Source organism: Leuciscus leuciscus (assembly GCF_965113295.1).
Source record: "Leuciscus leuciscus genome assembly, chromosome: 21".
NCBI classification, from domain to species: Eukaryota; Metazoa; Chordata; class Actinopteri; order Cypriniformes; family Leuciscidae; genus Leuciscus; species Leuciscus leuciscus.
The window spans coordinates 4,536,498-4,643,492 of record NC_138745.1 but is presented as its reverse complement, the minus strand read 5'-3'; the positions used below and the strand labels follow the sequence as shown (position 1 = coordinate 4,643,492).

The 106,995-nt window shown below is 39.1% G+C and overlaps 6 protein-coding genes across 6 annotated transcripts in view; 1 reads left to right on the top strand and 5 right to left on the bottom strand.

Moving 5' to 3' along the window:
- Positions 1-11,248: 11,248 nt before the first annotated feature.
- Positions 11,249-45,138, bottom strand: antxr1c (ANTXR cell adhesion molecule 1c). Its single transcript, XM_082152134.1, has 18 exons — positions 44,500-45,138; positions 35,460-35,531; positions 35,229-35,300; positions 35,065-35,146; positions 34,939-34,969; positions 34,763-34,836; positions 34,614-34,682; positions 32,586-32,666; positions 31,553-31,613; positions 30,574-30,672; positions 30,385-30,454; positions 26,809-26,887; positions 24,938-25,033; positions 24,615-24,653; positions 21,383-21,481; positions 19,400-19,564; positions 19,212-19,292; positions 11,249-14,892 (listed from the first exon to the last, which is right to left on the bottom strand). The coding sequence occupies exons 1-18, from the start codon at positions 44,643-44,645 to the stop codon at positions 14,617-14,619; spliced, it is 1,692 nt and encodes a 563-aa protein (XP_082008260.1). The 5' UTR covers positions 44,646-45,138; the 3' UTR covers positions 11,249-14,616.
- A 4,260-nt stretch (positions 45,139-49,398) lies between these two features.
- On the bottom strand, positions 49,399-53,238 carry rbp3 (retinol binding protein 3). Its single transcript, XM_082152025.1, has 4 exons — positions 51,079-53,238; positions 50,768-50,958; positions 50,467-50,609; positions 49,399-50,179 (listed from the first exon to the last, which is right to left on the bottom strand). Exons 1-4 carry the CDS (start codon positions 52,264-52,266, stop codon positions 49,854-49,856), a joined length of 1,848 nt encoding a protein of 615 aa, XP_082008151.1. The 5' UTR covers positions 52,267-53,238; the 3' UTR covers positions 49,399-49,853.
- A 253-nt stretch (positions 53,239-53,491) lies between these two features.
- On the bottom strand, positions 53,492-56,485 carry irbpl (interphotoreceptor retinoid-binding protein like; the record flags this gene model as incomplete). The annotated part of the gene is made up of 1 exon (XM_082152585.1): positions 53,492-56,485. One exon carries the CDS (start codon positions 56,483-56,485, stop codon positions 53,729-53,731), a length of 2,757 nt encoding a protein of 918 aa, XP_082008711.1. The 3' UTR covers positions 53,492-53,728.
- On the bottom strand, positions 56,456-62,282 carry gdf2 (growth differentiation factor 2). The gene is made up of 2 exons (XM_082152027.1): positions 60,754-62,282; positions 56,456-60,668 (listed from the first exon to the last, which is right to left on the bottom strand). The coding sequence occupies exons 1-2, from the start codon at positions 61,076-61,078 to the stop codon at positions 59,821-59,823; spliced, it is 1,173 nt and encodes a 390-aa protein (XP_082008153.1). The 5' UTR covers positions 61,079-62,282; the 3' UTR covers positions 56,456-59,820.
- A 77-nt stretch (positions 62,283-62,359) lies between these two features.
- On the bottom strand, positions 62,360-67,722 carry gdf10b (growth differentiation factor 10b). Its single transcript, XM_082152026.1, has 3 exons — positions 67,329-67,722; positions 65,334-66,205; positions 62,360-63,114 (listed from the first exon to the last, which is right to left on the bottom strand). The coding sequence occupies exons 1-3, from the start codon at positions 67,690-67,692 to the stop codon at positions 62,923-62,925; spliced, it is 1,428 nt and encodes a 475-aa protein (XP_082008152.1). The 5' UTR covers positions 67,693-67,722; the 3' UTR covers positions 62,360-62,922.
- Positions 67,723-106,596: 38,874 nt separating this feature from the next.
- LOC309485654 (kelch-like protein 10) overlaps positions 106,597-106,995 on the top strand; it is a gene marked incomplete at its 5' end in the record, with an annotated part of 4,294 nt that continues 3,895 nt past the window's right edge. The window contains 2 exons of the mRNA XM_082152584.1: positions 106,597-106,622; positions 106,961-106,995. The exon at positions 106,961-106,995 is cut by the window's right edge and continues 455 nt beyond it. Coding sequence (XP_082008710.1) covers positions 106,597-106,622; positions 106,961-106,995 — 61 coding nt within the window. The remainder of the gene's footprint in view (positions 106,623-106,960) is intronic.

Below are 106,995 nucleotides of genomic sequence, written 5' to 3'. Positions count from 1 at the left end.
TACACTCACCGTATTATTCATCAGGCATCTGAGAGAGTTTATTTGTCTTAGTATCAGACACACAATGACTTGAATATGGCTCTTCTGTGATGTGATGCGATCATTTCTAAATTAAAATTCATTTAGAAATTTTTATTATATACTTTTTAATTTTTTGATATTTTTATTATATACTTTTTCATTTAGGCTCATAAAGTAAAAAAAAAAAATGTCAGGGTGATACAACTGTTCTGACATCATAATGAAGAAAAATGGCACATTAAAAGAATGAAATTCTTGAAAAGCAAACATTATTGAGTAGTATAGCATATTTCATTCTTAATTCTTATAAAAAATTTAAATGATTACTATTTCTCAGCTTTGTTCAAATATTTATACTGAAATGTAATGTTATAAAAATATATAATATTTGTTTATATCAAAGTCATGTGGTCCAACCAACATGGAGATACAGTACATGCAAAACAAATAATTTCATGTAATATAGTATAAATGCATATATATATAGAAACATGCAGAAAAATCAATTAAACAGAAAATTGAATAATTAAGGCAAGGCAAGATTAGTTGAAAAAAAAAATGCCATGTGATGCCTTTTATTATTATTATTATTATTAATAACTTTTAAACATATAAACATACAATTTTCCAAAACATAGATTTACTAAGTATTTGGCACACTTATCTTAAACCAGTTTGTCCCTTTCTTTATCTCAGACACTTTTTGTGTTATCTACATTTTTTAAAAAGCATCGTGAGTTTTACTAATGCAATTAAATAACTCATTAAATAAATGTAATGAGTCTTTTTTTGAATTATTAAAGAAGATACCTTTTGGGGCAAGATCACAGACATTTCCAGTGTTGCTTTTGTTGAGCAATTAATTACAGGAAAAAGTATCTAGCTTGTATCCAAATATTTTCACATAGAGATCAGAAAACAGCGCAGACATTATGCAAATGTGTTGATGTCTTGGTTTCCTGCAGGGTTCATGTCACGTCTTGATTACAGTGTGTTCAGTGCAGAACGTCTGGTCAGACTACACTCATGTCGAAGGCCTATACTTGTCTTCTGCGCTCAGTCTGTCCTCACAAATTGCTTTGGCTAACCGAGAAACATCTGTGTGTGTGTGTGTTACCTTGGAGACAAGGGCATCCAAATAGTAGGAATAAGGAGCGCAGGAGAAGCTTCGGCGAGGGAAGTTCAGATGGGGTTGCAATGTGAGAACGGCTCCAAAAAGCCTGACAATCAGCACATTCCACTGGCCCGGGGTTTTTGAGCAGAAAATATCACTGAGTGTCGGTGGACGCGGTCAGGCTGTGCATAAACAAAGACAGGGGGGATTTACAGTTCGGGCTGTTGTGTGTGACCACAGATGCAGGAGGAGAGAGAGAGAGAGAGAGAGAGAGAGAGAGAGAGAGAGAGAGAGAGAGAGAGAGAGAGACAAAGTGTGTCCCCTTATATATGGCGTCTAAGGGTACACGACGACGATATGCTTAAAACGGAGACGTTTTTACTTTTTTAGAGTTTTCCGCGTACACACGACATCATTGTCAAAACGATCCCCATTCACACGGATCCGCGAAAACGACTAAAGTAAATACGCTGTATTCTGCTGCCAGGCCATTATGGAGATGAAACAGGAAACACTTTAGATTGAACTCGTAATACGCATGTGCCGAAGAAAAAAAATAAAATTATAATGTGCCGAAGAAATGTCGCTAAAGGCGTCTGAAAAGTCGCTAAAAATAGTGACAAAGTCGCTAAATTGGCAACACAGCGTGCGTGACGTCATCGTCTTCAGAGAGTCGCGTTTTTGCTGTTTACACTGAGACCGTTTTTAAAAACTTGCACTTTGAAACCCTTCAGGCACCCCAAAAAACGTACTCGGTTACTAACGTAACCTCGGTTCTCTCTAGAGAGGAAACGAGTACTGCGTAAATCTTACGCTAGGGGAAAATCTCTTTTCCGCGAGATACTGAAGCCAAAAAATTATCCTTAATTTTGAAATAATGTAAAACGCGTTGCGGCAGCATGCAGACACAGGCGAGACGGCTTGTGCGCCTATTGGCTGCCCTGCGGCAACTGCAGCAGCCTATCGATAAGGCCCACTCGTGACGTCAGCTCCAATGGGGGCGCTTCGCGCCCAATACGTCACGTCCCGCCAGAATGGGCGTGGTCTAGGGCTATAAACATAGCTTCGAGAGGCTAGCTCACTGGTTTTTCATCGCCGAAGCGAACCAGAGCGTGTGCAGGCACGGCAAGATACGCAGTACTCGTTTCCTCTCTAGAGAGAACCGAGGTTACGTTAGTAACCGAGTACGTTCTCTTACGAGAGGTACTCTCGTACTGCGTAAATCTTACGCTAGGGGAAACAGTGTAAAACGCCGTGCATGCTAAGATCCAGCACCAAAGTCCCAAGGGCAAGTGCCCGGGCTCATATAGTACATGATCATAATGGACTCACAGAGAGCCCAGGAAAGAGTGGCTAGAATAGCATCATTCCTGTAATAATATAACATCTTATAAGGAGCAGTTATACTGATGATGTGTCGTACAGTCAGGGCGACCCCCGGCCTGGACTGACGAATATAGTGGGTCTTACACACTGCCCATAGAGCTGCGCGATCCAACAGCGAGCATTTGCTCAAGCAGTTTCAGTATTCTGGCCCGAACACATCAGGGCAGACAGTACCGATTTTAGACCGAAAGCAGCTTAGCCTGCAAGGCGGGAACCTCTAGGTTATAAAACCTTATAAATGTAGACGGGGAGGCCCAGCCTGCCGCCATACAGATATCTTGCAAGGCAATCCCACTAGACCAAGCCCACGACGAGGCCACGCCTCTCGTGGAGTGTGCTCTGACTCCAAATGGGCACTGTAAGCCCTTAGAGGTATAAGCCAGCGCTATAGCATCAACTATCCAACTGGATAGGCTCTGTTTCGACACGGCAAGTCCCTTAGAACGTCCGTAGAGTGAAAACAAAGAGCTGCTCTGTCTGTCTGAAAACAGACGTGCGAGACACATAAGCTCTTAATGCTCTGACTGGGCAAAGGAAGCTTGCGTCTCCTTCCTCGTCAGAGACCGGTAAGGCTGACAGGGAATGACCTGCGCCCTAAACGGTGTGTTGAGGGATTTTGGAACATAACCGTGCTTAGGTTTGAGTATAACTCTTGAGTCATTAGGCCCAAACTCCATACACGTCGCGCTTACTGAGAGCGCGTGTAAGTCCCCTGTGCGCTTCACTGAAGCGAGAGCCAGAAGAAACACTGTCTTGAAAGACAGGTGTTTAAGATCAATCGTCTGTAAAGGCTCGAATGCGTCACCTTTCATGGCTTCCAGCACTGTAGAAAGGTTCCATACAGGGACTGAGGGAGGCCTGGGAGGATTCAGTCTCTTAGCTCCTCTAAGGAAGACGATGACTAAATCGTTCCTTCCTACTGACTGACCCAGCGTTGTTTTTGAGAACGCTGCTATGGCCGCCACATACACTTTGAGCGTGGAAGGGGTCCTGCCCTTGTCCAACAGCTCTTGTAGGAAGGAGAGAACCTCCGTCACCCCACAGTCTAGGGGCGACACGCCACGAGCTGTGCATCAGCTGGAGAACACTGACCATTTCGAGGAATAGAGACGTCGCATAGACGGAGCTCTAGCCTGCGTGATCGTGTTTAACACTCCGCTTGGGGAGGTCAGCGGGTACCCGTTGATGGCCCAAACATGAAGGGACCACAGCTCTGGGCGCGGATGCCAAAACGAGCCCTTGGCCTGAGAGAGGAGGTCCCTCCTCACTGGCACTGGCCATGGGGCAGTGCTTGCTAGCTGCATCAGAACTGGGAACCAGGGTTGGTTTTTCCAGAACGGCGCTACGAGTAGCACTGAGCATCCTTCTCTGATCCGTTCTATCACCTGAGGCAGGAGAAAGACGGGAGGAAAGGCATAGAGCGGGCGGCGGGGCCATACGTGAGCCAGCGCGTCCCTGCTCTTGGAGAAAAATTCCAGACAGTGAGCGTTTTCTTGAGACGCGAACAGGTCTACTTCCGCTCTGCCGAATTTCTTCCACAGCAGCTGGACTGTCTGTGGGTGTAGAGGCCATTCGCCTGTCGGAACATTGTTTCTGGACAGTCTGTCCGGTCCTACGTTCAGGAGCCCTGGCACATGCGCTGCTCTCGGTGAGAGCAGGTTGCGCTGAGCCCACACCAGGAGGCGTTCTGTCAGCCTGTGCAGGTTTCGGGACCTGAGGCCGCCCTGGCGATTTATGTAGGACACCACTGACATGTTGTCCGAGCGGACCAGGACGTGGTGTCCTCGTATTTAGGGACAAAAACGCGTCAGTGCGTTGTCTACTGCCAACATTTCGAGGCAGTTTATGTGTAGAAGCTTCTCCCGTTCTGACCATTGGCCGAAGAACGGTCTGCCCTTGAGCAGTGCTCCCCATCCCAAGGTGGAGGCGTCCGTAGACACTACCTTCACACTCGAGGAAGTCCCCAGGCTAACACCTGATTGGTACAAGTCGTTTGCTTTCCCAGGTTTCAGAGCTGCGATGCATTTCTGATTGACCTTGAGACGAAGCAGACCGGAAGCCCACGCTCGGCGCGGTACTCGCGCTTTCAGCCAGAACTGTAGCGGGCGCATGCGAAGCAAGCCCAACTGAAGTACTGATGATGCTGAGGCCATGAGACCTAGCATCCTCTGAAATTTCTTGAGCGGGACAGATGCGCCGCAGCGGAAAGAGCTCGCTGCGCGCTGAATGTCTAGTACGCGCTCTGGTGACAGTCGCGCTATCATAGACAGCGAGTCCAGTTCTGTGCCCAGAAAAGATATTATCTGTCTGGGAGACAGAGAACTCTTCGCCCAATTGACCCAGATTCTCGAGGTGATCGAGCAAAATGGTCCTGTGCTCTATGAGCACCGAGTGAGATTGAGCTAGAATCACCCAATCGTCCAAGTAGTTCAATACTCGCATGCCCTGTAGTCTGAGGGGTGCGAGCGGCTAGAGACAAGCCGAACGGTAGGACTGAGCACTGATATGCCTGGCCCTCGAAGGCGAATCTCAAACGTCGCCTGTGACGTGACGCTATTTGTATTTGAAAATATGCGTCTTTCAGATCTATTGACACAAACCAATCTCCTCGGCGAATGTGCGTGAGGGTTTTTCTGGTCGTGAGCATTCCGAACTGTTGCTTCGCAAGCACTCTGTTCAGTTGCCTTAGATCTAGTATGGGTCTGAGACCCCCGTCTTTTTTCAGTACCAGGAAGTATCTGCTGTATAGCCCTCCTTCACTCTGAGCTTGAGATAAAGGCTCTATGGCCCCTTTGCTCAACAGTTTCAAAATTTCGGCTCGAAGTAGGTGGTGCTACTTCTGTTTTTACCGTAGCTTCGACGCGCGTCACATAACGGCGAGGGCGTCGGCGAAACTGTAGCGAATAGCCTCTTTCTATAATGTCTAGCACCCACTTCAAAACCCCCGGGTAGCCTTGCCCATGCATCTGCACGAATGGCTAGGGGCTGAATGCGGAGCGCGCTCTGGTCGCTCAGCGACAGAGGGGCTTCGGTGTGCTGTAACATAAGCGTCGCGCTTCGAGGCAGGGGGCGCGCTGATAACAGCGGGCAGATTGCCCGCGCTCGACTCCTTTGCGGTGGTCAACCGAGAGGGGAGGGCTGGGCGAGTCCCGTAGGACCTGTCATGTCTATGTGTGAACGTGGGCGCGGGATAGCGGGCACATTTACAACACTGAGAGCATTGTCCGCCTGAGCAGAGCGAATGCACGTTGGTTTTGTTTTTACAGAAACCTTGAGATATGCGGAACGTAGTGTTTGTGGGCACTGGGCAGTGGGCACATTTACCACGTTTAATGCGCAATCGACCTGGGTCGATTTCATGTGCGCGAGCCCTGTGTGACGGGCTGTGTTTGTGTGTAGGAATTTCGTCTACATTCGTAACACCATCGGCCGTGGCCGGGACACCAGAAAATACACTCTTATGGGATTTATCTGGGTAGCCGTAAAAGCGGCGTTTGTGTGCAGGCAAGCGGGCTATTTCGCCGACTTGTTTACTGCAGAATACACTGGAACAGTCGCATTTACTGGAACTGAACGAGCGAGAAGTTGCCATAGAAACAGAAAGCGTCAACATGCTGGCGTTTGTTTGCAGGCGTGCGTGTATTACAGCAGGCTTGTTCACTGCAATATTGACATTTCCAGTCGTCTGAACTTCAGAGGCGGAAACCATAGAAACAGAGTTTGGGTGCAGGCGAACGGGTTGTACCACGCGCTCGTTGGCTGCAAAATACACATCTGCAGTCGCCTTTTCAGGGAACTGCCAGAGCGAGAATTGACGGCAAAAAGTGTGTTTTGCCGGTAGACCCGGGATTCGATCGCGGGTCTCTCGCGTGAAAATCTGACGATCTACCACTGGACCACAGAAGAAGACACATAGACATTCAGTAGCGCGAGTATTATCAAAGAGCGTCAACATGCTGGCGTTTGTTTGCAGGCGTGCGTGCAAAACAACAGGCTGGCTCACTGCAATATTGACATTTCCAGTCACCTGAACTTAAGAGGGGAATGAGAAATGTGTCAGGAGTGGAGGTCGGCCCGGCCGCAGCGGGGCTAAAAACACCCTTTTCTCCTTTCGCCAGTGACGCACGGGAACCATAGAAACGGTGTTTGGGTGCAGGCGAGCGGGTTGTACAGCGCGCTCGTTGGCTGCAAAATGCACATCTGCAGTCGCCTTTCAGGGAACTGACAGAGCGAAGCATTGGCGGCATAATATATCTGCCGTTAGACCGGGATTCGAACCCCGGTCCCTCGTGTGAAAAACCTAAGATTCCGCCACTGAGCCACAGGGGGGGAACACAAAGGTGTATAGATGCATGAGCATATAAGAGAGCGTCAACATGTTTTCTTCGGCGTTTGCTTGCAAGCGTGCGTGTTACAACAGGCTCGTTTGCTGCAATATTGATGTTTCCAGTCGCCTAATCAGGGAACTGAGTTGTCTTTTCGCCGGTGAGTGACGCGTGAATGGGGCGCAAGGGCAGGGTAGCTTTCTTGTAACGTAAAGAAAAACTAACCCCGATCGTCCGCTTCCAGCCTCCCTTGTGAACGGCGCAGTTTGCGCGGCTCGAACAGAGGGAGAGAGAAAGCTAGCCCCGTGACCGTCCGCTCCTGACATCCCCTGTGAACGGCGCGGTTTGCGCGGCTCGAACAGAGGGAGAGCAGGTATCATCCCCCAAGCAGGCAAGGCAAGCGGGCGCACCGGCGAGCTTTGCGGGTTGGGGGGGGGCGGAGGAGCAGTCTCGGAGAAGGATGCCAGGTGAGTCCTCAGAGTCACCAGGCAGTAACTGGCTCGCAGTGAGGGCGGTCGCCGTCAGCGAGCGCGAGCGCGAGAGCTGCGTGATCCTCAGGAAAGGGGCGTCTTGAAAAAGACGCCCGGCTCTTTTAGTGCAATGAGAGTGTGTGTCGCGGCGGCGAGCACACACACATACACAAAACACAGTAGCAGAGAAAGGATATAACGCCGGATAGCGCAGCAGGAAGGCGACTGAAGGCGGCGCGGCCAGCGGCTTCAGAGTGTCGACTCGTCCCGCTGAAAGGCTTTTTCAGACGGCGCGGCTTCTCTCCGGATCCAGCGATGCGAGAGCTTCGCTGAAGAGATGAAAAATCAGTGAGCTAGCCTCTCGAAGCTATGTTTATAGCCCTAGACCACGCCCATTCTGGCGGGACGTGACGTATTGGGCGCGAAGCGCCCCCATTGGAGCTGACGTCACGAGTGGGCCTTATCGATAGGCTGCTGCAGTTGCCGCAGGGCAGCCAATAGGCGCACAAGCCGTCTCGCCTGTGTCTGCATGCTGCCGCAACGCGTTTTACATTATTTCAAAATTAAGGATAATTTTTTGGCTTCAGTATCTCGCGGAAAAGAGATTTTCCCCTAGCGTAAGATTTACGCAGTACGAGAGTACCTCTCGTAAGAGAACGCCGTTGTCGTGTAAATAAACGGACAAAACGCATAAAAAGTTTTACGTTTTTAGTTGAAAACGGTGTTGTGTAAACAGCCAAGAGGCCTCAGATTCGGCAACCGGAAAAAATAACGGCTTCCTATTGTGTGTGAGTGTTACTTAAAGCTCATATTCTCTGTGGTCCTGTTTGAAATGGCTGTGCTATCCTTCAGTTTTCCTTTTCTAATAACGAGTATTTAATTGTTTCCAGTTTTGCATCAAGGGCAAAGCTTCAGTGTAACACACAGAGCTCATAAATCACTGGACTTTAGAATGAATGACGCACCATTATAGGATTTCAAGAAATGTGTGGGAATGGCTTGATGTTTGTTGCAATGCCAAAACCTCAAAGCCTTTATCAGACACGCTAAAGTCATGCAGAAAGAACAAACTTTCACACATATTATCTTATTCAGCAAATGAGAGGTGAAAAAGGGTGTGGGTGTGGCGCAATGGATAAGACACATGCCTTTGGTGTGAGAGACCCGGGTTCGAATCCACTGTGAGACACCAATGTGTCCCTGAGCAAGACACTTAATCCCTAGTTGCTCCAGAGGCGTGCGACCTCTGACATATATAGCAATTGTAAGTCGCTTTGTATAAAAGCGTCAGCTAAATGAATAAATGTAAATGTAAATGTAAAAAGGATTGGCACAGCTGTTCCTGTAATGGGGCTTTTTATCAACATCAAGGTTGTCTATGGTCACAAAATTTACTTATAGTCTGTCAAATCAAAGTCATGTCGTCCAGCCTATATATATATATATATATATATATATATATATATATATATATATATATATATATATACATATACATATATATATATATATATATATATATACATATATATATATATATTTATTTATAATAGCAGTGCTCTGTTTTCTTTTCTGTAGTCATTCCTTGTTCTCTCATTCTTCATCCTTAAATCCGGCTGTTCTCCCACCTGTGCCGTCTGAGATCCCGTCTGCCTACACAGCACATGTGATCTGCTCCACCTCATTCCTTGTGTTCCCATAATTCCACAGCAGAAAATACCTCCCATTGTTCACCCTCTTCCTACAGAGGGTTGACTTCCCTCAGTCCTTCATGTGTAGCAGATTGATGCCTCCACCATCTGCCCTTATGATATATATATATATATATATATATATATATTTCATTTAGTTTAAGTTGAAGTAGCCTACTAAAATAACTAAAACAAAATAAACTTAATTTTAAACTAGTGGCCAAAAGTCATGTCTGGTCAAGGAAAATTGACATTTTCACCCTTTATTCAAAACTTTTTGTTAAAGATTTTGTAAGTACATTGCGTAGTTGTGTAACGCAATGAAACATGACAAATTGTGTAGACAATTTTTGGCTGTCATACAAAGAAATTATGAACACATGCAAAAACGAGAGAACCAACCAAATATTAATAAGTGATTATGGTGTTGTCAGTGTATGCTTTTTCCTGTCAGCTTTTTGTTTTTTTCTATGCGTTATTGTTTTGCATTGTAAAATAAAACCTGTAATTATAGTCTGCCTTTTTTGCCAAATATTTTTTCCCAGATAAATACCTTAACCACGTTTAGTCTTTTGTTCCTCATATTTAAAATATATATAAATATATAAAATAAATGAAAATATAAGAATCTAATTCAAAATATTAACAAAAACTATAATAGTAACAATGAAATAACACTGGTTAAATGTTTTATTTTTCCACACTTCTTTTGTTTTAAAGTTTTTAAAAAGTTACAATGCTGTTTATAATATTCACATTTTATTGTAAAAACTATGTTTAAAAAACAAAAATTCATTAAATTCATATTTTGGAAAGTATTAATGAGAATCAAGTTTATACTAAATCTCAATTACATGAGAATTGCTGTTGTTTTGACCTGCTTTTTTTTTTTTTTGTATAAATTGAATGATTGGATTTAATGATTTTATAAATTATAAAATGAATCGTATAAAATCCAGTTAGGGCCAATTTGATCCCACCATAAAACAGGCAGATTTTTAACATGATAAAAGACAGACACCATCAATATATCCAAAAAATGTGTTCAGGTTACTTCATATTACTCCTGATTCTCCCATTATATTATGTTTCCATCAGGGAAAACCCTTATTTGATTAACATTCACCCTTAGCTCACTTTTCATTTCCCATGGATTATTATCTAAAAGCCACAAGAACAAGATTTGTACAGACCATGCTGGGAGACCCAAAGTAGATCCTCTGTACCTACAGGGATCAGTGAGAGGTTTATATATTTTATATTATATGTAAACTTGCTAGTACCAAGATGAAGCCCGTTTTACATTCAGAACTGCCTTAATTCTTCATGGCACAGATTCAACAAAGATGCTGGAATCAGAGATTTTGCTCCATTTTGTCATGAAAGCATCACGCATTTGCTACAGTTTTGTCGGTATGTTTTTTCTTGGCACACTTTGGGCCTCTTAGTGCCAATTGAGCATCATTTAAACACCACAGCCGTCCTGAGTATTGTTGCTGACCATGTCCATCCCTTTATGATCACAGTCTTCTGATGGATACTTCCAGCAGGATAACACACCATGTCACAAAGCTCAGATCATCTCAAACTGATTCCTTGATCATGACGGCCTCCAGGCAACAGATTTTTGAATCTCTCCTCATTCTTTGTTCTGGTTCCATCACAGTCTCACCTGATAGGGTCATTATGGGAGAATCTTTGTCTTTCTCAGGTGTGAAACACATCAATATTCATGATGATTCACGCTTTCTTACACAAAACATGTCTTACAAATTTTGAATCAATATATTATATGTGAATGAGTACGCAGGATGATTTTCACATCGTTTAAAAACAAAAACTCTAGGCTACGTGATACAATTTTCAAAAGTCTTGTGAACAAATAGTCTTTTTGGCTTTATTTTTGTTAAATAAATAATGACACAGTGTGATATGTCATGTGTGGTTGCTCATCTGAGGATGTATACCTCATTTTAAGACCTGCTAATGACCAGATGATTTTTTTTATTATTATGTTCTAAAGGATGTCTTTTCTTTTTCACATGACTATATAAACACACACTTGATCTTTGTACAACTTCATCAAAGTCACTGAACTGAGCAGCTTGCATTACAAAAGCAAACTATTTCCAAAGGCCACAAAAGCAGCTTTAGGTGCTTAATTCAATCCTAAGGAGGGTCTTGTGAGCCGTTACACGTCACTTTTTACACGTAGACCAACCAATAACCAGACAAATGCAGTAAAAGCTTGAAAGTCGACCTTTATTAATACTGTGAAAAAAGTAAACTTTATGAGCCTTTCAATAGATGCATCAGTATTGTTGTTAATACACTTATTACATCATAACACAATATAATTGTGATTTATAATTCTGGTATCAACTTTTTTGTGTGGAATAGTACAGATCACAATGTTTCAAATGATTGCCACAAGCAAATAAAACAAAACAAATCCAAACAAAAGCACAAACCTATAGCATCAAACTGCAGTTGTCGGCATCAATAGCTTCGGTCTGGACCGCATTATACCTAATATGAAGAACCGATGAGGGTGAGGTGAAAGTTTTAGCTTGTTCACAGCTGAACAATGTTTCACTTTTAATGACAAAAAGGGGAAAACAAAATTCATGCACCAATCTTTTCATTAAAACAAAAAGTATAAACAGTGCTACTGTATCATACTTGAATGACGTAAAAAAGAAAGGTAATTAAAAAACAATGAAACACACAGAAGGCACTGGCTGTTATCTGAGGCAAAGTGATTTTTTTTTCCGTTTTAATATTTTTTGGTTTCATGCACAGTGTCCTGCTTGTAACAGAGGACACCTTGTCATATTCAAGTACCTTCCTTCAGGCATGGGGATAATAAATTAAATGCTGTGAACTGCCCTGCAGTTGCAATATGTTTGACGATGAAATGCAAAGAAAACATGATGAATATCAACATACGTACAGTACAGCTGCGGAATACAGAAAACATGACAAGAACTGACCTGACTTTGCATTCGCTTAGAGCTTCGACCTTTACAATGAACAAACTTGAAACCTGCCAAGAACATGCCTGATCATTAGAAAACACAGGAAAATAAGAAAATGTACTAGTTTGCTTAGAGAAAAAGAAGCCTGTCTTTAGGACCATTTAGGATGCCGCCCTTTTCTCATTACTGTAATGAAAACAAATAATATTAAAATAAAATAAATAAAACTACTCTACTGTATGTTATAATGATAAATTATTTTAATTCTATTTAGTATTTATACATAATGGTAATATTTGTTGTGCTTCCTTTAATTTATGCTGATATAAATAAAAAGCAAATATGACTTATTTCTTAAATTTATTACATAGAAAATATAGTGCCTCGCACACCTGAATCATTAGGTGTGTCTAATATAAACTTAATATAAACTGAAACTTGCATCGTTGCTAATAAAATTGACTAATGATGCAAGTTTGAGTTTTTAGCAGGATTCATACTTTTTTTATTACGCAACATTACATAACCGTATTGTATATTGTACTAAGATGCTGATAATCGAATGAAGATCACCACCGGAAATAATGTAAAAAAAGAATAAATGTTATTATTAATTTATAAAAATCTTGATGCATTATGCTAATGAGAATTGTGGGGTGATATATCCTTAATTGTGATGAAAATAATGTTACAATGCAAAACAGATCTTAATGGTAGAGCTGCACGATTCTGAACAGACAATTAAACAAAATAACATGTACTAGAGGATCTGACTAATGTTCATTGCTGCAGTCTATTTAAAATGTTTAATAAAAAAATGGGTTGAGTGAATGATTCAATGACTCACTCATAAATAATTCACTTGTTTCATTACTGGACAAATCAGCATGGTTTTTGTTTTGTTTTTACAAATCTCTTGAATGAATGATTCAATGACAAATACATTTTTTAGTAATTTGTCGCCACCTACTGGTGTAACAATGTAATCGATACAATCGTTATTTGAAGCATCAAGTTGCTTTCAAAAGGTGATTTGCTTTATTTTAATCGCAATCATAGACATCAGTGTTTAATAAAGCTGTTTCATACCTATGCATCTCTCAGCGGCAGCGCAAACACAGATTTGAATCTTCCAGTGTGAAGGTTTAATATTTGTTACGTTGTGATTTAGGAATGAGATCGTGTGGGTGTTTGAATCGAGATCACAAATCTTGTACATTAATCTTGCAGCTCTGCTCAATGGTCCTTAAAATAGGTTTCATTTTCTTTATGCAAAAAAATGAAAAAATGTATTTTTCATTTTGTGTTGAAATGTGACCAGTGGCCAGTTGCATAAACTTAGCCACTATAAGACTGTGTCTTAAGAACTAGTCTGACCAACTAGCAGTTTTCCAAGGAGTAATCAGTCTTATTCTACAGAAAAAATAAGAAGACGTCTAACAAGTAGCATTTGATGCAACCGGCCACAGGACATGTTTTCATGAGATTCACCCAGATTAAGATCTGGAATAGAGTTGAAAACATACTTTTGCACCTTCAAGAATCAGTCAAAATTCCAGCAACCGAGTGATTTGAGACAAATCCTGCACACCAATTTTACCTAAACCAAAGATCTCGTGACATGCTAATGCCGGGTTCAGACTACACAATATTTTTTGTCTGTTACGATAGTCACTGATAGGCAATGACTTTGCAGGCAGTGACGGGAAGCACACGTTCAATTATCGTTTGCGATTGAGTGATGTCATCAAGAAGACTAGTGATTTACCTAAATGAACAAGGACTGTGGAGGACCAAACAAATGTAACCATGTTAAGTCTTTCTGTCGGGACGTTGCGGACTCAGCATCAGTTCTCGTCCACTATGACACACTATTGGAAATGAAACGTTTGATTTTCGCGTTCCGGCACCCATTTCTGTATACCAATCACCACGACACCCGTTCATCAAATGGACTGTGCCGAAATCGGGCTGATATTGTGTAGTCTGAACCCGGGATAAGACATTAATTGCGACACTACAGTAAAAGAAATGCCTTTTCCACATTCATCACTTGCATTCATCTTACATTTTGACAGGCTATGATATTTCCCTTTGGCCACATTGACTCAGACCTTCGCACAGGGTCAGAGACTCACCTGAGAGAACCTGCAACTCAACAACTGTAAAATCCGTGACTCAACATAAAAAAATAAAATAAAAACTAAATTAAATGGAGAGGCACAGGATGCTGTACAATATAACATAGCATCTAATACTGGTTATTCTGGTCATTTTTTGGCATGATATGGAAAGCTCATAGGATTCATATTATGTGCTTTAAACCACTTTTGGTTTAATGGGAATAATTACGATGATTCGTCCAGCCTCAATAAAAAGGAGCACTTCAGTCATTCTAAAGCTAAAAACGGTCCCTCTTAATCTGCGTATGGAAAACTCAGTAGTTGAATTTTTTGTCACGACTTTTTGCTTTTCTTACTTACTTTTTTTTTTTTTTTTTTGCTGTCCAGCAACAAACTACACACCACATCCTAATCGAACCTGACTGATAAATACCACGTGCGTTTTTTGGCGAGAGGAGCATTTAGTTTGGCTGTAGGGATGAATTGCACTGGAGGCTGGATCTTTCTCTCATGGTCTGCCGTCGAGGTTGGGCGGGGCCCGTGACGGCGGGGGACAGGGGGGTCCGGGTGGGACCCGGGCGGGTGGGGGACCCGGTGGACCCGGTGGAGGTTGGGTCAGGGGTGGTCCTCTCGGAGGAGGGCTGTTCGGAGGAGAGGACACTGGACTGGGGACCGGCTGATAGTCTGGTGGAGGTGGAGGTGGGCTTTGAGCTCGTGGACGAGCTTTAGCTGCCGCTGCCGCTGCCGCCTCCTCCTTCACTCGTGTAAAGTTGATACATCGACCCTGAGGAGAGAACAACAAGAGAAACAACGTGAGGTAATCCGCTCTGTTGAAGGTGGCCACTTTCCAATACGCAAGCATTGCTTCGTCCTATTTTCCAGAATGACACCCAGATCGGAGGCGTTCTTGCTTTGGCTCTACACTGCACACATACAAGATCTCGCAAGCTGGCTGAAGCGCTGTGAAAACCACAGATGAAATCACCCACAGTTGTAAATTATGCATCATGGAAAGTCCTCCGTAACCCTAAAGCCTCTCTCTCTAAAAAATTTTTTTTTAAATCTGGACTTCACAACAAAAAAAAAAACAGAAAAAGATATCTAAATATATATTGAATATGCTTTACATAGATTATATAATTAAATTCAACATGAAATCAGGATTATTATCATTTACAAAAAAAAAAATAAAAATTTTTTTTTTTTTTTTTTATTAATTTCAGGTTTAATCTAAAATTATTAACCGGAAATAAATAAAAACTAATATGAACTAAAACAGAAAAATAATTCAACATAAATAGCTATATATATATATACTTCTATAAAAAAAAAATTAAAAAAAAAGATTGCAAAAAATTAAACTAAAATTAACATTTGAAAACTAAAAGTATAAAACTATATTAAATATATCAATAAAACTATTCAATATTTGCCCATTTGCGTTCTTAATAAATATTCCAAATCTTACTGTGCACAAATCAACAGTTAACCTTATACATTTTTCTTATTTACCTTTTCACCCTCCAATCAATTCCTGATGGATAAACTCAACTGTTCTGTTTCATTATACGTCACATTATGAAAGTAAAATGAGTTGACCTTAACGTCAAATCTTCTTTAAGGCTGCATAATGACAGGTGAAGTAGGTGTTTTGAAGGATGTTTGCTGTAATAGTCCTTCCCTCATGGCAAAGCAACAAATATGCCAGAGGAAAATGACCTCCTGACACAACTGCAATTATAGCTGGGTCATAAATCAAGACCGTCGTAGATGTTTGATGTGGCCGTTTTATACATGACCTCATCCTCAAACCTCCACCAGAGCGAGGGTGTAAAGTGAGTGCTGTGCAAAACCGAAAGGCAAACTTCAAGGTTTCACGTCAGAGCTTCTGGGACAGCCAGTGGAAAGCTGATCCCTGTGCATTATGGGATTGAAGACAGAGGCATGAGGAAGAGAGCTTAACCAGGGCACAAATGAGAAAAACAGACCGAGGAGAGATAATGATACACTATAGACGTCAGACAAACATATGCACACACACACACACACACACACTCCGAAACGAACCAGAAGAATTCAATCGAAACAACATTAAACCTTGTTTCCACACTAGATAAAGCCAAAACCTGTGAGGGAAGCACAGAAAGATGAAAAGTGACAGGAATCTGCTTGTTTAAGAAAGAGAAAGATTGCATTGGGCGAGGGGGCGAAACTCGTAAAAGCATTGCCGTGACCTTGTTTTCAACTTATGGCGATGGTGCGAGTTCTTCATGCACAGTAGAGGCACTGCTGGATTCATTTAATGTCCTCTTAATGCAATTGTAGACAGGAAATGATGCCCGTTTCATTTGTTTTCCATACTCCCAAAGAACGAGAGAGAGAAAAGAGTCGGTCTGGGCATTTTTCAGCCCTCTCGTCACAAACCGCAGAGACCCATGCCATTACAGGACGAGGAGGTGAAAACCATTCCTCTGCATCATGCAACCGTTCGCTCGAGGCTATTGAAACCAGTTGGGTCAAAAACTTGACGAGAACCAGTGTATGCTCAGAATATTAACCGGTCAACTGGTCTCAGTTACTGTACAGCTTGTAAACGACGTCATGTAACTTTACATTTACCTCAGAAAAGCCAGTCACGATGGAAACATTTACCGACCCATAATGTAAAACAAAAAAACTCATGTGACTTAGCCTGAGGATGTGATTGGATAACTGGACTATCCAGCGGACCAACTGCATCGTACAGCATCTCAAATGTTGGTTTGTGGTTCTGAGCCAAAGTCTGTCATCACAATTATTTGGTTTAACATGATTGTGTTCCCAAACACCAGCATCCGTCCGAACACAATTTTTATTGCGTTTCGTATACGCGCTCTGAAATACAAGTCATTTACGATGGAGGCTAAAAGAGCCACAGCTACTTCCATTTGTATTACAGATATTTTGCGCCAATTTCCTACCCTGGTAATCCAGAGTTCTCGCGAGAGCCCAAGTTGAATTTGCTCAGCGAGTTACTCTGGTGTCGAGTAATGACGCTCATTAAATATAACCTTGTATCCGAGCTGCACCAATCACATCGGTGTATCTGATATAGGCGGGCCAGAGGCGAGATGACGACAGCGCTGTGACGTCGAAGTCATTAGTAAACATTGCAAGATGGCTATGGATGAACACCAGTTGTTTGAAACGGCTTTGGCCGCTACAATGAACGAGTTAGACTTGGCTTTTCATCTAAAACAGGAACAGAAGACGGCGCTCGAATAGTTCCTTTGCAAGAAGGGTGTTTTTGCTGTTTTGTGACCGGATACGGCAAGAGTCTAATCTACCAGTTAGCTCCGCTGGCAGCTAAGCGTATGGGCCTTGTTGTGATTGGTCGTAGTGTTATCCAATAGCGTGCAGTGAGATTTTCAAATGCATGCTTGGCGCCGCCCCTCGAGCTGGCCGATTTTCATTAGTCGACGCCAGACCATTAATCTTTCAGATTTAGGTCTCGATTTCCAGGCAACCAATTTCCCAGGAAGTGACGATTTTGTTCTCTTGAACACTCGGGATGGAAATGGTGCTTTATTAGCAAATGTTTTATGCGATATTCCAATTTTACACACAAGTTAAACTCGCAACTTTGGATGGAAACACGGCCCGTGTATCTTCGGATAATTTGTTTTCTCGTCTTTGTCTTCAAACATGGAAAAACAATGAAACTATTCTTTTAACTCTTTCCCCGTCAGCGAAAAAAAAAAAAAAAAAAAAACCCAGTCATCGCCAGTGTTTTTGATCATTTTCACAAAGATTTCATGGCCCCCAGAATATTTAGTTGAATATGAATATCTGAACATGCGTGGAACATCGAAAGAAAGAACAGAGCCTGTGCTTTTAAACAAAGACCCGTTTTATTCTAGCTTCATGCGATACTTTTTTTAATCAACACTTGAATGTAAAGTAAGTTTCATAAAAAAAACACACATTTTGAGCAAAAAGCGGAGAAAATTGTGTGTTTGTCAAAGACTACGTCTAGATGGGATTCAGAACGATGATCAGAACACAGATGGAGTAGATCGAGTCCATCAACACACTCAAAGCTTCACAGTCCTGTCACTCGTCCTGGGTCGACAGTTCATTCAGTAACATGCAGTTTTGATTTATATGCTGTTTAATGTTGATAAACAAGTTATTTTACATATGCATCTGCATACATATGATATCGCTTGTTTCTGCTTTTCTTCGACTGTGTTTTGATCAAGAGATTACGTACTCTTTCAGAAGATGTGTAATAGCGCCCCCTACCTTATAACAGTGAAAACACAGAAAGCCAGAAATTTCAATCAATAATGGGGAAGCGTCTCATAAATGATGGAAATTTCCATCAATGGCGGGGAAAGAGTTAATAATAAACAGTCCATTTAAATTCGGTAATTTCGGTTTTGAAGACAAAATGAGAAAACAAACTATACAAAGGTACACAGACAAAATGACCATCTTGATAGCAAGCTTGAAAAAATAACTCTAGAGAGGTGCATTTTGATAAATATATGCACTATATTACATATTCATTATATTCTTACTTAACCTGTTCTTGTATGTTTGAATAAATCCATCATGGAAACAAGCTATGACAGTCACCACAAACGAACTGGCGTAGAAACACATTTATATCATTAAAAATGTATTATTCAATTTTTATTTCATTAAATATATAAATTAAATTCTATATATTTTAACATTCTATTCTTATGTGTAATTTAAATGTTTGCAATTTTTGTTAAATTTAGCCTTTAATATTGCAGTAATGTACCAATTTGTGTTTCATTTCATTTTTATGGCTACTGATTGGATGCAGGAGGCAAGCTGGGCCTATGATGTGTCTTGGCACCCATCAGGCCTCTGTGATGGGGCGTTGATGGTCTGGGTCGACAAATGAAAGGTAAGGAAACGTCTGGCCAAGGCGAAGAGGAATGAGTCAAAAAACCCACAGGACAAGGATTTATGAGGTCCAAACGCCTTGAAAGCTTTTGGTCGAGACTGTTTGTTGTTGAAGGAGTGTGTATTGACATCATCGTTAATGCTAAGCCAAGACTCTTTGATCATCTAGACCTGGTTACTCACATGATCTCCTGGTTGTGGCCTCATAAGTGACACTTGATCATATCCACGACGGAAAAGAGCCAGGATCGCATCAAGTTTACCCTGGACAGGAGAAACGTGCTGTTAAAACACTGGATCTAATTAAGCTTACAGCATGCTTTGAACAGACACAAAAATAAACAATGATGAGGATGACAAAGCATTGTTACCCTAATGGGAGAATACCACTTCCTGTCTTGAGCTTGCTTCCTGTTTGATTTCCTGGGTTTGGGTTCAAAGGGTTCAAACTCCTGCTCAGGCATCTTTATAACAGCGTTTTTGGGTTTTTCCAGCTTCGCTCCCTCCTCAGTGGAGCCCTTCCCTCCCCAGCGAACCTGGACCAGCACACACACATTACATCATTTCTTCTGAAACTTGTTACAGATCTTCAGCAAATGCAAAAAGCGTGTCTTTCAGTTTCCGTTTTATTTTTGCAACTTTCTTTTGAGATGCTTTGATGTTTCACTTCTAGGTCACTTTTAGCAGCTTGTATTATTATATATTATTTTATTTATAATTAGTATTATGAATGAATGAGGCGCTTTCATATGTACTACAATCATATCAGGGAATCTCTCCTCAACCACCACCAGTGGTTATTAGTATAATTAGTATTATCTTCTTAATTATATAGACTACTAGTCAAAGTTTGTAATACTTCAAATTTTCTAATGGTTTTGAAAGAACTCACAAAGGCTGCATTTATTTGATCAAAAATACAATAAAAACTGTAATATTGTGAAATATTATTATTATTTCAAATAACTGTTTTCTATGTGAATATATTGTACAAAGTAATTTATTCCCGTGATGAAAAGCTGAATTTTCAGCATCATTTCTCCAGTCTTCAGTGTCACATGATCCTTCAGAAATCACTCTAATAGGATGATTTGATGTTTAAGAAACATTTATGATTATTATCATCACAAATACTGTTGTGCTGCTTCATATTTTTGTGCAAACTAAAAAAGTTTGTGAAAACTTTTCAGTTTGCAACACATTAAAATCTATAATAACTATATAAAGGGCCTAAAATTAACACTCGCCAAGCGCCAAATGCGAGTAAAAATTTTTGTAGACGAGTATATGAAACGGAGTCAATCGCCAGTTGGCCAGTAACATTTTTATGAATATTAACAATGCAATGTTGTGAGAACATGAACGTGAACAAACATGAACGTCGCTCGGGACGGCTGCATCGGCACCAAAGTTTAAGTCTTGCCAATTTGACTTTTCAAACTCAAGGAGACGTGAAAAGGAGCTCAATTCGTTACTCGCATTACTAAGCGCACGTCCAGAAGTCCATGTGAATACTGAATTGAGATCTCTTTCACGTCTTCTTGCGCTAGAGCAGACATGCTCAAGCAAAATTGTCAAAAGGCCGGTCTTGGCAAGTACGCCTGTAAACATGGTCAGTTATGTCTTAACTGAACGAAAACAGTTGAGAAATAAAATGCATGCGTAACAATATATTCAATGGATCCATGCATTAGCTCTTAAAGTGACAGCAGCCTAATATTCCTGCAGCTGTCTGTGTTTTTAATGCTAATCAAACGACAAAAGATAAACAATCACTCACTTCTGTAGACTGAACAACTTTTGTAACTTTATTAAGGATTAAGGCCCGTTCACACCAAGAACGATAACTATAAAGATAACCCTAAAGTTATCTAAACTGTATATTAGTGTCCACACCAGCGGACGATATTGTTCTGTTTACTATAAGCGCGTGCTTGTCTGTCACTTTAAACGCTCGAGCTCATTACAGCAGGATTGATTCTGATTGGCTGTCATTGTTTTTATCTCTATATAAAATCGTTCTACATATGATTCCAACGATATTGTTCCTCTGTGCCATTATCATTATATCTGTGGTGTGAACTCTGCTATTCTTTAATATTGAGAACGATTTTAAGAACTATATATTTATTGTTATCTTTATAGTTGTGTCCTTGGTTGTGAATGGGCCTTTAATCTTTAAATATGTATCTTTATGTAAAAGATGTATGGCCGGTAAGTGTGGCAAAAAATTAGCTTTATGCCCATCTGATTATTCTTCCAAAAACTACACTTTCTTAAGTAAAGTTTACAGCTTCCTATGAATGTGTTAATAATCACATGACACATTTTTCTCCGATTTTGAGGAAGCCCACCTCCATTCGTTTAATTCCTCCAACCCCTCGTCCGCCATAATATGAGGCGTCTACTGTGGGCCATTTCTTCTTTGGCATGCCGTCCTCATCATCCGACTCCTGAAGAGGAAAAACACGTTACGTACTCGAGCACGAGAGGTACGAAACATCTGCTCGCAGGAATAAACTGCCAGTGCTTTTTTCACATGTTGATGTTGTTATACTCACAGTCATCTGATGTTTTTCATTAAAGTCTCTTCATGAATCTCACACTAAGAAAATTCAGTTCCTTGTTCTAACCCTGCTGTGGCTTAGATGTTGACATGGGATTTGCTACCGAATACAGATTATGAGACAAGGCCAATTTACATCCATTTAAACATACTTTGAAACTGTAGCTCTCCGGGAGACAAGCTACTCATTATTTATTACAGTTAAACCACAGTGACATATTTGAAAACATAGTTATACTATGTTGCTAGCTATACGAAGATACTAACAAGAAGCTTTTTATAAGTGTTTTATATAAAGACTCATTACTTTTAAAAATAAATATATTAGAAATGTGTGTAAAATAAGTACTTTCTATGAAGTACTAACTATGGCTGTCAACAGAATAAATCAGTTTTGATTAATGTCATGTATTAGAGCAGAATAATGTCGCTGCCAGGCTGTTGACTGGTAGTTGAAACTTCGATCACATTACTCCTATCTTAACTTCACTACACTGGATACCGGTCAAACTGAGAATTGAGTTCAAAATTGTAGTTTTAGTTTTTAAATCGTTACACAGCCTAGCACAGGGGTATTTATCTGATTTAATACATTCTCACAACCCTTCCAGGGGACGTATTCACAAAGCATTTTATCTTACCACTAGGAGTACTCCTAAATCGCACTAAAAGATTTTAGCCAGGAGTTTTCTCTTAAAAGTTATTCACATCGCCTTTCAGACCTACTCTTAGTAAAGAAAAATGACAACTCCTAAACTAAGAGTGAGTCTTCGTTGCTATGGATGACGTCATTACTCATGCACGAGCTTGACTGAAGTGACCACCTTGATTGGCTGATGATTGTAACGCGGGAATGATTCCAAACAGCTCCCCTACGATGATGAGTGACAGGTGACAGGTCTGAGAATGCGTGCGCTACACAAGTAGTGCGAAGGACGGAAGATGATGAATAACTGAATAAATAGCCTAAATTAATAAAGAGTAAGGCAAAACATATAGCCTAGTAGCCTAATGAAACATATGGATTGATGCAATATCTTTGCAACATTATTGAATTAATCTGTCACTATATGCCTCTGCCTACGTTTGCAAAGAGAAGAACATTTTAATTTGATACACAATAAAACGTTACAATTAGTTTACATGCAATGAGTAGCCTAGTTTTGGTTGTTGTTGGTGGCGTTATTGCATCCCTAGTTATGCCTACAATGCAAAATCGCATTTCAAAACATTGCGACGTGAAATGCCACAAAAAGTGGTTTGTGAATAGGTCTTAGTGAGTTAGGAGTCCTCTCGACTTCTTTTAAGCTGTCCCAGGCTTAGGTGCTACTTTTAGGGCTAAAATGCTTCGTGAATTAGGAGTCCTAAAGTTACAAGTGACACGGCAATTATTTTTAGGAGTTGCTCCTAAATTCGCCAGTTAGGAGCTACTTTTAGCCTTAAAATTCTTTGTGAATACGGCCCCAGGTCACTTAGGTCTTGGATTGCTTTATGTGTGTAGATCTAAGTTAAAACATCGAGGAGACCGAGCTTTTGTGATTGCAGGCCCCAAACTCTAGGATAGCCTCCCAGTATCGATCCGAATGGTGTCATCACTTGCCACTTTTAAATCGAAGCTTAAAACACATTTCCTTAATGTGGATCTTTAATGTATTATTCAATTTTGAATCGTAATGTATATAATGTGTTATTTAACTTTGTGTCTGTAATCTTATAGATTGTAACTTCTGTCTTTGACTATATTGTTTTGTTAAGCACTTTGGTCAACCGTGGGTTATTTTTAAATGTGCTCTATAAATAAATAATGAAATGAATTGAAATGAAATAAAACCCTAGGGGCTTTTGCACCGAATAGTTATAGGAACTTAGTTATAGGAACTATCCACCAGGGTGGTTTCCCCAGAACTAATGGTTCCCCAAGGAACGTTTTCCTGGTTGCATTCGCACCGCCAGTAGGAACTCTGAAGTGATTAAAGCCGCGATTATTGTTGGGACTTTTATTTTGACGGCACGGCGGACCTGTCTAATATGTTATTAGATATAACTGTTATACATAGAAAGTAGACAGTATATGAAAAGGTATTAGCGTGTACTGTATGGTTAATGTGCTGCTAGCTGAGCAGAAATACATAATCATGTTTCTCTTGGTCCCCTCAAAAGTTGCGTTGGATTTTCTCCTCAGCGTAAAGATTAAGAGGCTCATCTATCACTGTTTTCCATGTTTGTAGAGTTAGTTTGTGGAGTAAATATATAGGCTATAATCTGTGTGTTTACACAGTCTCTTTAAAAATGGTGGGTGCTCGCGTGCGATCGGCCAATCAGCGAACACTAACGTCACGGATAGTTCCTATAGTGCTGGTTTAGACCCGACTCTGAAGTAGGAGAAAATTAGTTGCTAAAAAAAGGATGCCACCCGCCAAAAAACGGGAACTTCCTCCAATAGTTCTAGGAACTATGAAAAGGTTCCTCCGGTGCGAAAGCCCCTTATAATAAAGTCAAATTGGGATTTTTTAAAAATAATTTTAATTTGACTTACCGCTACTACTACTACTAATAATAATAGTAATAACCATTGATAATTAATAATAATAATGAAATTAATTACAATTGTTATTATTTGAGACACTGTATATTTTTTTTATATAGTATATATGGGTAACATTTTATTTTACAGTGTCCTTGTTACATATGTTACATGTACTTACCATAGTAATAGTACATTATGCATAATTACATGCAACTAACCCTAACCCTATAGTAAGTACATGTAGCTGCTTAATATTACTCAGTACTTAAATATATAATTACACTGTAACAATGACACCTTAAAATAAAGTGTAATCGTATACATTTATAAGATTGTAAATATAAATAAATATCTGAACTTTTACACGGACGCCCTAACACCCTTGAGATCTCTGGTATGGCCCACTAGAGGACCCATAGATATTTAGCAAAGCCCCTGTCTGTGACATTTAATCCTTCTGTATCAGATAAACTGAGGTGTAAGTATAACTCACTGGCTCTGGCGGTGGAGGAGGTGGAGGCTCTTTGATCACCTGTGGAAAGACACACAGATGTTGTGTGAAATAGTCAAGTCACAAAACCAAAAACACAAGTGATGCATAACATAGAATATCATGTTAAATCATGACCTCTGGTTATACAGTGTGTGCTCATTTGAGATGAATTGACCAATTTTCCACCTTAAATCACTCAACTTCAGTCTTTACCGCAAATCCATAGGCCTTGGCTCCCAGATTTAAAAATACTGGAAGATGTGTCGTGAGAACGTACTGTATGAAGGCTGATATTTAAAATGGTAAATGAGGCGATGACTTACTACGGTGCAGCAAAGCGGCCAGAACCACCACATGAACAACAGAGCCAATAATAGAAACAACACCAGCAGGGTGATCAGCAGGATCGTCCCATCAAACTGCAAAGGAAAACACAGAGAACGTGGGAGAGGTTGAGAAAGAGAAGGATAAGGATAGGCAACCATTTTTATACTTCACTTCACTAACAAAAAAAAATATTGCCATATTGTTATTTGGGATTTATACTTTGTTACTTCAAGAAGAACCAATGTTTTAATTTTGTCAATGAATTTCACTAATGATATGTTGTTGACAAAAATTTTGGTTTAAATATTATTCAAAAAAAATAAATAATTGTCAGTAAAATGGTTAATGAATGAAAATAACATGAAGAAATGTTTAAATATTATTAAAAAATTACAAGTCATTTCTGACAGTAACATGGTGTAAAATTAATGAACATTCCATGACAATTGATGTCATTTTTGTCAGTAAAATGTAAAATGGCATCAAATATATGACCATGACGAAATATTAACTATATCTACAGAACATTTTCATCAAAAGACAAGCTGTGACTACCATAAACTGAGTAATCTCACTGTTAAAAAGTATGTCATGGGTAAAGAATGGGAAGAGCACACTGCTTCTTTTTTCTTTTTTTAGGCATTTAGAGAAGAAATGCTTCATGAAAAGTTATTTTTGTGGTTGTGGGCAAGAAGCCCGCTCAGTGAGAGTCAGAGACAGGATCTTTTTGGGGCTCTTGTCTGGGGACGTGCTGAACCCCTGCGGTTTGGCCCTTGATCTGTGTGTTATTGGGGGGATGGTGTGTGTTGTGAAGAGAAGATGATGATGGGGGACGACCTGAACGTGAGGAGGGGAGAATACAATAAAAATAAGGGGTTACGACGTAAAAGACCACCCATTAATTCTACATAAACTTTCCAATGATTACAATGCAACATAATTATGATCATATATAATAGCTATATTTAGATTTAATTAAAGGGGACCTATTATACACTTTTACAAAGTCTTGATTTAGTTTTTTGGCTCTACTAGAATGCTTGAATGCTTAAAAAAATGTTTTTTCCTAAATACTCCATTGTTACAACTCCTCTCTTCCCAGTCTGTCAGTAACGCTCTGTTTAGTTCCTGTCTCTATGAAGCCCCTCCTTCTGAAAAGCACACTGTGCTCTGATTGGTCGGCTGGATCAGTGTGTTGTGATTGGTCAAGCGCTTCAAATGTGTTTGGGAATGTCCCGCCCCTTACCATAACCGCCAGTTTAACACACTACTAACTAACTCAACCAGGCCCCGCCCCTTTATTCTGCATATTCGTTATTTAAATGAGGAATATTGTGACGTGTTCGTTCCCGGAAGAAAACTGAAGACTACATTGGAGGCGTTTCAGGGAGTTCAGACCCTAAAACACCCAAAAACATTCACTAATGTCATAATTGTATGAGGTGATTTGGGTTTGGGACAGTTCACAACATTTAAAGAAGATAATTTATTATGTGAAGAGCTAAAGGGATCATGAGAGTATAAATGGACCTATTAGAACAAAAAAGGTTATAAATTCTGATTAGATGAGAGGTTTGGAGGAATTGTTATTAATAAAGTAAACTAGGGATGCACAACATACAGATATCAGCCAATACAAAGACAATGAATCAGTATCAATCAACATTGACAGCTATTTAATTGTGTACTTATTTCTTTTACATTAAAAATACGTTTTAGCCACCATTTAATACTAATATTTTATAACTAATCATTTATTAGCACTTTTATTTGTAATCTTAAGCAAATCTCAAAATGAATTTCCATTTAGTAGATTGTAGTTTGTCTGGATGTGCTGTTGTGTTGGTGTGTTTGCAGTCAGACTTACACACTCTGTTGTGGTAATGTGCACAGAGCTGGTGATAAACGACAGACCCTCGTTCATGCTGACTTGCAGGTACACCACCCTGGAGCGCAAAGACCAAAACATACATTTTCATACCCATATTTGTCACTTCGAAAGCTGGAAAACCCTTTAACGTTGCACAGAAGTGTCCATAAAAGTAGAAAGAAAAAACACACAAGACCAACAGGATTTAGAGAGACATCAGACATGTGTGCCAAAGACAACATTTTTGTGACATTTTTGAGATGTATTTGCAGATCTTTAGTTTTGTGTGAAATGCCTTCCAGACCATAATTGGCACCCTTACAGCGCTTTGGAGGGTGTGCTGGTTAACTTTTGTTGTAGTCAGCTGTCTAGTGTCTCAAACATTTGATAAAAACAGCATTCCAAATGTTCAGCATTCCCGCCGAGGTTTGTGTCTGAACAGACAGAGGTTAAGTCTGCTCTTCTGACAGATAAAGTCATTTCTCCCTGATGAAGAGCATCTACTTTAGCTTAGGTTCACATTCCTCTGTGCAAAAACACTGATAAACAGCCGGATTTTGGCCAGACAATTATTACTGAAATTCTCTTCGTTTAAAAGTTTGATGTTTAGATGAATATGTAAATATGTGCTGCACGCATTACTCTCAACAACAAAATGACAACGGTGAGAAAACAGCAGTTAAAGGCCATTAAGTCCATTAAAAAATTAAAAAATTTCTCACCCTCAAGTTGTTTTAAACCTGTATGAATTTCTTTCTTCTGCTGAACATAAATTAAGATATTTTGAAGAATATGGGTAACCAAACGGCTGATGGACCCCATTGACTTCCATAGAAAGAAATTACAATGAATGTTAATGGGGTCCATCAACTCTCTGGTTAGCCACATTCTTCAAAATATCTTCTTTTGTGTTCAGCAGAAGAAAGACATTCATTCAGGTTTGAAACAACTTGAGGGTGAGTAAATGATGAACTATTTCTTTAAGAAAGCATCTGATGAGCTCTGAAATTCAGCTCTCCAGTCAAGTCACGTTTATTTAAATAGCACTTTATTCAGTGTATTGCTTTAAAGCAAGCCGTTTTACAATATTAAACATGAAAAAACAGTGTCAGTGTCACTTTCAATTAGAATTACAACTTCAATTTCTACTATAAAGCGGCTCTCCAGTGTGTTCATGTTTTTAGTGGCGTTCGACCTCGACGGACTGAACAGGAGAAATTAACCGGAGAGGATTTCCACGTCAAAGAAGGCGGAGCCTCAGAGCCACACCCACCTATTAGGTCATCGCCATGAACCAATGGTAGTTCGAAGGCGTTTACCAGCAAGAGCGAACTTTTCTGGAAACTCCAAACGCATCAATTTTGGCCTGATTTAGTTCGAAACGACGTTGCACCAGTTTGTTCTTCGATTCCACTTGAAGTATATCGGGGCCTTGAAAGTAAAGTTTAGGTGTTTTTTTTCACACTGTTCAATTACTTGGTGCAAACCTGAGTACTTTCACACTGAACTTTGATGTCAAATGGACCCAGTCCGCACCAAAAGCTCGAGTGTGAAAGTGTCATTCTTTAAAGATGTTGTGGGACGGTCCGGCATGTATGCGAGGAAGGTGGGATGACGGTTTGAGGTAGGATGGGAAAGAAGACAAGATGAGTGCGAGAAGAGAAAAGAAATGGACTGGCGATTTGGGATTAGCACAGTTCACTACATGCAAAGTATTTAGAGCTAAAGGGAACATGACAGTATGAGACTTAGGGCCCTATCTTACACCCGGCACAATGCAGCGCCAAGCGCGACGCAAGTGTTTTTTGCTAGTTTCAGCCCGACGCAGTTTTCATTTTCACGTCCTGCGCAACGTTGTTTAAATAGCAAATGCATTTGCGCCCATGTGCTGCTGGTCTGAGAACGAGGTGTGTTCAGGCGCATTGTTGGAGCATTGCTATTTTGAGGAACAGAAATAGACTGAGCCATTGATCAACTGAAACCTGGTCTAAAGTCAATGGCGCAATATTTTTTTGGTTATTTAAAGAGCGTGTTAGTAATGTGCGCCTATAGGCGGGTTCACAACGCACGTACACTTATTAAACACACAGGGACGCACAGCAGCACACAAACATGCCAAATATTTAAAATAAAAGGATTTCAATGTAAAAGATTATTATTGTGTACATAAAGAATCCGGTTTGTCCAGTAGATGTTCTGCTTGAGCACTTTTACCTCACGCACGAGCAGTTCTGTTTAAGCTCTGGAGACGCGTTCGTTCTTTCCACTATCAAATTCTGTCATGTGAATAGCGAATCTGCCATGGCGCGAGCGCAACTGGCATTTAAAGAGAATGGGAGATGAGACTCTGATTGGTTTAATGCACGTAAATCCCAAAATACACCCATTACTCAATAAGAGAATAGGGACAACCCTTTTAGACCATGCGCCGGGAGCGCCGACCATTTTTCCCGTCGTTAAACTAGCAAAAGTGGATTGGGACACGCCCTAAGTGAACTTGCGCCGTGCGCTTTAGACCATGAGCTTAGATCGTTAAAATAGGGCCCTCAGTCTTAAAAATACAGGTATTCTCTCGCAAATGTTTGCTGTTCCCCCGAGAAACTTTGCGTTTACTCACAAAACATCATCATTAATATTGCTTATATTTTGGTTGATATTGGATACTTAATTGCGTGTGCTCATTTCCTCTATTTTTACATGAACATTATTTCTGCCACCATATAATACTAATTTAAATGTAATATTTAATAGCATTAATAATTTGTAATTATCATTTATTTATTTATTATTCATTTATATTAATAATTAATAATTAATTATACCACGTTTAATTGTAATCTTTAGCAAATCCCAAAATTTATTTCCACTTTGTATACTGTAGATTATATTATGATGGCTAAATTAACTAAGCAATTCGCTAGATTTTAATATTTAGTGTGTTTTTTTCCGACAATTTTTTTCATTTTTTCTGCATATCAGCTATAAAATTTAAATATTTATCAATTTATCAATATCAACCAGAATTTACATTTTAGTGCATCCCTACATCAAACATTGACAACAAACTCGTAGAACTAGAGCAGAAATAGATAACTACATTGGTATTGTATTATTATGTCCTTGTATAACTATATTTCCTTAGAAAACCTTGTCTATGAAGAATAGAAATATATGTATATATAACATCAAGAATCTAAAAACTCAAGAACACTGTCGTTCTTGACAACAAGAGGGTTCTGAACATAATATGCTGTATCAGAAGCGGGAGAGAAGATCTGGAGGTTTATGGGAGCAGTAAGGAAATAATGGAGATGAAGAGGAACAAAGAAAAGCAGAGAGTGGGAGTGATTTCTGAAAACTATCTGCTTTAACAGCTCCTCAGAGCCTCTGACATCATCTGAAGCTCAGGCTTTGATTCTGAGGATCAGAAGGCTATGAACTCATGAAATCAGGCAGTTCTGGAAAAAACAGGATAAAACAGCGAGCTGTGTAAGGAAGAGGAATGTGACCTCTGACTGGGATCATAAACACGAGCTAATGCATGGCAGACCTGTCCATCAGCCTCTCACTTACTTTCCCACTTCATCTATAACAGGCGCAGGGCACAGCAAGAACGTGTCTTCAACAATCGCAGGCTTCTCATCTGTCACAGGAAGAAGAAAAGCTTAGTAAAGCAGATTAAATGCAACTACAGTATATATGTTCATGAGAAATGAGAAAGTACTCCGACTCTGTGGGAATATCTGCAGGGAAAACACTCACTGAGCGTGACCGTGTCGTTTATTTTGAAGCTGCACAGGACCTGGTCTATGTTTCTGGCGTGCCGAAAGCCATTACCTCTCACCACCACTTGAAAAGACTCTGAAACACAGATTCCCACAGTTGCTGCTCAAAAAATAGTGATAAATCCTCACAAAAGACATTTCATTACACCATTTCCCTAGAAAAATATCAACTTCTCTGTGTTTCCCAGCATGGGTCAAGTAGCTCAAGTAATGCTGGGTAATATAAAACCACAATGATATAATTGTCCTCTTGGGTAAATGCATCTCACAGACTGTCAAGTTCAACGCTGGAATTTCTTTATGATTATTTTATGATAATGTGCTTATTTTTATATGCAAAAATTCCAGTCATTTTTTATTTGATGATACATACATTAAATGTTTAAATGGAAATCTAGTCCAAAAGAGTGATATGCTGTATGCAAGTATGGAAATTAAATTAATCATGCAGTCTTACAGATTAAAAGATAGTTCATAGAGAGAAAGATAAGATCTGCCGCTTTAAATGCTAAGGCTCGTTACAGCAGGATTGATTCTGATTGGCTGTCAATGTTTTTATCACTCATTTGCTGGAAAAAATAGTTCTGAAAGTGATTCCAGTTGTTTCTCTGTGCCGTTATCGTTAAAGTTGTGGTGTGAACTATGCTATTCTTTTACATCTGGAATGATTTTTAAAACAATATCTTTAGTTTTACCGTAACAGTTTTAGTCCTTGGTGTGAACAGGCCTTTACTGAGTAAAATTCTCTTTGACTTGCAATATAACATAAAGATTTATGGCACATACATAACCCACTGACAGACATGTACAGTGAGTTAACAAGAATCCATATTTCCTACAGATAAAATCCATGATGAGATCTTATTAATTGAATGTGGAAGGAACATAGCTATTAGCGAATGAAATCAAGGGCATTATTATTATTTTATGTAAATATATATAGAGTTTTTTCATACCTCCTGCACATACGCTGGATGGCTCCGCTGCCAAGATCTCGATACAAGATTTTTTGATGATCTAAAAAAAGAAAATATTTCATTCATATAAATTTTCATTTAAATAAAAAATGATAAAACAATTTAATAATTTGTTCAAAATGCATTTATCAATTATTATTAAAGCTAAAGTGTGTCATTTCTGCATTGGAGCCAATGGTTCCTGCGATAAGCTTTATCTTCCGATGGTCTTGGGAAACGCAAACTTGATTGATGTTTTGAAAATGCCACAGTGTTACAGTGTAACACTTTCAGGTGAATCAGTTTACAAAATGGATACAAATGGCTACAAAACAGCTTGTTATGCTGCAAACAAACGATTTCTTACCATATTATTTAAATGTCTTGTAATTATAAACACACTGGTGGTTTGTCGTGCAAATAGTTTTACCATTTACTGCACCTTGTTATTCTTCTAGTTATTTACCCATAGTAGCTAATGATTGGAAGTCTCGCACATTCACAGGAAATATGAATTGAAAAATAAGGTGGATAATAAGCTTGGATTTAAAAAAAAAAAAGACCATTGAAAAAATTCCACACTTTAGCTTTAAAGGGAAAGTTCACCCAAAAAATGAAAATATCATAATCATTTAATCGCCCTCATTTCTTTCCAAATCCATACGACTTTCATTCATCTTCGGAACACAAATTAAGATTTCTGTCCCTCCATTAAAAGTCTGTTCACCAAAAACTCATATAGAGATCATAAAACGAATGAATCGAGCCGTTTAATCCAACTCTTCTGAAGAGACACGATGGCTTTATATGATTAACATATTTAATTTATGCTTTTATTCAAATTTAAACATTGATCAGCAAACATAAACAAAAGCAATGGAGGGACAGAAATAATTTGTGTTATAAAAGTCTTCTCTGTTCGGAACGATATGAATAATTAAATGCAGAATTTTCATTTTTGGAGTAAGGAAAATGCATCTTAGAAGATTCACAAAATGCATTCTTAATGAATCTTCCACAAGCTTCAGTTTACCGAGTCAATCATTCCTCTCAGTGCCTGGAATCCTCCCAAGACCGGAAACACATGCTTACTGGTGTCCGCTATGGTAGCCAGCTAGAACAGGAAAAACAGATGTTTATTTAGTTTCGATTGGTTGATTTCAACTGGTTTCCACCATATAAAGTGCATGGTTTATATTGAAGTACATTCTCTGGTAAGTATACTTGAGGGTTTAGGAAGAGTCTCCAACATTGTTTGTTAGATGGAAGAACGTATTGATGCTTTGATACTAGTTTAATCTGTTAACTGTCACCCCCCTTTTTGAGCATAGACTTCAATAGTTGTAATTCATGAATGATTGGGTAAGATTGATCTCTATTTAAAGACACTCAGATTATTGCAGCAGAAAGTGTAAAAAAGTTATAGAAGTTTAAGTTTACTGTAAAGCAAACATTTTTATTTTATCTAATTATCCAAATAATTTGGACTCTAAAATGTTACGTTACTAAAATATGTCAAAATGTTACGTTAATATCACAGAAATTTAGCCCGCTAAAAGGTTTTAAAGGGATAGTTCACTTTGAAATTAAATTTTGGTATGTTTTAGCTTACCTCAAGGGCATCCAAGATGTAGGTGTCTTTTTTTCCGCAGTAGTTTCAATTTTGATATTTTTAGGTCAAACCGTTCTTGTCTGTCAGTCATATAATGCAGGTCTATGGTCACTGTCTCAAAGAGCATGCACAGAGTCCAAATTAAAACAATTCCCCGTCGTCCAAATTAAACAATTCCCCATCGTAAGTACACATTGATGGCCTAAGACACGAAACGAGCGGTTTGTGTGAGAAAACGAACAGTATTTATATCGTTTTTACCTCTTATACACAGCCACGTCCAATTGATCTGAGGGCGCGGGCGGGTATAGATATATACAATAGAAGTCGCCTTGGCTACGGCAAGTTCATTGGAACGAAACCGTAGCCAAGGCGACATCTAGAGTATATATCTATACCCGCCCCCGCTCTCAGATCAATTGGACGTGGCTGTGTATAAGAGGTAAAAACGATATAAATACTGTTCGTTTTCTCACACAAACCGCTCGTTTCGTGTCTTAGGCCATCAATGTGTACTTACGATGGGGAATTGTTTAATTTGGACGACGGGGAATTGTTTTAATTTGGACTCTGTGCATGCTCTTTGAGACAGTGACCATAGACCTGCATTATATGACTGACAGACAAGAACGGTTTGACCTAAAAATATCAAAATTGAAACTACTGCGGAAAAAAATACACCTACATCTTGGATGCCCTTGAGGTAAGCTAAAACATACCAAAATTTAATTTCAAAGTGAACTATCCCTTTAAAGTACTGTTTCCATGATAGCACAATGTTTAATTTCGAAACAGTTTTCACAGGAATTTTGAATGATACTTTCGAAATTGTAAACTTTCGAATGATTTAGTAATTTATGATGATTTCGAAAAATATGAGATAGGGGAAAAAGGGAATAAAAAAGCACTCCAATAACTGACTGTTAACAGGCTAAGTCCAGATTCACTTGCAACTTGCACCAGCGTTAAAAACAGCGTACTGTCAGGATTTACCAAAGACACGCAGTGATAAATTAGCACTGAAAAGGCGTGGACAGGGTTATTTTTGCGGCTGACCTTTTTGCAAATGCATATGTAAGAGTTTCCCTTTCAGTCGCAACATTTATGGTAGGAGAGCATTTAAATAAATCATGCAAGGTTATTTATTAAGGTTTGTGCTCGTCAATTTACTGGTATTTACTATTTGCGCCATTATTTACCGCCCCAAAAAAGCACGTCTCAAACCAGACGCTAACTGGTAGATTGTGTTGGTCATTATGGAAATGATCCGGCTGAGTCTGTGTTCTTTAATCTGCACGTCGTCAGTAGATCACGAGCAGAACTTTCCACTTCCATCGCCGCTTTTAAGGAATTACGTTCTCACGCTAATTTGCCCTGTTTGGTAAATCTGGCCCCATGTGTACAAGTTTAGGAAACCATCAACAAAAGATCATATATTGTCATCATCACCTGTGTTTCATTGAAGTCCTTAACGCCAACACAATACACGATCGCACCCAATCCCCGAGCTCGTGCTGCCTGGTTAAAGATCAAGCATTCTCAATTAGAAACCATGAGCCTTTAGAGTCATAAATGTCTGCAGACTGAACGCTTGATACCTCCTGTTGAGCCGCTGTCAGCTGATGTTCCTGAAGTTCACCGTCCGTCAATGCAATTATGACACTCGCAGTTCCTACAAAGTGGAGTGAAGATCGTCAGTGTTGGTAAGAACAAACTTTAATAACAGCAATACTCTATTCAGTGGTGACATCGGGCGTCTTTAATGGAAGCCTACCAAAGTTTTCCTGGTGTATTTGCTCGTTTGCCTGTGAATGAAGATTCGATAATATTGTTAAAAAGAAGCGAAGCACATTCAACTAGCTAATTTGAATGAAAAACAGCATTAATTTGAACATTTTACCCTTTCTAGACCAAGATGCATAAACGTATCTCCACCTGGGATCTCTCGTCTTAGAACATTTAGGCCTTTTCTTATGGTCTCCCTTTGAAAAATGCAAATAAAAATGAGAAGAATGAACTCAAATTCTACAAATGTGAAGCACTCGAGAACGTGTCTTTCTGCACCTGTTTTCGGTGAGTCTCATGATTGTGGTTCCTCTGGTTGAGAAGACGATGAAGGACATTCGAAGCATAGGGCTGTAAAATGATGAAAAACAGACCAGAAATGGTTACAAATTCGTGAAATCATCTATAACGCACATTAGAAATCTTATGCAACTGGAACATGCCATTCATTCAGTTGGGTCTTATATAGTTTGATTCATTTGGTTTTCTCAGGAGACGTCGGTTTAGTACCTGGTGAATTTCTCAGCCAAATGTTCAACAAAAGCGTAGATTTCGTCCCAGTGGTGTTTGACACTTCCTGACCTGAGGAGAAAGAGGTGGGAAAAAAAAAATCAATAAATGGGATGCTCCTTCTTTTACTCTTTAAATGCATTAGATCAATACAACTGAGAGAATCCTTCAAATTAATTATCAATGCTTTTAACTTATTCCGGAAAGGATGAAGCAGTTTTTTTTTCTTCAGTTTTCCCCTTGACGCGCGGCTGTAAACGCTCAATGACAGCTGGTCATTTCCTCTCCCAGTCCCAACCAGTGCTAATTCATTAGTGCTGGATGACAAATGGGAAATTAACTAATTGAGTCTACAGATCTGAGCTTGAGTCAGTTTGACTTAATGAATGAATCGTGCAGCAGGAATTGGCTCTTTGTCGTGTAAATCTCTTTCCCTGGCCTGTGTAACACGTTTAGTCTGAGAGCCAGACATAACAGTAACTGGGTCACTTGATGAAACCCGTGCCTGTGCTAGTCTGACAAGGTGATTTTAAAGGCACACTATGCAAGATTTGTACCTTAATATAGCAGCTTTGAAATCATTTTGATGGTAAACAAACTCGTAGTTGCTGACAAAACCAGCAATGCCGGTTTGAGAAGTGGCGCCCCGACAAATCTCGCGAGAATCACGACGTCACATACATCAACAACATATGAAGCAGCTTCTGTGGAAGACACTAGCACGCATTTCAGACCCGAATCATCGCAGAGTCGACGAAGAAAACGCGGGCGGAAGAGTGCAGAGACGGCGTGAGTGGTATTCACGACGACAGTAACGTTAAATACAAGTACAAGTACTCCACATCGACTCTAGGGGGCGCTGTTTGAGAAAAACGGAAAATGCAGAGTGTCCATTTAACCCAACATAAACATGTTCTAAAATTCTTATTAAGTTTAGAAAACGTTATTTCTGAATGTTCTCTGAACGTTCTAATGTTAAGGGAAGAGTGAAAGGTCATCATTTGCATATGTTTGGTCTTGCTAGTTTACACATTCAATAGATTTTAAAACCATTCCAGCGCTAGAAGAGGCAAAAGAGAATTTAATTCGGTTAATTCTGTTATCTTGCACACACAGAGAGAGGCGCGTTTTAGATACTCCGAATTGATTCCTCTTTCGAGTCCCCGTGCACTTGGATGGACACATACACACAAAGTATGTAGTCAAAATACCCGTCTCGGCAAGTATTCACGCAAGCACATTCGGTTATGTCTTAAGTGAACGAGAAATCAGATATGTATCATTATTGGATCTGTGCGTGCATGGGGTCTTAAAGTGACAGCAACCTATAAATACCTGCTGTTTGTCATGTTAATCAAACACAGCTTTAACAAAGATCAATCTATATTAAATTTATACAGTGAACAGTGTTTTTTATTTATTACATTTCTGTACCCGAAATTAATACTACAGTTAGACCTTACTTTATTTGTAACTTTGTTATGTTGGTGTACAGCACTTACTGTCTGTTCACTTGCCTTTAATAATGATTTAATTTTATAAGTTAGGCTAGTAGTTTATGCTGTGGTATCGGAGTACTTAAAGTGAGCTTTCAGTAATAAATGGAAAGCAAAGTTACCTCCCATTTGTAAAATGATATGATGATGATAACTTTGAACAAACATTCTATTAACGTTGCTGGAAGAATGTTTGTTCATAACTTTGAGAAAACCTTGCCAGAATGTCCAAAAAGTACATTTCTGTAGATTTGAAATATTCTATCAGATAAATAAAGTGATTATGGTGTTAATAAATTGCAGCATGCTAAATGAATAAATTTTCATACATGTTGAGTCATATTTTACTCAACATGCATGAATATATAATACATGTTGCCTTAAGAATTTAATTTAAATTAATTTCAAAACAGAATTCAATTTAATTTCTAAGCCTTGCGCACAAGATTGTGAAACTAAGTGTGCTTCTTAGAAAGAGATTTTGATTTATAACAATTATGATCATCCCCTACTGAAGAACACAACAAAACGTGATATAAATGAGTGCACTTTAACCTTATCATTGAGAGTTCAATTCCTGAAACTATAATGAAATCATGTTACGTTTTTTTTTGTTGGAGTTTTTAATAAATTATATCAACTAAAATCTAAAAGTGCATAGAGAATGTAGTTTGTGTCCATCAAATGTGCATATTTTCTAATATTTTAAGAAGTGACAGACCAAATCTTCATAAAGAAATTTTTAACTAGATTTTTGCTGATGTGTTTAGAAAAACAACTACTGTATATTAAGATATAGTACAAATATTTCTGAGGGACACAAATCTTTTTATTATGACCCAACTCAACTGGATTGATTTTATAGTTGGTAAAAAAATAAAGCTGTTTGTGTTCCTCTAGAGAAATGCTAATCGAATGGCTTCATCCTGAAGTAGAGTGATGAATGCTCCCGAAAACCTCTTTCTGGACCGGCGTGGGAGGAAGATGTTTTTATAACACAGTCAACAAGAGATGGGCCAGCACAAAGCCAGCAAGCTCTGAGACGGCAAAACAGACCGGGAGGTGCACGTTGGCAAGAATATGCAGGTCATGCTAAGGCCTTGCCACAGTTTTCAACTTCACATTTTCGAACATCACAATGGCCACTGTTTGTGTTGGAAGCATGACTTTCTTGAGGTAACGGCAATCATGGGATTGGTGCCTAGCTTGCAGTTTTCTCACCTGTGCAAACAGCATTAGGAAAGGAAGCGGTCTATTCTCAAGTGAGATCCTTGATGAAATATGTTGCGGTGCCCCTCTTTGATCTAATTTGAATGGGTTATACTGAACCATATAAAGCCAGAAATGTCATCCAGCAAGATTTCAACTGAATAAATCCACTCTGAAGATGATCCTAATCCACAGAGAAATGAATTACCAGCGATCAGCAAAAGCAAACGTCATCTTTTAAATGACCCTCAAAACTCGTGTTTTCTACGGTTACACAACTCTTCGTATACATGGATTATTGCACATATGTTAAGACATGTGAAAGTCATTGCGGTTTGATGCAACAAGAGCCAAGACAGGAAGACTTACTGGAGCAATATTTGGGAGAGGGATAATTAGAAAAGTGTGTTGCTCTTACAGGTCTCATCTGTTCGGAGATCAGTCTTCCAATCTCTTCCCTCGAGATCGAATCCTAAACTGACTTTTCAGATCCGCATTTCTGCCAGAACCAGAAACCAAAACATGGTTTCTCCATGCTGTCCAGTGTAGTTACCTGTTGGCACGTCAGATTAAAGGGCTTTTGTAAAATGCTAATAATTGAGAGGACCAGGAAACGTGACTGTGTCGGTTTAGGTTTATGTGAAGTCAGCGTTACCTCCCTTTCCTCCTGCTTTGTGAGACATGGTAAGAATATTATGGTGACATTTCCCTGACACTGCTGTTTTAACTGCTCCTCTGGGTCCTCAAACGTCTTCTAGGCCTAGAGCAGTTTAACAGAACAAGTCTGGATGACCTCCTCCATGTTTATAAACAGCCTTAAAGGGGCCGTAAGTATTTTTGGGGGATAGTAGACAAAGGGCCAGATTTATTAAACAGGGCAAATTAGCATCACAGCGCAATTCCAAAAAAGTGCAGATGGGAGAGGAAAGTTCTGCGCGTGATCTACTGACGACGTGCTAATTAAAAACACAGACACAACTGGATCATTTCCATATTGACCATCACAATCTAGCTTATCTGGCTTAACACGTTTTTTGGGGGGTGGTAATGAATAATGGTGCAAACACCAGTAAATTGACAAGCGCAAACATTAGTAAATCATCTTGTGTGATTCATTTAAATACTCTTTTGCCATAAATATTGTGTCTGAAAGGGAAACTCCTACATATGCATGTGCAATAAGATCAGTCGCAAAAATAACCCTGTCCACGCCTTTTCAGCGAAAATTTTTCACTGCGTGTCTTTGGTAAATCCTGACAGTAGTTTTTTAACACCAAAAGGGGGTTTGCACTGGAACAAGCTGTTAGTAAATCTGGCCCATACACTTTTTAAATAAATAGGTGTTGTGAGGTATCCCAACGGTCTCTCTGACACTCCTAGATTCTGTAAACGACAACAAAAACACAAAGTAGGACCCTGGAAACCATGCAACACTCCAAAAACGTACCTTTACATGCGATTCACTGCTGTTTCCAGCTGAAATCAATAGACAACTTTCATTCCTTTTCAGGTCAATTATGATTACAAGGGCAGATTATTGATTTATAAAGACTTATTTTTGAGTGTTTTTTGTTGTTGTTGTACTATTTTATGACCTCAATACACTTTTACCACATGCATGATTTGTAAACTAATACATTTAGGCATTTGCGTCACATAATCAGCTCCATATGTGTGTCTTTTCTGATGTACAGTAGCACATCAGCTGGTACAGCATTGCACTCGGGTGCGAGTCCCGTGAAACACAAGTCGTGATAAAAGAGCTCAAAGACTTGAAGAAGCAGATAAAATGGCATGGTTGTGTGTATCGGTTATGTCTAGAGATGGTACGTTATTTTCAAAAGCAATAGAGCATTAACCTTTAGGCACCACTTGCCAGACATTTTATTTCCGAACTGCTTCAATACATACAACAACCAACATAAAACGCAGCCAGATTCACATTCATCTGTTTTGGATGAAACTGAACCCTCTTTTAGTGCACCTCGCATTTACGTTAAAAGTGCCGCGAAACAATATTTTGCAGAAATGTCGCTACAAGCTCTTTTTCCAATGGAAAATCAAAAATGGCATCACCCTGAAAGAGGAAAGAAAAATGTATTAAAAAAAAAGTTACTGGAGATACTGAACTGAAGATTCATTAACCCATACTTTGCTATGCATTAATTTACAGAAGCACTCTCTGGCCGTCAATAATTTTATACTCATTCATGTTTGCAGACATTGGATTGGCTGACATGACTTTGGAAGGCGGGGTAAATAGTAAAAAACTATAGCAAAATAGTTTTTTTCAGTTTTTAATCGTTTTTTTCAAGATGAAAAACCCATCAAAAGATTAAAATTGTCATATTTGAGTAGTGCACCCCATCCTAGGACGATGAATGACTGCACTCCAGTTCAACTGACTGGGCTTTGGAAACCACTAACCTACACTGAGCTTCGGATCTGCGCTGGGCATGTGAGCCTACGCTTCTCCTACGATTTTAGTCTTTCAGTTTTCTGTGTTCTGGTCTGAAAACACAAGCCCTTTGCATATCCCAATACTTTTTACGCCCTGTGTAAACTACACAGCAGTTTCTGGTCTGCATCCAGAAAGCATATTTGTGGTGTGTGATAACGTTTAACTAGGAATGCGTGTCTCTTAAAACTGTTCCAGGACCTTTACCGGCAGGTAAAGCTGAATTTGAGTGTATTGGGAAAACTCGACATGGCTCTCAGTGAAGGGACTGACTTTAATGAATCATTGTCATCCTATACAGCTGTTATCCTGGCTGTTTCAAAACAGATGACTCAATGCCTGGGTTATCTTAAGCTAAACAGCAGTTACTGGGACCCAAAACTATGATTAACACAGTGTTGTTTCAAAACATTTATGAAGATGAAGTAAATCAGACCAGGATGTGTGTTCAGACATTGTTGATGGACGATTGGGACAATACAATAAATAATCTCAATCTCAAGGGTCGTATAGCAACGGCTTAAAACCTATATGACTTATTTTCCTCTGAGGAACACAACAAACATATTTTGAAAAATGTCTCAGTATTTTTTTGTATACACAATGAAAGCCAAAGTTATGTCGTTAAGCACTTTATTGGCTTTCTTTCATTCATGCATTTGGCAGACGCTTTTGTCCAAAGCAACTTACATTGCATTCAAAGGATACATTTTATTAGTTCAAGCATTTCCCTCGGAATCAAAACCATAACCCTGTTTAAACTACGTGAATGCATTATATGGACAAGAAGTTTTGTCCATTATAAAGATTTTCGAAATATCTTTTGTGTTTCACAGAAGAAAGAAAGTCAGGTTTGGATAGACAAGAGGGTGAGCATGATGACGGAACTATCTCTTTAAGAAACCTCTAAAGTTGCACCAGCAAAAATCTCCAGAGTTCAGTTCCTCTAAGGACGTCTGGCTTGAGGGCTGCAGTGCCAATATCATGCTAGGCATTCCCACGGACAACTTCTTTGTTTTATTCCACTTGTTAAACAGCAGGCCATGGGCTGGTAGACTGATTCTGAATCACTACCCAAGGCTGCCACTTCCAAGAAAGCCTTTGGGCCACATGAAAGCAGAAGTGGAAGCAAAGATGCCAGACTTAAAGGACAATCCGGGAGGCGATTTCTGTATCTGGTCCTTTTTTTAGCCCCACATTTGCTATTTGTGTAACCAATATTCCATTGATATATATAGCGGGACTTTCCACAATGATTCACATTACATAGGAAAGAGGAGTGGAGCAATCTTTTAGTCAGTTTACCAATGACCATAAAGTTTAAGATTGTGACTTTTGAGGTAAGATGTCAAAATATTCCTTTTTTAATCAGATAAACATGCCGATTCCTCAAAAACCGATCCAGGAAGCCTGATTGGTGCACCTGAAGCCAAAAACTCTTGTGCAATACAGATGTTGTTTGTGATGCTTTGATACTTCAACTTCCCCTCATTCAGTGATGAAGCACATACAGAAAAATGACCTTTATGCACGCAATGGCAGAGTGATTAAAAATACTGAATAATGAATGCAAATAAAATTGCTTAAATTGTTGAAGGCCTGTAATGTTCTCAGAGGGCTGCAGATGTTCATGTGCATGTGATTTTACTAAATGTCAGTTTTTCCGAAGTCTGTAAAGAGGAAAAGCGGGGTGTTGGGGTTGGCTATGTCTTCTGCCATCACATCATGGGAAAAACTGGGACCTCGTATGAGATGTTTTTGCTCGCTCTCAGCTGAACACTTCCAGAGCATGTTGCATGACACATGAAAAAGGATTTATGATGCATTTACTGGTTTCTAATGTGTAAAAACTAACATATCTAACATATTTGATAGCAGTATATTCATTTAATATACCCTAAATGCTTCCTGACACATAGTCAAAGAATATCACTATCCTTTCATTACAGTGCCGTCAACTCTATGTTCATAAGCAATAAAGGAATATTAAACATCCTAAAAACCAACTAAACAAATAATTATGAAATCAATGCTGTTTAGACAACCCACACATTACAATGGGAGTCTCGTGAGACTCATATTTGGAAGCATAACTTACATGTACAAAAAAATCAGAGGAGGACAAAGTACACAACTTCCTTACTTGAGTGAAAGTACAGATACTACCGGTCAAATATTACTCTGTTACAAGTAAAAGTTGTAAAGACCGATTTTTACTTAAGTAAAAGTACAGAAGTACTCATTTTTAAAAGTACTTAAGTATCAAAAGTAAAAAGTAAATGTCAATGCATTGTTTTATTATTGTTGCATTGTTGTTTGTAATACGTACAGTACCTTATGCCTCTGAAGCAACCTAGTAAATACACCTATCAGTTAGTAAGAACTTTTAGAATGTTATAAAACCTATAGAAATTAAACAACTGAATTTACAATTTACAAAAAAAATGTTTTTATTTAACACCCTACCACCCCAACAAAAGAAGTACACATCTATGTGTATCCATTCATGCACATGCTTTAAAAGCCAGCTTCACAACCATAGCTCTATGACTGCCCAACAGCAACACTGCTTTAACAAACAGCAAAACAGAAAGACCCATTTGCCATGGATGCGCGCACCTCGCCGAGGATCTGTCTTCGTCCATTTTGCCACCAGTTGATTAGAGTTCAAAGAAAATGATGGGAAATCGCTGAACTTCACGACACGTGACCCTACAAGAGGGATTACTGATAGGCTGTCTGTCACCTGCAAAAGTTCAATCACGAACTTTGGAAAAAAAAAATCATCCCCTGACTGACGTTACTACTTTCTACTCAAGGACCTTGAAAAAAGTACGATATTTCTCTTTCAAATGTAGTGAAGTTAATGTAAAAAGTTTCCAGAATAAATAATACTCAAGTTAAGTACAGATATTCAAAAGGTGTACTTAAGTACAGTACTCAAGTAAATGTTACTGTCCACCTCTGAAAAAAAGGTGTTTAATATAAATTAATGTGCAATTGGATTAAACATCCTGTAAAGAATATTCCCAGACCGACACAGATCATGGGAAAGGATGTTGTCTGTTAAACAATGGTGAAGGACAAGAGACAGGAAAAGAGAACCACAGAGGAATGAAGTTGTGACCGACTGAAGTGCTTATTCAGCAAACTTCACATGTACCACCCCTTTGCTCATCATTACACACACACAAAACAACAAGTTAGCACAATACAAAAATAAACCGGATGACTTCTGCAAACTGTCACTGTCTACACTCATCAATGCCATAGAAGATCCATTTTAGGTTCCACAAAGAACACTTTATTAATCTGAAAAATCTTTTTCCACTATACAGAATCTTTTGTGGAATGGAAAGGTTTCATGGATTTTAAACTGAACCACTGATATCATACAAAAAAAAAAAAAAAAAGTATTAGTGTAATACTGCACTGCACAGCATTTTCTCCCTGAACTTTAATTGAACCCAGCCAACTGATACCAAACAATGGACATCTGGTGAATATCTATTTTGGTGATGCGGAATGTGAGAAATTTGGGGAAAATACGGAGGATGTGAGTGGAAATGTACTGGCCTACTTTATCCAGGCAGTATGTGGAAAACATCAGGCCAACAGACCGCAAAAGCATCCCTAACATCTACACTTCATATAGATCATGTTGCCTTTAAATGTGATTGACTGACGGGTTTATGTTGGAGAGCAGACAGTTTACCAGCTGCAAGACCAAAGAGATTAAAGATATAACTTACAGATAACTTTCCTTTAACTTTTGCAGAGAGAGAGAGAGAGAGAGAGAGAGAGAGAGAGAGAGAGAGAGAGAGATTCTTTGTCTCAAAACAATGAGCAAAACGATTGAATTATAACTGTTACTTACTTGTCAAGGACAAAATACAAGTCGAATGCGCCTTGACATGATCTCTCCTCCTCCACATCTTCTTCGGCTCCCGCAGTTGGAAGCGTGAACAACAAAAGTCCAAAGAAAAGCACGCCGAGACACATTTTTACTACAGAACGTGCCATCGTTTCTTATTGCAAAAACATCAACCCTCAGTCAAACAAATGGCCATTCACATTATCTTTAATATCGAGCTTGAAATGAGCCTCTGCTGAGATCCTGGGGGAAGGATGCACACAAAGAGGAGTTTTTGCGGATGTTGACGCAGTCCTTACTCACATCAGTCTGAAAACTCTCAAAACTTGAGATAAGACACGCTATTCCCAATATGCACTGCACAGAAAGCCGATGTCCAGGGAAAAACACCACAGAAAAAAGAAAAAGAAAAAGAAAAAAAAAGTGTTTCCAAATTTGTGTTTAGTGTTTTTGATATAAAGATGCTGTTTTTGGGGAACTTTGAAGAACTGTTGCCGCACGAAATCCACGTGTAAAAAAAGGCTAGATGTATTTTCCCCCAAGCGCTTGAAAGCTATTTAATGTAAATGTGCAAAGCAAAGACTGAGTCGTTTGAGAAAAGAGCCCAGGCTCAGAGTTGGCAGAAGAGGATCTGGTGTCAAATTTCTACCCTTGTAGGAAAGAATTGGGGCAGTTTCTTCTCCTGCTCCTTGAAGGTTTCCTCCCTTCTTTTGGATATGCAAAACACGTGTTTTTGCGATGTATTTTCGCTGTTTTGTCTTGTCTGCTTTTGACAATAATAAAATAAAACAAATTTTTTTTTAAACTAGAGTAGAAATATATTTAATTTTTAAGCATTTTCCAAAAGGGTTGGTCTTATTCTATAGTCTAAACCACAATTATATTTTTATGGCAGAATTTAGGTTTTTAGGAGTACTCATAGATGAAAAATTTAAATGGAAGTCACACATAGCTTATGTAAGAAATAACATTTGTAAAAACATTGCCATTTTAAGTAAAGTAAAGTTTGTGTTAAATTATAAGGCAATGAGAATCCTATATTGTTCCTTTATTTTGCCATATTTGATGTATTGTTTGGAGGTATGGGGTAATTATAGCCAAAAAAGGGCTATAAGAATAATTAATGGAGTTGCTCCAAGAGAACATACTATAGGACTGTTTCTGAGGTCAGGACTACTCAAATTGAAGGACTTGGTTTCTTTACAAACTTTATTAGTTGTTCATAAAGCAAAACACTGCCTGTTACCGCATGGACTGCAAACCCTTTTTACTGTAAAAAGTGAGACAAGCAGAAGAAATAATGCTGGAAATACCCTCAAACAAAATTTGTGTGTTTCAGTTTCTGGTGTGAAAAGATGGAATTTTCAAGAAAATGATCTAAAATGTTGTTCAAATATTCTTCAATTTAAATAAGTATAAACAGAAGATACTTAACTTGTACAAAGATGAATGTGAAAATTGTTACAATTATAACAACAATGATGGTCTCGTCGTTGTTTTCGTTACAAGAGTTGTAATCATTGCATTATTGTTGTGTTTGTTTTTGTTTGTTTAGTGTTGTGTAAGCAGAATTAATAATACAAAATAAATGTAAAAAAAAAAAAAAAAAAAAAAAAATTTGTTAAAATTGAAAGTAGATTACATCTGGTCTGGGCTATTTTTTTTTTTTTTGGCGTTGTCATTTTTTGTTATGTCGGTGAGGCCATCTGTAACTTTCTTAATATAAGAATGGGGTAGGAGTTTATAAGATTTTTTTTTCTTCATCCTACTCCTGTTCTTTTTGTCATGGAATGTATTTTTGTTGTATTTGTTGGATTGTTGTTGTGGCATTTTGTGTTGCATTACCATGAAAAGAGAATATATAAATAAATGAAATGAATGAAATTATATAAGTGCAATTTCCAGGTGTTGGGTCAAGATTAATTAATGAATTGACAAATTAATGTTTCTATTTTATTTACTTTCCCCTTTCTGGCCTGTCAGCAGTTTACATCGATACACCAGTAGGTGGCGTTAAGCATGAGGGACTTTTTATGACAAATCTCCAAGGCTGCATCTGAAATCACAGGCGAAAAAAAGAATGTGACAAAAGAAGTATGTCTGAATTCACTGTATTCATAGTATAGGCAAAAAGTCCCCAAATTACCTACTTCTTCGCAGGGGGCTGTGGATTTCTTGCATAAACATCTTCATCCTATAGGCCAATATTATATCATTTTACAAGGCCGTATCAGTGCATTATGGTTATCTATAGCAAATAAGGGTTATACACTTCTTATTGTGGTGCATTATATAATTTAAAGGTATAGCGGAGGATCTTTCCAAATTTTAGATAAGACCCGCCCTCTCCACTTTTTGAAAAGTTTGATTGATTCACCAGAATGATTGACAATTAGGAGGACCAATAGTATAGGTTACCCACCAGGAAGTAAAACATCCTCCGCTATACCTTTAATGAAGGCAGTTTTCTACATCATAGTTTCAAGCACCATTACATCAGTACATTACATTACCATACAGCAGTAAATAAAAGGGCAGAGTGATCGGTCTACTGAGTCATTCAGTGAAAGGGGCTGTTTCTTCTGAATATCTACCAATGAAGTGATCCTTTCAAAGCCTGCCCTCGAATGTCATTTGCTTGTGCTGCAGTCAGTCTTTAAACGCTGGAGACGCACGCTCTCAGAGAAAGCGATTAGTTAGTTCACTTAAAAGATTTGTTAAAGGTCCACTGAAGTGCCTTGAAACACGCAGCAATATTCAATGTGTTTACATCATTTCCACTGAAACAGGGAAACAGGGCGGGGCATATAGAACCAGCTCCTCCCCCTTTAAAAAATAGCCAATAGTGTTTTGTTTATATCACAGCTGGTCAGAGCTGTTGATCTTGGTAAAGTCGCATTTGACCGCTTATGAAAGCCATTGTCCAATAGAATCCCCTTTTAGATTGAATATGAAACTGTTACTAAATATGTTGTTACTAAACAGTGATCATAATCATGCTGAGGATGTGTAGATTGAAAAGTGTGTAATTTATGTTGGTGCATGGCACTCTTCTACTCATCAGTGCAGTTTCTAATAACGAGTCTGTCTAACTGTTTCTCCTCCTAATCTCCTCAATCGCTTTAAAATATGTAATTCTGTGTGGAATTCAAATGAGTCTGATACGTTTTGTGGTCAGCACCGACTCGATTATATGATCCGCTCTGTGCATCGTGTCTCTGAACCGGAGCTGCGGTGGTTCACGTGACACTAACATGAAACCAGACTTCATTCGCCCCAATGGAAAGCATATTTACATTGTCTGAACCGTTCCCTATCCCCCATATGGTCTAATATGTGCCATTCACCATATTGAAATTAGTAAATGTGTGAACAAGTGACCGATTTCAGCCGCAGCTTCAGCTTCTATTTATAATGCAGGCGGGGCGGAGCTTCAGATTCTAGAGAGCATTTGATTGGACAGAAAATCTGATGAGAATCTGAAGTGCAGAGTGATGTCATCAAAATCACTGATCCATATCGGCAGACTGTAAGTTTTGATCGCTTATATCTTCTAAATGCGAATTTTGTCATTGTTTTGGAGCACACTAGCTTATAGATAACAATAAGGCTATATTCATTCTAAAAGCCAAAGTTTGATTTCATGGGGACTTTAATAAAACACCAAACACACTCCGCAACATGTGACCTGCTGAAGCTAATATAAAACCGAAGTGCAAATTCTGAACATAATAGAAGACTGAATGACTCATGTGAACTCATTCAAATTCCTCAGATGAACTTGGTGTCGTAATTGTTGAGCTGCTTAGACCAGTCCCAGTAAACAAATACCGTAATTCATCATTGAAATATGGTTGAAAATAAGTCGGTCTGCCTTGGACTGGTTTACGACGTAATTTCAACTAAGTAGTTTGACTGTTTGATTACGTGTTTTCAACTGATCATCTAAGACAGGATACATCTGTTATACATGCTAAAATAACGGAGAAAAACAAACTACCAAACCATGTTCATTATTATCTCAAATAAATTTTATGAGTTTTACATATTCCATCAAGACGTTGAAGATCGACCAGTTTTCAACGTTGAAAAGTCGTAATTAGACATTGAAGATTTACGTCTATTCAACGTCTAATAGACGCCTTTTTGCTAGAGTGGGTGGATCAGGTTAAATTGTGAAATATTTTTATTTTATTTATCTGGTTTTAGAGGCTTGTATATTACTGCCATTGGTTCTGCTGGGTGTTGTAAGCAGGTAAACCACCATGACCAGTGTAGCCATGTATAACTAACCGGCCAAAACCAGCATGACCGTGCCCAAAACATACCTAACTGATAACAAGCAATAAGTTAACCCAAAACTTCATACAGAAATCTGTTTTTATTGTTGACCTCTAACTTTGACATGCGCCATTACACTATAGTAGTGTATTGAAGGTAATTTATTCCTGTTAAAGTCCTGTTGACAAAAGGTGCTGCATAATTTAAACTTTAGTATGGCAATGGATGTATTTGACAGCATGCTTTGGTCCAATGCTGGATGAAGAAGATATGCTGCCATCTTCTGGTACTTGATGATAATTTCTAAAAGAAAAGGTGCAGTAAATACATGTATATATCATATCGTTTTTTAATGATGGTCAATACAGTAAAAAGTGCATTGTGGACTTACCAAATATGAACAGTGTTTTTGCTTATATTCTGTGTGGTGAAGTGTGTTTGTGTTATAACTGTGATTTTAAAAATGAGTTGAAATTGCAAGTAGTTATTTTAAGTAGAGGTAAATAATCTTAAAACTTCATGCGTATGTTTGGAATTGGTTTATGTTTGCAAAATTTTTTTTAGCTCAGTTGTAAGGAATTTTCTATTTATTATTTAAAACACATTACAACTAGACCAGTTTCCATGTGGTACAGTGTTTATTAAGTTTTATCATTTGGTTTCAATCGCGATTTCCCCCAAATAGATTTAAGTTGCATTTCAAACAAGACCATTTTCATCTTTTTTTTTGTAATATGCATGAGTAGATGTTTACAATACAAGCATATACAAGCATAAACACATTTTAATGTGTACAAAGTAAACTAGTACACAAAGTACCCAACACTTACATTCAAGTTCAGACCAGGCCTAATCTGAATATCACTTGGAGAATATTACTTTTACAGATCGCAAGCTTTAGATTGGATGGGTTAGAAATAATACAGAAAAATAGAAAAAGATTTGAACTAGCAACAGAAGGCTTAACTTTGTACTTTCTAAACATTACCTTAATGATCTACACACAAAAATGTCATCCTTCTAAATAACTAATTTGCTATATAATTTGGCTTCCATAACAGGCCCAGATGAACAACTTATTTTTGGCCGGAAAAATGCTTATAGAGCATGCCCTTAGCTGTGTCGAGGGCAGCGTCAGCGGGCACTGGAATGTGTGGGGCAATGCCAGCACCCTCCCAGGCCGGACCCTGAGCAGCGTCCGAGTGCTTGATGGGAATAGACAGGAACATATCGCTTTCGCCCACACGGAAGGCCTCTGGGGGGTGACAACCTCCACGGGTTGTCTCACCGATAATCATTGCACGTCCCAGCCTTTTCATGATAAAAACAAACTCCTCAGCAGCTCCAGCGGTCACACCACTGGTGAGGATTAGCAAACTCTTTTTGCTGCCATATCTCTTGCCTATATAGAGAAGAATTGCACACTTAATTTTTCAGTATGAAATATGCATATAACAATATACAACCCAGACAGCAACAAAGTGTCTGCCCAGATCTGGTACATGTGGATTCAACACATACCGGATGTGGGCCGGATCTGGGCCAACACTATGTTGCTGTCTGGGAACACATTATCTACTTCAGGACACTGCATTTTTTATGTTTGAATAAATAAAGCTAGACCAATTTTGAAACTGGTCTTCACAAAGAGTCAAATAATAAATTAAACATGTCAGTTTAGTAATGTACCTGTAAGTTGTGTAAGGGTCAGAAGATCACTTGTGGTATTGGAGGGTCTGTCATAAACGTGGTCCAGCGCAATCTGCTTGTCACCATCAAAGAAGTATGAGCAAAAGCCAGCGATAGAAGAGGTAGCTCCACCAACATTGTTCCTTGAAAGAAAATTATAATAACAAAATTGATCGTAATATCAAATTATGGTCAAAGCCGGTGGATTAAAAACGTGTACATTATTGAATTTCATTCAGAACTGGCTATTTATTTAGCTGGATTTATAGAGCGAGAAACAGCTATGCAATACAATAATCACCTCAGATCAATGATCAGCGCGTCAGTGTCAATCACTTTTTTCCAGACATGTTCAACAATGATCTGAGCAATGGCAGCAACATGTTCAAAATCTCCAAACATGTCAAAGCGAAGGTAACCAATGTTGTTTTCAAATACATCAGTCTGGAATGAAACTTTGATGAGCTCAATGAACATCTCAGGTGTGGGATTCTGGAAGTTAAAGGAAAATTGTCATTCATAATTTTGCCTCAACAACCAACATATCTATGAATTATTATATCTAAAAATTATTATTATTTTTTTTTTAATGTAGTGTATATTATGACTTACCATTGGAGGAAGTGCAGGAATATTGCTGGTGGTCTTCAGGCATTTGTCCCCTGACAGTTTTAGGAGGTCCGCTGAGAGCTTTACTTCCAGTTCTTCTTTTGTGGAGATCAGTTTGTATTCCCCACTGGATGCAACAGCTCCCAGCTTCTCAGCGACATCTTCCCCAACACTTGGAAATGCATAGTTGTCTGCAACCAGTGTGGCTGCCGCCTGAACCAACCCTGGGATTTCAGCACGAAGTTTAATGATTGCAATGGCAACGTCAAGGGCATCTTCTGCTGCAACTTCAACATCTGGTGCCACTCCAGTGATTTCCCAGCTCTTACCAGTGATGGGGTTAATAGACTTAGCAACTGGCACAGACACATAGAAGTCGGTGTCACCCACCTTGATTTTGTCCATTTTCATAGTCCCCCCAGCTGTTTTCTCCCCAACGATTGTGGCCCTTTTAAGGTGTTTAAGGCAATAAGCAACATCTTCTGCAACCCCAAGAGTATCCTTGCTTGTCAGAATGATCAAGGGTTTGGAGGTTCCATATCTTTTTCCCAACAGGGTCGGCATGGACCACAACTCTATGGTGAGGTCGGACGTGCGATCGTACACCGAATCAATGTGAATTAATGGCTCAGGATCAGTGTAGTAAGACACAATATATGGGATTCCGGATGTCTCACCACTGACAGCATTGCGGAAGTCAAGAATCATGCCAGATGTTGGGAGCACTTTGTCCCAGATGTACTCCAGCAAAAGAGGCCCAACTTTCTGAGCCATCTCCTCACCAATGATGTGCTGAATCTTCAGGTAGCCAATGTCGCCATCCAGGATCTCAACTTTGACCGTGTCTTTGATCATTGCGGCCAGATGCTCCGGTGGGATGTTAGGCATGGCTGGTGGTGCCGCAGGAACGAAGCCTGGCTCGTATGTGACGTCCACTCTGGAATCACTAATTGTTTTTTTAACCCCATCAGCCAGAACACTGGCAAGGGTGGTAGGATCTGAAATGCCGAGGATCTCCGTGTTACTACTCGCAGCGTCAATTGCCTCTTCCAAGCCGGCGAGTTTTTCTGGTGAGCAGTAGTTGTCTATGAGTATTTTTGCCATATCCACAATAAGTGTTGGGGAGAAAGCACAGTGAGCCACATTACTGAAGATCAACAACGACGCTAGTAGAACTACAGCTTGAGCCATTTTGGCAGGTTTCGGATTCCTGCTAATGCGGCGCAACTGAACTCTCCTTCTGCAGAGAGGTTTGTCAACTGAGTCTGCTTCGACAGTCAGGTTTCTGTTAACACATGCATAAGAAGCTTTTCCTCACAATAAAACCTTAATCTCATTAGCCAAAATTCCTCAGTTACAGTGCTATGCATAAGTTTAGACACCCATGCTAAAGTTGACTAAAAAGAGGAATAAAAAATCATCTTTTGGAAATTGAACTTAATGCCTTAATTAAAAAAAATTGGAAAAATCCAACCTTTAAGGACACCAATTTTCTTTGTGAATGAATAATGTATCGTAAATAAATAAATGTTCTTCCTTAAAATACAGGGTGCATAAGTCTGGACACCCCTATGTTAAATTCCCATAGAGGCAGGCAGATTTTTTTTTTAAAGGCCAATTACTTCATGGATCCAGGATACTATGCATCCTGATAAAGTTCCCTTGGCCTTTGGAATTAAAATAGCCCCACATCATCACATAGCCTTCACCATACCTAGAGATTGGCATGGAGTACTTTCCATAAGATCATTTCTCAATGCAAATCAAACCAGCTATTAGGCTAACTGAAATAAAACCATGCCAATCTCTAGGTATGGTGAAGGCTATGTGATGATGTGGGGCTATTTTAATTCCAAAGGCCAAGGGAACTTTATCAGGATGCATAGTATCCTGGATCCATGAAGTAACTGGCCTTTAAAAATAATAATCTGCCTGCCTCTATGGGAATTTAACATAGGGGTGTCCAGACTTATGCACCCTGTATTTTAAGGAAGAACATTTATTTATGTACGATACATTATTCATTCACAAAGAAAATTGGTGTCCTTAAAGGTTGGATTTTTCCTAATTTTTTTAAATAAGGCATTAAGTTCAATTTCCAAAATATGATTTTTTATTCCTCTTTTTAGTCAACTTTAGCATGGGTGTCTAAACTTATGCGTAGCACTGTAGAAAATAGCAAGCTAAAATGTGCGTTACATATATGTTACAATAATATGAAGCACTTGTAGTTAAATTAATGGTATTTATTTATATTTACCTTTGTAAGAGTGTTTCTTAAATACAGTATTGTAGTAAGGAAATTAAATTCATGTGTATCAAATAACATTTTGTTGTAATTTCAGTGGCTAAAAGGTATACAAAAGAAACATTTACTGATGTCCTCTTTTTTATTTTATTCTATAGCATGTCCATTTTTTACATTAGTATGAGTATACATAAGCACACCATCAAAAGAGCATTCTGGTGAAAGTTATGCTAAACAATTTCAGAAATATGTCAGAAATAGCTTTAAAAAAGGTAAATTAATTTCTATTACATACACATAAAACATTAAAATAACTTAAAGTTTAAATCCTTTCGACAATGTTTCGACAGTTTTACTATAACATAAAAAAGAAGAAGAAAAAAAAGAATAATGAAGCCCCTAGTTCTATTTCCCTGAATTTTTCTTTTGTTGTTTTTTGCCAATTATTTTCAGGGCAACATTAAGTGCATCATTTGCTTGAACTGCTATATGTGGTTCAACCCCTGACACACTCCATGCTTTTCCAGTAACTGCACTCAAAATCGCCTGGTTGGGAATGGAAGCATATAGGAGGCTATTCCCAATTTGGTATGTTCCACTTGAGAGGGCGCCTCCGATAGTGGGCTCTCCAATTACAGTGGCCCTTTTCAGGTCTTTCATTGTTCTAGCGAATGCCTCAGCGGCTGATCCAGTTATGTGACTTGTCAGGATATAAATGTCTTTCTGAGAGCCGTACCTCTGTCCTAGCACTTCTGGAAGGGTCATAACCTTTGTCGCAGTTGTTGTGGAGCGATCAAAAACAGTGTAAAGGTGTTTCAAGGGTCGTGCATCAAAAAAATAAGTGCAAATTAGTGGAATCGCTGTGGAATAGCCACCCGTGTTATACCTCATGTCAATTATGAGCGTGTCTGTGTTCACCAGCTTGCTCCATACAGCTTTGATGAGCTGGGGACCAATTGCTCGCACAACCTTTATGTCTTCCATCATGTCGAATCTCAAATAGCCAATATTTCCAGACATTACCTCTACTTTGAATAGGGCATCAATGATGAACCCTACCTCTTCAAGGGAAGGGATATTGGGGATGTCATGAAAGGATTCCGGTTCAATTTCACAGTAGAAAATGTGCAGTCTGTGGTCACCCGAGGTCTCTTGGAGATCTGCAGTGAGTTGAGATGCAAGAGATTCATAGTCAACAACTGACCGGTACAGTCCCTCGGTTAGTTTGGACTGTAACAGTCTACTCACTTTAGCTTCAACCTCAGGTACAGTGTAATATTTTTCCAAGAGATCTGCAACTTCTTGCACCAAAGCCTGAATATCCTTGTGAAACGCAATGATTTCATGAGCTCGCTCAACTGCATCTTCAGCAAGTACGATGGCATCGGGAACTACACCGCCTCCAAGCCAACATTCCCCATTTATATCAATGAAATTTATTACGGGGACAGTAATGGCAAGGCTTGTTTCTTCAACTTGAAAAGTCTTGGAGTGAAGGAGTGTTCCAGAGGTGATTTCCCCAATAACAGTGCCTCGGTGCAGGGACTGCATCAGGTAAGCGAACTCTTCTCCAGCTTCTGCTGTGTAATAGCTTGTCAAAATATAAATACCCTTTCTGGAACCATAGGACGGTCCGCTGATGTTACGGAGAGTGTGGAAATCAGTAGTCAGGTTTCGGATGCTGTCGTAGATTGAAAAGAGGTGAGTGTTTGATGAGATGTCGAACATGTAGGAAAGCAGAATTGGCAAGGCCTCCGTGGATCCGCCGGTGTTATATCGCAGATCGATAATCAAGTTCTCCGTGTCTTTGACAGGTTGCCAAACCTTCTCTTTGATTTGATCCTCTAGTCCTATCAAAATGGTGGCTGTTGGGAACCTGTCAAAACGCAGATATCCATTGTTTCCTGAGAGAATTTCCAACTTGAATAACGGATCAATAGGATTATCAAAAGATGAATGGTCTTCTGGTGTTGCATCCAGGCCATTGTCAGACAATTCTTGCATTGTCTTGATATTTAAACGAGGGTCTTCAAAGACCGACTGCAGCTCATAATTAAGTTTCGCCGCCAAGTCCTCCTCAGAAACCACTGTGAAAAAGTCTGTTTTAGCGAGCTGATTTAGCAAAGCAGGGATTTTATCTTTAAACGAATAAAATCGTTTAATGATGTCTGACACTCTTTTAACTGTTTTCGGTAGTGCTTTCCTGACGGCAATGAGGGACTTGGCTTTGGCAACTCCTTCCTTCGGGTTGACTGTGACGGATGGCGAAACCCCGTTCACTTCCCAGCTCTGTCCTGTTACAGGATTCACAGATCTAGCAACCGGGACCGTGATATAAAACCCAGAGTCCCCAACGCTTAACTTTTCAACCTTAACAGAGCCTCCAGCCGACCTTTCTCCAACAATGACAGCTCTTTTGAGATGTTTTAAGATGTAGGCAACCGCTTCAGCCGCGCCAATGGTGCGCTTGCTGATTAAAACGATCACTTCTTTTCTTTTCCCATATCGTTCCCCCAGGAGGGTCGGCATCGTCCACAGCTCCTTCGTAGTGTTAGTGGGTCGCTCATAGATTGTGTCGATGTGCAAAAGTGGTTCAGAGTCGGAAAAATAGGAAACGATGTATGGCACACCGGATAGCTCTCCCGCTGTGCTGAAACGGAGATCAAAGATCATCGCTGACGTATGCGCAACCTTCTTCCAGATGTTGTCGTGAAGGAGGCGTCCCAGTTTTGACACAGTCTCCTGACCTATAATACGGTCAATCCTCAGGTAGCCAACATTGTTATCCATCACCTCCAGTTTAACCGTGTTCCTGATTAGCCGTATCAGCTGTTCAGTAGGCAGCGACTGAAGTGCATGTGGCGTGATCGGAGTATAATTAGGCTCGTAAGACACACTCAGTCTGGGATCATTGAGTGCACCCTGAACGCCCGCAGTCAGGACTGATGCCAGTGTTTTCCGATCGGAGATGTGTAGGATCTCTCCGCTGCTTATGGCTTGTTGGATTGCCTCCTGCATACCGACTAGATTCTCTGGGAAGCAATAGTTGTCAAGCAGAATTTTAGCCATATCCAAGACAAGCGCAGACTGAAATGATGCGCCGACGAACAGAACCTGACAAGCGACTATGATCAGGGCAAAAACTCTTACAGTCCCGGCCATCTTTTGCCGTTGGTTGTTGAATTTTGTCTAAGCCAGAGGTTTTCGTCCATTCATTTGGTGGTCCTTTGGTAGATAGAACAGGTTTTTGACAACAGCAACCACATAAGAGGCTTTTGCTCTGAATAAACCTTTAATCGCATTATCTGCAGTGCATCAGCAAGACATTGACAGATCAAAATCAATAAATATGGAAAAAAGTACACATAAGTGCATGTAATATAAAATAAAGTGCAATCATCTCAATGTTAATTAATATCAATGTTTTTGACCATGACAGGGGTCCTGGAAACATTTTAAGCATTAGAACATTAAAAATATTTGAGTGAAATTTTGGGAATTATTTTCCAGTAAATGTGTCTCTTTACACATTTGCTTTTGGATTATAGTCCAGTCAGCCCTGTCGTCAGGAGGAAAATAAGGTCAAGCTTTCAAAGGTGACGTCTGGGTCAGGCTAATGATGTGATTACACTGCTGAACAGGTGACTGTTAAATAAACACCAAGATAGAAATGCATTTGTATATGCAACACCACAAACCATAACATATATTTCTCACCAGGCAATTTAGACAATGGCTTTGATTGTATAACATCAGAGCATTACTCTTTTTCTGAAAGAGGCTCATTTATTAACTCTTTGGCAACAACTGTAAGTTATTCACATACCGAATAGTTTTTTTTTTTTAATCTTCTTATAGATTTCACCGCTTCATTCTTTTCTATTATTTGTCTAAATATCAGAGCATTATTGTGAATTTAGAGGCCCTTGCCACTTTTACAGGATGAAATTATGTAACCCCACATTCACTCAACACTAATTGGTGCTGCACTGCTAATCTTGCTTTATCTTTTAATGCTCAGAGTCTTATGCAATTCTATCTGATGATTCCATGTGGCCAATCAGAGATTGGGAATCTCATTTTAAGATGACTGGAGTTTTGTCCAATGTATCTGATGGGAGAAAATGTTTCTCAGCTGGAGATAGAAACAGGTTCGCATGAAACCCTGAAAAGTATTGCTACGCTGACCTTTTTACAAATAAAATAAAATATATAATTCCACAAACACGTCCTCCTCACTATGTCTGAAATTTACCAGAACCATGCAAATCCTATGAAGTTTGTGCCTTTATAAATTCCATTATGTTGTTTATCATTTGATGATCATGCAACTACAGTATATGTTAAGATCTAATGAATTTTAAGCTATTACAAAACAGTGTACCAGTTCTAACCAACAATTGCTTACCTGACTGAAAAGCTCCACCAGCAGCAGAAAGCAAGCACTCACCACACACACCACACTGAGCTTGGCTTGCTAAAAATGTATTATGAAAGCCCAAACTGGAATTACTTTGATGCATGATTTCTTGCAGTCAAATCATTTTTGGACTTTATTGATAACATGTAAATCAAATTACATCATTGTAAAACAAAATATTTTGTATGTAAATTTATATGCTGGACATACAATGGATTATATACAAATCTTTTTTTGTGGGGGGAGAAAAATAATAAAATTAATGAAAAAAAGAAGAAAAATAATTAGAGAGCCGGTTGTACAACTGGAAGAAAGAATACAATTGTAAGTTATATCCACGAGCGTCAATAGTGCTCAAGCCCTGAATGTTTCCTTCTGGAACTCTAGTGGGAGGTATTGCGTAAGTTTTGTTTATTGTATATGAGGATTTCCCTGATTATTTTTGTCTGGAACAACCCAGTATAGGCCAATCTTGAAGCCAAGCGGGACCACAGGGGCATTGGCCCTAGCTAAATTCTCATTATGCCCCATCCATATATATATATATATTTTTTAATTAATTCCTAAAGAACTAGATTTAGGTTTAAAATGCTTTGAAACTTTGCAGATGTAGACCTGAAACAAACACGAAGTACATGCAAGTACACGTCACACTGAGAGCACTGTCAGTGCACTATTACTCTTACTGTTTTGAGCAGGGTAGATCTTACAAACATGTTTACAGCTTTATACATCATTTGGGGGTGTTACTCTATCGCCACCTTGAGGTTTCTTACTAGTATGTACAGCTGGACAGCATGCCTGCAGTGCACTGGGCAAGCATTGACATCTGTTTTTGCATACTTGTGTAGAGTGTGTTGCTGTATTAAAATGTAAAACAAAAATCTCTAAGGGGGAATATCGCCCCTGATGTTTTGGTCTATGCTGCCAAATCCTAGAAACGCCCCTGGGTATGTCCTCAGCTTGTCGGCATAAGTGAAATGAAAACAGAATTATGGAGTCAATATAATGCCACAGTTGTTTGCAAAAGAATAAAGCATTGCAAAAGAGAATAAAGTTTTGCAAAAGAAAATTAAAGTATTGAGCAAAAAAAAAAAAAAAAAAGAATTGCAAAAGAAATAAAGTATTGACAGAAAAAAAGTTGTATTGCATTCAAAAATAAAGAATTGCAAAAGAAAATAAAGTATTGAGAAAAAAAAACAAGTTTTGCAAACAAAAATAAAGAATTGTGAGAAATAAAGTGTAAAAATAATGTGGTGTTTTTAATATGCTTTAAGACAAACCATGTGCAAATTCATAAGTCAACATAAAATGTGATTTGAAATCGCTGGTGTTTCTGACCACAAACTACCTTGTAACCAATCAGATCAACGTGTGATCGTCAATGAGTGGATCTCTGAGCTGAGACTCATTTGCATATTCATAGAACCACATATACTATATGAGGCAAGAGTGTCGAGTTACACTCAAGCTATTTTAAGGCATGAAGAAATGTGTTTCAAGGAAAAAACTTTTAAATACGTCATTTTGAGTTTTAAGGGTACGATAATTGACTACAGGGGAACTATGAGCTTCTTTTACAGCTGTCATTGGTTTTTGCAATTAATTATATCTTTATTTTTGCACAACTGGTGTTTGCAAAACTTATTTTTTCTCTCTCAATACTTTATTTTTCTTTAGCAATTCTTCATTTTTGTTTGCAAAACAACTATTTTTTTTTGCTCAATACTTTTATTTTGCAATAGGCTACTTTATTCTTTTGCAAATATATGTGGCATTATACTGACTTTATAATGGAAGCTGACTTTAACCTCAAGAATCTCTTTTATATTAAAAGTAATTTTTAATTATGCTACACTCTTAAAAAAGGTTCTTTATTGACATGTATGGTTCCATGAAGAACCTTTAACAGGTTCTTTATATAAAAAAGGTTCTTCTGATTATTAAAATGTTCTTCACTTTTAAGAACGGTTCATTGCAAGGTTCTTTGGGGTGCCCAAAATGGCAGCGCTGTGACAAATGGGAATGACAAAACGAATGCTGTCATTTTCCAGATGAATGGGAAAGCAGCCAAACACTACCTACATCCACACTTTGCTACTTTCATCTCCTCGTACAGGTTTCGGACCGTGAGGACGCCCCTTTCCTGGTACATGATGGCGATTGGGTCCAGCTTGGTCGGAACGCAACATGCCTTGTTTGCCTTTTTAGGATTGCTCATGTTAACCAGTGTTTGGATAATTGCATGTTTGGAGGGGCTTACGTCATCTGTCAGGGGGTAGTCACACACCCCTTTGCACTCATAAGCCTCATATTCAGGTGGAGCCACGATCCATTTATCCCATCCGATGTCTTTGAAGTTCACCTTCAGCGAAGTTCTCCGACAGTAATTTTTCTTCGCTGTCCTCTTCTTCCTGGGGTGCTTGTCCACAGGAACATGATTTTCCACAAATATTGGCTCCTTCTCATGAAGAAGCATCTCTTCGACCTCATTCATCGACTCTCCCTTTCTGTTCCCGAGATCATCCGAAAAAACTATTAAGACTGCCGAGCCGTTGTCCTCTAAACCCACGCTTATGTCAAGAGATTGACAATTTTGTTGGATTTCCACCTGGAGTTCACCCGCCCCGCATCCAGAATCCTGCCAAATCCTGACGGCGCTGGTCACGTCGAAAGCCTCCCATGTGTTTCTGGCCTCAGTGACGTCTCTCCCATCCAGAAGCTGTAAAATGTTTGTATCCTGCTTGTATTCTACGCCATAAACGTGAATGGATGTGAATTGGTCAGCGCAGGTGCTTTTACTTCTTTCCCAGAGAGTGAACAGCCTTAGCTGGACTGCTGTGATCTCTTCATGATTTGGGATGGAAACGTTGAATAGGAGCCTGTGTTGAGTTTTGTTGCCATGTCTGATGGAATAAATAACATCTGTAAACAACAGAAAATAGAGATTAATACACCTTTGCACTCATATACAAATCATCAGAATTGCATCTACCTTAGAGATGCTTACCCTGAATGGTGAAGCTTCGGATGACATCCGACCGAGGGATGGAAGTCTTATCAGACGCATATTTATTATAGAGATCCATCATGAACTGAGGAGGTTGAACCTTTCTGTGTTCTTGCGGCACGCCTGATAAATTCAGCTTCCTCAAAAAGTCTTCCTTCCTGAAGCCCAAAAAGCTCTTGAAGACATCTTCTTCCTCAAGGTTTTGCTCTTCTCCCTGAATGAACATTGTGTCTTCAAGACTCCCTAAAGATTTCCCCTCGCAAAGTCCAACTGAAGTAGCAAAATTGATGGACATCAGAAGAAGCAGATATCGTAAACCCCGCATCTTTCGTTTGGTTCCCAAAGCGGATAGGTGACCGTCCGCGGCAAGTTTTACATCTGACTTTGGTTTGTGGAAGATCCTTTGAAATCGGGGTTCCTCAAGTGAACCTCAGGTTCACTCCCACGTCCCACGCTAAGCAGCACTCTCTCCGGAAACCAAAATAGTAGCATAGCTATTCTTATCTTTGACACCAAAGTCGTGGTTTGAGCGTTGTTATCTTGAAGGAAGCTTGTAGTTAATGAGGGCTCTGTAAACACTTCGGGAACAGACTTCGAAAACTAATGAGAGTGATTTTGACAAACTCTTATTTACAGGGTCAGACTTCTGGCTATTTTTACTGAAGCAACTCCATCACTTCTGAATGTGTTTGTGTCTGCACATGTAAGATGCTTCAACTAATCAGCTTCAGCTATGATAAATATTAACATTATAGATTCCTTTCATTTTCATTTGGATTAATTTTCATTCAGCTGGAATCTGGCCGTGTAAGAGTTAATGGGTCTGAGTTGACCTTTGCCCCTTTGTTGCAAACAATCTATGTCCCTAATACAACTCATTAGGTCTTTATTCACAAAAATTCCTCCAGGATTTCAGTAAAAAAAACAAAAAACACCAGTTTATATACCAGAAGAGCACTGAAGAATCTGGTTTAAGAAATGTTTGCATAAAAAGTCAATACAGTACAGTTTTGAAAAAATAAATAATTATAAATGACATGAAATTGCTATAAAAATACAAAACTCTCCTTTGATAAAGTTTCACAAAACCTCTGAGATGTTATTATTTTATTTTAAAATCCATAATCTATTGACTTTTCTATAGCTATGGCTAATCAATCCATCTGTTCTAACTTATGGGGTCCGTCCTCGTAGCGGAAAAACAATATTATGCCAAATCACAAAGCACTAGATGGCAGCATTATGCTGCATTTTCTTCATTTCGTCTGTTTCCTCACAAATGACCAAAAATAATCTGCAGTTTTCTTTTCATGCAAGATTCCAGGTGTTTAGATCCTATAGCTATAGGTTACACTTTATCTAACAAGCTTACAAATCAAATCAAATGCTTATAATGATTTATGGCAACACTTTACAATAACGTTTCATTTGTTAACATTAGTTAACTCGAACTAAAAATGTACTTCTACAGCATCTCTTAATCAATGGTAAAAGAATACATTTATTAATAGTTTTTTTTTTTTAATAAAACATTAATTAATTACATTTTTTTATTTTTTTTTATTAACTTACATTAACAAAGGTTAACAAATGCTGTAAAAATATATTGCTCATAGTTATACATTAAAACTAATGTTAAAAAATTGGACCTCATGTAAAGTGTTACCAGATTTGGTTACACTTTATTTTAAGGTGATGTCGTTACATTGTACTTACTCAAATAAGTACTGATTAATTAACTACATGTACTTACTATACAGTTACGGTTTAGTTTAGGGTTAGTTACTTTTAATTATGCATAATTTACTGTCATTGCTATAGTAAGTACATGTTGTAAAATGCAACTACATCACCTTAAAATAAAGTGTTACCCTGGATTTATTTACTGAAATCCATTTAAATCGCCATGTTCTTTTAAATTTGTTATGTACTTGTTTCAAAACAAAAACAGTTTGGCTTACTATATGTTAAGGATTATATACAATTCATATAAAAAAAAAAAGAGAGTGGAAAGAGGATACAATGTTTGTGTGCAAAGATCCAATATTATTTGAGGTGTCGTGGTCTTATTTGCAGAGATAAAAAGTTGATTTTCGGCAGTCCCTTGAGCTGAGTTCATTGTTTTGCAGGTTGTGTTTATCTAGATGTCCATTATTGACCTTGCTCTCCTTACCGACAGGCACAGGTCTCCACAGACATGCTGGGATAGACCTTCACTAGCATGTTCCTGCTGGAGTCGAGGAACAGCACAGCCAGAGAGCTCATCGTGTCGGGAACGCAGCACGGCTCTGGGACGCCAGGCACGATCCCCACGGCTCTCACTATACTCTGGATGGTCGCATGATTGGATGGATGAACAACCTGCATTAAGAGAAGTAAAGGTTGGAGAAAAACTACTGTCTTTTATTAAGGTTAACGTGACAATGCCCAAATGCATTTCTTAGTCCAATTCACCCACCTTATTTTTAAAGTCAGCATGACATCAAAATGGACAATTATTATACATTTTTTTGGGGGAATATTGCAGTATTTATTATAAATGACTTATCAGTGCACATCATTATTTGTTGAATCAGAATAACTTCCCCTCTTTCTTACAGTATCTCTTCTCTGATGACGAGGACGGGGCAACCTGTCACTCACATGAGATCCACCAATAGCAAACCACAACCATCCAATCAATTCCCCACAGACAAAATTCAATCAATTCCCCCGTCCACATTTTTCTATTCGGATATATCACAACCTTCATTTCATGCCGACTTTAAGTATTTTTTTGTCAGAATTAGACCAATTGTTTTGCACATTGTAATGGACTATTTTTAACTGTAAGATAGGGCTTATTAAACTAGTAAAATTATAAAACGATTTCAGCTCAATATTCAAATGAATCTTTCATGTCCACATATTCATTTTATTTTGTTGAGCTGCCGTGCAGTAATGAGATAATGTACACTGCCCAGCCAAAAAAAAGTTGTTGTTTGGATTTAAATAGGCCTATGATTGGATCATTATTGCTGTGATTATTATGTTTCTTGCATGTTATATGTTTGGCAACAGTTCCTCTAACCCTAATTGATGGAGTGTGTAGCTTTTCATTTCTTAAACACCCATGTAGGAAGACACATATTGTCCATACTAGTGCAAAATGCCCGTGCAAAATCAGTTCCCGTGTGTGTTTTTAGTAATTGTTGATTTGGTGCCCGTGAAAGAGACTGTGAACGCATTGAATTCAGGGAGCATGCTAGGTTACTACAAATGATGGCTGTAAATAAAATATAATATTCAGAAGTAAATAGTGTATATTATCAGAATGTTTATTTTTAAACCACAACCTTCTAAGTGCTTCTTTTACTGGTATTTTTAACGATATCTTTTGCATTTCTCATCCAAACAATGTCAAACTTGGCACTGCACTGTAGAAAGACACCTGTCGAGTTTGAAATCCATCGGACTAACGGTTCGAGAGATATGCGAATAACAGACACACACACAGACAGACACACAGACAGACAGACGTTTCTGTAATTTATAGATAGATAGATATCAGGATGACAATGTCAAGATTCATCAGGCTCAAACTGTGAAAGAATGGTTGTGAGGAGCATGAAGAATCATTTTCACACATGAATCGGCTCCTCTGAGTCCAGACCTTAAACTCATTGAAAGTCTTTGGGATGTGCTGGAGGAGACTTTACAGAGTGCTGGACTCTTGCATTGACAAAACAAGATCTTGAGCAAACATTGGTGGAAATGACATCACAACATTTATTGCCAATTCATGTGTGAAAATGATTCTTCATTGTCCCTCCCAACCATTCCTTCACAGTCTTAGCCTGATGAATCTTGACATTGTCATCCTGGAATATGGCCATGATGTTTCTTCCTACATGGGTGTTTAAGAAATGAAAAGTTACACACTCCATCAATTTAGGGTTAGAAGAACTGTTGCCAAACATATAACATGCTAGAAACATAATAATCACTGTAATCAGGGAAGCACCGATATGAACATATTGGCAGATACGATAACCGTTAATTCTTAATATTTGAATGCCGATAACCGATATATTGGCCGATAAATCTAAATCCAAATTTTTATATAGTTTTTGAGAGCCTGATTACAAAAACAAAAGTCTCACCATTAAAATACATGTCCCAAGCATACAATAATAATGATGTTCTCATTATAATTTTATATAGCCTTTATGTCAGACTTGTGTTGCACTTAACTAGCCTATATTTTCCTTTTTTTGAAGTGATTCCAATCATATTTCAAGCAATTCAAAACCATCATGTTGAACAGTGCACATCTTAAGTGTCTCAGCTGAAGGAAATAATCCATTATTAATCGGATTTAATATATCGACCACATTTTTTTATTGGACCGATAACGATAACATTAAAAATGAACATTTATCGTCCGATACCGATATCGTGCATCCCCAACTGTAATAATGATCCAATCATAGGCCTATTTAAATCCAAACAGCGACTTTTTTTTAAGGCCGGGCAGTGTACATTCAGACGGTCATCATAAACAAAACTAAAATATACAACATAAACTTGTATTCCCTTACCTTTGGAATAGGGAATCCACAGGTTCCTGCACAATAGTAGGCATCAAATGCTTTCGGCGCTAATATCCATTCGCTCCAACCGATGTCGGCGAAGTCCACCCTCAGGTAACGGCGCGCACACACTCGCGGTTCACTCCACTGCTTGCGTCTCACTTTTTTCATGGTCTTCTCGTCAAAGGTGAGCTCCTGCGACCCTCTCAATCCCTCGGGATAGTCCTGGCCTTTTGACAACGGTTTGGGCTTTTTCGCAAAAAAGCCGCTGTCCCATAACTCCCTGCTCTTCAGGTCGTTGTACTGGACGTCAGGAAGGTAGTTATTCTCCAAGTGATCCAGTTCCCTTCTGATTCTAGAGCTTAAAGAAGCTGTGGGCGCTTTGGTCCTGGTCTCCTCAACCACAGGAGACGGACTGTATCTCTGTAAACTCATAGCAATGCTGTTTGGTTCAGTTATGGCAACGTCATCAGCGTATACAAGAATGAACGGCAGACTGTGAGGAGACAAACGATCATGACGTCTGTGGTGACCAAAGTCAAACTCAACGGTAATCGATAGTTCGCCAGTCACATGGGCTTGTTTGATGGCTGATGACACGTCTGTAATCTGCCAAAGCCCCTTTCTGTTTGTGGACAGTGTGATGTTGCACAGCTGAGAGGGGATGGCAGCGTTTGGCGATGTTCCTTTAATGATGAGATGTGTTGTGGTGAGTGACTGAAGGTTCTGGAGACGGCATGCGGATCCGCGGGAACGACGGCAGGCCCAAGGACGCTGACGAACTTGCTGGTCAAGAAAGTGTAGAGTTGACGTCAGTATCGCCTCTGAATCGGGGATGGAGGTCAGGTTGAAGCGGAAAACTACTTTGTGATGGGAGAGCTCTGAAATAAGGCGTGAAAACGTCACACGTCATTAATTGCTGCTTGACGATTTAGCGTGGGTTTTACGCTCATGCATGCATGTGATTGACCAGTAAAGTTTCCAGACAACATCCTCATAAACAACACATTTTTCACATTTTAGATTTAACATCCGACCACATTCTATGGTTTACGAGGTAGTTTAATAAAAAGATAAACACGGCTCCTGAATCGGTCTCTGGCCATATGGTAGTGTTTAGTGAGCCGCTCTCAAGGTTTCTTTCTTTCTTTTTTTCTGTTTCCACTAATACCCTCTCTGTGTTTTAATAGCACACCTCCAGTGGAAACTTAGCAGCTCTGAAAAACTGAAATAATGGGAAAAATGCTATCTGTGCATGATTTCACATATGCGTATCATATATAGAGTAATTCATTTTAATCCAGGTGCATGTGGATTTTTTATATACTGAATATTCAAAAGATGGATCATTGGTCTTTTTCCCCCCTTGTATTTCTTCAAGGGTTTCCAACAAATAAAATACTATAATTAACAGTGGTCACACTTTAGTTTAGGGTCTAATTCTCACTATTAATTATTAACTACAACTTTTGCCTCAATAAACTCCTAATTACGGTTTATTAATAGTTATTAAGTCAGTTGTTAAATTTAGGTATTGGGTGATTAAGGGATGTAGAATATAGGCCATGCAGAATAACGCATTAATATGTGCTTTATAAACATCCAATATCCTAGTAATATGCATGCTAATAAACAAGTTAATAGTGAGAACTGGACCCTAAACTAAAGCATAAACACTTAATGAATGCATAAAACAAAATTATATTGTATTTGATGAATTATTTAAATGTAATGTCTTGTATTTTTATAAGCATATTGTATTTTTGAAAATATAATGTAGTTTATTAAATATCATTAAAAATCATGAAAGTTAAAATACAACCTAGATAGAATTTTGGAAGGGTGTATTTTAACTTGCATGATTTTTTAAATGATATTTAATAAACTACATTATATTTTCAAAAATACAATATGCTTATTTGAAACACAGCGTGATATGAAATATGAACTATAAACTTGCATTGCTGTATTTGAAATCGTTTTTTAGTAGTTAGTTTCACTCACCTTGGACTCCTCTAAAGCTTCGGATTGTATTGACGTTCTGTCGATGGTGATGATGATGCTTCTTGCTGTATTTATCATAAACTCTGTACATATTAACAGTCATCATGTCTCGAGCAGGATTGTGGAATGACGGTTCTGTTGCAGGAATATCTCCGTTCAGCTCCGACGAGTTTACTAAGCAAACTTTGACGATGTTTAGACAGAGAAAAATGTGAGCCACCACCGCACAAATTGATGCCATATTCACAACTGATCCCTTTATAATCGAGTAAACTAGACGAAAGTGGAAGACTGATGGAAAGCTCGGCGAGAGAAGGACTGATAGAGTCGGTGGAGGATGATGATGATGATGTCTCGCGCTCATACACTTGTTTCTCACTGCTGAAGCGATGATGACAGATGATGACGTGCAGCCTACGAGAAGCTTAAAGCATCTTTCTGAAGCGATGCAGTTCACACACACACACACACACACACACACACACACACACACACACGCACGCACGCACACACACACACACCTCTGCAGCTCATACTGTTTCATACCACGATCCTCTCTCACTGTATTGCACTTTTTGCAATTTGTGTGGGACTTTTTATTTATTTATTTTTAAAATGAAGCGTTATAAGTTAAAGATAAATTGTAGCTATACCTTTAAAACGTAAAACGTAGCCTATCTTATATTTCGTAGTGACGGACAAGCAGCCAACAAAGAATTAGACAGTTTTGCTTTCTAAGAGGTTTTATTGTTTTGTCTTTCCCTTGGCATTATGATTCCCATACTTGTACAGTAGGCTATTTCAAAGTTTTGATTGTTTTGATTAAAAAATGTTGAAAATAGTTATAACAAAGACTTTTTACTGGTATGCACTACATTTCGCAAGTTTTTAGAGCATATGGTGACAAAAACAAATAAGCTATTATTTATTCATTTATTTTACAGTAAAGTACATCAAGAAGTCATGTTAAAGAAAATCATACTCTGCTTTGAAAGTTCGCTGATGTTAATTGTACAAACTTTTGTGTGAGGAACAAACAAAAACTTTTGTACAAACTTTGTATAAAATGTACAAACTTTTTTATGAGGAAAAGAAAAAACAATTAATAACTGTAAAAAAAAAATACTGTTCCTCTTTCCATTTATTGTTTTAATGACGATGTTGATGACTTTTGCAAATGTCAGAAATCTCAGAAAAATCCCAGGATGTGGCATGTGTGAACAAATTCACCAAAAAACAAATGTTCTCTTGAGAAGATCAAATGAATTCGCATCACAGAGAATTAAAGGTAGGGTAGGCATTTATTTTCGGAGCGGCTAGCAATAGCAAGTTAGCTTTGAAAGCTATATCCCACCCATAGACAGTATATAAACTGGACACAGTGACCCCATAGGTTTCAACGGAGAAAAGTGAAGTCAATTAGAAGCTGTCACTTCCTGATGGTCGACCGTACTGCGCAGACTCAAACTGAGCTTGACGATGTAGATGTGACGTGAGCAACCCGTCTGTCTTCTAGTAGCTGTGCCAAGAGAAATCTGAATCATTCCCTTCCGAAACTTGCAGAGACGGAGAGTGGGAGTAGGAGGTGTCCATGAGCTAGGAGCAGGAGAAACTTTTGCTAAGTATTCTGATTAATTATTTTGTCATTTTGCCTCCACGTCCCCCCGATTGCCCGCGAGCTTCTCCTCCTGTCCATACGGTAACTTCTCTACTGCGCGACAGAGAGTCGCGTGGTTATGACGCAATCGTTAGCCTATTTTTACAAAAACTGCATCTACGGGGCCATAATGTAAGCTACAAGGTAATGGAGCCTTTTATACATTTTCGTGTTTCTTTAGAAATAAATAATGGACAAATGGAGTCTTTAAACGCCTCAGATGTAAAGTTATTCGCTGTCAAAGTGATGCCAAAATGAATGGGAGTCAATGGCATGCTAACAGCAGGTGGGGGTCTGTGGGGAAGCTTCAATATTTTATGAAACATTGGCCCCCTGATCCCACCCTCCCTTCAGAGCGTCTCCAAAGCCACACCTCCTTCAAAACACATGAGCGCATAGAGCAGAGTCTGCAAAGCGTAGAGAGACGGTGTTAAAGGTACAATATGCAAGATTTTCTGCCGCTAGAGGGCGCTACATTCCAAACAACAACAACGGCGTAGCTTGATGACGATGTGAAGGAGCGAGGAATGATGGGAACTGTCGTTTTCAACTCCACCGTGGATGTAAATCAGTCAGACGGGAATCGAAAAATCATGTTCATGGATGAGGTAAAGTTCTATTTTTATAAATGTTGCGTTTAATGACATGCTTTTATTTCATTAAAATGAAATTAACCGCAAGAAAAGTAAGGTTTAATACTAAATTGGTTATCATAGATGTTACCTGTATTTGTCAAATTCATTGTTGTGATAACGCTGCGCAGTTTTACGTGTTCTAAACTATTGTTGTAAAAGTACATTGAACATGCCCACATCATTTGCCAAAATACTGATTAATCTTTATGTATAACACATGCTATATTTATTTACATGGCCATAAACACCAGACATGATAAACAATGTCAATAAACTAAACACAAACCTAAAGCAATAATACTTTCCTTACATAAACATAACTATTACCGAATGCTACATTTGGAATATATAAAATTGAGGAATATGACCTCACGATTTTTTGAGGAATATGACCTCACGATTTTTCACATCATATGCATAGACAACAAGACATTCTAACATTAAGACTAACACTGTCTTCTGTATTACATTTTTATGTCAGTAAAGGAGTCAAAACAATTACTCACCTGTCAATTAAAACACATGCAAGATCGGCGTCTCTTTCTAGTTGAAGTTTGTCACAAAGTTCTCTCCATTTAGGAAATGCCACACCGATGTTGATCCTGGTTTTATTTCTCTTCTTGTCCCAAATTCTTCTTGGGTCGTTTGGTTGACCTGTGTACGTTAACGTTTACGTTTATGGGGCTTGTCTTTGTCGACAGAACCAGCTGCAGTCGGTAAAGAATAATTGTGTTCCATAACGACTGCACGAAACAAGCTAACGTTTGTTGCTTGATAGACGCTACAACTACAACTTCCGCATTTGTCCAGGACTCCTTGCAGTACGAGCGGAAACCGAGGGTAACGCGGATAGAATAGAATAGAATAGAATAGAATACCACTTTATTATCCATCCAAGGCTGGACATTTTCTTTGGTCTCACCAGACCTATAAAAACATCATTATACAAACATAAACATAAACGTACCAACATCATATCACATCGGTTCCGTACATCTCTCCGCCCATCACATCACATCACTGCAGTTTGCCCCATACACATTGTGTACAGTATACTTTCTCTCCAGAAAAATACCATTTAGTGTGGTTTATTCATTACATTTATTGCACTAGGTATAAAAGATCGCTTATAGATATTCTTGTTTGCCAGAGGCACTCTGTATCGTCGTCCTGAAGGGATCAGCTCAAACTCAATATGGAGGGGGTGTTTTTTGTCACCAATGATGCTCAGGGCCTTTCTATAGGCCCATAGCTTATGGTAAACATAGCCCATAATAAACATAGCTGTACCATAAAGGACATCCAGTGACTTTTGTTGCCGGCCTATTACCTTTCCTGCTGTTTTGACTATCCTGCCCAACTTATTTTTATTTATAAGTGTTAAGTAATATGACGCCATTGGCTGGCGACTCCCAGCTCACCCCTGCTCACATGCCCCGTTTCCTCGGTTAAAATCGCAATTTTCTCACGATTTAAACATAGCTGGAAACATTTGGGATATTGTAATTAATCAACTTAACAAAATATATAACACTGGCCTTGTGATTTTGGGATATTTTAATGCAAAAATCTTACATATTGTACCTTTAAACTACTTCATGTCTCAAAGCACATAAAATTACAATAATAATGAACATAAACTGCTTAAAGATCTCTGACCTGTACCACCTGACTGCTGCAGGTTCATTTCAGCGTTGATAGTGTTGCCATTGAAATGCATAAATTCATCCTCCGTATAATCCTCGAGTATAATGTCCTCCGCTCTTCCAAATGACAGTAGTTATGGTGTGAACACGGCATAAGCTCGCTGTTTTGATTCAGGAGGAAATGTAAAAGGCGGCTGCTGTTTCGTTTGCGGTGCTCAGTGACTGACGTCTGTCTAACTCTGAATAGCATGAAACGCGCTGATGACGTGCGCGGAGGTATGGAATATTTTTTTTGTGATTATGATTTTCTATTTTCAATCAATAAACAACACATCATACAGAAAGAGCATTCGGATGAGAATAGAAATAAAATTAAAATAAAGTAAAATAAAAAACAAACACATACGCACAGAATACAACACACTTAAAAAAACACTTGCTTGGACATCATATTTGATGAACATTATATGGTCCTATGCCTCACACAGACTATATATATATATATATATATATATATATATATATATATATATATATATACATATATATATACATATATATATAGACCACTTAACTTAGTGATTGCTATCAGGTTGTGAAGAGACTTTCAATCAGCGTAACAAAAAAAGAATTCTGAAACCAAATCACCTTACCCTGCCTTAAAGCAGTCACAAAGTTAGTAAAGTACATCATAAATGCTAATAAAATGCACTGCATTTCTTTGATTTTGTGAGGAAAACAGATAACGTGGGACATTCACTCATTCTGGAATGTAATTGTAAATGTAACCTCTTCAGTCTGTTTCTTTGGATTCGAACAGTTTGGTTGCTCACAGTGCTATAGGCCTGTGAAAGAGGAGGTGACAAGCCATTAAAATACTTCCAGCTGAACTGTTCAGCACAGTTAGGGATTTCTTTTCACACTGGGCTTTACATGAACCTCAGTTTGTTCTCAACTTTGCCCTATAATGAATGATGAAGCAAAAAGGTTTGTGATTATATGCAACATCTTACAACACCACATTCATTTCTGTCTGCACGCCTTCACTCAAGATAAAACAGGACTTTAGATGCAGAGTTTGACCCTTAATTCACCTGAACAGAGCAAATAATCATAAAGTCTTTATAATGATAAATCTGTGTGATTCTAAACATTGTACAGCCATACTAATCCATCTTACAGGGGCAGAAAATTGTTTGCAAACTCAACTGAAAGGTTGAATAATATTGTGGAATATATAATAATTTGCCATTCGTTAACTTTTCATGGTTGTTTAAATTATGTACAATGGGGAAAAATGGAAAGAAAAAAGAAAAACTTCCAGAAGCAAGAATGTCCAGGTGTCAGGCATTTACAGCAGAGTTTCAGAGTTATAAATGGCTGCTAAAATAAGGTAAACCAATCAAATATTTCCAGTGTTTTAGTCTGAAAAGGACAAATATGTCTGGTTCCCTATAATAAATCTCAACAAACCCTTTACAGCCTCTCTAAAACCGAAAGCCCTCTCTCATTCTCAAGCTTTTTGCACCGAGTGCTCATCTAAACCAAAAGACAGTGTAAGCGATGTTGTTTTTGGACCCTCACCAACCTCCTACTTTTTTTTTAAAGATTGCTGGCTCCAGCTAAATAACCATTTTGACTGATTCGGTCATGGATGTCCGTGGGCCATGAAAACCTCTGTCAACCGCCTCATCTGTGCCAAGATTCATCAGTGGCTTGCCTTTTGACAGCTCCAGTCTCTCAGAAATATCCGGCATATAGAGACCGGTCGTGCAAAACGGGTTATGAACAGAGCTAAATGAACTATATTTGCATTTCCTGAAGGAAAGAGTAATCTGTAATTCAGAGCTGCCTGAAAATTTACCATTGCACTTGCACGCTTTTGTTTTCTGCATAGTAGTTCAAAACATCATCGAGAATCAACTCATAATTCGGCAAATTATATGCAAATATATGAAAGAAATGCATTTTTTTGTCACGTCATTTTTTGAATGGAGAACATTCTCTCTCTCTTTTTTTTTTTTTTTTTTGTTGTTGTTGAAAATTACATTAAAGTAAATGAAAATGTCTCATTTGTTGGCTGGAGCATGACTTCCAGAAGTGGTTGTGACTTTGACTGTATTCTACACAACATCCGGAGACATAAAATAGATCATCAATCATTAGGAATATCCAGACCACTGGAACGTCGACCACAAGGAGGAACAACCAGGAACGTTGTCTTTTTTTTGAGTGACAGCCCTTCACCAGAGGCACGTTCTGTCTACAAAAATCCACCACAATTATCCAGCGTTTATCTTCAGGAACCATCTTCTAACCCATACACTTCTCAAATCACGTTTCCGTGCAATTCTCCCCACCAAAGCAAAGCAAACGGCATCATTTATTGCAATTTTCCTGTCAGAATCGCAGTTTATTCACCATCAGTACAATGAAATGCAGGTTTACTGTGTCAAAGGACAAGTCGGATCATGGTTTAAAGTTATGAAGTTTGACATGATCTATATGATATACAGATGGCAGTTTAACTAGGGTTGCTTTGCAAAAGGTATTTTTTTAAGTGATATCTATGAACAGTAATCCTTAAAGATAAGAGTTGAAGTGCACAAAAATATGAATAGACAAATAAATCAAACCTTGTGCAAATTAAATTCAAATTAATGTGTATTTTTTTTAATATAGATAATATGAAATCTGCCAGACCACTTTTTTTTCAGGAAGGTCCCTCTGTATTTTAATAAAACAAGACTCTTCTACCTTGGTTTCTATTGGGGTCAATGCCAGTTTAAAATTAAGTAAAAAAAAAAAGTAAAGGTTCCAAAAGGGTTCTATTTTCACAGCGATGCCATAGAAGAACCATTTTTGGTTCCCCAAAGAACTTTTCAGTGATCAGTTCCTTAAAGAACAATTTCTTTTCTTAGTGAAGAACATTTAAAAAATCTAAATGAACCTTTTTCCACCATACAGAACCATTTGTTGAATGGAAAAGTAAAGGTTCTTTATGGAACCAGAGTGTGTGATGAAACAAAACAATGGCTCAAGTAAATTACCCTTTTGAGGAGGAAAAGAGAAATATAGGCTACTTGAGTGCAAACCCTTTTTGGCTAATGGATCAGCCACTCTGTTCAATAACAGATAGTTTTGATATGTTTTCTGCTGAAAGTCAACATAAAGTTCTGTGAATGATCATTATCACCATTTGTGGTCTGTGGATGTGGTGATATAACAGCTGTTCCAATGTCTTGTGGGACAGCTAGTCAAAGAAGAGGCCAAGACGTTCCTCCCTCCTCGTTTGTGTATACATACGCTGACTAAAGGAGAGTGTGACTGGTCATAGGCCGTTGTTTTCTCTCCTCACCGTTATCAATCACTTCAAGGGCTCCTGAACAGGAAGGCCATTTTCCCATCATCACTCCGTCGGCAAGACCATTACACTCCACATTAATGCAGCGCATGGCCTGACCATTGGCACTGTTCTCTGCACCTCACTATATCTGCTTGTTTCATTCTCCATAAATCACCCTCACTCACTGCCTGGGCTGGATTTCGCAGAACTGTGAAATGATTTTCCATTTTTTGTTCCCAGCATGTTTTTGTTAGCACAGTATGGTGCGTGAGCTGTATAACTTCACAGGTCAGATGAAACCATTTGGTAATGTAAAAAAGATGCTGCTTTTTTTTTTCTTTTCTTTTTTATGAAATTACTCTTACAGGTGAGACATAGGATAGATCTATATTGATTGTACTTGATATCTTAATTCTGCTTTTCTTTTTCTATTATTTTATGAATTTTAGCAAAACTTTTTTGATCTTTTTTTAATTTGGCTGGAACAATTCTTACATGTGATATATACAACATAACATGCTTATGGGTTATCTTGCATTAAATTTGTTAAAAGTTCATTAACAGTGTTTTAACAGTTAAATGACTTTAAAGTTCATTAACAATTATTGAAGGACTAGAATTGTCAGTAAAAATGATCACATGGCTGCATCAAATGGTAGTTTTTCTCTCTCCGAAGTGACTTCATCCCACAGAAGCACACAGTCTGCTCGCAGCATCAGGACTTTGAACTCTGCACTGCTGTCAGTCATGATTAGTTCTGCTTTAATATGGCTGCCCTGAACCTTATGCTTATGTGGCTGCATGTGTAGATCACTCAACCCATAATATATAAAATAAACTTCAGTGGTGTGGTGTGCAACTATTTTTTAATCATTTAAATTAAAGGGTTAGTTCACCCAAAAATGAAAATTCTGTCAGTAATTACTCACCTTCATGTTGTTCCAACCCCGTAAGACTTTGGCCCTGTCCCAAATGGCACACTCCGGACTTGTGGACTTCCTCAGAGTCCACACTTTGGTGACGTCATGTAGTGCAGACCTATATGGCCCTTGGCGCGAGTCCACGAGGGCGCATTGAGAGGTATTTTTGGGACAGACTCGATCGGCATGCCGGAAATAACGGTCTGGTTGCTGTTGGACAGGAGAAATCACATTTTTGCGCTCCGACGTCTTATCTCCATGTCAACTACACAGCCTAATTTTACAGTCCTATATTTTGATATTGTGCATATCACCTGGGCATTAGACAATAGATATATCATGCTTATTTAAATGATGTATACAGTTGTACATAATAATACATAATGTTCCATTTGGTCTAAGATTACAATTTTAAAACATAATTTAAACATAATTTTTTCAATTTACAGGTTTCAATATTCATACTATGTTTACATATGACTCAGTAAAGCCCTGCCATTCGGTTCTATTTATTTAATGAATCATAATGCGATCGTATTATTAAACGCGCTATTATTATGTTTGAGACATCAACCACTGCTCGATGACCATAATGTTTATATAAACTGTAGGTAACAACTGGTAAAACATACATTTAGGTCATAAAAAACGTAATATTTTCTTCTCAGCCATGTCAACAATTATCCGTGAGTGAAATCTCCTCCCATCTGTTGTCTGATTGGCCTTTCGCAAGGATTTCTGGGTAGTTAAAGTGCGTGGAGCCTGCTTCTATGCGGGCTTTGTGAAAGACCGCTTCAAGGGTACAAAGGGGGCGCTGCTGAGCACACTTCGGAGTGGTAAAATGCTGAATGGGACGGCCTACGGACTCGTAGACTCAGCGAGCACGCGCAATTCAAGTCCACGAGACCGAAAGTCCGCATGAAGTGCGCCATTTGGGACTGGGCCTCTCATTCATCTTCGGCGCAGCGCTTCTGGGTTGTACGTCAGAACGTAGGCTTACTATTGGCTAGCATCACACGCATCACACACATGACCAGCGTCAGCCAATAGTGAGCCTATGTTCTGATAGACTACGTGAACTCACTCAGAAGCTCACACAGAAGGAAATGAATAGTTGAACAAAGTCGTTATTTTTGTTTGTTTTTGCGCACAAAAAGTATTCTCGTCGCTTGATAAACTTAAGGTTGAGCCACTGTAGTCACTTGGACTATTTTAACGATGTTTTTACTAACTTTCTGGGCCGGCAAGTTTCAATAACATAGAAGCCTATGGAGGAGTGAGACAGCTCTCAGATTTTATCAGAAATATCTTAATTTGTGTTCTGAAGATGAACGAAAGTCTAACAGGGCTGGAATACGAGGGTGAGCTAATTACTGACAGAATTTTCATTTTTGGGTGAACTAACCCAACGCTATGTTATGTAACTTTTTTATTCAAAATTAATGAAATTTAAATAATGAGTCTATAGCCTACATCATCAATCCTTCTTCCAAAACGTGTTTTTGTCTTACCCTTTATGGCTGATTCACTATGGTAAGCCTATTGTCCGGTCGGAATGGTTATCGCGGGAAATTGCGCGTCTGCATGTCACTCACAGACAGTGCGTGTCTCGTCTCTGTAAATAGATGTGTAGTGTGGGAGTAGGTTCGTTGTCACAACGAGCAAAAAATATTGACATTGGGCAGCTAAATCTCAAACTTCCAAGGAATCACCCTTTTTAAAAAACGAGGAGAGTCTGCAAGAGAACGCGACAGAGATCGCAATAAAGCGAGAATCAACATTGCCTCTGGCTTCTCAGAGATGGCTAGAAATGAGGGATTTGAAATGTTGTAAAAGCGACGAGGAGATGCCGTTTTTATTAGGCTACTCAACAGGTGAGTATGGTATTTTTATTTTAAAGAATTAAATGTTATGGAGGGTCGTTTTGTGCTGGAATTTATTTTCAAGGAAGTAACGTTAAGGCCTACCGTCTTGGAACACAAATGAAGATCTTTTTGTTGAAATCTGAGAGATTTCTGTCCCTCAATTGATATGGGCAACTGAAACTTTAATGCTTCAAAAAGTTGACAAATAGATTGTAAAAAAATAATTCTGAGGGAGACTTGATCGCTTTATATGATGAACAGATTGAATTTAGGCTTTTATTCACATATAAACATTCATGAAGTCACAGTTGTGGTTAACAGAAGCTTGCAAGAACCAATGATGTTCATTCTCGTGTTACACAGCACGTTCGAGCTGCTTCAAAAGGTTTGTTGGTTGAGCTTCTGTTTATGTTTGCTGATCAATGTTTATATGTGAATAAAAGCCTAAATCAATTCATATGGATTAGTTTTACAAACTCTTTATGAACTTTTTGAAGTGTCAAAGTGTCAGTTGCGTAGCTGTCAATAGAGGGACCGACAGCTCTCAGATTTCATCAAAAAGATCCTCATTTGTGTTTCGAAGATGAACCAAAGTCTTTCGGGTTTGTAAAGACATGAGTGTGAGTAATTTTCATTTTTGGTGAACTATCCCTTTAAACCTAGTAGTGAAAGTTTTATGCACAGTCACGCAGAGCCTAAGCCCAACCAAAACATTTTCTCCTGAAAAATACAGGCAGTTTTGTTTTTTAAACCATGCCAAAAGTTAAATAGTGTACCTTTAAGACACAAATAAATTATTCAGTCAAGAGTAAATGTAAAAGTCATGTAAAACTAGAACCAAAAGGATTATGTAAAATACATGTATTATAGGCTATGCTTTTTAAAAGATAAATTTAAAATAAAAATGTCTCAGAATTGACTTCAAAGTGTTTTTTTAAATGTTTTTTTTTTTTTAAATACTCCTTTATTTTTTTTATAATTTTTAAATTAATTTCCTTATTTTTATTAGCCTTACCTCTCATCAACTTGGTTAGGCATTTCACAATGGAAAATAAATAATTTGCACATGTACACATTTTACATTTTTATCTTTGACCTCAGATTTTAAAAGGAAGTTGCTGTGTGCTGAATTTTCAAGGTCTGGTGAGTAATTTGATTTAAATTAAGATATTATTATGAGACTGTTTTTGATAAGTTTTCTTTGGTAACTCATTGTAAAACATCATGGTAGAAAACCAAATCTTCAATTAAATTTGTCTAAGCACTCCAGTTATGATATACAGAGCTCTCTTTTCTCAGGGCTCAACAATCACCGCGATATCTTGTTTTACCTGAATTATTTCCCTATTATCCTATATGGTATGTGATATTGCTGTGGGCCTTTGCTGATTTCCAAGAATTATTGTCCGACCCTTGGATGAACTCTCAGCATCGAATCATTGAAAAATACGAGCGCGCTGTGGCCACTGCTGCATTTGTCATTAAGCTGAAAGGTGCCTCATAGATTTAGTGCGGTCATACTGCATGCATGTTCCTGTTCCCTTGTGTCAAGTATACATTCAAGGTTTAATCTCCAGATAAAGTCACAATTCTCGGTAGCTGATCTCTTAATTAAAGAGAAACCATAGAATGCCAGAAAGGGATTTTCAATTAATCCAGCCACAATCTACTCTGCTTCACCTCCACACTGACATTTAAAGGGTTTTTTTTTTTCTATTACGTAAAAAAGGTTTTATTATTAAAGAATAGTACTTTCAATAATGTTTTTATATAGGCAGAGAGACAGACAAAATGATACCTAGACAGACAGATAGATAGATAGATAGATAGTTAGATAAGATAAGATAGACAGACAGACAGACAGACAGACAAAATGATACCTAGACAGACAGATAGATAGATAGATAGATAGATAGATAGATAGACAGACAGACAGACAGACAGACAGACAGACAAATAAGCAGATAGATAGATAGATAGACAGACAGACAGACAGACAGATAGATAGATAGATAGATAGATAGATAAGATAGACAGACAGACAGACAGACAGACAGACAGACAGATAAATAAGCATAGATAGATAGATAGACAGACAGACAGACAGACAGACAGACAGACAGACTGACAGATAGATAGACAGACAGACAGACAGACAGACAGACAGACAGACAGACAAATAAGCAGATAGATAGACAGACAGACAGACAGACAGACAGACAGACAGACAGACAAATAAGCATAGATAGATAGATAGATAGATAGATAGATAGTTAGATAAGATAAGATAGACAGACAGACAGACAGACAGACAGACAAAATGATACCTAGACAGACAGATAGATAGATAGATAGACAGACAGACAGACAGACAGACAGACAGACAAATAAGCAGATAGATAGATAGATAGATAGACAGACAGACAGACAGATAGATAGATAGATAGATAGATAGATAGATAGATAAGATAGACAGACAGACAGACAGACAGATAAATAAGCATAGATAGATAGATAGACAGACAGACAGACAGACAGACAGACAGACAGACAGATAGATAGATAGATAGATAGATAGATAGACAGACAGACAGACAGACAGACAGACAGACAGACAGACAGACAGACAGACAAATAAGCATAGATAGATAGACAGACAGACAGACAGACAGACAGACAGATAGATAGATAGATAGATAGATAGATAGACAGACAGACAGACAAATAAGCATAGATAGATAGATAGATAGACAGACAGACAGACAGACAGACAGACAGATAGATAGATAGATAGATAGATAAGACAGACAGACAGACAGACAGACAGACAGATAGATAGATAGATAGACAGACAGACAGACAGACAGACAGATAGATAGATAGATAGATAGATAGACAGACAAATAAGCAGATAGGTTTTTATGTATGATATGCACTGTAAACCCCTTGAGTAGGATTAGTGGTGTGGGGTACGTGCGTATTATACGCCATAAAGTGCGTATCATATGCATGAAAAAGCAAATTTTTGCATAGAAATTGCACAATAAATACAATGTGTGCTATAGAGACGCATTCATGAGATCAGGCATGTAGACATTCATCACTGCTCCTCCACCTCATTCTCTCTTTCTCCACCTGCTCTTTCTCGCTTTCCTCAATGAAGTATTTGAATCGGAGGCCATCAAAAGCAAAGGTCCAGCCAGCATATGTGAAGCTGATCAGACATTTGGGCAGAGATGATGTGGCCTGTTGCTATTCCCATCCAGCAGCTCTGTGAAATACAGCACGCAGCAGGATGAATAGAAACACAGCAGTTGATATATTTGATTATCGTTACTTTTTGAGATTCCCCAGACATCAGGGTCGGGTTCCCAAAGACTGAGTCAGTAATTTATTTGTCTGGGGATGGATAACATTCCAGTTCTTCATTTCCATATGGACGTCTCTTTCACTTTTCTTTCCCTTTCTGGTTCCTTCTCGATAAACATCTAATGTTCAAACATTTCTGCAAGGACGTTTCCTTTCCTTCACATCTCTTGTTCTCCGCGAATGCCTATATGGGTGTGGGTTGTGTGTGTGTGTGAAACAGTGTACTACTTCAGTAAGATAAGTGATTGTTTAAACAGCGCTCACGCTCCATCAGTGCGATGACATTGTTTGTGCAACGGCCATCAGTCAAGTGCACTGACCAATTGAGTAAACCAGTAAGTCGTCCATCTCCCCACCTTATACACGAACTGCTTTATTTCATCATGAAATTTTTATGTGCAGAAAAAAAACAAGATGGAAACTTGAGCACGTTTTTTTTTTTTTTTGGGGGAGGTATTTAAACAAAAGGCTTCTGTTGTCACTAAATCAATGTTAATTTGCGACTTGGCAAACATTCGTTCAGAGGAAGCTTGTGGTTAAAGGATATTTTTTCACATAGATATCTTGTGTCTTTTTGTAGCGCAAATTCTATACTTACACTCAAAGTGACCTTGTAGATATGAGAGGAAACCAAAAAGACTTGCTTGAAACGTACGTCATGGCATCTCAAGAGCTAGGTTTTATTAGATCGTGTTTCAAAGCAAACAATGAAGCACAGCTACACCTTTGTCCAGACATCATAACATCCGACGGTCCCTTCTGAACCTTGAGGAACTGCTAAAGATTACATGAGTCCTGCTGCCAAAGAAGGGTAGACAATACTGTGAAACTCCAGAACACTGTTACCAAAATAATAATAATAAAATGAAATAATGAACTACAAAATCCTGACCACAGGCAGTCATAAATACGTTGTTGTTCCAAGACTTACACCACATGGGCAGCTTTTGGTTCGGTGGAGACTTGCCCAGTTTATCAAAGGGAGATATTTGAACCAGATGAGGAATCTGAGCCTCAAGTTAACAGCTGAGACTGGGGTTAACATGCTTTCATCAGCTGGTACAGTTGAGAATATATTTGGGTGGCTGAAAAGATTTAGTTTCAAACCTCTAAATAAGGGATGATGAAAGAAGTATCACAATTAAATCCTTGGACCTTTAGCTTCGTGCTTAAACTGAAGTTGATCGAGGGGAACTGGCTGCAATACCTTTTTGTTTTTCTCTTTAAATCGCATGCATAAAAGTATGAAAGCTTGTTTCTGCCACAGAATTAAACCTCATTCAATCCCACAATGCACCGCAATAACGAGTGTACAACCGATGTATGCTCAACGGCTAGAGAATACCCATAATGCACTGTGAGAGTCGCACGCACGTGAAATTATTTCCTGTGTGTCGCCAGAAGATGGCGCCCGCAGCTGAATCATCCATCCATCCATTTTCCAAACACAGCGTAATATCATACAGGTATAAATTCCATTTAATTATTAAATTGTTTAGTTAAGGTTCATACATGCTAGTTTCCATGACAGAGTTCAAGATAAATCTTTTAATTACTGCTGGAGCTGCCAGTTTGTTAAGTTTCATGATTATCAAACAGCAAGCTGAAACCCAGACAGCAACATAGTATTGGCCCAGATCCGGCCCACATCTGGAACACGTGGACCCCTCAAGGCCCGGATGTGGGCCGGATCTGGGCCGAAACTATGTTGCTGTCTGGGAAATTATAGTATAGTGGGTGATTTTGAACACAGCCAAATAGTATTCATAAAACAGGGGGCGAAAAGCACCCAGGATCTACTATTTCCGGTGAGATTCTGAAGTGGATGGACACTTTACCCGGTCACCGTGATTTTGCAGTGTAAGACATGCTCCTGGAACAACATATTTTGTTGATCCTGGAACAACATTCCTGTCTGAAAATGTAGGCCTAACCATATCCCTACCCCTAAACCTATACCCTACAAGTTATCCCTAAAATCAGAGTGAAGTGATAGGTGAATAATACTGATGTAGAAGCACCCAGCTCTGGTTGTAAGCCTAAACTTGACATTAACTGTAAATATGTCCCTCAAATCTGATTGGTTGATTGGAATGTTGTTTCAGAATCAACAAATCTGTTGATCCAGGAACATGAATGGGTAAAATCAGGATCCCCTTACTGTCCCATGAGGCCACAGGAGAGAATCTGTGAATGGAGGTGAAGCGACGCAACTAATGGTCACTTGATAATAACAACATGGCGGATGTATTATGTCGGAAGGCGCGTTTCCATTACAGATTTGCACAAAACTTTTGCGATTTTATTTTATTTTTCATATTTTTTTCGTTCTTTCTAAATATCGATAAAAAACTATTGCGAAATGACGGCCTTTCCATTAACCGATGTTATGCAACTAAAACGTCATTTTTTTCCTCTTGCGATAAGTCATTCCAAAAATCATGGCAACGGACGTTGGTAAGTTTATATATATCACAGTCACGTACCGCACTAGACATTATTATTATTAATGGAAGGAAACGTAGGCGTGTTATCCAAGCATTAATGGCCAGGAAAGACCCTTATGAGTGGCACATATGAGGTGTTTCTGGGTTTTTCTCACTCATTTCTGCTCCGAGGTCTTGATTGTGGCATTTCTTTGAGGTTTAGAATCCAGTATTTCTATCATTCTTTTATTAATAATAATAATAATAATAATAATAATTCATTACATTTATATAGCGCTTTTTCCTGCACTCAAAGCACTTTACATAGAAGGGGGAATCTCCTCAACCACCACCAATGTGCAGCATCCACTTGGATGATGCGACGGCAGCCATATTGCGCCAGAACGCCCACCACACACCAGCTTACTGGTGGAGAGGAGACAGGGATGAAGCCAATCAGTATATGAGGATGATTAGGAGGCCATGATGGACAGAGGCCACTGGGCAAATTTGGCCAGGATGCCGGGGTTACGCCCCTACTCTTTCGAAAGACATCATTGGGATTTTTAATGACCACAGAGAGTCAGGACCTCGGTTTAACGTCTCATCCGAAGGACGGAAAGACTTTTGTCTTTTATGAATTTAATAAAGAACTCTGTGTCGTATTCGGTCCAAACACACCGCGCCTTCTAAGTCAGGTGACTGTAAATGCGCAAAAACTGTTTCCATTGCAGTTTTGCGAAATATTCCTTTTTCGAATTGCCTGAAAAACCACCTCATGCAAGTGTACACATTTTTTTGCGAAATTGACGTGTTTCCATTGGGCGTATTTTCAAATCGCAATTTCAATTTGCGCAATTTGAAGGGTAATGGAAACGCGGTGTAATAAGTATCCACTGGAGGCAAGTTGAGAGATGAGAACCCAAGTACAGTTTATTATAAACAAAACCAAACATGAAACAAAAACATGGCGTGGCATGGCATGAAAACAAAAACCAACGCATGAACATGAACTTAAAACACAGCAGATTACAGGAAACAATACTTGACCAAGACACATGGCAAACATGAGGGCTTAAATACACAAGACTAATGACTAGACAAGGGACACCTGTGAACAATGATCCAATGACAACATGACACATCAGACAAGGGAACACATGGCAGGATCACATGACTTACAAGGGTCACATGACAGACAAGGAAACATGACATGACACAGGGTGCTTCTCATTTCTTATTTGTGCATCCTCGTTTCCTTTCCTCGCGTCTCAGCTCCACCCCCTGTAGGATGCAAGGGAAGGCTGCAAGGAAAAGACGCGAGGACGGAGGAATCGAATGTAACTTTTTTTTATACATTGGAATACTTGATCACTCAAGCGTCACTTCATCGCGTCATCAGCAGCGCTCAGAGGATCTGCCCTTATGTTGTTGAAGTTTGTTTATTTAAGAAATTCATAATAAATAATAATAAAGCAAGATACCCTGTTGAAATATGTGAGATGTGTGGTTTATATAAACTGCAAAGGTAAAGTATAAATTAAAATGATTGTGACCGATGTGAAGGGGGAGGAGAATTTAGACATGCGTCACGTTTAAGTCGATAAAACTCTTCCGCATAGGATACACCTGTGTATCCTCGCTCATGACTCCTCAGGAAGCCTCCTCACTCCTCGATCCTCGACTCCTCGCGGTGCAATTAGAGAATTGAGATGTCCTTCAAGATGGCTGAGCTCGATCGCTTTCCGGGTCATAGGATGGAGGACGGAGGAGAGAGGAGACGAGGAGGGATATTGAGAAGCACCCATAGAAACATGACAAGAACAAACCCAAAATCGCGACACGTGGCTACATTCATGCTATACAGAACATACTTTTATACTGGTCGCAAAGTAAGTTTCAAACCAAATGTAGTACTTATACAGTATGCAATTTTGGATACTGCATACAAATACGAAATAAATAATTCTTAGTTAATGAGACCCAATGTTCTGACACCAGCTAATCTCCCAATTTGGCTTGCTGACAAGTCTGCAAACCCAATGTAAAACCAGCAACGCAGACTAGCCCAACCAGTCTGAACCAGAACACGTTTTTAGTAGGGTGGCTAAATTGTTGCCTTGGAAATTTTATTTTTAATATCATGACTGAGTTCTTTTATTCTTGAAGCAGGATCATATTAGGTGAGTGCAGTGAATCTGTTTTTTAAATAACCTGCGTTTTATTTTCAAAACCATCAATACTTATATTTCCTCTCATGGTCATGCATTCCATAGACCTGCATTCAATCAGCTTCTCTTTAAAGAAGAGAGTCCAAAACTCTTTTGTTTCCCAGATTTTGATTTTTGTGCTTTGACACAAAATGATAGAGTCACAGTTCATTTTCCCAGTGATCACGATCCATTTGGAATCGGGACATACATTGGCACATCTTTTCCCTCGGCTGTCTCAACATCTGTCTCTGTCTTTATCCAACCGATTTACTGCGGCAGAATGTTAACATCTGTAGATCCCATACAAATGAATCTACCGTTTCATCACAGAAACAAAAATCAATCATTCTCAAAACTCATTGAAATGAGATTCTTCAAAGCTCTAGACTGTGTATTGTGAGAAAGAATTCTGCTGTAAATGAATGACTTCACTTATAGGTGATTGATGGAGGGAGTTGTGTTATACAGTGGTCTGTATTTTGAGTTTTAGAAATGGTTTAGAAGTGGTCAGCCAATCTGCACACATCTGGCGAGACACAAGTTTTTCAATAGCTCTGCAACAATTACTGGCAGTAAATAACAGTGTGAGTTTTTATGATGTGTCTCAGGCTGATATCCATGCTTAAGACATAAAACAGCTCCTTAAAGTAAAATTCAGTCAGAAAAGTTGATGGGCAAGCTTGTAATCAAATCAGCCTAATTACAACCATTCTTTGCCATTTTAAATCCATAACTGTCATATGATTTCTATAAAAAAAAAAGCTCTTTCCTTTTCCTTTGCAATAGAGTTTTATGAGTTACCAGTACTTGAACAAATGTTTCTTTGTTTGCAGGAAATGTCAACCATACAGGCTATTCTCTGGCATTGTAAAACCGAAATGAATTTTGGCAACCCGTGCAACAAAATTATTTCTGTAGGTGTTTAGCCCAGTATGATTGCAGGCGTCTAATGAGGGAAAGGTCACAGCAGTGTTGGATGTGAATGAACTCAACATGAGGCTGTGGTTTTCAGAAAGATTTACTATGCCTAGTACTCAACATGAGGCTGTGTCAGTATAACATTACTTCGAGGCAGTTGCATTACATGCAATTTTGCGAGGAAACAATGTTCAAACATGTATCAGCACCTAAATATAATGCCTTTGTGAGACTTTTACTTTATGAGTTTTTTAAAAACTGTGGTATTATGCAGCGTTTGCAATATTGTGGTAATGTGGAATATCCTAAATAAATGGGCCAAGCCCAAAAATGGCTAAACAACACTAAGCTTTTAATTGTCTTAACCACAAATTATTGGTCAGGAAATTAGCAAAATGTTAGCAAATGCACTGCTTAAAAATCCATTGGTGTCTCAGAAAGTTTTGTGGCAGAATATGGGAAGTTCAAATTCTTTATTCAGTCATGATGTTATTACAGACACAATAATAATCACATCAACAACAATATAATAACATTCAATGCTGAATAGGAGCATGAGGAAGACTTAGTCTTATAATTTTATGCCCCTTTTTTCAATAATCTGAGCTGGCACAGAACAGATGGCTCGTTTTTCCCTATATCGAGGTACAATATTACTTCACAACTAAATAATTGACAGTTTAAAATTTGTCATACATTGGTTCTTATTCTTCACTGCTTTCGTATTTTCCAAGTAAATTTTTTTTAATACATTTTATTGAATTGAACAGTCGTGTTACATGATTTTTTAACAGTGTCCAAAGAGTTCCATAAACTGATCCCAATTACAAACTTTTTGTTTTTGTGAGGTGCGTGAATATGGTACACAAAAATGGCCTTTTCTTCTGTTCTTACTGTCTGTGATTAGCATGAATTTGGTTTGGATATGTATTGGCACCAAATTATTTTTCACTCTCCACATAATTTGTAGTATTTTAAATTTGACCAACTCCTTAAATTTCAAGGTCTGTAATTTTATAAACAGTTTGTTTGTGTGGTCTCATAAACCTTTGTAAGTCACAATTCTTATCGCTTTCTTCTGTAGTAAGAACAGCCTTTCTGTATAACTGGTGCATGCATTACCCCACACTTCGGTACAATATGTTAAATATGGAACAATTAAGGTTAAGTATAGAAGCTGTAATGAAGCTTCATCCAATGTGTGTTTAACGTTATAAAGAATACCAATATTTTTACTACTTTACCTTTAATATGATCACATTTACATTTAGCTGACGCTCTTATCCAAAGCGACTTACAATTGCTATATATGTCAGAGGTCGCACGCCTCTGGAGCAACTAGGGGTTAAGTGTCTTGCTCAGGGACACATTGGTGTCTCACAGTGGATTCGAACCCGGGTCTCTCACACCAAAGGCATCCAAGATGTAGGTATCTTTTTTTCCGCAGTAGTTTCAATTTTTATATTTTTAGGTTCCGTTCTTGTCTGTCAGTCATATAATGCAGGTCTATGGTCACTGTCTCAAAGAGCATGCACAGAGTCCAAATTAAAACAATTCCCCGTCGTAAGTACACATTGATGGCCCAAGACACGAAACGAGCGGTTTGTGTGAGAAAACGAACAGTATATCGTTTTTACCTCTTATACACAGCCATGTCCAAGTGATCCGATCTGACGTGTGCGCAGACTGGTGCATAGATATATACACTAGATGTCGCCTTGTCTACGGCAGTTCATTGGAACGAATGTCTTTAAGGCGACATCTAGTGTATATATCTATGCACCAGTCTGCGTACACGTCAGATCAGATCACTTGGACATGGCTGTGTCACTTCTTGAGTCTCTCCATCTTTCTGACTCTGGTTTGCACATAAAAGCTCTTGTAGCTCCGCCCCCTGTGCCGCGAGCAGCAGCTCATTTGCATTTAAAGGAACAGACACAAAACGGTGCGTTTTTGCTCACCCTCAAAAAGTGACAACTTTAACATGCTATATAAAAATATCTGTGGGGTATTTTGAGCTAAAACTTCACATACACACTCTGGGGACATCAGAGACTTATTTTACATCATGTGAAAAGGGCATTATATCACCCCTTTAACATGTACTTCAGTCATTTTTATTTTATTTACAACTTTTTTTTTTTTTTTTTTTTTTTTTTACAATGTATGTTTAGTAATTATTAGTATGTTAAGTAATTATTAGTGGTATGAATGGGTGTGTTTGGTTGACTGAGGTGTATTTCTGATATCTATAGTTGTGATGAAACACTGGGTCATTGTTTCGCACACAGAATGGAGGGCAGTAGGGGGTCCCATCAGGAAGCCAGTTACACAGACAGAGGGACATTCCTGTCCTCCTATGAATGTTTTATTAGTGTGTGTGTGTGTGTGTGTGTGTGTGTGTGTAGGTTAGAATATTCACCCCTTAACACATTGCACACCAACTTATATGTGCTAGGATTGAAGCAGACAGGACGGTCTAACTGACTATATGAGCTTGATGGGAGTTCTCATGTCAAGTTCTCAAGCAATGCTGGTGATATCAAGCTTTTTAAGCTCTGAAGACCCTCGGATCATGCGGCCCAAGGTGAAATCATGAAAATGGACCCCACTTGTATAAAAGAATTTGATGTGGGGAAAAAGAATCAGTTCAGCAGTGCATCATGATTCTTTCTTTAACCATTTTAAATCACTTCACAAAATATAGGAATGAAAATTTTTGTTTTAATCTTTCACTGGCTCTACCACATTCAGTCAATTTTATTTTTAAGCAAAGGTTTTTTTTTGTATTTGCGAGAGAAATATTTATTTTGCCATTAAACGTTAAGGTTACTTTATCGTTCACTATTTTTTTTAAATGTTTTTTTTTTTAATAAAACTATGTAATGAGCCGCAAATTATAAAGCTAAATCCATAAAATCTTAAACACACTCTTGTTGGAAAGTCATGCAAAACATTACTGATTGGTTTGTAATTTTTAACTGATTTAAGTAATTCTTATGCTTTCAAGTCATTCTAGCAAATTTATCAAAACCTCCTCTATATTAAGATAACTTTATCTTGGTGACAAATCAATAGAATTTGGAATACATCACAAAAAAAGGCATTTAAACATTTTAAATTTTCAGATTTTCAACCAGATTTGTTTTGTTACAATGTTGGTAGTGTATGTAAATGAACATTGTTTTCTCTTTCTCCATGTTACCCGCACCCAGATCTCCCTGTTTTTTATTTATCTTTTGGTTTTAGTATTAGTTATTTTAGTACAAGTTAAACTAAATGACTATATATAACTTAAAAGTTTTTTTATACATTTAATTTTATTTTATTTACATTTTACTTTTGTTGGTGCATTATATTATTTTTAAGTTTAACCACTACTTTTTTTTCCTGGTTTCCTGACAAAATTTGTGCAGTGCATAACCATGTTGACAGTATTAATGTTTATTTAATGCAACAAAAATGCAAAGTCAACTAACAACAATTTATGCAGAACTACATGCAAAAGTGAATATACTGTATGGTAAATCTGAAATTGCTTACAGTGATTGCACACTTTAGTGTTTTACTTAATTGGTTGTTTTGATAGTCCCGTTTAATGTGACATATGACCGATTGCTACCAGTGTAAAATGAAATGAAATGACTTGAAATGGAAATCTTCTCATTTATTATGAACCATCTCATGGGGCCCCAATTAAGGCCCTCAGTGACTCTCTGGCCCTGCTTGGGTCTGAATGTTGATGTGTTTGCTTCAATCAAAGTTTTAATAACTCCGAAGCAACGAGTGGATCGTGTCTGTCATCATCCCCCTCCTCCTTTAAAGTCCTGAACAATACGGCAAAGTCGATCCCCCTGAAAATGCAACAAAGATCCATTCTCGAGGACTGAAGGCATGCATTGGGAGAACGACTGCAGCTCCTGTCATGATGCTTACAGTTTTAGCCGTCGATGTGAATACCATGTGTTTGCTCTGACGTCAGAGAGAAGAAGGTGTCTTAAAGTTCAGTCCTCTGTATATTGAGTTGGCTGAAGAAAGGATGCCTCATCTGGTGTAGCGTAAGTCAGGAGATTGAATCGGCCTCTCAACAAGCTCACACTCTCGCTACGCTGGAAAAACAAGGAGCTTATTTCTCAGCTTTTGAGAACCATAAAATGTGCTGTTAATAATGGCACACTGATGTGGTTTGGCTCCTTCACACTAATGTGTCACTGTCTGGACGGGGCTTAACGGGTATTTTGGGGCGACATGCGAATCTCTGAGTGGTGAAAACTAAGATCACTACCGAATCTCTTGGTGCGGATTCACTTACATGCCCAGATTTATCCTCTGAACTAGAGCTTTCTGAGCTTAGACCACCAGGCGAAGAAACCATAACGAGAGGCAACTGTGAGATATTACGACAGGAAAGCTTCCAGAAAATTCTGTCCCTCACTCCCAGTTCACACCTAATTTTCACGCAAACGCTTTTGTCTTGTTTTTCCCATCCACATTTTAGTTGTCCCTTTCTCGTACTGTGATCTTTCTTTATGCCTAGACTCAAAACTCATTACTTTTTTTAGTCTCGACGGCCTCTTTGTTTCAGCTATCAACCCTGTAAAGCCAGACATTTGAAACAATAATCAGAAAAATTCAACTTCTTTAAATGGAACATCTGTAAACCTTTAAACAAAATCTAAAAAATCTAAAAAACACACACAAGTTTGTCAAAAAAAGCTATCAACAATTCTGATAGCTTGTAATATAAATCAATGAGATCTTTATGACAGGATATCAGACTACTTACATAAAATGAATATAAATATCAGTCATCATTCTATATCTATCAAAAATATGCCTTAGTGAGATGATATTTAAATGCTTAGTTTTATGATCAAAGCTCTGTAAACATAATGCAATATAATGAGGATTGAGAGATGAACAAATAAATTCTTTTTGCTTCAGTTTCAATCAAGTAAGTGTTCATTTCGGAATATTATTAACAATATGAAAGTTAATCTTAAAGGAGAACTCTGTAACTCTAGCGAACTCTAGTCACTTCTTCGCTGATTTTCCCTTTAGTTGTCGCATGTTTTCCCCACGAGCTCCCCCTACAGCTGTGGGGGGGCGTATATTTCACAACACGGTCGTAAAAAACTCACTTGCGGCGGCCTCCTCCCCCTCTCTACCGCTGCTCATGTGCGTTTGTTTTGATCGGAGCAAGCCAACTGTATCGTGTGGAGCTATGTCTACCGAGGTGGGTCATCTGGTAATACATCATACATGCGTGTTTGTTTATGTCGAATTGCCGTAAAGCAATTTGTGTTTCGCGCTCATTCTCGTTCTAGTTCTCGCTTCTCACGAGACTTCCAATTTCTAACTTGCCGGGACGGTAGTGTTGCAAGTTGCAAGGTTGGTTTTCCGCCTGGGAACGCTGGGGGGAGCGGGGAAAGTCACCAATATCACCAGAACAGGTTGTTTAACCATCCAAATGATTTCTAGACAGTTTTATTAAGTTAAAAAAGTTACCAAGTTCTCCTTTAAGTCTACTTTATAACCACGAGCTGAAGGTGGACATTGTTTTTTTTACAATTATACTAAAATGACTTTTACTTGCTTAAAAAGTCTAAACTATCAATCAGGCAACAAAAGCACTGTAGTAGATTGTGTGCAACAGGTTTTTCAGCAATAATTTAGAGGCATTCAAATTTTGCATATCAAATATACAGTAGGCTTTATAGGGTTAAAGTATAGCATTTATTATGCCAAAATAAAAATATTTACAAATATATGGGTCATATACCATCACATATACTCTTTGTCTGTTCAGTGATATGACACCTGTATTTCTTTGCTTTTCCTGCCCTTGCATGTAAATGTCATGCATTATTTTAATGTTTGATTGAATAACATTTCAACAGACGGGTAAATAAACAGGTGAGGGGCTAGAAATGGACATGCTGATGATTATCCACCAGTTTTCAGGAAACGTACACTATAAGTCATCTAAAGTCATATGTGAGGGACAGACCGAAATTTTAGCCCTTGTTGACATTTGAACATATTCAAAATCTCATTTGCATTTGCTTTCAGCATTGGTTCTCGCATTTGTTGTATCCATGCAATTTTAGTATGCATGTTTGAATATTTAACTTGATTTAAATGTCGGTCTTTACCTCATGCAAAGCAATTGCATGACTTTTAAAGACTTTAAAGCTACACTGTGTAATTTTTTTTGGTTGATTCTTAGCAAAAAACACTTAGTTCTTTCAAAAATATATGTGCTCATTAATGTATATTTACTTATTTCAAGTAATAAAGTATTCTCGTAAGTTTATAATCTGCCATTGAAAATACATACGGGTGAGGGGTTCGAATGCCGGTCGCCATGTTGCCCCTCCATCTTGAAACTACATTCGCCAAAGAGGGACATACCTGTAAATTCAAGCTTCGCCTTTCGCGCTTTACACTCAGTGACACAGAGACGAATGCGAGGGGGAGATTACTCGCGACTGCCGGCAGATTTGAAAGATTGCTGATGGAGGATCATGCCTGTTCGTCGAGGACATGTAGCAGAGTCGCCAAGGAAGCGAAAGAGAGAATTAAAACGTCAACGCGACAGGCAAATCAGCAAGACCAAAGTCAATACTGGAGTAACTTTTCCCAGATGGAAAGAGCTCATGAGGAGCAAAGATTTTAAAACGGACGCCGAGGTTGCCTGCTTTCTTCTCGGCAGGTAATTCAGCCTATTTGTGTAAATTCGAAGTTTTATAGTTGCTTGTCTAACCATAGCATGGTTGTGCATAACGCCAGAATGACCTCTAGTATAACTTGCGTTACTTTTCCTCACGTCAATGGTGAAAAAGTATTGTTTACCTTGTAACATAAATCTGTGCTGCGACGGATCACAGGTGATAGTTTTAAAGGCGCAATTGGACGAAGTCGAACTCATAGCTGCCAACTCTCACGCATTCACCGTGAGACTCACGCAATTGACACTCTTCACACGCGCTCACGCCACACATCCATTTTCTCACGCACAGAAAAATCGCGAAGCAAAGAGGACACGGAGACCGACAGACTAGACAGAGCAGGTTACTTATGATATAAAAAAAATCTCAGCTCTCAGATTCTGTCACTTTTATTACGAAATTCAGACAATAAATACCGTTTTGGCGCTTGTAAATGTGACGCGACAGATCCCTAGCGGCACGTGATCATCTCTAGCTGATAGTAAATAACTTTAAACACGAATGAACACTGTTGAAAGATACAGTACAACTTACCGAAATGTATATTCCTCATACATAATATCGACCAATCAATCAAACAAAGGTGTCAATAAAACAGCTGGAGAACAATCATGTCACATAACATTTACCTCAGGAAAGCCATTTAATGACCATAATATAGGCTATAGCACGTTAGTTGCCTAGAAAAAAAGAGCTATAGAGAGTATTTGGCTAAATATGTGTACTATATTGCATATTTATTATATTTTTACTTATATCATTAAATAAAGTTGTTATTATAATTAAAAAAACGCATTATATTTCATTTGTGTTATTTTTTAACCTTAAATAATACTGCCAGCTGATAGGGCTCTCTGTATGTTTACAGCATTAGGTGAGTTGTTTTTTTCTTGAGAAAAATGAATGCCTATCTTGTGTAGCCTACCTAATATTTATCCAAATGAGTCAATATTAAATCAAATCACAATAACTGAATTGAATTGAAATAATAAAAAAGCGTAGCTTACCAGAAATTGAACCATGTAAACATTGTAACATGTTGTCGCTAAACCTAATAAAATTCAGTTTAGTTACTAAAATGTTTTGACAATCACAATACACTTATTGTGATGCAATAATTTTTTTTATTGAAAAAAAAATAAAAAACATAAATCTTGTTTATGTCAACATAATCTTGTCAACATAACCCCCCCCCCCCCCAAAACATAAATCTCACTCCAAGCAAAACTCAAAAGTTGGCAGCTATGCGAACTGGAAGCCATGTTAATCTGGGAATAATACGGCCACCGTAGGAGTTAAAACGCCCTCGAAATTGAGAGGAACAGAAACTAATATTCACTGGGTAGTCATATACAATTTCACCACTAGATGGGGGAAAATATCACACAGTGTAGCTTTAAAAGGAAATATTATGTGATAGTGTTGAGTTGACTACTTTCATGGTGGTTTTCTGCAGCATACAGGTTTGAAATGGTGAGTAAATAATTACAATCTTGAAGATTTTTGGGTGAAACATTCTAATGTTCTCAACGCATGAGGAAGTTGAAGGTTCTTGAGGCTCTTCATGGACGCTGGTTCTGGGATGGTCCAGAAAGAGTCTGGCCATCATCATCATCACAGTAAGATTTCTGTTGCGAAGACAAAGCAGACGTTGCCCTGCTGGGAAGTTGTCAAGGCAGGAGCAAGAATTTGTCCCCAATCACTCTGTCATGTTGTCACTTCCCTCTCTGGGAATCAGAAGAGAGACAATATAGCAACTGTACTGAGTTTCAGCAAGTACTACTTTATCCAATATCATGCAGACCGCCATCTCTAAACGGACAGTTGATCCCACAAAAATAAAAACTGTCATTATGTTCTCATGTCATTCCAAAACGGTATGACTTTCTTTCTTCCGTGGGAGCAAAATCATTTTAATTTGTGTTTTGGAACGACAGAATGATGACAGAATTTTATTTTTGGGAGTACCGACCTTTGTGGAAAAGTTCACTTTAGCATACTTTTAAAAAGAGGACTCAGTATGCAAATAATATGCTTTAAAAGAATATACTTATGAACTGAATGTATTGTTGTCAGACACTTAATTGTAAGTACATGGTTGTTGATGTGACTTGAGTCTGGATGGACACAGAGTAAGAGCACAGAAGCATAAAACGCAATAACCAAAGACCAAGACGGTCTTAAACAAGCTCTTAATAATCGTCGTGTTTGCTGTAGGAGCAGTGCTTATGAAGCTCTTTCAATGTATTGAACATGTCACTGCACACAGAGATAAACAGACAAAACAAAGTCTTGTTAACAGGAATCATTAGGATTCTGTGGCAGACATGTAAAAGTTGCTTTCTTCCTCTGACTGTCAGAATAACGAGACAAAGCAAAGTCATAAAGTTTTCTGGGTTTTTTTTTCTTTGCAAGCTTCTTTTCCCTCATCCATTAAACCCATCTCTCCTCTCCAGATCGTTCTGCTTGATTGGACTCGAGCACAAAAGAGCCACAGTTGCATTCTGCCCGTTTTCTTGCCTGTTGAAAGGTAGAGATGGTTTTGTTAATGCCTTGCAAAAGTTATAATTTACAGACACTGTCGTTCAGCTGCTAAGAGTAGATTTAGAAACATGCCTTGATATTTTCCAGACTGGCTGTTGTATAGCACATATTTTATATGTAGGTGTAAATGCATTTTGCATGATACAATATACGTGTGGTTCAGTTTTATCTACAACTCAACACATGCACTGGTTTAATTGAATGAAATCACCCTTGTAGTATGTGTTTTCAAGTTCAAAACCCTTTAAGTTCAAGCATAAGAGCTTTTGAAATGTCAGTATTTCAATATATTGAACTGGAAAACATAAAATTCTGAAGTAAATTTATAATATTTCACAAAGCTTGCTGTAGCAGTAACATATTGTAAAACAAAATTCAATTGCTTCCAGCTTAGCTTAGAAAATAGCCAATGCCATAACATCAATGGGAATTTTTGGAATAAACAAGGAAAATAAAAAATATTTCTTGAAGGGGGGGAAAAAAATCAAAGCTTTACTACTTTATCTGTTTATGGAAAATCTGTAATGAATAACAGCTATCATGCGAGACGGCGATTCAGTGTTGCTGGGTAGTTGATTTTGCATGCGAAAACATTGCATGAGTTTTTAGAAAGAGTTGATTCAGAGCCACAAACTTTTTGACGTTAGGCCAGAAGTCGCCGCAGGCTGTTTTTTCTTCAATGAGAACTTGCATTCCCCATTAACTTGCAAAATTACACCCCAAATTCAGCATAATTGTTGAAATGGGCGATGACGAGCACATATTTTGCATGCACCTCCGCAAAAGATGCAACATGTTTACAGTTTTCCTCTTTGGTATGATGTTTTGTTACTAAGCCACCAGAGCTCAGCTTGAGGAATGGAAGTGTGTAATGAAAAGACAAAGGGTGTTTTAGAGCTGTTTGTTTTCGGGGAGCAGCAGGGGTGTGTTGCGGGTTGGGAGTTTTGCCAGAGTGAAAGCCTGTGGTCGTCCTCTTGACCACCCATACCGGGTGCCTGGACGCCACAGAAATGCTCCCCTGATAACACAGGCCCACCACAGAGTCTGGGTCCAAATCACGGCCCGTGCGTGAGAGAAACACATCGCTATATGTGAAGAAAAGGTTCTATAGGGAACCCTAGGGTTTTTGACTATTTGAAAGAACCCTTTATCCCAAAAAGGTTTGTCTTGAAGGGGTCATGGATTTTTTCAAATTATTTTAATGTGTTTAATAGTTTTTTTAATAGGGTTAACGTTTTTTTGCACCAAAAATAATAACAATTATTTTCAACCCTCTGTCTGAAATGATCCGTTTTAATGCGCGGCTCCTTTAAGCCTCGCCACTGTTATGATTGGCTAATGTCATTGCATAGGAAACAGTTTCAAGGTCCACTCGCTATTGCATGTAAAGCCCTATTCGGACGGGATTAACTTTACAAGGGTAGATGGAGTAATGTAATTTTATCACAGGATGTCTGTAATATTAATGGCCAATTCGCACGGGATAAGAGATCTCTGTAAAACTAGCAGAAGTGGGAGGGGTAACGTTAAGTCGATTTGCGCATCGCCGTCACCCTCCTGTCGTCGTGTGTGTATTACGTTGCTTCCTGATATCACGTGCACAAACACATACCTATATTTATATATGTATAAAAAACAGTTATGTCCGGTCGAACGATGTGTTAATTAACTTCAGATTGGATTGTGTTGGTAATAGGCACTTACCTAACGCTAAAAGATGTTTCGTGCCTCTAACAAGTGCTTTCGATCTTCTTTCTGTTCTGAATGGTGTGTGTGTGAAACACTTGAGTTTTACCACAGACTCGTTCCAGCGTCTAGAACACAACTGAAATGCGACTCCATACTTGAAAAACCACGGAAAACTACTTTTAAACACGAAATGATGAAATATTTACGTACATATTTACAGCGGGTCTATTCGCACGGGATTAGTATTACCTGAGGTCATTTTTCCAGACCTTTTTCCAGAAGGTAAAAGTCGCCGTAATCTTTACTGTCCGAATAGGGCTTAAATGTTTCTGAAACATCCATATAAACCGTCATTTACTGACAAAGCGTTGTGAAATCATTTACTGATGGTTTGTGATGCAGCTTCTGTCAGATCTAATACAGTCGACTGCTTCATATTTCTTCAAAATGTTTCTTTGCGAACTCTCCATTACACCATGCATTAATTAAAAAACGAAATGCTCCGAACAAACATATAATCCTCCAGTGTGATCCGGGATGGCATTAAAATAAACCATCCACTTGTTTCTGATGCTGGGATTTTCCGAAGTCTCTACAGAAATAAGCTGTTTAAACTGGATGTTCTTTCACCCTTCCGTTCGTCCTGTTGTCGACAGATCAAGCGTGTGAAGTATGTCATAAACTGAACATGCATCTGTAAACTGTATCCAGTGTAGACAGCGTCAGGGATTATAATGGATTCTATGTACTTTTGATGCGACGCAACGCTATTGTGTGTGATGTAAAACTAATCATCGATGTCTTGCTCTGGAGGCAGTCATATGCAAATTCATTTGTGATGTCACAGATCCCATAATATCCAAACGAGCCATTCTTGGAGCTTAATTCAATGCTTTGTTTATAATGAGGAGGATGATTTAATCTATGCAACTTTCAGGATGTTTTAATGGTACAAAGACCTCTTATATGTCCAAAGATCACGGCAAATTTTGATTTCTCATATAATGAATCCTTTAAATGCTTTCATAATACTTTAATATTTAAAGCTGCAGTCCGTAACTTTTGGCGCTCTAGGGGTTTATAAACAGAAACATCTCTGAAACATCTCTGTTTATGTCTATGACGAATCACACAGGTACTGGGTACTCCGCAGCGGGGCCGACCCGAACCAGTCTAATATAGTCCCAATATAAACACTTATTATAGTAGGCTACCGTAGAGATTCAGGATAAGACAAAAACACGGTTTGGAAAATGGATTCATGATGTACTCTCTTATTATATAGATTTTGTCAATTTTGTACACCAAAAAAGTTACGGACAGCAGCTTTAATTTTTGCTAGTGATAAAGTATGTTTATGAGCTGTTTAATTCATAAAATTGAATGAAAATGAAAAATTAATTAAAACTAAATAAATTCAAACTAAATACATAAAAAAAATCCCATGATTGAAATCCCTAAAAGGTTCAATAAATGAAGCGCTTGACAAAACCCTTTAAGGTTCTATATAGAACCTATTTTTTTATTATTATTATTATTTTTACCCATAATGCTTAATATCTCTATTTACAAGTGTTACATAAAAAAAATTAAAAAATCTTGATTATGACAGTGATTGTAAATAATTTAAAGAAAAAAAAGTTTAACTTAAAGTTAATGTTTTGTGTTGCCTTAAAATTTTAAGTCTAGTCAGCTTGAAATGCGAAGTTGTATTTGGTGACAACTTGGATATTTTAGTTGTCTCAAGTTAAATCTGGGAAAGTTATTTTGACACTAAATTTTAAGTTGAGATAGTTGATCATTTTTACAGTAATAATGATTTAAGAGCGTAGAACAAGGCTCCATTTAAACAAATAATATAGTATACATCTAACATGCATTTGTTTCTCAGAGTTTGTTGAACATGGGACTTAACTGAAGCTTCTTTAGTATCAACTTTTTCGCAGAGGCAATCATATCATTTTCTATAGGGCACAGCTGATTGGTTCCTGCTGTATCAATAGCCAATGAGCTCGCGGCTCAACCTTCAAATACGTGGTCAGCATTTTCCTCAGCAGTGCAGCGTACTTTCAGATACCCTCCAGCTCCACCTATACATCTGCATGTAGCAAGTCCCGTACTTGCTCTGCTGAAGCAATAATCAACAGCAGCAGTGTTATCTATTCCACCAAGAGACCAAACATATCAGCATTGTCAGTCATATCCATTACCATGCCAAACACTCCTTATTAGAGTTATCATGACAGATATGTGACCCTGGATCACAAAACCAGTCACATGTCGCATGGGTATATTTGTGGCAATAGCCAACAATACATTGTAAGGGTCAAAATTATCGATTTTTCTTTTATGCCAAAAATCATTAGGATATTAAGGAAAGATCATGTTCTATGAAGATATTTTGTAAATTTCCTACCGTAAATATATAGAACATTTATTTTTGTGAGTGAATGCAGCACAATCGCCGACATAAATTGACAACTTTAAAGAAGATTTTCTCAATGTTTCGTTTTTTTTACACCCTCATATTCCAGATTTTCAAATAGTTGTATCTCGGCCAAATATTGCCCTTTCATAACAAACCATACATCAATGGAAAGTTGATTTATTCATCTTTAAAAAAAAAAAAAGATGTGACTGGTTTTGTGGTCCAGGTCCACAAATAGTTAAACAGTCAATGCACAGTCCAGATACTTTAATCTCAGTAAGGTTGATTTGAGTTCATTACGAAATAGAAATCTTTTGTGACATTATAAATGTCTTTACTGATTGATTTAATGCATCCTTGCTGAATTAAAAAATGATAAATCTCACTGATCCAGACTCTCAGACTAAAGGCATAACATGATCCAGGAGACACTTGTGTCACACAGGCGTCACTCAAACGGTTCCTGTCGAGAGGAGTGAATCTTGTGTTCGTGTTCGATAACAGCGGTTGTTTTTCCAGTGAGGTAATGGCAGACGGAGCTCTTGCCAGCAGCACTAGTGTTGGTCATATCATAACTGTTGTCACCTGACAAGTGATGGAAATATGAGGTTTCATCACACCATGACAGAACTGAAGAAAGTTCTGAGGAGAGAGAGAATTGAGTTGAATGAATACGAAGCCAGACAATGTTTGACATATTTTTGGAATAGTTAGTTGGAAATCTCCTGGATAACAAAATGACTGAGAAATAAACGATCAGCGTTTGTTTGATTGATTTGATTGCTTTGATTATTGTTGTTTTTGGAGCTCTGGCCTCTCGAGAGAAATCATAACGCTGGAGAGAAAATATTGCATTTATCATTAAGATAAAACTTTCATTGTGATCATTTATGTTTGCTTCAGTTGAACTGACTGTTATCTTTAAAGTGTCCTATACATCTTTATTATATAAGTACAGCAATATGAGCTCAGCAATCTGCATTATGTTCTGCCTGGAAATCATAATACATCAAGTTTCCTTCAACAACTTTTTCAACGCGGCCAATCAAAAGGTTTGGTTGAAACAAAAGTTCACCCAAATATCTGTCTAACTTTTCTCGTCATGCTTTATTTTAAGGTGTCAGTATTACAGTGTCTAATTATACATTTAAGTACTGCGTAATATTAATCAACAACATGTACTTTTAGGATTAGTTGCATGTAATTATGCCAAATTTACTGGTAAGTACATGTAACATACTGTAAAATAAATTGCTAGCCTTTTTTTCTTCTGTGGAAACCAAAAGAATTTTAGAATAATTAAGAATATTATGAATACAACCTGGTCACTGTTTTACATTTAATGAAAGTAAATGACCCCTCCTTGAACTGCCACCTTACCGTGGTGGAGGGGTTTGAGTACCCGAATGAACCTAGGAGCTATGTTGTCTGGGGCTATATGCCCCTGGTAGGGTCTCCCAAGGCAAACAGGTCCTAGGCGACGGGTCAGACTAAGAGCGGTTCAAAACCCCTTATGATGCCCAAAAAAAGGAGGACCGTGACATCGCCCGGTATGGCGCAGCCGGGGCCCCACCCTGGAGCCAGGCCCGGGGTTGGGGCTCGTATGCGAGCGCCTGGTGGTCGGGCCTCCCCCCATGGGGTCCGGCCGGGCTCAGCCCGAAGGAGTGACGTGGGGCCACCCTCCCGTGGACCCACCACCTGCAGGAGGGACCGTAAGGGGCCGGTGCTAAGTGGATCGGGCGGCAGTCGAAGGCGGGAGCCTAGACAATCCGATCCCTGGACGCGGAATCTAGCTCTAGGGACATGGAATGTCACCTCTCTGGCGGGGAAGGAGCCTGAGCTTGTGCGTGAGGTTCAGAGATTCCGACTAGAGATAGTTGGGATCACCTCTACGCACGGCTTGGGCTCTGGAACCACACTCCTCGAGAGAGGATGGACTCTTCACCACTCTGGAGTTGCCCATGGTGAGAGGCGGCGGGCTGGTGTGGGTTTGCTTACAGCCCCCCAGCTCAGCCGCCATGTGTTGGAGTTCACCCCGGTGAACGAGAGGGTCGCTTCCCTACGCCTTCGGGTCGGGGATAGGTCTCTCACTGTCGTTTGTGCTTACGGGCCGAACGGCAGTGCAGAGTACCCGGCCTTCTTGGAGTCTCTGGGAGGGGTGCTGGAAAGTGCTCCGACTGGGGACTCCATCGTTTTACTGGGGGACTTCAACGCCCACGTGGGCAGCGACAGTGACACCTGGAGGGGCGTGATTGGGAGGAACGGCCCCCCTGATCTGAACCCGAGTGGTGTTCTGTTATTGGACTTCTGTGCTAGTTACAGCTTGTCCATAACGAACACCATGTTCAAGCATAAGGGTGTCCATCAGTGCACATGGCACCAGGACACCCTAGGCCGGAGGTCGATGATCGACTTTGTGGTTGTTTCATCCGACCTCCGGCCGTATGTCTTGGACACTCGGGCGAAGAGAGGGGCGGAGCTGTCAACTGATCACCACCTGGTGGTGAGTTGGATCCGATGGCGGGGGAGGAAGCTGGACAGACTCGGCAGACCCAAACGTACTGTGAGGGTCTGTTGGGAACGTTTGGCCGAATCTCCTGTCAGAGAGATCTTCAACTCCCACCTCCGGCAGAGCTTCGACCAGATCCCGAGGGAGTCTGGAGATATTGAGTCCGAGTGGACCATGTTCTCCACCTCCATTGTCAACGCGGCCACTCGGAGCTGTGGCCGTAAGGTCTCCGGTGCCTGTCGAGGCGGCAATCCCCGAACCCGGTGGTGGACACCGGAAGTAAGGGATGCCGTCAAGCTGAAGAAGGAGTCCTATCGGGCCTGGTTGGCTTGTGGGACTCCTGAGGCAGCTGATGGGTACCGACGGGCCAAGCGGACTGCAGCCCGGGTGGTTGCGGAGGCAAAAACTCGGGCCTGGGAGGAGTTCGGTGAGGCCATGGAGAAGGACTATCGGTCGGCCTCGAAGAGATTCTGGCAAACCGTCCGGCGCCTCAGGAGGGGGAAGCAGTGCCCTACCAACGCTGTTTACAGTGGAGGTGGGCAGCTGTTGACCTCGACTGGGGATATCACTGGACGGTGGAAGGAATACTTCGAGGATCTCCTCAATCCCGCCGTCACGTCTTCCATTGAGGAAGCAGAGGCTGAGGGCTCGGAGGCGGACTCGTCCATCACCCAAGCTGAAGTCACCGAGGTAGTCAAGAAACTCCTCGGTGGCAAGGCACCGGGGGTGGATGAGATCCGCCCTGAGTACCTCAAGTCTCTGGATGTTGTGGGGCTGTCTTGGCTGACACGCCTCTGCAACATCGCGTGGCGGTTGGGGACAGTACCTTTGGACTGGCAGACCGGGGTGGTGGTCCCTCTTTTCAAGAAGGGGGATCGGAGGGTGTGCTCCAACTATAGGGGGATCACACTTCTCAGCCTCCCTGGGAAAGTCTATGCCAGGGTACTGGAGAGGAGAATCCGGCCGATAGTAGAACCTCGGATTCAGGAGGAACAGTGTGGTTTTCGTCCCGGTCGTGGAACACTGGACCAGCTCTATACCCTCTACAGGGTGCTGGAGGGCTCATGGGAGTTTGCCCAACCAATCTACATGTGCTTTGTGGATTTGGAGAAGGCATTCGACTGTGTCCCTCGCGGCGGCCTGTGGAGGGTGCTCCGGGAGTATGGGGTCCGGGGCCCTTTGCTAAGGGCTATCCGGTCCCTGTACGACCGGAGCAGGAGCTTGGTTCGTATTGTCAGCAGTAAGTCAGACTTGTTCCCGGTGCGTGTTGGACTCCGGCAGGGCTGCCCTTTGTCGCCGGTTCTGTTCATAATTTTTATGGACAGAATTTCTAGGCGCAGCCAGGGGCCGGAGGGGGTCGGGTTTGGGGACCACACGATTTCATCTCTGCTCTTTGCGGATGATGTTGTCGTGTTGGCCTCATCAGACCAGGACCTCCAGCATGCACTGGGACGGTTTGCAGCCGAGTGTGAAGCGGCTGGGATGAAAATCAGCACCTCCAAGTCCGAGGCCATGGTTCTCAGTCTGAAAAGGGTGGCTTGCTCGCTTCAGGTTGGTGGAGAGTTCCTGCCTCAAGTGGAGGAGTTCAAGTATCTTGGGGTCTTGTTCACGAGTGAGGGAAGGATGGAACGGGAGATTGACAGGCGGATCGGTGCAGCTTCTGCATTAATGCGGTCCCTGTACCGGTCTGTCGTGGTAAAGAAGGTGCTGAGCCGCAAGGCGAAGCTCTCGATTTACCAGTCAATCTACGTTCCTACTCTCACCTATGGTCATGAGCTGTGGGTCATGACCGAAAGGACAAGATCCCGGATACAAGCGGCCGAAATGAGCTTTCTCCGTAGGGTGGCTGGGCGATCCCTTAGAGATAGGGTGAGAAGCTCGGTCACTCGGGAAGAGCTCAGAGTAGAGCCGCTGCTCCTCCACATCGAGAGGGGTCAGTTGAGGTGGCTCGGGCATCTTTTCCGGATGCCTCCTGGACGCCTTCCCGGGAAGGTGTTCCGGGCATGTCCCACCGGGAGGAGACCCCGGGGAAGACCTAGGACACGCTGGAGAGACTATGTCTCCCGGCTGGCCTGGGAACGCCTCGGTGTCCCCCCGGAAGAGCTGGAGGAAGTGTCTAGGGAGAGGGAAGTCTGGGCATCCCTGCTTAGACTGCTGCCCCCGCGACCTGGCCCCGGATAAGCGGTAGAAGATGGATGGATGGATGGATGGAAAGTAAATGAGTCTTCAAGCGCTGAAATGACTAAACAGGGTTGTGTTTCCCGTACAACGCCGTAACTCGTAACTGAAATCAACTAGCTAGTCACGACTGTTTCCCGAAACCATATTGTCTCAAATTGGTCGTTCAACCACCTTGGTTTATGACGTCTCCTCGCACGTGGTGGAGTAACAACCTATTTTAATGAAACTGTTTGAGATCGAATTAACGCTAGATGTTTTGATAAATTACAGACATGGCATCTGAGGACTATTTCAAATTTTTCTCAGTTATTTTGCTTTATTTCCAGATTCACTCATAGGCTCGTTCGAGGGCTTAGTGCTTGTGCTCTACAGGGGCTCGTGCTGCGAGCTGGGTCGACCATTTTTCACACCATACGTAATGTCGAGGGACCGACTCGATACCCAGATAGCACACGTACATCACAGAGACGTCTATTTGATGTGCATGTTTACATCTGGAAGACGTATTTTTAAGAGTGTTTGCTCATCTGCAATACGTCTATAGGACGTTTCCTGTCAGATGTCAAATAGACGTTTAGAAGATGTCTTTAAGATGTAATGATTTAGAATGTATGTTAAACTGACATCTTAAAGATGGCTATCAGATGTTAGTAAACAGCAGATGCTTTCCACATGAAGTGATCTTTAACAAACATCTTGGAGACGTACGTGTACTATCTGGGATAAGGGAACGTCTCTGGTTACTCACGTAACCGTAGTTCCCTGAGAGGAGGGAACGAGACATTATGTAAACTGCCGTGTGAAAAGCCTTTCAGCCTCAATAGCTCTCGTTCAGTCGAAAGATTCTGAGGTTTATTGGCGCCCGACGTCACCTATATTGGAGGCTGCCAGCCAATCAGGTAAGGCCGCGGGCACCATTGGCTAATTGCAAGCAAAAGAGTTATTCAAATCAGGCTTCAGCATTTCGAGGAAAATGGATTTTCCCATACGTAATGTCTCGTTCCCTCCTCTAGTAACCAGAGACGTTTCATCCGTTTTGTTGTTGTTTATTTTGTTGCAGGTGGTCTGACAAAGACACCGATTGTACCCGCTGTGTTGATTGTAAAATGGTTTACATCGTTCAAATCACAAGTATCTCAGCTTTCCAAAGATAAGTAACATGTTTAAAATATTTTTTTTGAGTTTTGTCTTTCAAGAGGTTAACTCTGTTAAACATCCAATGGCCCGCGGGCAGGACGTCGGAACTTTATCTGCCCACATAATTTGCGGGTTGGACACTTTTTGCTAAGGTCGATATTGTCCCCACCACTTTTGAAACATCTCGCGGCACGAATGTACCAATACAACTTAATAAAACATCTCCAGTTCACTAGTAGAGCATTCATTTAGTTTGTTTGTTAAATAAGAGGCGATCTAGCGCTGAAATGTGTTGTTTTTTAAATCAAATGATCAAAGTGCTGGATACTGTGTTCTCTTGTGGCTCGCGCACAGTCTTCACTCGGATGCGCGCTTCAATCCGTTGTGGAGACTCTCTATTCGTTTCCGGTGAAATTACAAAACAAAATGCACACAAATGTGTCCTTGCCTGATATACAACCACTGATAAACATAATCGGTTTTGATAAAAATTTTTTAAAAAATTATGATTTATGATTTAGCATTGTGTTAGCAACGCTTTTTTATTAAACATTTTTATTTATTTACATTAGTAAGCTACAGGACATCGTCTTTCAAAACATGACCTGCGCGAAAGAGAAAAAAAAAAAATGAATGCGTCACCCATGTCTGCCCATGCTTTATTTATTGCATTTGTCACTGAGTTTTTAATCATTTTTAATATCTTTGTGACTGTGAAGATATTTTATGCAGGAATCGATAAAACAAAACTCTATAATAACTATGTGGCCAAGACACAAACTGAAAAAAATCTATATATTCAAGCTCTACTACTATGATGTCACAGAGACATTCTATAGAACTCTTCTGAGCAAAAGTCCCCACAAAGACACAATCCTGAGGAGACTTTAATCAGAGTTTGAGGTGAGAAGACTGAAAACATTTACAGTCCTGAGAGAACATGGAGAACATAAGAGCCGCTTTTGACGTGTTTGATGAAGCACGTTTACTGGACGAACACACTGACATGATCATCAAGTCAAATGACAGAGAATTTCAAGTGCACAAGATCATCATGTGTGGCTGCAGCAGCTACTTCAGGTGAGAAGAAGCATTTGAACTGCAATTGTGCGCAAATTACTAAGAAATAATTAATTATAATTACATAATTTCCACTGCTAACATCATACTGTTGAAACTGCCTAAGCTTTCCAAATGTATAAATGCATGAAAATGAATGTGTATTGCCGGAACAAAGAATGTAACTCCGGTATCTAGGAAAACCCTTTCTTGAAATTTAATTCTTCATTTTGAATGGTGAAACTAATTGGATTCTTTACATGAGAAAATTTGGCTGAAATTAAAATGTAAATAACGAAAAGTTATTTTATTTACGCTCATTATTAATGCCTGTATTTCTTTGTCAAATTTGTTCACAGGGCTCTTTTCTCCAACGACGGGAGCAGACCACGAC

Bases quoted from the DNA above. Each gene is read 5' to 3' on its own strand.
- gdf2 (XM_082152027.1), bottom strand. From the start codon at position 61,078: ATGCGGGGTTTACGATATCTGCTTCTTCTGATGTCCATCAATTTTGCT. The intron at 60,669-60,753 runs GTAAGCATCTCT...TGTTGTTTACAG, and splicing joins CCGAAGCTTCACCATTCAGG to ATGTTATTTATTCCATCAGA.
- gdf10b (XM_082152026.1), bottom strand. From the start codon at position 67,692: ATGAGCGCGAGACATCATCATCATCATCCTCCACCGACTCTATCAGTC. The intron at 66,206-67,328 runs GTGAGTGAAACT...GCCTTATTTCAG, and splicing joins AAGCTTTAGAGGAGTCCAAG to AGCTCTCCCATCACAAAGTA. The intron at 63,115-65,333 runs GTAAGGGAATAC...CTCTTAATGCAG, and splicing joins GTGGATTCCCTATTCCAAAG to GTTGTTCATCCATCCAATCA.
- antxr1c (XM_082152134.1), bottom strand. From the start codon at position 44,645: ATGGCACGTTCTGTAGTAAAAATGTGTCTCGGCGTGCTTTTCTTTGGA. The intron at 34,970-35,064 runs GTAAAATGTTCA...CTTCATTCACAG, and splicing joins TGCATCTTGGTCTAGAAAGG to GCAAACGAGCAAATACACCA. The intron at 14,893-19,211 runs GTGAGTAACCAG...TTCTCTCCTCAG, and splicing joins GGCCACAACCAGGAGATCAT to GGTCGATGTATCAACTTTAC.
- rbp3 (XM_082152025.1), bottom strand. From the start codon at position 52,266: ATGGCTCAAGCTGTAGTTCTACTAGCGTCGTTGTTGATCTTCAGTAAT. The intron at 50,610-50,767 runs GTGATTATTGTA...TTTTCTTTCAAG, and splicing joins GCGCTGATCATTGATCTGAG to GAACAATGTTGGTGGAGCTA. The intron at 50,180-50,466 runs GTACATTACTAA...TTCTCTATATAG, and splicing joins GACCCTTACACAACTTACAG to GCAAGAGATATGGCAGCAAA.